General features: G+C 46.4%; 2 protein-coding genes across 3 annotated transcripts; both read right to left on the reverse strand.

The window, feature by feature from the left end:
* Positions 1 to 1,097: 1,097 nt before the first annotated feature.
* LOC110071471 (cytochrome P450 2C19) lies at positions 1,098 to 27,384 on the reverse strand. Of its 2 annotated transcripts, XM_072986960.2 has the most exons (9): positions 21,132 to 21,357; positions 20,115 to 20,277; positions 19,116 to 19,265; positions 17,075 to 17,235; positions 12,624 to 12,800; positions 9,860 to 10,001; positions 8,999 to 9,186; positions 2,327 to 2,468; positions 1,098 to 1,801 (listed from the first exon to the last, which is right to left on the reverse strand). In XM_072986960.2, the coding sequence occupies exons 1-9, from the start codon at positions 21,312 to 21,314 to the stop codon at positions 1,620 to 1,622; spliced, it is 1,488 nt and encodes a 495-aa protein (XP_072843061.2). In that variant the 5' UTR covers positions 21,315 to 21,357; the 3' UTR covers positions 1,098 to 1,619. The 2 variants fall into 2 exon arrangements, with proteins under 2 accessions (XP_072843061.2, XP_078240697.1); XM_078384571.1 differs by lacking the exons at positions 19,116 to 19,265; positions 20,115 to 20,277; positions 21,132 to 21,357 and adding exons at positions 25,055 to 25,204; positions 27,354 to 27,384.
* Positions 27,385 to 51,236: 23,852 nt separating this feature from the next.
* Positions 51,237 to 75,556, reverse strand: LOC110090724 (cytochrome P450 2C18). The gene is made up of 9 exons (XM_020814491.3): positions 75,335 to 75,556; positions 72,330 to 72,492; positions 67,944 to 68,093; positions 66,120 to 66,280; positions 60,068 to 60,244; positions 55,147 to 55,288; positions 54,258 to 54,445; positions 53,049 to 53,190; positions 51,237 to 51,845 (listed from the first exon to the last, which is right to left on the reverse strand). The coding sequence occupies exons 1-9, from the start codon at positions 75,515 to 75,517 to the stop codon at positions 51,664 to 51,666; spliced, it is 1,488 nt and encodes a 495-aa protein (XP_020670150.3). The 5' UTR covers positions 75,518 to 75,556; the 3' UTR covers positions 51,237 to 51,663.
* Between the last annotated feature and the right edge of the window lie 68,169 nt (positions 75,557 to 143,725).

Raw genomic sequence — 143,725 nt, forward strand, 5'->3', positions numbered from 1 at the left:
AGGGTCTTGGATGGACACCCATTCCCATCCGCCCTCGTCCGTGTCTCTCCGACGACTGACCTCCCCCACAGCCCCCTCCTCTGGACCCTTCCATTCCTTTCCCGCCCAAACCTGAGGAGTCTGGGTAGAGATTGTTTACCCCTTCATGCCCCAGTCTGAATCCAAGGTGTCCCCTGCCTGATGAAGCATCCGGGGTGGGAAAGGCAGGGGAGCTGTCTGGGTGCCCACAGTGGCCCTAGGGCGAGACGGCACTCCCAACATCACCTCACGACCCGGGGCACGGGTGTCACAATTGGGTTTAGATTATACCTGACTAGCCTAGTGGTTTTTCCTACTTTCTTTAGTTTAAGCTTGAGTTTTGCTATGAGAAGCTGATGATCAGAGCCACAATCAGCTCCAGATCTTGTTTCTTCTGACTGTATAGAGCTTCTCCATCTTTGGCTGCAGAGAATATAATCTATCTGAATTCAGTATTGCCCATTTGGTGATGTCCATGTATAGAGTCGCCTCTTGTGTTGTTGGAAAAGAGTGTTTGTGATGACCAGCTTATTCTCTTCACAAAACTGTATTAGCCTTTGCCCTGCTTCGTTTTGAACTCCAAGGCCAAACTTCCCTGTTGTTCCCTTTATCTCTTGGCTCCCTACCTTAGCATTCCAGTCCCCTAGAATGAAAAGAACATATTTCTTTGGTGTCAGTTCTAGAAGGTATAGTAAGCCTTCATAGAGTTGGTCAGTTTCAGTCTCCTCAGCAATGGTGTTTGGTGCATAAACGTGGATTGCTGTGATGTTGAAAGGTCTGCCTTGGATTCGTATTGACATCATTCTATCATTTTTGAGATTATATCCCATTACAGCTTTTCCCACTCTTTTGTTGACTATGAGGGCTACTCCATTCCTTCTACGGGATTCTTGTCCACAATAGTAGATATGTTAATCGTCTGAACTGAATTCTCTCTATGTCCAGAAAATGAAAACACTGTTGTTTTCTATTCTGAACCCACTATTCTGGCAAAATGCCAAATATTCAGAATGGCAGAAGAAGCTAATTTACATGCCCTCAACATATCAAGCATAGCTAAAGGACTGCATTAACTAATGTTTGTTATTGATATGTATGTAAACTTTATTTGCCACTTTTTCAGATTTCAGTAAGAATCGAAACAGATTGTAGGTACCCCCTTTTACATGGTTTCATTTTATTTTCAGGCTTCCATTTGCTGAATACAGTTTTTCCCCCACAAATGTCCTGCAACTTTGGTGAAGCAGTGGTTTGGAGACTTCTTAAGGTGGAATGAAGTTCCAAACCTTCTTCCCTCTGGTCTTTTGCTATCAGATCCAAAATGAATAATTAATAGATATTTAAGGAGGAATGAAGTTTGGGGTGAGCAAGAAAGAGGGAACAAATTCAAAATGTCAGGTCTCAGGAGGAAACAATTGCTACATGCTCTGAAGTCCAGCTCCCATTTCTATGAAGCAGATTGACTTTGTCTAAGTATTTTGTCTAAGCAATCCAGTGTTCATAAATTTACAGTTCTGCCACCCGGCTAGAAAATGTCGGCAGGCTGAAATTAAACGGCCAGCAGCCAGACGGTTTTCGGTGGGCTGGAGTCCTCCTTCTCCTCAGCGAGGGAGAACACAGAGCTGATAAGGCCGAGGGAAGTTACCGGCACCACTCATGAGCGGAGAGAGGTCGATGTCCTTGGGATCCTGGAGGGGCTTCAGTCTGAACTGTTGCAGAATGGTGGTCAAGAAGAGGAACAGCTCCATGCGGGCGAGGCCCTCCCCTGCACAGATCCTCTTACCTGCAAGGGAAATTGTAAAAGGTAATGGTTCCCCTTGACAAATGTCCAGTCATGTCCGACTCTAGGGTTCGGTGCTCATCCCTGCTTCCAAGCCCTAGAGCCAATGTTTTGTGCATAGACAGTTTCCATGGTTATGTGGCGAGTGCGACTAGACACAGACCGCTGTTACCTTTGAGGTGGTACCTATTTATCTACTCGCATTTATCTACTCGCATTTTTACATGCTTTCCAACTGCTAGGTTGGCAGGAGCTGGGACAAGTGACGGGAGCTCTCCTGGTCGTATGGATTCAAACTGCTGATCTTTTGACCTTGCAGTCCCGAGGCTTTGCGGTTTAACCCACAGCACCACTCAGGGAGACAAAGGTGGTAAGATAAGCAAGAGGAGGACTCAAGCTTTTCCAGGATAAATCAGAAGGGAGTTGACATTAACTCCCACCCATATCCCCTCCTTGCCCCAAAGGTGGGAGATGAGGATGACCCCAAGGAGGTGGACAATTGGGGGAGGGGGAGATGGGCCCTTTTACCTGCCGAGAAGGGCATGAAGTGGTCACTCTTCCTGAAGGTCCCGTCTTTGTTCAAGAAATGCTGTGGGTCAAATTCTGTGGGGTTTGGAAACTCTTTGCTGTCATACAGCGCAGAGGTCAGGACAGGGAAGATGGTGGTGCCCTGAGGAGAGGGAAAAGAAGCCGGTTATGACGTTTGCTGTCCATGTTTGAGATGAGATGCTTTTGATGTCATTTGTGCTTCTCCTCCCTTCACCCGACCAGGAGCTAGGTTTCCAAGCCCCATTCTTAGCCCTTTTCCTTTTCCTTCTCGTTCCTCTTGGCTTTTCTGACCTAACCCAATGTTTTAAACCACTGGTTCTTAACCTTGGGTTACTCAGGAGTTTTGGACTGCAACTCCCAGAAGCCTTCACCACCAACTGTGCTGGCTGGGGTTTCTGGGAGTTGCAGTTCAAAAAACATCAGAATAACAAAGGTTAAGGACTTAGGTTTTAAACAAAGGTGGACCTCTTAAAATCAGTGAAATTGAAATCAATCATGTTAGGTCGTATTCCAATTCCAAACTCCCAACGTGTTAAGGTATATAATTTTTATATAGCCTGAACATAATATGTGTGTGTGCAGAACAAGATTAAGATGACGTCATTCCTTCATCCCTGGCTGATGCAATCCACAGCAATATGAAGATTGCCACACCTGTGTGCATGAAGTCACCACAGACGGGATTGGACCAGACTGATACCAGAATTGTATTTAAGAAAAGAACACTGTACAGTCTTTCTCTTCTCCTGTATATTGATGTCTGCATGTCATGCTGCTGGTTTGAATACTGAGCCACTGAAGTGCTGTATGTATGTATATCCTGTATATATTTTGTAAATACACTGCTGAAAAGAAGAAGCTGTTGTGTGCGTTTATCTGCTCTTTACTCTGCGAGAGACAAGATAAAGTCACAGACGCACACTCCCTTAACAGAGGTTATGCGCCCAGCAACGTTCCGCTGCGCTGCAAACGTGAGTAAATGAGTAAATGAAAGAGGAGGAGAGCCTAAGCAGCAGTGATAGTGAGTCAGAAACCAGTTCGTCTGTAAACCCGGGGAAGGGAAGGATACAGAGAGCTGCAAGGATGGCATACAGCACGGGAGGAAATATAGGTGGCCTGGCCATAAATAGACTGAATGAAAATAATTATAGAACGTGGGCAGTTAAAGCCGAGATGTTGTTGAGAAAGGAATCTCTGTGGCGCTATGTTAGAGCCCCCCCCAGCGCAGCCCAGTGAGGAGGAAGAGGCAGAGCATGAGAGAGCTCTAGCCACGATCATTTTGGCCATTGAAGATTCGCTTCTGACCCACATTCAAGGACTGACAACAGCAAAAGCAGTTTGGGATAAACTAAAAGGCATTTATCAGAGGGAGACGACAGGCACAAAGATTTCTCTTACCAGGAGGTTGTTCCAATGCAGGATGAAACTGGATGAGTGTGCTTCGGAACACTTAAAAAATATGAAGGACATGTTTAATCAACTGCAATTAATGAATGTTGTCTTCCCTCAGGAACAGCGCGTGTATATTTTGCTAAGTTCTCTGAATGATGATTACTCCATGCTAGTAACAAGTTTGGAATGCATGCCAGAAACAGAGCTTTCAGAAGAATATGTGACAAACAGAATTCTGCAGGAGGAACAGCATTTAAAACAAAGAATGCTGAACAAAAAGGCAAGCCACGTGCGTGCTGACCACGAGAGACAGAGATACTCTGATGGCAGCGTGCCCGGGAGGCGGGCGGACGGAGAACAAAGAGGAAGAGTGATGATGACGAAAGCCTGTTTCCTCTGCGGATCCACCAATCACCTGCAACGGAACTGTGACAAAAGCGGAAGTCCTCCAAGCAACAGAGAAGGCAGAAAGAAGGTCTCCAAACGGTTTCAACAAAGAAACGACATGAGGCCGGTCTCCTTGGTTACCAGAGGAACGAGGGACAAGGTTCCCGGCAGCCACACAGTGGAGTGGCTGATTGACTCGGGGGCTGTAGGGCACTTGACTAATAATAGAGATCTGTTTTGTCTTTTAGATGAAACCAGCCTCAGAAGTGTGATGATGGCGAATGCACAAGAGACGGCCGTCGAAGGACAAGGAACTGTTTACATTCCTTCGTTGAATACTGAGATAAGTGGGGTATTTTACGCTCCTGAATTGTCGTTTAATATAATAAGTGTATCAGCGTTGGCTGAGCAAGGGTTCACTGTCACTTTTGAGAAACAGGAGTGTATAATTAAGAAAAATGGTAAAATAGTTGCAAAAGTGAAGCAAGAAAATAATTTGTACATGTTAAAAAGCCAGACACATGAAAGTGCACATATGATACATACAAACAAACCACAACATGATAACTGTATACATTTACTGCATAGGAGGCTGGGTCATGTAAATTTTAGATCATTACAGAAAATGGAACATTTTGCCAGGGATGTAAACATAAAGGAATGCAAAAATTACTTGGACTGTGATGTCTGTAAAAGAAGCAAGACTAATGTGGCCCCAAAAGGGAGGAAAAGTGACAGAGTCACAACCAGGCCATTTGAATTAGTTCATGCAGATTTAATGGGACCATTTCCTCCATCATTAGGAGGAGCAAAATATGCAATGGTTCTAGTGGATGATTTTACAAGGTTTTCTTATTGTTATACACTAAAATCTAAAACAGAAGTGTTTGAAACATTTAGAAAATGGTTGTTTTCAGTAGAGAGGAGATTTAGCTACAAGGTGGCGCAGTTGCAAACTGATCGAGGTACGGAGTTTACAAACACTAGGTTTCAAAAATGGTTAGAAAGTCTGGGAATTAGACATCGAAAAACGAGCCCATATAGCCCATTTCAGAATGGTGTTGCTGAGAGACGCAACAGAGTGTTACAAGAGATGAAAAATGCATTGTTGGCAGACTCTGGGTTGCGTCACGGTCTGTGGAGTGAAGCGATACTAACCTCTAACTTTTTGGTTAACAGAATTTATTCTTCCTCGATAGATGACACACCATATTTCATGTTATACGGTAAGAAACCATGTTTAAAATATTTGAGGGTGTTTGGATGCACGGCTTGGGTGCATATCCCGAAACAACTCAGAAGAAAAGGTAAAAATAAAACAAGAAAAATGACATTTGTAGGGTATGAACCCAATTCAAAGGCATACCGGTTTTTTGATGGGGATAGAAGTGTGATAATCTCTAGGTCAGCCAGTTTTAATGAAGGGGAAAACTGGGACCAAGTACATGCAAACTCACAGTTATACATCCCTCTACACAAAAGAAAAGGTCAATTAAGACAGACAGGAACACATAAGCAAGGCGTGAAGTCCTGTGCTGATGATGAAGAAGGAGGAGCTACTACAGATGATGATGAAGAAGAAGAAGAAGAAAAAGAAGGTAGTGATGAGGAAGGATACGATGAGGAGGAAGCACACACAAGTAGTCAGATAGAAACACACACAAATACACATGGTCCCAGAAGGTCCCAGAGAGCAAATAAAGGTGTGCCACCCAGTAGATTTGGAGTGAGTGGTATTACAGTGTGTAATGTTTATATTGAGCCCAGAAACTATAAAGATGTTTTGAAGCTTCCTGATTATGAGAAGAATAAGTGGTTAGAGGCCATGGAGGAGGAGATGAATTCCATGAAGGAACATCACGTGTTCACTGAAACCAAACTACCAGCAGAGCATAAGGTAATAGGTAGTAAGTGGGTGTTCAAAAGAAAATTGCAAAATGACGGAAACTACAGATATAAAGCAAGGTTGGTTGCACAAGGTTTTACACAGAAAAGGTTTATACATTATGATGAGGTATTTTCCCCGACAGTCAAGTCTGAGACATTGAGAACAACGCTTGCCTTTGCTGTCAGTAAAAATTATGTAATTTACCACTACGATATAACAACTGCATACTTTTTTAGGCATCCTTCAGTCTCGAAAGACTATGGTAGCGTGCTCTGTGTGGAGGACTTGGAACAGCGTCTAGTGTGGCTGAGGAGGCCAATTCGAGAGTGACAATCCCTTCCACACTGAAGACAAATCCAATCTGTCCCCTGTCCAGCTCCCTGGTTTTGCTGCTTTTGTGATTTCCTCTTTGCCTCGGCCTGCTGGGCAAGGGTCGCTTCAAATTGGGAGAGGCCACGATGCAGTGCCTGCCTCCAGGCTGAACGCTCAGATGTCAGGGTTTCCCATCTGTTGAGGTCTATTCCTAAGGCCTTCAGATCCTAAGGCCTGCATACTTAAACGCAGACTTAAAGGAAGAGTTGTATATGGCAAAAGCACCGGGTTTTGAGGGTACTAAACCAGAACTAGTGTACAGGCTAAACAAGGCAATTTATGGTTTGAAACAATCTGCTAAAAATTGGAATGATTGTTTACACCAAGTTTGGATGAAACTAGGATACAAGAACGGTCTAGCAGACCCTTGTTTATATACCAAGAAAGTTGGAAATGATTTAAATATACTTCTGGCGTATGTTGATGACCTATGTTTTATAGCAAAAGATCAGAGCTAAGTAGAGTTGTTTGAAAAACAATTAAAAAAGGAATTCAAATTTAAAAATCTAGGACCAATACAAAATTATCTGGGTGTACAAATAAAGAAAACAAAACATGGACTTGAATTAAGTCAAGAACACAAAATAAAACAAATGTTAGAAAAATATTGTATGGGAGAGTGCAAGAATGTGAGTACTCCCATGACAGTGGATTTTCAAAAGGAAGATGAAATAAGTAAAGATTTTGAAAATAAAGATTTATATCACTCAGCAATAGGGAGTCTAATGTATCTAGCGAACTGGACGCGCCCTGACATAGCGGCGTCAGTAAACATACTCAGTAGATATATAGAAAAACCTAGTGAAAAACACTGGCAAGGATTAAAAAGGATTTTTAGATACCTAAAGGGAACATATAATTATCATATAACTTTGCAACCATCAAAAAATTTAAAACTGTCAGCTTATGTGGATAGTGACTGGGCCAACGATGAAAAAGACAGAAAATCTATGACTGGATTTGTCATAAAATTTGGAAGTAATATAGTTGGTTGGAAATCACGAAAGCAAAATTCTGTAGCAATCTCAACTTCTGAAGCAGAGTTTGCTGCATTGTCAGATTTATGCTCTGAATTAATTTGGTACAAACAATTAACAAAAGACTTAAAGTGTAAAACAGATAATGCAATAAAAGTAATGGAAGATAATACCACTTGTATACAAATGGCCAAAACAGATAGAGTAAAAAACAGGAGCAAACATGTTGATATAAAATATCATAACGTAAGGGAAGCTGTAAAAGGAAAACTAATTGAATTAGAATATTGCAAGACTGAAGAAAATATTGCAGACATATTGACTAAACCGTTGTGTGCTCAAAAGCATGAAATATGTATAGATGCATTGGGAATGTGTAATGGGTTCAGGCAATTTAAAAATTAGGAGGAGTGTTAAGGTATATAATTTTTATATAGCCTGAACATAATATGTGTGTGTGCAGAACAAGATTAAGATGACGTCATTCCTTCATCCCTGGCTGATGCAATCCACAGCAATATGAAGATTGCCACACCTGTGTGCATGAAGTCACCACAGACGGGATTGGACCAGACTGATACCAGAATTGTATTTAAGAAAAGAACACTGTACAGTCTTTCTCTTCTCCTGTATATTGATGTCTGCATGTCATGCTGCTGGTTTGAATACTGAGCCACTGAAGTGCTGTATGTATGTATATCCTGTATATATTTTGTAAATACACTGCTGAAAAGAAGAAGCTGTTGTGTGCGTTTATCTGCTCTTTACTCTGCGAGAGACAAGATAAAGTCACAGACGCACACTCCCTTAACACAACGGTTGTTATTGTGACCGATTTGTGTGAACTGATTGATGTATTGCTTAATGACGTATTGCAATGAGAAGGAAGGCCACAGCTCCTGGGACGTCAAATGAAACTGGTGGGGTAAGCGCCTGTTGTGTACAGGTGATGTATCGGGATTGAAACAAAGGTGACTAATGACAGATTGGCAGATGGGAGCAGAAGGGGAGGAAGGGAATGAAGGAGAAACAGACGGAGAGTCTCAGGGATACTTCATTGCTCATTGATCTCAACTGCCTTTGAGAGATGGGTTAAATCAAGGGTGAGCAAAATGCAGCCCCCAAAACAACATTATGTTCCCTCCAGCGCTGTTGACCTACCAGCCAACCCATATCACCCTCTCAAATTATTCAAGATTAAAAAAAACATACCCTTCCTCAGGAAAGTACCTTTGAGATCTTCACAGGGTCTATGGGTATGCAGACCCCACCCAAAAAAACCCTATTCTCCCATACTGACCAATTTTTATATATATATTTTATAAAAAACACAATTGCTGAGGTCACTACAAGATTTTTCTAAAAACAATCCCAACACTTTACGTTTAAACCCATTTCTCGGGTAATTAAAATCTATTCTTATGACCTGTACAAATATCAACCACTGGCAACAAAATTCAATATACACCCCAATTTCTTTGGCAATGTCTAAAGCACTTGCCCCTTGGAAGCCCAACCTTTGGGCTACTGGCAAGACAGAAACACAGCCCTGAGCCCTGCCAAGATCCATGCCCCTACATCAGTCCCCTCGGTCACACAGGAGCTCCTGTTTTGCCCTAGAAGCAGAGCCGTTACCTTTGGGATGACGAATTGTCGGAAGGGGGTGTGTTTGGCCACTGAGTGGGGGAGAGCCAGTGGGATGAGAGAGATGAACCTCTGGATTTCGTGGATGACGGCGTCTGTGTAAGGCATCTGCCCGCGGTCAGCTATGCATGGCGCCCTGGCTCGGCCGACCACGCGGTCAATCTCTTCCTGCACTTTCTCTGGAAAGGGATGAGAAAGGTTCAGCACAAGTGCCCCAACATGCCACAGAAGCCCTGGAATCTGGCCAAGAGGGCTGACCTGGGTGCCGATTGCCCTACAGGCTGGATGATGCATTGGGTGGCTTGGTGTCCTCTATGTGATTTTTTCCCCTTCTGATTAGTCTTCGTTCTGCAGCTCTATTCCCTGATCATCCCCTACAAAGAGGCTGCACTCCGAGATCCAAGCCATTATTTCTCCGTGGCCCAACGTATTTCAGATGACAGGTGTTCTTCAGAAGATTTGGGTGCCTACTTTTATTGAAGGGGGAAATATATATATATATGCTCTCTGCTTTTGAATCTTGGAAGCAGAACAATCTTCAAGTATTATGGAAGAGTATCTCTAGACATTTAGCTCCCGTGTAGAAAGTCCTTTGTCCGAAACACAGCAGCTCCCCAGTTCCCACCTCTTTTCTGGTGGTAGCTCTGGTGGATCTTTCCTGGTTTAGTTTGTGTTTTTACTGTCCTTCTTTACCCACTGGCACCAAAGCTAACTTCCATGATCAACCCAAATCCTGCCCTACAGTTCAGCCTGGAATCACCCAGGCAGCAAGGTAGGAATTCCATGAAAGGGGAAACCAGGGGGAGGGAATGGAGTGGAGCTGCTGGCAGGTAGTTGAAGGGTCTGTTTTACCTTCTACCTCTGGGTATTTCTGGAGAGCCAGGAGCCCATATCTTATGGTCGTGCTGGTTGTTTCTGTTCCAGCTACAAACAAGTCAAGCACAGACATCAGCATGTTTTCAGAAGTGAACTCTGATGCACTGTTCTTTTTTTCCTGGAGAAACATACAATACAGTCAATGGCATTAAATTAGACGTGGTGGCTAAAATGTTGTTAAAGGTAAAGGTTCCCCTTGACAATTTTTGTCCAGTCGTGTTCGACTCTAGGGGGTGGTGCTCATCCCAGAGCCAGCGTTTTGTCCGAAGACAATCTTCTGTGGTCACATGGCCAGTGAGACTTAGACACGGAATGCTGTTACCTTCCCACCGAGGTGGTCCCTATTTATCTACTTGCATTTGCATGCTTTTGAACCACTAGGTTGCCGGGAGCTGGGACAAGCGACGGGAGCAAAATGTTGCTAGAATGTAACAAATAAAATTTATTTATTTAATTTATATGCTGGCCACACTACCCAAAGATCTCTGGGCAGCTTGATTCCAACTGGAAGACAAACTGTTTGTAACCTGTCAATGGAAGACTAATTTTGGCCTGTAGTTTGCTCTGCTGTGACAATGGCTTGCTTCTCTCCTTTTCCTCGCAATTATATAACGTAATACCTGGAGCAAACCATAGGCCATCCCAAGATGATTCCTGCTTTTCTGGGTTCTTGATAGGGGCTTCTGGCTTTTTTGTTATAAGTAGGATTGCTCTATTTTGGTTCATTTCCTTTGTTTGTAATCACTGGAAACAAACCAAAGTGAGCTTTCAAGACTCATTCTGCACTCAGTTTCTCCTATTGTGAAGGGGCTGAAGACAAACACTTGGTGATGGATTTGGCCATGGGCAGGTTCTTCATGGGAACTTTAAGACAAGTCAATGAAAAATAAAATCCCTTACTTCCTCCTTCTTGTCTCCTCCCACTTCCAGGAGGAAGTGTTTAGTTTGCCAGTATCCTGAAGTGGCTTTTTTCTTAAGCCACCTCATGATGTGACATACTGACAGTGGAAGGAACTGGATCAAATATGGTCACCTGAGGTCTGTATGCCAGTTGGATAGGAGTATGGCATATTGGACTTTTAACTGATCTTAAATTTAGCCTGATCCATCCCCCTTCAATAGAGCCGATTTAGATAAGCCCTAAAAAGCCCCTAAATGGCAAGAAAAGGTTTTTAAAAGATTTTGCCCTTTCTATACCAAAAATGCCTGGGCAAGCAATGCTCATGGAGGAGAAAGTTTGATTTCTGTGTGTAAAGTGTGTTTCGCCAATAGTGCCAGTGTTTTTTCCCCTTTAATGTCAAGGCTACTAGTCTGAATTTGGAGGTTTTGGTGATGTCCCCTAGGCTGCAGACCAGCCTTCGCCACTGGGCATTCTGGGCTAGATGGGGGTTCACTGAGGATGCCTCAGGAACAGGGACATCCCAGAGATGGGAAAGGTAACAGGAAGGGGAAGACAGTGGCATCGACTCCGAGGGAGCTCAGTATCAATCTCAATATTTGCCCCGTAATGGTTGACCGACTCTTTGTTTCTTGCCAGTCTGTAGTGAGGCCAAGGAATGAGGCTCATGAAAGTAGGGAATGTATTGCTGAGCTAAAGGGGAAAGCAGAAGAGACACGTAGATGTCATACATGACGTCATCCCTTTCTTTCCTGGATGCCTGGATAGGCATGGACGATTGGCCCTGGTGTAGCTAGAAACCAAGGTTCCATCCTGAACTGCAGCAACTTTGTGGGGGCCTGGCAGCTGGCGATTTATAATAACAAGAGAATACCCTGTCCTATCCCCATCACTGAGTACCATGATGTCTACATATGAATGACTGGAATACAGCAATTGAAGGACAGAGAGTCCCCTGGACTGCAAGGAGATCAAACCTAGTTTGGCTAACTCCTGAAAAGAGAAGACTCCCTGGGAATGATCCTGATGCTGGGAAAGTGTGAAGGCAAGAAGAGAAGGGGATGACCAAGGATGAGATGGATGGACAGTGTCATCGAAGCAACCAACATGAATTTGACACAACTCCGGGAGGCGGTGGAAGAGAGGAGGGCCTGGCATGCTCTGGTCCATGGGGTCACAAAGAGTTGGATATGACTTAATGACTAAGCAACAACAACAGTCTTTTTATCAATTTTTTTTTGCCTTTTTGGACTGTAAACCACTCAGAGTAGATCTGTGGGCTGGAAATAAAGCCTTATGAGGAAAGGCTGAAAGAACTGGGCAGGTTTAGCCTTGAAAAAAGGATGTGATAGCACTTTTCAAAGACTTGAAAGGTAGCCTATGCACAGGACATACAGGATCTCTTCTAGACCGTCCGAAATTGCAGAATATGCAAAAATGGGCTCACGTTACAGGAAGACAGATTTAGACTGAACATCAGGGAATACTCCTTAACTGTTAGAGCAGTACAACAGTGGAACCAATGACCAACACTCACATCCCTATGGTGATTCTATGATTTTATGACCTTGAGAGATTGTGAGTGCTTCAACTCTGGAAAAATTCAAGAGAAGATTAAACAACCACCTGGCAGACCTGTTTTGATCTGAACACCTGCCTTGGGGGGGATTAGAATCAAAGGCCTTAGAGGCCCATTCCAATTTCACTACTCTTGTGACTCCTCCCCACCATCCTCTCCCTCATGGGTTTCTACGGTCAGAGAAGGGTTTGAATCCAGATCGCCTAAGTCTGAGCCCAACACTCTATCCAGAGAACTATATTAGTTGTCAGTGTTTAACCCACCTGTTCCATTTTAATGAGAAAACAGTCAATGAAATCCCGTGGACTGTTGGGATCAAGTGTATCCTTATGCTCTTCAGTTGCCTCCAAAATAAAATCTTCCATCTTTTGGACTATTGTCTCTAGTGTCCGGTGAGGCCCAGGAATGATGTTCATTAAAGCTGGGAAGATATTGCAGAGCTAAAGGAAAAAGCAGAAGAGACACATAGATGTCATACATGACGTCAACTGTTCCATTTCCTTCTGGGATGCCTGGATAAGCATGGACAATCTGCACTAGTATAACTAGAAACAGAGGTTACATCCTGAACTGCAGAAACTGGGAAGGGGAGCTGGCGGCTGGCAGTTTCTAATAATGACAGAAGGCTCCTAGTCTCCAAAAAGTTTCTTGCATCTTCATCTCGGGTGTTCCTCCCTTAGTCTACAGGTAGATTTTCAATTCTTTCAGGCCAAGAGTCCAGTCTCCTCCACTGTGGACCATGATTTGTACATATGAATGCCCGAAGTATGGGAAACCAACAAAAAGAACTGGAAATCTTAGCTCAGGAAGGTGAATATGACTCGATAGGGTAATGGAAACAACTCTTCAATCAAGGAGAGGATGTGGATGAAACTTCTGAAAACAAACTGTAAGCATTTCAGAGAGACACGATATATTAGTCAGGGGGGACTTCAATTATTCTGATATCTTTTGGAAGACAATTTCTACCAAATATGCCCCCTTCACCAAATTCCCAGTTTTTGTGCCTGATAATTTTCTCCTACAAAAAGGGGAAGAAGAAACTAACAGCCCTTTATTCTAGCCAGTAGAGATGACTTGGTGGCAGAAGTGGCAGCAAGAGGGACTCTGGGGGAAAGTGACCATGTTGTGCTTGAGTCCTTGATGTCAATGGAAACCAAAGAGGGTGTGGCCATTCATATATGCCGGATTTTAGGAAAGTCAATTTTAATAAGCTCAGAACAATGAAAGGCAAGATCCCATGGCAGGAGATTCTAACAGGACAAGGAATATAAAATGGGTGGGAGTTTCTCAAAAAGGAAGTTCTAGAGGCACAAGCAGAAACATTCCCGCAAGAGAAAAAGATGGGAAGACAGCAAAGAAGACCAATGTGGCTTCACAGAAAGTGGGGAGAGGACCTGAAAACAAAGCAGGACACCAACAGGCAGTGGAAGGAAGGTCAGGCCACAAAGGAGGAGTACAGACTTGAGGTGGGGGAGGTGAGGCCGGACCCTCCACTCACGCATCTGCCACCGGAGCTGGGCCCGCTCTTCCTTCCAGTTGCTCCAGAGCAACCAGTTGGCTAGCCACTCTTCAGCCTTGCAAGGAGACTTATTTTCCCTCCTTCTGCCAGGAGTGGCAAATCGGAACAACCGGGCGCTCCAGAGTGATTGGAAGGACGATCGGGGCCAGTGGTAATGGCAGGTGCGTGAGTGGTCCAGACCCTCATTAACTCCAGTTGTGTGGAGGTATTCATATACAAATCATGTACAAATACAAATACCCATCTTTAGTATAAACAAGTAGCAAAAAAATTCAGGGAGGGCATTAGCAAAGCAAAAGCTGAGAATGAGCTGAGGTTAGCAAGAGATACTAAAAGCAACAGGAAAGCATTATTCAGGGACGTGTATAGCAAAAGGCAGAGGAAAGTAATAGTGGCTCATCTATTCAAACGAGATGGGAAAATGATAATAAACAACAAAGGCACAAGGGTTCAGTTCCAACTTCAGCTCCGTCTTCTCTCAAAAGACAGGCTATACTCCTCCAGGCAAGTCTGAAATACAAAGAGAGGGGATAGGATCGCGTCCTGAGATTGATAAACAAAATAGTCAATAAATGCCTTATTGCTCTGAATGAGTTCAAATCTTGAAGGGCTCGATGAAGTGCATCTACAAATATTGAAAGAAATTGGCTGGGAAACTCTCAAAACTACTGACTTTACCATTTTATGGAAATCATGGAGGATGGGTGATGTGCTGGATGACTGAAGAAGAGCTAATGTTGTCCCTGTCTTCAAAGGGGGGAAAAGGTGGAACATGGGAACTAAAGACCAGACATTAATCCTGGAAAAAACTCTGGAGCAGATTGTAACGTGGTGCAATTGAGTTTAATGTAAAGCAGTAATAACTAGAAGCCAGCATGGATTTGTCAAGGATACATCCTGGTAGATTAATCTTATCTGATTTTTTTTTCTTCAGGTTACCTTCCTGGTAGATGGCGAGAATGTTGCAGTTGTAATATATCTTGAGTTCAGCAAAGGTTTTGAAGACGTTCCCCATTATATTCTATCAGCAAGTTAGCTAGCTATGGGCTACATGTGTTAGGTGGATACAGAGTTTATTGCAGAATCATAAGGGAGTGCTTATCAATGGGAGACGATAGGAAGAGAGTCACCACAAGGCTCAGTCCTGGGCTTCATGCTCTTCAAAGGTTTTAATAAGGACCTGGATGAGGGAGTACAGGAAATGCTTATCATATCTGCAGGTGACCCAAAAGTGGGTGGAATGGCAAATTCCTTGAAAGACATGAACAAAATTCAAAAAGATCTTGATAGGCTCAACACTGGACTGAAAAGGACAGAATAAAATTCAACAGGGATAAGTGCAAAGTACTGCACCTTGGGGGAGGAAAAAAAACAAATACAAAGTTACAGGATGGGGGGTATCTGGCTCAGCAATACTATGATCGAGAAGGACAGTGCTGCCTCGCTTAGCGAGCGCTCCATTTTGCAACGAAATTGCTTTGCGACGCATTTTTTGCGATCGCAAAAGCGATCGCAAAACAATGTTCCCTGTGGGGGAATTTCCCTTTTCGATGATCGGTTCCCTGCTTCGGGAACCGAGCATCGCAAAGCGACAATTTTAAAACAGCTGATCGGCGGTTTCAAAATGGCCACCGGGTAAACAAAATGGCCTCCCGCTGTTTTCTGGAACGGATTCCTCGCTCTACAGACACAGAAAATGGCCGCGCTATGGAGGATCTTTGCTGAACTGTGAGTTTTAAGCCCATAGGAACGCATTAATCAGGTTTTAATCAGGTGTTTTACTAATCGCTATAGCTATAGAGGGTGGTACTGGGGGACAGTTGCTCTGTCCTATGGCATTTATATCATGGGGTTCCTCAGGGCTCTATACTGTCCCCCATGCTGTTTAACATCTACATGGAACCGCTGGGAGAGGTCATCAGGAGGTTTGGGCTGAGGAGTCAGCAATATGCTGACGATACTCAGCTCTGCCTCTTGTTTTCCACCAATCCAGGTGAGGCGGTTTCTGTGCTGAACTCATGTCTGGACGTGATAATGGACTGGATGAGGATTAATAAATTGAAACTCAATCCAGACAAGACGGAAGTGTTGTTAGTGGGTGCTTCACCAGACAGGTTGGAGGGCCATTTCGCTGCTCTGAATGGGGTTACACTCCCCCCTAAGGGACAGGGTCCGCAGCTTGGGGGTGCTCCTGGAGCCCAGTCTAACACTGGAAGCCCAAGCTGCGGAAATTACACCAGCTGTGGCACTACTTGGACGAGCGGAGTCTCATAACAGTTACACATGCACTGAAAACATCTCACATAGATTACTGCAATGCACTTTATGTAGGGATGCCTTTGAAGACTGGAACTGGTCCAGAATTGAACTGCGCGGCTGGTGAGTGGTGGGGCCACTAGGGAACACATCAAGCCAATTTTATTTAAATTACGTTGGCTACCAGTTGCAGTCCGGGCCCAATTCAAAGTGCTTGTTTTGACCTGGATACCTGAAGGACCGCCTCCTTCCATTTGAACCTACCTGGCAGTTAAGATCTAGCCAGGGGGCCCTTTTGAAAGAGCCGTCCCTCAAGGAGGTAAGAGGGACGGCTTGTAGACAAAGGGCCTTCTCGGCAGATGCCCCCAGACTATAGAATGCCCTCCCGACTGAAATGCGTATGGCGCCGACATTGATGACATTTCGGCACCAGGTGAAAACCTTCTTGTTCCAAAAGGCTTTTAATTGAAATAACATCAACTGTGGGTCCTGGTGGGAATTTTTAGACTATATATATTAATTGTATTTTAATTGTTTTATATTTTTATTGTATTTTAATTGTCGTAAGCCACCCAGAGGCCTTTGGGTAGTGTGGGCAGCATATAAGATAGATAGATAGATAGATAGATAGATAGATAGATAGATAGATAGATAGATAGATAGATAGATAGATAGATAGATAGATAGATAGATAGATAGATAGATAGATAGATAGATAGATAGATAGATAGATAGATAGATAGATAGATAGATAGATAGATAGATAGATAGATAGATAAATAAATAAATAAATAAATAAATGAATGAATGAATGAATGAATGAATGAATGAATGAATGAATAAATAAATAAATAAATAAATAAATAAATAAATAAATAAACAAATAAATAAAATGCCACCCAAAAGTGTTTCCTTGACCATATGCAAAGGGCATACCTGTCCCCAAGGAGAGCTAAAAATCTTGAAGTCCTCGTTCATCAAGTCCATGAGGGCTCGAAACCTCTCGTCGTGGTAATCAAAGTGGGTTCCAAAGACGATGGAGCAGATGACGTTGGATGTCGCAGAGCTGAGCAGGAAGGTGGGGTCGAAGGGCTTCCCTGCAAGTGCAAAAGGACTCATCTAACAACATCATCAATAATGCCAATCCCAATAGCAACAGTGACAGAGGTAGCTGGAGTCAGAGCTGCTCACCTTGCACCATCCATGATCTGATGGGAGAGCAGAGGAGAGGCTCCTTGCTTGTGCCCAGGCTCTCCGCATGAACAAGGGCCTCCATAGAAGCACAAACGGCTTCTTTGCAGCCCCATCACAGTGAGGACCGTGAAGGGGAGGGTTTTTTGCTTCCCCTTTTGGGATAACAGCCTGAACAAGGTTTCTGCATCACCATTTCCTGACTGCTCGGAGTGAGAGCACCTCTGTGTAAGGACGATGAGGTGGCCGTCAGGGGAAGACTGTCCCAAGCAGTCTCATTGCAAGCAAGCCAGGCAAGTCCCGAGACCAAAGCCGGAACCGTGTCATTCCCCAGAACCAATTGCTGCTGGTGAGATCACTATTGGGGTGAGGGGGAGATCTCTGGGACACAGTAAGATCTCGATAAATTTTAAGGCCTCAACAGATGCACCTACAATGAGTTGGTGGGCAGGTTTCCTGGCAAGCGATGTGAACCCTGGGATCAAAGCAGGAGCTCCTTAATCATCTTTTCCTACTTCAATATCATGGATCTTGGTGCCTTTCCTTTCCAGTGCATCTGGTGTTAACCTTGATGGTTAATTGCTAAACTGGTCCATGGGGTCACAAATGTTGGACATGACTTAATGACTAAACAACAAAAGATCTCAGCTTAGTTGTGTGGCGTTGTATTATGAGTTTTGAAATCTACGCTACCTCTTGTTGCTCTCATGCCAGAACCATCTTACAGGGATCCTGATTGGGCTTTCAAGGTGAGGGGGACGTTTAAGGAAGCTTTTACTAGTTCTCTTCTTCCACTCAGTTTCCATAGCCGAGTGGGGATTCAAAAGACTGGTGTGCAGAGTCAGCCTTCTTTATTGTCCAGCTCTCACTTCCATACATCACAACAGGAAAAACCATAGCTTTGACTATTCAGACATTTGTTGGCAAGGTGATATCTCTGCTTTTTAAGATGCTGTCAAGATTTGTCATCGTTTTCCTCCCAAGAAGCAGGCGTCTTTTAATTTCGTGGCTGCTGTCTCCATCTGCAGTGATCATGGAGCCCAGGAAAATAAAATCTGTCACTGCCTCCATATCTTCCCCTTCAGTTTCCCGGGAGGTGATGGGACCAGTAGCCATGATCTTAGTTTTTTTTTATGTTGACCTTCAGACCATTTTTTGCGCCCTCCTCTTTCACCCTCATTACAAGGTTCTTTAATTCCTCCTCACTTTCTGCCATCAGAGTGGTATCATCTGCATATCTGAGGTTGTTGATATTTCTTCTGGCAATTTTAATTCCAGCTTGAGATTCCTCCAGTCTGGCTTTTCACATGATGTATTTTGCATAAAAGTTAAATAAGCTGGGGGACAATATACAGCCTTGTCATACACTAGTATTACTCTGGTAGTAAATCTCAATAGCATTTGGCCTCTGAGTCTACAAGCATTTACTTGCTTTCCAGAAACAACAAATTACATGTGATCTTCAACAGACCCTAGAAATTTAGTCAGGGACTTAGCTAGCGGCTGCCTTGTAGAGACAACAAAAGTGAAAGTAGGAAGGGGAACAAACAAGCTTGAGCATATTATTTTATTGACATTATTTTTGCTGTGGCTCTTTAATTTCTGGAAAGGTGTTTCAAAGAAGGATAAAGAAATCATGATGTCCTTTTCAAAGAACTAATTTGTCTTGGCACGGTTGTTTAAACTGCTTATTGTATATAACCTTCTATTGCTACCCAGGGTTGATCTGGCTGATCTGGCTGGCTGGGCAGGTGTCCCCTCCCTCCCTCCGTATTCCATGGCCTACCTTTTGTGTCCCGGAGCTTTTCCAGCAGATACTGGGCTTCCTCCTGGATCCTCTCCTCGATGCTCTTCTTCCCCATCCCAAAGTTACGCAGGGTGGTGAGGGCAAAGCGACGGAGCACCTTCCATCTTTCCCCATTGCTGAAGATAATCCCTGGAGCCAGGGAGAAAGACCACCCTAGGCATGCAGATCTGAATGTCCAAATCCCATTTCCTATATTATTTGTCAACAGGGTCACTCCTTTTATCCTGTAAAATCATATTTTCCCCAAACTGGCTTTACGGAGAACCTGCTCTCTTATTGTGCCAGAATTCTCCAGAATGACAAAACCATGTTAATCATGCAAACATCTCTAGATGGAACAACAACAAAAATAAGACAGAGTGGCACCGACTAGAATTTCTGGATACATCCCTCTTACTTCGTCTCTGGAATTAAATGATCAAGGATTCTGTCTTTCCCAGGATCCTTTCCAAATCTCAATTAAATGTCTGTTTTATTTATTAAATTTATGTTCCACCTTCCTGCCATAAAGGGACGCTCAAGGTCTTAGAGGCAATCTGGGTTCTGCCACCTGATCGTTAGCTTGTTTGTGTAATTTGCCTGTCCTACTCAAATTTTACCAGTCTGAATGATTTTAAGAAAAAAAGAGTGGACATCATTTTAGTCGATGGGAGAAACATGTGAATGTACCTGCAATTTTGGGGACATGTGCAAAAAGTGTGTATGAATTCCAGGGTGAGATCAAGACCAGCACCTCACAGCACAATGGGAAACAAGGGCAGGGAGAAAATGGATGAGGAATTTGGAGAAATGCAACCAAATTGGGATTGGCAGCCTTCGCCCCCCTCCCCCCCGGTTGTGACTGCTAAAAGACCTCCTTGAACAGCCCTCCATGTAACCTGATTTCCCCCCACCCCATTCTTCTTTTTAAATTTCAATGGCTCTTCCCTCCTCCTATGATCCCACCTCCCATGAGGACTAGCATCCAGCAAAACCTACCTCTCCCTTTGTTGACTTTGTCATACAGCGGTAGGGGTCCCCTGGGTGCAAACACATCTGCGTGGTCAATCAGAGCTTCTTTTATGGCGTCGTAGCCATGGAGAACCACGACAGGGTCCCCTCCGAAATGCACGGTGAACACGGGGCCGTATTTCTCACTGAGCTGGAGAAAGACCGGGGAAAGACCCAGTTATGCTTGCAGTGAGTAAAAAAAAAAAAAAAAAATACAGCACCAGTGTTAATAATCTGAAAGTGGTCCGTTCATTTCCATTCAGGAGAGGAAATGAAGGAAAGAGAAGAATCTCTGGAACTGGTTTGGAGGCAGCACAACGTTACCATCAATTGGTGGAATGTCTGACACCATAAGAGCTACAGGGAGTCTGGCAGCCCATCTGTCTGTCTGTCTATCCTTCCCTCTCTCTGTGGAGATACACACCCACTTTCAGCAAAGGGAAGTGATTCAGCTGGGTGGCTGAGCCCTTTGCTATGATGTTCCTGAAGTGAACTGTAATCCAGGAATCCACAGAAGGAATGCAATTTTTCGGGTGGGGGGGCTCATAGATGCACCAAGATTTTTAGTCTATGTTTGTCTCAAATATTTTCTCCTGAGTCACACAATAAGTCTTGAATTTTTCATGCAAGTCTGTCTGGGCAATAACCAGATGCGGAAGATGTGTTAAAGGCACCGTTCTAGCATAATGTTGCATTTTGGGGGTCTTCCTTCAAACCCAGCCTTTCTATGCCCCCCACCCTCCCTGCCTTTTCTCCCTTATCCTTCTTCTGCTCTGGACTGAATGGCCTACTGTAAGCTCCTTGGGGCAGGGATGCTACATCCTCTTGCACTCCTCAGACTGCCTTGCCCCTTGCTGTCATGGTCTGTCTGTAAACTAACTTTGCCCGGGCTTGTTTCAGCTGCTGAACAAACCAAACCTGGAGAGTCAGCGAACGAGCCAGACATGAAACCACAACCCCTTAGAGTGAGCCTGGCGGTGGGAGGCTCTTCCTTCTGCAACGCACCTGTTCAAGAGCCTTACTGAGGAAGTTGGTCTTCAGCTGCAAGATGTTCCCCAGAATGGGCAAAGGCGTTGGGCCCGGCGGAAGTCTTCCCTTGCCCTGTGTCCTGCTCCTCACGACGACCAAGAGGAGAAGGCAAGAGAGACAAACTCCCAGGAAAAGGGTGACCGTCCCCAGAGGCTCCATGGTGGCTGGCAGTGGGCGCAGCAGGATCTCCAGAGGCCAGGAGGGGAACCTTATTTATGCTCCACAGCCTGGACTTTGCACATCTGATGTTCTGGGGCACCATCAAGTTAATCATTAGTGATTCCTGGTTTAATTGCCAAATTACGGTGAGACAGTCGGTACTCTGACTTGTTTGTTATCAGCTGGAAATGAAATTCTCTGAACTTAAAGTACAGTGGTGGCCCGCATAGCGACGTTAATCCGTTCCAGGATTAACGTCGCTATACGGAAACATCGCTGAACGGAATAAAAAACCCCATAGGAACGAATTAAACCCTGTTTAATACGTTCCTAGGGGGCAAAAACTCACCGTTCAGCGAAGATCTTCCATAGGGCTGCCATTTTCGCTGCCTCGGTAAGCGAGGCACCAAACGGGCAGCCATTTTGGAACCGCCGATCAGCTGGGCGGCGGGCTCTTGGGGAGGAGTGTGGGGACCTCCTCCACCCTCCTTCCCAAGAGCCGGCCGGCCTTTCCCCCCAGCTGGGCGGCGGGCTCAAGCGGCAGCGGCTGCAGGGTGTCTGGGGTGTCTGGAAGGCTTCGGGACACCCCCCACCCTGCAGCCGCCGCCGCCGCCGCTTGAAGCCGCCCACCCCAGCCGTTCTCGGACTTCCAGGTGTCCGAGAACGGCTGGGGTAGGTGGCGCGGGGTGGCTGCTGGCGGTGGGGCCAGCACGTCCGAGCGGCAGTGGAGAAGCCTTCCCCCAAGGCCTCTCGGAAGCGCTGGCCGGGAAAATGCCGGCCAGTGCATCCGAGCGCCGGTGGCGGAGCCTTCCCCCTCCTCCCGGCTCTGGACGATCCACCCCTCACCCTCATCTCCACCGCCGCCGCCGGGTTTCAGAAGCCCCTTCCGAGACCCAGCATCGGTGGTGGAGAAGGGAGTGAGGGGTTGAGAGGAGGGCAAGGCTCAGGGAATACCCCAGCCTTGCCCTTCTCGACACACCCCTCACCCTCATCTCCGCCGCTGACGCTGGGCTTGGAAGCAGCTTCCAAAGCCCAGCAGCGGCGTCGGAGAAGGGGGTGAGGGGTTGGGAGGAGGGCAGCCGTGATCCGCGTTGCGGCCGGCTACCCCATCCATGGATGGGGAAGCCGGCCGGGGGCGGATCCAAGCCCTGGATGCCTGAAAGGTATCCGGACCCCTCCCATCCTGCCGCCGCCGCTTGGATCAGTCCCTCCCTGGCGAGGGTAGGGATCCCGGCCGCGGGGGCAGGGTGGGAGGATCTGAGGCATCCGCAGGGGAATCCTGCATTTCCCCCCAGCTGAGCGGCGGGAGTGGTCCTTCGAAGGCTCCCGCCGCTCAGCTGTGGGAAAATGGTGCCTATGGGGAAAAATCGCAAAGCGATTTTTCCCCATAGGCAAAATCGTAACGTGATCCGAAAAGCGATGGTAAAAAAGCCATCGCTATACGGATCCATCGTTAAACGGGGCGCTCGTTAAACGAGGCACCACTGTATTGTTTTATTAGGCAAGGAGGTGGCTGTCTTCTGATGACCTTTGCCAAAGGGGCAGCCGGGTTCCTCTGTGGCAGCAAAAGAAGAGAGATTCTTGGTGTGATGAAACGGGAAAGATCAACCTGCGTAGGGTAGCTTGGCCTTCCCTGGACAAATGTCCACATGATCTGCCACGCAAAGCATTGTTCAGAATTTGGAGGATGTCCTCAGGGTCCCCGGATGGTGGCAAGAAAGCAGGCCCTGGGGAAGAAAAGTAAGGAAAGAGAAGAAAAGCCTTCCAGCAAAGTGACCATGACATTCTTGACACCGGCCAGTCACTAAGTTCCGGTTTCTTCTTTTTTTAATGCCAGAAAGAGTTGCATGGTCCAGAATTTGACCCCGGGTGAAGAGGCGGTGACTGGTGTAACTGATGCTTGTTTGTGTCTCAGTTTTATATCCAGCTGGGCCCACCAGGTGCCCGGGAGCTGCAGCTGGCATGATCTGATGGTCATCTTGCCCCATCATGTATCCTGTCCCCTGCCCAGCAATCTCCAAAGTGCAAGCGTGCCTGCCCCGTGATCAGAGGACGAGACCACCTTGGGGTCCTCTTGCTGCACCACCACCCCCTGCCGCCCAAGGATCTCCTCTGCCTGAGCTTGCAGAATCGCCAGAGGGGGTGCTGAGGTCCCCCAACGGATTGTGCTGGGGGTTTCTGACATTAGTTGTCTGCCCAAAAGCCATATCAGGGGCAGCTCATGAACACCACAGGCACGTCTTGATGGATATCTGGCCTAGACATTGCCACCCCCCAGCGAGCTGGGTACTCATTTCACTGACCTCGGAAGGATAGAAGGCTGAGAAGCAGGCGTCTTTTAATTTCGTGGCTGCTGTCACCATCTGCAGTGATCATGGAGCCCAGGAAAGTAAAATCTGTCACTGTCTCCATATCTTCCCCTTCTATTTGCCAGGTGGTGATGGTACCAGTGGCCATGATCTTAGTTTTTTTGATGTTGACCTTCAGACCATTTTTTGCGCTCTCTTTCACCCTCATTAAGATGTTCTTTAATTCCTCCTCACTTTCTGTCATCACAGTGGTATCATCTGCATATCTGAGGTTGTTGATATTTCTTCCGGCAATCTTAATTCCAGTTTGGGATTCCTCCAGTCCGGCTTTTCACATGTATTTTGCATAAAAATTATGTATTTTGCTTAAAAGTTAAATAAGCTGGGGGGACAATATACAGCCTTGTCATACACTGCTATTACTCTGGTAGTAAATCTCAATAGCATTTGACCTCTGAGTCTACAAGCATTTACTTGCTTTCCAGAAACACCAGATTCCATGTGATCTTCAACAGGCCCTGGAAATTTAGTCAGGGACTTAGCTAGTGTCTGCCTTGTAGAGACAGCAAAAGTGAAAGAAAGAAGGGAGAACAAACAAGCTTGAGCATGGTACAGTGGAACCTCTACTTAAGAACTTAATCTGTTTTGGAATGGTGTTCTTAAGTTGAAACGTTCTTAAGTTGAGGCAAAATTTCCCATAGGAATGGACTGAAAACCAATTAATCCGTTCTGGCTGTTTTTTTGTTATGTAGAGGTGCGTTCGTACATTGAAGCATTAGTTCCCATAGGAACTAATGCAAAGCTGATTAATACGTACTCTACCACTAGGGGAAGATTTTTTTTTTAACCTAAGATGACCTAAGGTTAAAAAAAGAGCAGGAAAGGTTTTTTTTTCCTGTTCTTATCTTGGATATCTGTTCTCAAGTATAAGCAAAATTTAGCAAATGGAGCTGTTCTTAAGTTGGGACGTTCTTAAGTAGAGACCCCACTGTATTACTCTTATTAACATTATTTTTGTTGTGGCTCCTTAATTTCTGGAAAGGTGTTTCGAAGAAGGATGAAGAAATCATGATGCCCTTTTCAAAGAACTAAATTGTCTTGGCATGGTTGTTTAAACTGCTTATTGTATATAATCTTCTAAATCAAATGAGCCTCATCCCTCATCAAAGGTTAATGTGAAATACATCTGTACTTATTAGAAAGCAGAAGTGGACAAAGTTACTTTTTCTACTGCACCTGTGAAGCCCATGCCCTACTACAGTGTAGCCCAGAACCGTCAAACAAAACAACTGCCCGTAGAGAGGGTGTTTAGGAAGCAGTTACGTTGAGGAGGAGGATCTGGTGGTCACCCTATTGATTCCCGGGTTTGATCCGGTTGATCTGGCTGGCTGGGCAGGTGTCCCCTCCCTCCCTCCGTATTCCATGACCTACCTTTCGTGTCCTGGAGCTTTTCCAGAAGATACTGGGCTTCCTCCTGGATCCTCTCCTCGATGCTCTTCTTCCCCATCCCAAAGTTGCGCAGGGTGGTGAGGGCAAAGCGCCGGAGCACCTTCCATCTTTCCCCATTGCTGAAGACAATCCCTTTAACCAGGGAGAAAGACCACACTAAGCATGCAGATCTGGAGGTCCGAATCCCATTTCCTATATTATTTGCCAACATGGTTACTCCTTTTATCCTGTAAGGCCATATTTCCCCAATACTGGCTTTACGGAAAACCTGCTGTCCTACTGTGTCAGAATTCTGCAGAATGATCAAAAACAAAACCATGTTAATCATGCAAACATCTCTAGACCAAACAACAACAAAAAAGACAGCTTACAGACTAGCTTTTCTGGATACATCCCTCTTACTTCGTCTCTGGAATTAATTTACAAGGGTTCTGTCTTTCCCCAGATCCTTTCCAAATCTCAATTAAATGTCTGTTTTTTTAATTAAATTTATGTTCCAAAGTCTTAGGGGCACAAAAGATCTATACATTGGTGCCTCGCTTAGCAATCGCTTTGTTGAGCGACGAAATTGTTTAGCGATGCTGTTTTTGCAATCGCAAAAGCGATCGCTTTGCAATGTTTCCTATGGGGAAAATTCGCTTTGCGATGATCGCGGGGAAGCGATCATTGCAAAGCCCCCATTATCGGACAACTGATCGGCGGTTCCAAAATGGCCGCTGGGAAAAAAATGGCTGGCCGCTGTTTTGCCTCACTTTAGAGGAACTGAAAATGGTCGCCGCAATGGAGGATTTTCACATAAGGTTAGTTTTTAAGCCCATAGGAAGGTATTAAACGTGTTTTAATGCATTTCTATAGGCTTTTTAAAATCGCTTATCAGTGTTATCACTTTGCAGCGATTTTTGCTGCACAGATTAACATCGCTAAGTGAGGCACCACTGTACTTTGATGACATTGGTTTTTCCCATGGCAGCTTATTCATGAAGTAAGAGGTGGAATAAGTTCCAACTTCAGTGGATTTTTATGTTACATTCTGGGTTCTGCCACCTGATCAGTAGCTTGTTTGCATAATTTGCCTGTCTTACTTAAATGTTACCAGTCTGAATGATTTTAAGAAAAAAAGAGTGAACATTATTTTAGTCGATGGGAGAAACATGTGAATGTACCTGCAATTTTGGGGACATGTGCAAAAAGTGTGTATGAATTCCAGTGTGAGATCAAGACCAGCACCTCACAGCACAATGGGAAACAAGGGCAGGGAGAAAATGGATGAGGAATTTGGAGAAATGCAACCAAATTGGGACTGACAGCCTTCTTCCCCCCCTCCGGCTGTGACTGCTAAAAGACCTCCTGGAACAGCCCTCCATTTAAGCTGATATCCCCCCACCCCATTTTTCTTTTTTAATCTCAGTGCCTCTTCCCTCTGATATGCAGATGATACTACTCTGATGGCAGAAAGTGAGGAGGAATTAAAGAACCTTGTAATGAGAGTTAAAGAGGAGAGTGCAAAAAACGGTCTGAACCTCAACATCAAAAAAACTAAGATCATGGCCACTGGTCCCATCACCTCCCGGGAAACTGAAGGGGAAGATATGGAGGCAGTGTCAAATTTTATCTTCCTGGGCTCCATGATCACTGCAGATGGAGACAGCAGCACTGAAATTAAAAGACGCCTTCTTCTTGGGAGGAAAGCGATGACAAATCTTGACAGCATCTTGAAAAGCAGAGACATCACCTTGCCAACAAAAGTCCGAATAGTCAAATCTATGGTTTTTCCTGTCGTGATGTATGGAAGTGAGAGCTGGACCATAAAGAAAGCAGACCGCTGAAGAATTGATGCCTTTGAATTGTGGTGCTGGAGGAGACTCTTGAGAATCCCCTGGACTGCAAGGAGAACAAACCTATCAGTTCTGAAGGAAATCAACCCTGAGTGCTCACTGGAAGGACAGATCCTGAAGCTGAGGCTCCAGTACTTTGGCCATCTCATGAGAAGAAAAGAGTCCTTGGAAAAAACCTTGATGTTAGAAAGGTGTGATGGCAAGAGGAGAAGGGGACAACCGAGGATGAGATGGCTGGACAGTGCCTGCGAAGCAACCAACATGAACCTGACACAACTCCGGGAGGCAGTAGAAGACAGGAGGGCCTGGCGTGCTCTGGTCCATGGGGTCATGAAGAGTCGGACATGACTGAATGACTAAACACACAACACACAAGCCTCTTCCCTCCTCCTGGGTGGAGGATGTGGTCCCACCTCCCATGAGGACTAGCAACCAGCAAAACTTACCTTTCCCTTTGTTCATTTTGTCAATCAACGGTAGGCGTCCCCTGGGTGCAAACTCGTCTGCGCGATCAATCAGTGCTTCTTTTATGGCGTCATAGGCATGGAGAACCACGACAAGGTCCCCTCCGAAATGCACGGTGAACACGGGGCCGTACTTCTTACTGAGCTGGAGGAAGACCAGGAAAAGACTAGTTATGCTTGCAGTGAGTGAAAAAAACACACAGCCCCAGTGCCGAGGATGTGAAGATGGTCCATTGTTTTCTATTCAGGAGAGGAAGTGGAGGAAAGAATCTCTTGGGTGAAGAATCTGGGGAACTGGTTTGGAGGCAGCACAACTTTACCATCAGTTGGTGGAGAGTCTAATGCCAGAAGAGCTACAGGAACTCTGCTTGTCCATCTGTCTGTCTGTCTGTTTATCCTTTGTCAGAGTATAGAAATTTTATAAGCCTGAACCTGTATATGTGTTTCATTAACGAGCTGCTATTGTGCACAGATGTGAGAGTGCTGAATCACTCTGGACATGATGTAATGACTTGAAACCAGGAGAAGACCAGGTGCAAAGCATGAAGTCATCTGTTTTCTGCTTGGACAAAATATGCCATGTACATGTATATAAGTGGACTGTGTGTTTGCTTCTTTCTCTTCCTCCACTATCACTTGCTGCCACACATGCTGGCAGTTTGTATAAAGAGTTCCTGCTGTGCTGTTAAGATACCTGCCTGTATATAACTGTAAATACGTGTAAATACAACTGTCTTGCAACACAAGAAGAACTGGTAAAGTGTCTTCAATAACTCTGCGTATTCTACTGTAGCCAAAACCTAACAGAGGTTATGGGCCCAGTCACTATCTACATAAGCAGACAGTTTTAAATCTTTTGATGGCTTCAATATCAAATGGTAGTTATATGTCCCCTTTAAGTATCTAAAAATCCTTTTTACGCCTTGCCAGTGCTTTTCACTAGGTCTGGCTACATACCTACTTAGAATGTTCACTGAGGCTGCTATATCTGGACGTGTCCAGTTTGCCAAAAACATTAAGCTTCCTATGGCCAGTTAGTGCATATACAAGGACTGACCACAGCCAAGGCAGTCTGGGACAGTTTGAGAGGCATTTACTTAAGAGAAACAGCAGGCACCAAGATTTCCCTAACCAGAAGGCTGTATAAGTGCCAGATGAAGTCTGGGGAGAGTGCCTCAAAGCATCTACAAACCATGAAGGGACTGTTCAATGAACTGCAGTTAATGAATGTTATTTTCCCAGAGGAGCAGAAGGTCTACCTGATTTTGAGCAGTTTATCTCCTGAATTTAGTATGCTTATTACAAGTTTGGAAAGTCTGCCTGACACATAATTGTCTCTTGAGTATGTTACATGTAGAATTTTGCACTCCTTCATGGATTGCTGCCTTGTTGTGGCGAAGGGGCTTGAGTAACTCAGAGAAACTATGGGCTATGCCGTGCAGGGACACCCAAGACGGACAGGACATAGTGGAGAGTTCCGACTAAACGCAATCCACCTGGAGTAGGAAATGGCAAGCCACTCCAGTATCTTTGCCAAGAACGCCCCATGATCAGAAACAAAAGGCTAAAAGATATGACGCTGGAAGATGGGCCCCTCAGGTCGGAAGGCGTCCAACATGCTACTGAGGAAGAGCGGAGGACAAGTACAAGTAGCTCCAGAGCTAATGAAGTGGTTGGGCCAAAGCCGAAAGGACGCTCAGCTGTGGACGTGCCTGGAAGTGAAAGGAAAATCCAATGCTGCAAAGAAAAATACTGCATAGGAACCTGGAATGTAAGATCTATGAACGTTGGGAAGCTGGAGGTGGTCAAACAGGAGATGGCAAGAATAAACATCGACATCCTGGGCATCAGTGAACTAAAATGGACAGGAATGGGCGAATTCAGCTCAGATGATTATCATATCTACTATTGTGGGCAAGAATCCCGTAGAAGGAATGGAGTAGCCCTCATAGTCAACAAAAGAGTGGGAAAAGCTGTAATGGGATACAATCTCAAAAATGATAGAATGATGTCAATACGAATCCAAGGCAGACCATTCAACATCACAATAATCCAAGTTTATGCACCAACCAGCATTGCTGAGGAGACTGAAATTGAACAATTCTATGAAGATTTACAACACCTTCTAGAACTGACACCAAAGAAAGATGTTCTTCTCATTCTAGGGGACTGGAATGCTAAAGTAGGGAGCCAAGAGATAAAAGGAACAACAGGGAAGTTTGGCCTTGGAGTTCAGAATGAAGCAGGACAAAGGCTAATAGAGTTTTGTCAAGAGAATAAGCTGGTCATCACAAACACTCTTTTCCAACAACACAAGAGGCGACTCTATACATGGAAATCACCAGATGGGCAATATCGAAATCAGATTGATTATATTCTCTGCAGCCAAAGATGGAGAAGCTCTATACAGTCAGCAAAAACAAGACCTGGAGCTGACTGCGGTTCTGATCATCAGCTTCTCATAGCAAAATTCAAGCTTAGACTGAAGAGATTAGGAAAAACCACTGGGCCACTCAGGTATAATCTAAACCAAATCCCTTATGAATACACAGTGGAAGTAAAGAACAGATTTAAGGAACTAGATTTGGTGGACAGAGTGCCTGAAGAACTTTGGATAGAGGCTCGTAACATTGTCCAGGAGGCAGCAACGAAAACCATCCCAAAGAAAAGGAAATGCAAGAAAGCAAAGTGGCTGTCCAACGAGGCCTTAGAAATAGCAGAGAGGAGAAGGGAAGCAAAATGCAAGGGAGATAGGGAAAGTTACAGAAACTTGAATTCAGACTTCCAAAGAATAGCAAGGAGAGACAAGAGGGCCTTCTTAAATGAACAATGCAAAGAAATAGAGGAAAATAACAGAAAAGGAAAAACAAGAGATCTGTTCAGGAAAATTGGAGATATTAGAGGAACATTTTGCGCAAAGATGAACATGATAAAAGACAAAAATGGGAGGGACCTAACAGAAGCAGAAGACGTCAAGAAGAGGTGGCAAGAATACACAGAGGAATTATATCAGAAAGATTTGGATATCCTGGACAACCCAGACAATGTAGTTGCTGACCTTGAGCCAGACATCCTGGAGAGCGAAGTCAAGTGGGCCTTAGAAAGCCTGGCTAACAACAAGGCCAGTGGAGGTGATGACATTCCAGTTGAACTATTTAAAATCTTGAAAGATGATGCTGTTAAGGTGCTACATTCAATATGCCAGCAAGTTTGGAAAACTCAACAGTGGCCAGAGGATTGGAAAAGATCAGTCTACATCCCAATCCCAAAGAAAGGCAGTGCCAAAGAATGCTCCAACTACCGGACAATTGCACTCATTTCGCACGCTAGCAAGGTTATGCTCAAAATCCTCCAAGGTAGGCTTCAGCAGTATGTGGACCGAGAACTCCCAGAAGTACAAGCTGGATTCCGAAGGGGCAGAGGAACTCGAGACCAAATTGCTAACTTGCGCTGGATTATGGAGAAAGCCAGAGAGTTCCAGAAAAATATCTACTTCTGCTTCATTGACTATGCGAAAGCCTTTGACTGTGTGGACCACAGCAAACTATGGCAAGTTCTTAAAGAAATGGGAGTGCCTGACCACTTTATCTGTCTCCTGAGAAACCTATATGTGGGACAGGAAGCAACAGTTAGAACTGGTCATGGAACAACTGAGTGGTTCAAAATTGGGAAAGGAGTACGGCAAGGCTGCATATTGTCCCCCAGCTTATTTAACTTATATGCAGAATACATCATGCGGAAGGCTGGACTGGAAGAAACCCAAGCCGGAATTAAGATTACCGGAAGAAATATCAACAACCTCCGATATGCAGATGATACCACTCTGATGGCAGAAAGTGAGGAGGAATTAAAGAACCTTGTAATGAGAGTGAAAGAGGAGAGTGCAAAAAAACGGTCTGAAACTCAACATCAAAAAAACTAAGATCATGGCCACTGGTCCCATCACCTCCTGGGAAATAGAAGGGGAAGATATGGAGGCAGTGTCAAATTTTATCTTCCTGGGCTCCATGATTACTTCAGACGGAGACAGCAGCCCTGAAATTAAAAGGCGCCTTCTTCTTGGGAGGAAAGTGATGACAAATCTTGACAGCATCTTGAAAAGCAGAGACATCACCTTGCCAACAAAAGTCCGAATAGTCAAAGCTATGGTTTTTCCTGTCGTGATGTATGGAAGTGAGAGCTGGACCATAAAGAAAGCAGAGCGCCGAAGAATTGATGCCTTTGAATTGTGGTGCTGGAGGAGGCTCTTGAGAATCCCCTGGACTGCAAGGAGAACAAACCTATCAGTTCTAAAGGAAATCAACCCTGAATGCTCACTTGAAGGACAGATCCTGAAGCTGAGGCTCCAGTACTTTGGCCATCTCATGAGAAGAAAAGAGTCCTTGGAAAAAACCTTGATGTTAGGAAGGTGTGATGGCAAGAGGAGAAGGGGACGACCAAGGATGAGATGGCTGGACAGTGTCTGCGAAGCAACCAACATGAACCTGACACAACTCCGGGAGGCAGTAGAAGACAGGAGGGCCTGGCGTGCTCTGGTCCATGGGGTCACGAAGAGTCGGACACGACTAAACGACTAAACACACACACACCGAATTTTGCAAGAGGAGGAACACTGGAAGGAAAGATTCCAAACTGCTGAAGGAAGCCACGTGGGAGCTGACCAGGAGAGACGGAGACAGATTCCAGAAGGCAGCATGAATAAAAGGACGCCGGCTACAGACAGAGAGCAGCGTGGGCGTGCCATGATGATCAAAGCCTGTTTTCGATGTGGATCCAGGAGTCATCATTTGAAAAACTGTGAAGAGAAACAAGGCTGTTTGAAAGGAGAGACATTTCCAAACAGCAGAGAAGCAGCAGTTTACAGACGCTCCAGAGAAGGCAGCAGAAAAGGCATTTCTCTTGTTAGCAAAACAAGAGATAAGGCGTCCAAGGTCGCAAGCACAGCTGAGTGGTTGATAGACTCGGGAGCCGTAAATCACCTCACTAATGATGTAGAGATGTTTTCTTTTCTAGGAAAGACGAAGCTGAGGAGCGTGACGCTGGCAAATGGACAGAAAGCAGACGTTGAAGCAGAAGGGAAAGTGTATGTTCCCAGTCTGAAGGAAGAGATAAGTAATGTTTTACTGACACCCACAATTGATTATCACATTTTAAGCCTCTCAGCCCTCGACAGACAGGGGTTTACTGTGATGTTTGAAAAAGGGGAATGTATAATTAAGAAAAATAACAGAGTAATTGCAAGAGCAAAGCAAGAAGACAATTTATATGTGTTAAAAGGCAGAGCACATAGAGACACACACATGGTACATAAGAATAAGCCCCAACATGACAGTTGCATCCACTTACTATACAGGAGACTGGGTCATTTAAATTTTAAAACTGTGCAGAGAATGGAGAACATGGCTAGAGGTGTGAACATAAAGGATTATAAAAATTACTTGGATTGCCAAGTTTGTAAACAGAGCAAAACACATGTGGCTCTAAAAGGGAGACAGAGTGTCAGAGAGACAAGCAGGCCATTTGAGTTGGTACATGCTGATCTGATAGGGCCATTTCCACCCTCATTAGGAGGGGCAAAATATGCACTGGTGATTGTGGATGATTATACACGTTTTTCATATTGTTTCACACTGAAGTCAAAAACAGAGGTCTTCCAGACATTTAGGAATTGGCTGAAATCAGTTGAACGGCGCTTTGGCCACCAGGTGGCGCAATTGCAGTCTGACAGAGGTTCAGAGTTCATGAATACACAATTTCAAAGGTGGCTAGAATGCACAGGAATCAGACACAGAAAAACAAGCCCATATAGTCCATTTCAGAATGGTTTGGCCGAAAGGAGAAATGGCGTGCTCCAGGAAATGAAGGATGCACTGCTAGCGGACGCAGGGATGCATCATGGGTTCTGGGCGGAGGCGTTGAAGACATCAAATTTTTTAGTGAACAGAATTTGGTCATCCGCCATAGATCAGACCCCATATTTCATGTTATTTGGGAAGGAACCTTTTTTTAAGCACTTAAGGGTGTTTGGATGTACCGCTTGGGTACATGTGCCAAAGCAGCTAAGGAGAAAAGGTAAAGCGAAAACAAAGAAAATGAGGTTCCTGAGTTATGAGCCTGGATCAAAAGCATATAGATTTGTGGATGGTGACAGAAACATTGTAATTTCCAGGTCTGCCAGTTTCAATGAAGGAGAGAACTGGGACAGGGTACATGCAAATTCACAAATATATATCCCATTGAATGACAGAAGAAGAAGTCAGTTTAGACAGACAGAAACACATGAGCAAGACACGAAGTCCTCTGCTGGTGAAGAAGAAGATGATGAAGGACACGAAGAACACGAAGAAAAACACATTAGTGAGATTAGTGAGTCAGAGATAGAGACAGAAACACAAGGTCCTAAGAGGTCTGAAAGGACAAACAAGGGTGTGCCACCCAAGAGATTTGGAGTGGGTGGAGTGAGAGTCTGTCATGTTTATGTAGAACCCAGAAATAACAAAGAGGTTTTGAAACTTCCTGCTTTTGAAAAGAGAAAATGGCTAGGTGCCTTGGATGAGAAAATGGAGTACATGGAAAAACACAAGGTGTTTACAGAAATAAAGCTACATACAGAACACAGAGGTTACAGGTAACAAATGTGTGTTTAAATGAAAGTTAGAAAATATATCGTTCTTGAATGAAACAAGTGATGCAATAAAAGGTAATGGAAGATAATAACATGTAAATACATGGCTGAAACAGAAAGAGTGAAACACAGAAGCATGAGAAATGTGTAAATGAGCTGGGAATGTGTTATGTTCAGGCATAAAAAATTAGGAGGGGTGTCAGAGTATAGAAATTTTATAAGCCTGAACCTGTATATGTGTTTCATTAACGAGCTGCCATTGTGCACAGATGCGAGAGTGCTGAATCACTCTGGACATGATGTAATGACTTGAAACCAGGAGACTTAGTTAGGCATCCTTCAGTCTCGAAAGACTATGGTGTCCTGCTCTGTATGGAGGACTTGGAACAGCATCTAGTGTGGCTGAAGAGGCCAATTCGAGAGTGGCAATCTCTTCCACACTGAAGACAAATCCAATCTGTCCCCTGTTCAGCTCCCTGGTTTTGCTGCTTTTGTGACTTCCTCTTTGCCTCGGCCTGCTGGACAAGGGTCTCTTCAAATTGGGAGAGGCCGTGATGCAGTACCTGCCTCCAGGCTGAACGGTCAGATGTCAGAGTTTCCCATCAGTTGAGGTCTATTCCTAAGGCCTTCAGATCCCACTTGCAGATATCCTTGTATCGCAGCTGTGGTCTCCCTCTGGGGCGATTTCCCTGCACTAATTCTCCATACAGGAGATCCTTTGGAATCCGACCATCAGCCATTCTCACGACGTGCCTAAGCCAACGTAGACGTCGCTGTTCCAGTAATGTATACATGCTGAATATTCCAGCTTGTTCTAGGACTACTTTGTTTGGAACTTTGTCCTGCCAGGTGATGCCAAAAATCCGTCGGAGGCAACGCATATGGAAAGTGTTCAGCTTCCTCTCCTGACGTACACAAAGGGTCCAGGACTCACTGCAGTACAGGAGTGTGCTCAGGACACAGGCTCTATAGACCTGGATCTTGGTATGTGTCGTCAGTTTCTTATTGAGCCATACTCTCTTTGTGAGTCTAGAGAACATGGTAGCTGCTTTGCCAATGCGTTTATCCAGCTTGACATCCAGGGAGAGGGTGTCAGAGATGGTTGAGCCAAGGTACACAAAGTCATGAACAACCTCCAATTCTTGTGTGGAGATGGTAATAGAAGGAGGTGAGTCCACGCCCTGGCCCATGACTTGTGTTTTCTTCAGGCTGATTGTTAGTCCAAAGTCCTGACAGGACTTACTGAAACGATTCATGAGTTGTTGGAGGTCTTCAGCAGAGTGAGCAACAATGGCTGCATCATCTGCAAAGAGGAAGTCCCGCATGCATTTCAGTTGGACTTTGGTCTTTGCTCTCAATCTGGAGAGATTAAAGAGCTTTCCGTCTGATCTAGTCCGGAGATAGACACCTTCTGTTGCAGTTCCAAAGGCATGCCTCAGCATGACAGCAAAAAAGATCCCAAAAAGGGTTGGTGCGAGGACACAGCCCTGTTTCACCCCGCTTCGGATGTCAAAGGGATCTGATGTTGAGCCGTCAAAAACTACAGTGCCTTTCATTCCCTCATGGAAGGATCTGATGATGTTAAGGAGACGAGGTGGACATCCAATCTTGGGAAGTATTTTAAAAAGGCCATCCCTGCTAACCAAGTCAAATGCTTTTGTAAGGTCTATGAAGGCCACTAAGAGTGGCTGTTGTTGTTCCCTGCATTTCTCCTGCAACTGTCGGAGGGAGAATACCATGTCAGTGGTGGATCTATTAGCTCGAAATCCACACTGTGATTCTGGATAGACTCTGTCTGCAAGCATCTGGAGCCTCTTCAGCACCACACAGGCAAGCAGCTTCCCTACAACACTAAGAAGAGAGATGCCACGGTAGTTATTGCAGTCGCCCCTGTCTCCTTTGTTCTTGTACAATGTGACGATGTTTGCATCCTTCATGTCCTGTGGTACTCCACCTTCCCTCCAGCAGAGGCAAAAGATTTCATACAGTTCGGTGGTGATGATCTCCTTACCACATTTCAGCACTTCAACAGGGATGTTGTCCCTTCCAGGTGCCTTGCCGGAGGCGACGGAATCCAAGGCCGCAGTTATTTCTGCTAGGGTTGGTTCGCTGTCCAGCTCTTCCAAGACAGGCAGGCACTCAATGTTATTTAATGCTTCTTCGGTTACTACATTCTCTCTGGAATATAGCTCAGAGTAGTGCTGCACCCAGCGTTCCATCTGCTGTGCTCGGTCCTGGATGATCACACCTGTAGCAGACTTCAAGGGAGCAGATTTCTTCTGTAGTGGACCTAAGGCCTGCTTGATACCATCATACATTCCTTTGATGTTACCTGTGTCCGCTGCTATCTGTATCTGTGAGCAGAGCTGAAGCCAATAATATGGAGATACACACCCACTTTCAGCAAAGGGAAGTGATTCCGTTGGGTTGCTGAGCCCTTTGCTATGATGTTCCTGAAGTGACCTGTCACCCAGGAATCCTCAGAAGGAACACAATTTTTTGGGTGGGTGGGGGGCTCATAGATGCACCAAGATTTTTGTCTCAGTTTGTCTCAAACATTTTCTCCTAAGTCACACAATAAATCTGCCTTTTTCATGCAGGGCTGTTTGGGCAATCACCAGATGCGGAAGATGTGTTAAAGGCACCATTCTAGCATAATGTTACATTCTTTGGCTTTTCCTTCAAACCCAGCCTTCCTATCCCCACCCTCCCTGCCTTTTCTCCCTTATCCTTCTTCTGCTCTTGGCTCTGGACTGAATGGCTGATTGCAAACTCCTTGGGGAAGGGATGCTACACCCTCTTGCACTCTTCAGACTGCAATGACCCTTGCTGTCTCTGTCTGTCTGCAAACTAAATTTCAGCTGCTGAACAAACCAAACGAACGAGAGCCAGCCATGAAACCACAACCCCTTAGAGAGAGCCTGGCGGTGGGAGGCTCTTCCTTCTGCTGGTCACCTGTTGGAGACCCTTACTGAGGAAGGTAGTCTTCAGCTGCAAGATGTTCCCCACAAGGGGCAAAGGTGTTGGGCCTGGTGGCCGCCTTCCCTTGCCCTGCGTCCTGCTCCTCATGGCAGCCAAGAGGAGAAGGCAAGAGAGACAAACTCCCAGGAAAAGGGTGACCGTCCCCAGAGGCTCCATGGAGGCTGGCAGTGGGAGCAGCAGGATCTCCAGAGGCCAGGAGGGGAACCTTATCTATGCTCCACAGCCTGAACTTTGCACATCTGATGCTCTGGGGCACCATCAAGTTAATCATTAGCGATTCCTGGTTTTATTGCCGAATTAGACAGTCGGTACTCTGACTTTGTTATCATTTGGAAATGAAATTCTCTGAACTTAAAATATTGTTTTATTAGGCACGAAGGTGGCTGTCTTCTTGTGACCCTTGCCAAAGGGGCAGCCGGGTTCCTCTGTGGCAGCAAAACTGGGGGAGATTTTTGCTGTGATGTTTGAAAAGGGAAAAATCAACCTGCGTAGGTTAGCTTGGCCTTCCCTGGACAAATATCCACATGATCTGCCACGCAAAGCACTGTTCAGAATTTGGGGGATGTCCTCAGGGTCTCCGGATGGTGGCAGGAAAGCAGGCCCTGGGCAAGAAAAGAAGGGAAAGAGAAGGAAAGCCTTCCAGCAAAGTGACCACAACATTCTTGACACCGGCCAGTCACTAAATTCCGGCTTCTTCTTTTTTTAATGTCAGAAAGAGCTGCGTGGTCCAGAATTTGACCCCGGGTGAAGAGGCGGTGACTGGTGTAACTGATGCTTGCTTGTGTCTCAGTTTTATATCCAGCTGGGCCCACCAGGTGCCCGGGAGCTGCAGCTGGCATGATCTGATGGTCATCTTGCCCCATCATGTATCCTGTCCCCTGCCCAGCAATCTCCAAAGTGCAAGCGTGCCTGCTCCGTGATCAGAAGATGAGACCACCTTGGGGTCCTCTTGCTGCACCACCACCCCCTGCCGCCCAAGGATCTCCTCTGCCTGAGCTTGCAGAATCGCCAGAGGGGGTGCTGAGGTCCCCCAACGGATTGTGCTGGGGGCTTCTGACATTAGTTGTCTCCCCAAAAGCCATATCAGGGGCAGCTCATGAACACCACGGGCACGTCTTGATGGATACCTGGCCTAGACATGTACAGAGCATCCTCATAATCTGGTTTTTTTAACTGGGTGGGGTAAAGGGGAACAAGGAGGTGTCCCTTCCCCTCCCCTCTGGCTCTGCAGCCAGATCCCTAAACTACTGAGCTATCCAGCCAGTGCTGCACTGCTAATCATCTACACAGACCATCATCTGACATCAAGTGGCCAGACTCTGTCTGGATTCTTTGTTGGAAGTGCTGATTACTCCCCTGGGGCAAGAGAAACGCCCACTGGTGTGAAATCAGCAGGTCTGTCTTCCTGCTCTGCTTCCCAGCCGACCAAAGACCACCTGAGGGTAATGCATCAACTGTATCTACTAAACTAAAGCAGAATGGCTTTATCTATCTAACACTCCTACCTGAAATGTTTGTTGTTGTTGTTTAGTCATTTAGTCATGTCTGACTCTTCGTGACCCCATGGACCAGAGCACACCAGGCCCTCTGGTTTTCCACTGCCTCCCAGAGTTGGGTCAAATTCATGTTGGTCGCTTGGATGACATTGTCCAACCATCTCATCCTCTGTCGTCCCCTTCTCCTCTTGCCTTCACACTTTCCTAACATCAGGGTATTTTCCAGGGAGTCTTTTCTTCTCATCAGATGGCCAAAATATTGGAGCCTCAGTTTCAGGATCTGTCCTTCCAGTGAGCACTCAGGGGTTTTTTTCCCTCCAAAATGGATAGGTTTGTTCTCCTTGCAGTCCAGGGGACTCTCAGGAGCCTCCTCCAGCACCACAATTCAAAAGCATCAATTCTTCGGCGGTCAGCTTTCTTTATGGTCCAGCTCTCACTTCCATACATCGCTACTGGAAAAACCATAGCTTTGACTATTTGGACTTTTGTTGGCAAGGTAATGTCTCTGCTTTTTAAGATGCTGTCGAGGTTTGTCATCACTTTCCTCCCAAGAAGCAGGTGTCTTTTAATTTTGTGGCTGAATATATGCCTTTGCTTAAAAAACAAGAAAAAGGGGGGGATGTGGGAAACTTCTGCTTAAAGGTTGTAGCTGTATTCTGTTCCATTAACGTGCATACACTCCTTGCAGGAAGTGGCAGCTGCCAGCAGGCTGGGTAACCCCTTATTCTGCCCTTTCACTTTGAGGTAGAGCATCAGATCAAAGAGTTATTTCAGCCAATCCTGGTTACAATTAGGTAACTAGTATCCTATCTAAATTCTCACAACATATTAAGTATTCATGCTACTGTATATGCCGGCGTACAAGATGACCGGCCGTACAAGATGATCCCCCAAAAAGAGGAGGGCGAGGAAGAGGCTGGGGGGGGCGGCGGCAGGAGGAGGCAAAGGGAACCAGGCGGGTGGCGGCGAGCGCGTGCAGGACTGCCTGCCCGCCCGCCTCCCTTCCTCCCCAGCAGCAGGGGGAGGCAAAGGGAAACAGGTGGGTGGCCACAAGCACGCGTGCCGCTGGATCTGCGGTGTGGGGCAGCGGGTGAGCATGGCAGGCTGTGCTTCCCTGCATCCATCCCGAGTGACTGCCTGCCTGCCCACCTGCCTTCCTCCCCGGCCAGCACGGCCCTGCATCACTCACGTGGCAGCGGTGGCGGCTCCTTCCTGGCGCACCTGGCATACAAGACGATCCCCCCATTTGGAGACATGTTTTGGGGGCCCCAAAAGTTGTCTTGTACGCTGGCATATACGGTAAATAAATAAAAGAGCTCTGTTGACTCCTTTGTTCTAAGGCAATTAGCCTTCCTTTGTTCCATGATCACCCACATCCTCGCAAATTGACAAATATTCACAATGTGAGAAGAAGCTAAGTTACACGCTGTCACATTTGCCAAGTGTCCCCTGCTTGTTTTCCCTCAAACACTGGTCAACCTTTGGACAAGATGTGCTACTTACTCCCTTTACACACTGCCACCAGTGGATCTTTATCCACACTCCACCAAATATGTTTCTTAGACCCGGGCTGCCAAGTATAATGGGTTTATTTATTGTTTGATTGGTAAATGACAGATGTAAAGTCATAAATGGAGGTAAAGTTGTGTTTAATATCTATATGAGGCCGCTGGGTGGGGCCATCAGGGGGTGTGGGGCTTCGTGACATCAGTATGCTGATGACACCCAGCTCTACATCTCCTTTTCACCTACTTCAGTGGATGCCGTTCTGTCCCTTCAACGCTGTTTGGAGGCCGTACTGCAATGGATGCAGCTGAATGGGTTGAGGCTGAACCCGGACAAGATTGACGTCTTGAGGGTTGGTGGCCCCTCCATTGACGGTTTGGGAAACTCCCTCTCTTTTGGAGGGATGACTCTCACTGCACGGAGTGGGCTCCGCAGCTTGGGGATACATCTGGACTCAGCGCTTACCATGGAAACCCAGGTGGCATCCGTGGCCCGCTCTGCCTATTTCCATCTGTGGCGGATTGCCCAGCTGCGACCCTAACTTGATGGGGGGGGTCCCTTACTACTCTTGTAGACGCACTCGTAATCTCGTGATTAGACCACTGTAATGCACTCTACGTGGGGCTACCTTTGAGATTGATGCGGAAGCTCCAAATGGTGCAGAATGCGGCGGCCAGACTCTTTACTGGGGTGAGAAAATACCAGCATATATCTCCCACTCTGGCTGCCTTGCATTGGCTGCCCATTCGTTTCCACATTGGCTTCAAAGTGTTAATGATGACGTATAAAGCCCTAAACGGTTTGGGACCTTGGTATTTGGCAGATCAACTTCTCCCACCTAGATCTACCCGAATTATTCGGCACAGTCAGGAGGGACGGTTGAGGGGCCTAATACTGAGAGAGGTCTGGAAAGATAGTACAAAAAAATGGGCCTTCTTGGCAGTGGCCCCTTGACTATGGAACAGCCTTCCAACAGAGATCCGCCTGGCACCCTCGCTGGGTGTTTTTAAGAGCCATAAAGACTTGGCTCTTTAGGCAGGCCTTTCCTCCTGTCAATTCTTGAAATCTATCTTTTTGTTTTCTGTTATTCCCATCTTGAATATTCCATCTTATTGATTCAATTGTTTAATGTTATGATGTCTTTATGTTTTTATGATATTTGTAAGCCGCCCCGAGTAGAGGCTGTCTAGGGGGACGGGGTAGAAATCTGATGAATGAATAAATGAATAAATATATAAATAAATATAGGTGTTCTTTTATTGTTAAATCACTAAACTGGGATAGGATTACATGTTTGCTTGTTTGTATTCATTCACATTAACCACTGTACCAATATCTTATGACTGTCTATTTTCCATTACCTTTATCTCTTATCTATTCTCTAACACAGTGGTTCTTAACATAGGCAATAATGCCCCCCAGGGGGCGATTTCATTTTTCAGGGGGGCAGTAGAACGAAAAGGGGCAGTATGGCGGTGAAGGAACAAAAGGGGGTGATAGGGGGGCGTTTGAGCAAGCCAAACCTGTGAAGGCAGCTGCACCCACGGTGCTGGCAGTGGATCCAGCTGCCGCCAGATGATCCAGCTCTTTCTGCCTGCCACATCTCGCCTTTCTCCCTTAGGGGAGCACCAAGTGTGGATCGGGTGGAAGGAAAGCGGCTCTCGGGTCCCTGTCCTTGCCCAGTGAAGCACTGCCTTGCACCCGGGTGGGGAGGGAGAGATGAGCCCCGTTTGTCCATCCTGCCTTCCCGCCCACCTTTCCGCCCATTGCAAGGGAAGCGTGGAGAGAAATGGGTTGGTTTGGGGTGGTGCGGCAGGATTTCTAGGGAGGGGGCTAGCTTGGGTCATCCTGGGTGGGTGGGAATTCAGCAGCTTTTCTGGCTTTTCTTGTTGTCCTGTTGTGGCTGGCTGGCTGTCATGGGGGGAGGGAAGAAAGTTCACCTGGCCAACTTTAAATGGCTTTGAGGGACGTTGAACTTGAGATCTACCCCTGTCTTCCATGTACACGGGTGTGATGTGCCTCTATGTGTAAATCCTCTGGGAGAGAAAGCTCTCAAATTGAACTGAGAGCGCTGAGGGTAAAATCCACGGGGCTGTCATAGAGAGAAGCAAACGCACTGCGGTAAGTCAGCCTCTCCTCTTTCACCCTGAACCCTGAGGATCCATTCAGTGAAGGCAAAAAGGGCAGCATGTCAGTGGCTTAACAGTTTGCTTCAAGAAGTGGGTGGCGGGGGGCGCTCTACAAGGTTTAGAGTACAACTCCCACAATCCCCTGCCCTTGACCCACCTTCACATCCAGTGCAATGGAAGCGCGGAAAGAAACAGGTCGGTTTGGGGTGGCGCACCATCTCTTGTTTAATGTTCTGTTGGGTACTTAGAAAGTTGTTTTTAAGGTAATTCATTATGGATGTTGGTGTAACCCTCCTCCCCCAAAGTAATTTGTGTGAGTAAATGTTGCAAAGAGTCTTAGTTATTACCCTCTGTCTATTGTAAAACCCTTAGGACTGTGAAGTGATTGGCATAAAACTTGAACATTCTCAAAACCTTCTGAACCTATGGGCTATGCCGTGCAGGGACACCCAAGACGGACAGGTCATATTGGAGAGTTCTGACTAAATGCATTCCACCTGGAGCAAGTCACTCCAGTATCTTTGCCAAGAAAACCCCATGAACAGAAACAAAAGGCTAAATGCTATGATGCTGGACGATGGGCCCCTCAGGTCGGAAGGCGTCCAACATGTTACTGAGGAAGAGTGGGGGACAAGTATAAGTAGCTCCAGAACTAATGAAGTGGCTGGGCCAAAGCCGGAAGGCTGCTCAGCTGTGGACATGCCCAGAAGTGAAAGGAAAGTCTGATGCTGCAAAGAAAAATACTGCATAGGTACCTGGAATGTAAGATCTATGAACCTTGGTAAACTGGATGTGGTCAAACAGGAGATGGCAAGAATAAACATCTTGGGCGTCAGTGAACTAAAGTGAATGGGAATGGGTGAATGCAGTTCAGACGACTATCATATCTATTATTATGGGCTAGAATCCCATAGAAGAAATGGAGTAGCCTTCATAGTCAACAAAAGGGTGGGAAAAGCTGTAATGGGATATAATCTCAAAAATGATAGAATGATGTCAATACAAATCCAAGGCAGACCTTTCAACATCACAATAATCCAAGTTTATGCACTAACCACCAATGCTGAGGAGACTGAAATTGACCAGTTCTATGAAGACTTACAACACCTTCTAGAACTGACACCAAAGAAAGATGTTCTTCTCATTCCAGGGGATCGGAATGCTAAAGTAGGGAGTCAAGAATAGATGCTTTGAATTGTGGTGCTGGAGGAGGCTCTTGAGAGTCCCCTGGACCGCAAGGAGAACAAACCTATCCATTTTGAAGGAAATCAACTCAGAGTGCTCATTGGAAGGACAGATCCTGAAGCTGAGGCTCCAATACTTTGGCCATTAAGTGTCAGAGGTTGCTTGTGGAAGATAATTAAAAATTACTGTTTTTTTCGGGCATTTCATTTTCCTGTAATTGCATTTTATTTTCGGGGATCATTGGATTTAAGTGTCTTTCTTCCTTCCTTCCTTCCTTCCTTCCTTCCTTCCTTTCTTTCTTTCTTAAATGAATGAATTCCACCGTGGGGAGGGGGGCAATGATGACTTCCTCAATGGCTCAAGGGGGTGTTTCTTTCAAAAAGGTTAGGAACCACTGCTCTAACACACCCTACTTTTCAATCTCTAACCCTTCAAACCCCTTTTCTAACTCCCCTCAGTCTCCAACTGTTCTCTTGACTCTGCCCCTCCTGTCCTGCCATAGGCTCCTGCCCTAGAGCACCATATGACAGACAGACGTGACTTGGGCATTCCACCACATACATCCCCCCTTGGAAAGTTTCTTTCATGGGGTAAAATGTACAGCAGTTTACCCTCATGAATAACATATGAGTCAACTTACGAATATTTGTAACCTCTTTTCCAATGTAATTCTCAGTCATATATTTGCAATATATACTTACTCTTTTACACAGTTTAAAGCATATTAATCTTATTACTTTACAGTTAAATGATATTAATCAACATTTTTATTACTTGCAAAACAATCCAGTCACTTTTATCCTTATTTACCATTAATTCATCTATAAACTACATGGTTGCTGTGGGTTTTTCAGGCTCTTTGGCCGTGTTCTGAAGGTTGTTCTTCCTTCCAAGCAAACTACACCTGAGCTCAGAGTGCTGTCCTCTGAAGATGCTGGCCACAGAGACTGGTGAAACATTACGAAGAACAACCTTCAGAACACGGCCAAAGAGCCTGAAAAACCCACAACAACCATTAGATCCCAGCCATGAAAGCCTTTGCGAACATAAATTATATTTTTATTTCATTTATATACAGTGGTGCCTCGCTTAACGAGCGCACCGTATAACGACGAATCCGCATAGCGATCCCTTTTTTGGGATCGCTAATGCGGAGGCATAGCGTCGGTCCCTATGGGCAGAAATCGCATAGTTTTCGCGCCCTCCCCTCGCTTACCGAGGGTGTGAAAATGGCTGCCGCTATGGAGGAAACTTCGCTGAACGGTAAGTTTAGGGCCCATTGGAACACATTAAACAATATTTAATGCATTCCAATGGGTTTTTACGTTCTGTTTAGCGAAGTTTTCACATAGCGAAAGTTAATCCGGAACGGATTAACCCTCGCTATGCGCGGCACCACTGTATAAACATTTAGAACATTTCTTATAACATTAACAGTTACAAAATTCGTCGTTTCCATTGGTCATTCTTCCTGTCTTCTTGACAAGGCGTCGGCCACCACATTTTGAGTCCTCTTCAGACTCCGGATCTCAAAATTTATTTATTTATTTATTTATTTATTTATTTATTTATTTATTTATTTATTTATTTATTTATTTATTTATTTATTTATTTATTTATTTATTTATCCATTTATTTATTTATTTATTTAATTACAGTGGTGCCTCGCATAACGAGTGCACCATACAATGACGAATTCGCATAGCGATCCCAAAAAAAGGATTGCTAATGCGAAGGCATACCGGCAGCCCCAATGGTCAAAACTCGCATTGTGAAGACCGGTAAGCGTTTCGCTTACTGATCTTCGCATTGTGACGCCCAAAAATCAGCTGTTCGGCGGCTCCAAAATGGCCGCTGCACAACCCAAAATGGCCGCACGCAGCATTTTTGCGCCCTGCCCTCGCTTACCGAGGGTGCGAAAATGGCTGCCGATGGAGGAAACATCGCATAACAGTGAGTACAGAAGCCATTGGAATGCATTAAACTAAGTTTAATGTGTTCCAATGGCATTTTCCATCCCGTTTAGCGATGTTTTCTTATAGCGATGGTTAATCCGGAACAGATTAACCTCGCTATGCGGGGCACCGCTGAATTTAATTATTTATTTAATTTCATTTATATTCCGCCTATCTGGTCAATTACAACCACTCTAGGCGGCTTACAACATAAAATATGCAGATAAATATAAAGAGGATTATTACATAATAAACAAATTCAACAAGATGGAAGGCGAACAATAGAAAAAGAAAGGAAAACATCAGGAATTAGCTGGAGGGAAGGCCTGCTGAAACATCCAGGTTTTTAATTGATTTTTAAAGATACCCAGCAAGGGGGCCGTGCGAATCTCCGTAGGTAGATTGTTCCAGAGGCAAGTAGCCACCACCAAGAAGGCTCGGTTTCTTATTTTGTACAAAGTCTTGTAAGAGTAAGGCCCACCTCATTAACTTGTTGTTATTTGCCCTGATAGTTGTCAACCACAGCAGTGGGGAATGGTCTGTGCACCGTACAAAATGTCTCCCCCATAGAGGTTTAATTATGCCTCCCCCTACCATATGGCCTAAGTATTTTAATTCTGAGTTACAGTAACCAGTTGGCATTTATTAGCGTTTACTGTTAACCTGGCCTCATTTAGCCTCTGTAGCACTTTCTCAATATGGCACAGGTGATCTGTCCATATCTAACTATAAATTCATATATCATCGATGTATGCTACTGGGAATTCTCTAAGCCCTTGTAATGTTTGGTCCATTAGTCTTTGAAATGTCACCGGAGAATTACACAGGCCAAAGGGGAGGACCTGGAATTCATACAATCCAAAAGGGCTGCAGAACCCTTTAGTCAGGTCTAAATTGGACATTGCCCAGTTGTCTCGATCAGCTCATCTAGGCATAGGGTAAGCATCAGGCTTACCCTATGCCTATTTATGTATGTATGTATGTATGTATGTATGTATGTATGTATGTATGTATGTATGTATGTATGTATGTATGTATGTATGTATGTATGTATGTATTTATTTATTTATTTATTTATTTATTTATTTATTTATTTATTTATTTATATTTTTATTTATTTATTTATTTATTCAATTTCTACCCCGCCCCTCTAGACAAGGTCTACTCGGGGCGGCTTACAAAAATTAAAACACATTAAAACAATATAAAAGAATAACTAACATAATGCAATTATTATAATTAATATTATCCAAGATGGCAACATTAAGAACCAGAAAAAAGGGGGAAGGAACTTAGCTGACTGGGGGGAAGGCCTGTCTGAATAACCATGTTTTTAGTTGGTTTTTGAACACACCCAGAGAGGGTGCCAGCCGAATTTCAGTGCGAAGTGTGTTCCACAGCCGAGGGGCAACTGCCGAGAAGGCCCGGTTTCTTGTTTTCTCCTTCCGGGCCTCCCTCGGCGTCAGTCCCCTCAGCCGTCCCTGCTGGCTATGTCGGGTGACTCGGGTAGATCTGGGTGGGAGGAGGCGATCTGCCAAATATTGAGGTCCCAAACCGTTTAGGGCTTTATATGTAATCATTAATACTTTGAAGTCAATGCGGAAACGAATAGGTAACCAGTGCAGAGCAGCCAGAGTGGGGGAGATGTGCTGATATTTTCTCACCCCACTAATAAGCCTGGCTGCTGCATTCTGGACCATCTGGAGTTTCCGCAAGAGCCTCAAAGGCAGCCCCACGTAGAGTGCATTACAATGGTCTAGTCTCGAGATTACGAGCGCGTGGACTAGAGTAGTGAGGGGCCCCCGATCAAGATATGGCCGCAGCTGGGCAATCCGCCATAGATGAAAATAGGCAGAACGGACCATGGACGCCACCTGGGTTTCCATGGTTAGTGCCGGGTCCAGATGTATCCCCAAGCTGCGGACCTCACTCTTTGTGGCAAGGGTCGTCCCTCCAAAAGAAAGGGAGTCACCTATGCCACTGTCGGGAGGGCCACCCACCCTCAAGACCTCCGTCTTGTCCGGGTTCAGCCTCAATCCATTTGACTGCATCCATTCCAGTACGGTGTCCAGGCAGCGCTGAAGGGACTGGACGGCATCCACTGAAGTTGGAGTAAAAGAGATTTAGAGCTGTGTGTCATCAGCGTACTGGTGACACGATGCCCCACACCCCCTGATGACCCCGCCCAGCGGCCTCATGAAGATGTTAAACAGCATTGGGGAGATGATCGACCCTTGTGGAACCCCACAATTGAGATTCCACGGGGCCGAGACATTCTCCCCAATCTGCACTCTCTGGGGGCGGTCCTCCAGGAAGGAGTGGAGCCAGGCAAGTGCCAGGCTGCCGACTCCCAGCTCGGAGAGCCTCCCCAGGAGGATACCGTGGTCGACGGTATCAAAGGCAGCTGAGATGTCGAGGAGGACCAACAAGGACACATTGCCCCCATCGGCCTCCCTCAACAGGTCATCCAGCAGTGCGACCAGTGCCGTCTCTGTACCATAGCGTGGCCTGAAGCCCGACTGAAATGGGTCTAGAGCATTGGTTTTGTCTAAGAGCGCCTGAAGCTGGTCTGCCACCACCCTCTCAACCACTTTGCTGAGGAAGGACACACTGGCGACGGGCCTATAATTGCCAATTTCATCCGCCGCCAGATTTGGTTTCTTCCTATCTAGTCAATGACCACTCTAGGCAGCTTCCAACTGCTATATAACAACGCTTTCTCCACACAGAATCTTTCCTCCTCTGGCTAACTTAAAGCATTGTTGTAAAATGGAATCCTGTGTTTGTTCCTGGCTAAAAGCCTTTTCATGAGGATTCCTTATAACCACTATGTCAGCTGTTTCATTGGCTTCATTTTCTCCTATTATTTCATCAGTGATCTCACATTTTTCCTCAGATGTTTCCTTTTTTTCTATTTGGGAGTGAGTAGTTACTAAAACACTCTTAACATGCTCGGATAGATCCAGCCCAATCAAGCATGGAGCAGAAATTTGATTTGTGATGGCTACCTTCCACATTCCTTTTCACCCTTGATATTTCATTTGTACTTTAGCCATGGGTAGAGTAATTAATTCAGTTCCAATCCCTTTTATAGTTATGCATTCATTTCTCATGCTATCGCCTTGAGGGATTACATCAGGATGACACAAAGTCACCTGAGAGCATGTGTCTCTCAAAGCTAGATATTTAGTATCATTTATGTAAATGTTTTCACCACAACAACGAATCAGCTCCTGGTTACTCTCAATGAAATAGCATTATACAATATTTGATAAATGCAGTTGCTGTTCCTGGCTCTCAGCTCTCGCAATTACTGTGCCATTTCTAACTCAGCAGTCTTTTCTCTGTTGTTGTACACAATACACTTTCTTGAGCAGATTTCCCCCTCCTTTCTGTTGAAAAACCTCTTTATTCTTTGAGGTCTGACACTGAGAAATGAAATGCCCCTTTTCTCTGCATTCATAACAGGTTTTATGGTTTCTTTGTTCAAAATATGGGGAGTTGTTTCCCTTTTCTTCAAAGCTTTTATACCTCTGTTGATTCTGCTCTGAGGGCTTTCCTCTAAAATGGCCTCCAGCAGCCTGATTGTTTCTGTGGTAATCTTTGGGCTCTTTCTTTCTTTTGTCCCAGTTTTTACCGCCAAGTTTTACCTCAGAAAATTTTGAGCTCTTTATTTCTGATATATAATCAGCAGCTTCACTTGCCTGCTGTACAGTTTTGGGCTTTTTGTCCCTGACCAAATACCTCAGTTCTCCAGGTAGAACTGAATAGAATTGTTCTAGCCCAATAATATTTTGCATATCTTTTAATGATTCTACATTTGCCTGGTCTAACCACTTCTCCAAGTATCTGACCAGTTGAGAATATGATTCCTCAAGCTTTTTAGTCAATGCTCTAAATTTCCATCTGAGGTGCTCAGCATTGATCCCAAACCTCGAGAAAACCAATTTTCTGAATGCCTCATAGTATCTTGCTTGATCCAGTGGCATTTGAGAATAAATCTCAGCTAACTCTCCACTTATCTGGGACCTCAGCATAACCATATGTTCTTCTGCTTTTACATTAAAATCCCAGCACACCCAATCAAAAGCAATAAGGAATGCTTCGGGGCAATCACTCTTTCAAAATTGAGGAAATTTCTTTAAGTCCACTTTTGATAAATTCCCCTCATTATTTGAATTAGTATTGTTATTGTTCTGGGCTGTTAATTCTAATTGTTTCATTTGTAATTGATACTCCATCTCTTTTGCTCTCACTCTCATTTCCATCTGTCTGGCTTCTGCTTCCGCCCTAACTTTAATTTTTAATTCCACCAAGTGAAATTCTTTTTCCAATTTCCACTTTTACAACTCCAGGAAGGTTAACCCAGTTTCTCCTTTTGTGGTATCAGCCTCCTGAGCCTCATCTTGCTCATCTATTTCAAGAGGGCTCTCCTCTTCATGAGGTAAACTTTTAACCTCTGCTACCTCCATTGCTAAGTTATTTTTCTTTGCTTAGAAGGCATGTTTATTTGTGTTTCTTTGGACAGGTTGGCTGATTTTACTGAGGCAGACAATCAAGCCTCAGTTTAAAAAATACTTTCTTCCTTTTCTGTGTTAGAGAGAGTTACTTTGTAGCTCTCTGTTGGCAGCTATGGATTGCTACTATGTTTCTTTAGGCACCCAGCCTCGCTGTTCCTGGGTCTGATACACTGTTTCTTTCTGCCTCCAGACACGAAGCTTTTTCTCATAAATTTTTATTTTATTGAATCTTCAGTTAGTTTTAGTCACCTCAGTTATATCTTTGACCTTGGCTTCCACCTTTGTACCCTCAGCACTCCTTTCCCAGATCTAAAATTAGCCCCTTGGTCTTTCACTCTAAGTGTGAGGTAAACTTTAAACAAAGAATAATTCTCTTCAGAGTCTTTTTCTTGTCACTCTTTCCCCAAGGTCTGCAATCAGGAGTCTCTCCCAAGCTATTCACTAAGAGCTCTAGGGTTTCCTTCTCCTCATCCCTCGACTAAGAGGTCCCTCAGACTCAGAAAATTTCTTTTTTTCTTTGGCTCACTGGAGTTTATTCGCTTCACATCTCACTACTTTGCCACCACTTTGTCGCATTCCCCCAATGTCCCCTGTTTGTTTTCACTCAAACACAGGTCCACCTTTACATGTTGCCACCAGTGGATCTTTATCCACATTCTACCAAATATGTTTCTTAGGCCCGGGCTGCCAAATATAACAGGTTTATTTATTGTTTGATTGATAAATCACAGAAGTAAACTCATAGATTTTTTTTATTGTTCAAACATTAAACTGGGTTAGGATTACACATTTGCTTGTTTGTATTCATTTACATTATTTATTTATTTTATTTATTTATTTAATTTATATGCCGCCCACTCTACCCAAAGGTCTCTGGGCGGCTTACAACAATTAAAATTCAATGCAATAAAATAAAATGATTAAAATACAGTTAAAATACAATTAAAATACAATTAAAAAATACAATTAAAATTGCCATCATTAAGACCCACAGTTAATGTTATTTCAATTAAAAGCCTTCTGGAACAGGAAGGTTTTGACCTGGCGCCGAAATATCATCAGTGTCGGCGCCAGGCGAATTTCAGTTGGGAGGGCGTTCCATAGTCTGGGGGCAGTAACAATATCATACGACTGTCTATTCATTTTCCATTACATTTATCTCTTATCTATTCTCTAACACACACCAACTTTTCAATCTCTGTCTTAACCTTTCAAAATGCTTTTCTAACTCCCCTCAATCTCCAACTGTTCTCTTGACCCCGCCCCGACCTGTCCTGTCATAGGCTCCTGCCCTAGAGCTCCATATGATAAACAGGCATAACTTGGGCATTCCACACACACAGACCCTCAACATATAAAGCATAGCTAAAGGACTGCAGTAATTCATATTTGTAATTGGTATGCCACTTTTCCAGATTTCAGTAAGAATCCAAAAGGATTCTAGATACCCCCCCCCCTTTTACATGGTTTCATTTTATTTTCAGGCTTCCATTTGCTGAATACAGTTTTTTCCCCACAAATGTCCTGCAGCTTTGGTGAAGCAGTGATTTGGAGACTTCTTAAGGAGGAATGAAGTTCCAAACCTTCTTCCCTATGATCTTTCCCTATCCGATCCAAAATGAATAAATAATTAGAAAAATTTAAGGAAGAACAAAGTTTGTGGTGAGCAAGAAAGAGGGAACTAATTCAAAATGTCAGGTTTCAGGAGGAAACAATTGCTAATATTCTGATGTCCAGCTCCCCTTTCTATGAAAGCAGATTATCTTTGTCTAAGTAAAAGGCTCTCCAGTGTTCATAAATTTACAGTTCTGCTACCCGGCTAGAAAATGTCGGCAGCCTGAAATAAAACGCCCACTGCCAGATGGTTTCTGGTGGGCCAGAGTCCTCCTTCTCCTCAGCGAGGAAGAACACAGAGTTGATAAGGCCGAGGGACGTTACCATTGCTGCTCATGAGGGGACTGAGGTCAATGTCCTTGGGATCCTTGAGGGGCTTCAGTTTGAAGTGCTGCAGGATGGTGACCAAAAAGAGGAACAGCTCCATGCGGGCAAGGCCCTCCCCTGCGCAGATCCTTTTACCTGCAACAGAAATTGTAAAAGGTAAAGGTTCCCCTTGACAAATGTCCAGTCCTGTCCAACTCTGGGGTGCAGTGCTCATCCCCGTCTCCAAGCCGTAGAGCCAGCGTTTTGTCTGTAGACAGTTTCCGTGATCATGTGGCCAACGCAACCTTCCCACCATGGTGGTGCCTACTTATGTACTAGCATTTACATGCTTTCGAACAGTGAGGTGGGCAGAAGCTGGGACAAGTGACCGGAGCTCATTCCATCACGTAGATTCAAATTGCTGATCTAGTAGCATTTAATGTTGTTTCAACCTCATATTTTCTCATTTTAAAAAATTAATTATTGCTAAGTGGCATAGTGCTGCATTGTTTCATTGCTTAAGAACCCTACGTGACCCATTGGATGCCCTTAGTTCCAAAATGCCATATTTTTCCATGTATAAGATGCCCCATGTATAAGACACCCCCTTTTCTAACCCAAAATTAAATTCTCTAAGTAGGGCTTAGCAAGTGTAAGGGGAAAGGGATCAAATTATGCAGGCTTAGCAAAAGGATGGGGAAAGGGATCTAAGAAAAAGGAGGGGGGAAGTCTAAGAAAAAACCCTTTGATCCTTTCCCCCTATACCTGCTAAACCCCATGGGAATTCGTAAGCAGAGGGGAAAGCAAACATCAAAGACCTGCAGGATCACTTTGATCCCTGCTTTCCCCTACACCTGCTTTTCTCTCTTCAGCTTACTACCATGTATAAGACAACCCTAAATTTTTAGACAAAGTATAGTCTTATACATGGAAAATACAGTACATTTCTAATTTTTTAAAAATTAAACATTTAATAACTAATGTACTAGAGGGCTATCTAGTCTCCACTGAGAGATGTTGAGCAACATCAACTTTGCACACATGCAGAGAGCAAGCACAGAGGGAATTGGCTGATGTTCAAAATGCTTGACATCCTTCAAAGTCAATGCTGGAAATCAGACACTGTTATCATTTTGTGCAATTAGCTCTTTATGCAGTTTCCATTTATGTATGTATAGCTTTTGTCTTCAGCTCCTGTTGAGACCTCAATGGAGGGCTCAAGCTTTTACAGGATAAATCAGAAGTGATTTGACATTGACATTGACTCCCACTGGCATCACCTCCTTGCCCCAAAGGTGAGAGATGAGGATGACCCCAAGGAGCTGAACAATTGGGGGAGGGGGAGATGGGCCCTTTTACCTGCCGAGAAGGGCATGAAGTAGTCACTCTTCCGGAAGGTCCCATCTTTGTTCAAGAAATGCTGTGGGTCAAATTCTGTGGGGTTTGGAAATTCTTTGCTGTCGTACAGCACAGAGGTCAGGACAGGGAAGATGGTGGTGCCCTGAGGAGAAGGAAAAGAAGCCGATTATGCCGTTTGCTGTCCGTGTTTGAGCTGAGATGCTTTTCATGTAGCTTGTGCTTCTCCTCCCTTCACCCGACCAGGAGCCAGGTTTCTAAGCCCCCTTCTTAACACTTTTCCCTTTCCTTCTCGTTCCTCTTGGCTTTTCCACCGAAATCCAATATTTTAAACAGGAGTGGACTTCTTAAAATCAGTGAAATTGAAATCATTCCTATTAGGTCTGATTCTGATTCCAAACTTCTGCAAAGTATGGATGCCTATGACCAAACTATAATCATGCAGATTTTGCAGCATTGCAAGGAGAAGGGAGGCCACGGCTCCTGGAACATCAAATGAAGCTGGTGGGGTAAGTGCCGGCTGTGTATGGGTGACATATCAGGATTTAGGTGGCTAGCGACAGATGGACAGATGGGTGCGGAGAGGGAGGGAGGGAGGGAAAGAGAAACAGATGGAGAGTCTCAGGGATACTTCATTGCTCATTGAATGCAACTGCCTTTGAGAGATGGGTTAAATCAAGGGTGGGCAAAATGCAGCCCCCAAAACAACATTATGTTCCCTCCAGCACTGTTGCTCTACCAGCCAACCCATATCACCCTCTCAAATTACTGAAGATTAAAAAAAAAACATACCCCTCCTTCATCCTTCCTCAGGAAAGTTCCTTTGACACCTTCACGTGGTCTATGGGTATGAAGTCCCCCCCAAGAAAACCATGTACTCCCATACTGACAAAAATGTTTTACTGTATATTTTATAAAAAAAAAATAAAAATCTGAAGTCACTACAAGATTCTTCCAACATTTTACATTTAAACCCATTTCTTGGGTAACTAAAATCTATTCTCAAGACCTGTACAAATATCAACCATTTTGAACAAATTTTAATATGCACACTGATTTCTTTGGCAACTTCTAAAGCAGTTTGGAAGCACAGCTTTTGGGCTCCTGGCAAGACAGAAACACAGCCCCGAGCCCTGCCAAGATCCATGCCCCTACATCAGTCCCCTCGGTCACACAGGAGCTCCTGTTTTGCTTTAGAAGCAGAGCCGGTACCTTTGGGATGACGAATTGTCGGAAGGGGATGTCTTTGGCCACTGAGTGAGGGAGAGCCAGTGGGATGAGAGAGATGAACCTCTGGATTTCGTGGATGACGGCGTCTGTGTAAGGCATCTGCCCGCGGTCAGCTATGCACGGTGCCCTGGCTCGGCCGACCACGCGGTCAATCTCTTCCTGCACTTTCTCTGGAAAGGGATGGGAAAGGCTCAGCACCAGTGCCCCGACATGCTATGGAAGCCCTGAAATCTTGCCAGGATGGTTGACCCGGCGGCCGATTGACCTACAGGCTGGATGATGGATTGGGTGGCTTGGCCTCCTCTATGTGACTTTATTCTTCTTCTGGTTAGTCTTTGTTCTCCAGCTCTATTCCATGATCACCCCCTACAAGGAGGCTGCACCCCGAGATGCAGGCCATTATTTCTTCATGGCCCAACATATTTCAGATGACAGGTGTTCTTCAGAGGAGTTGGGTGCCTACTTTTATTGAAGGGGAAAACAGATACATGCTCTCTGCTTTTGAATCCTGGAAGCAGAACTCTCTACGAGTATTCTGGAAGATTATTTCTGGACAGTTAGCTCCCATGAAGAAAGCCTTTTACCTGAAACACAACAGCTTCCCAGTTCCCACCTCTTTTTCTGGTGGTGGTTCTGGTGGATCCTTCCTGGTTTCGCTTCCGTTTTTACCATCCTTCTTTATCCACTGGCACCCAAGCTAACTTCCATGATTGCTCAAAATCCTGCCCTACAGTTCAGCCTGGAATCACCCAGGGAGCAAGACAGGAATTCTATGGGGCTGTTATGAGACACGGAGAACCTGAAAGAGGAGACCACTAAGGGGAGGGAATGGAGTGGAGCTGCTGGCAGGTAGTTGAAGGGTCTGTTTTACCTTCTACCTCCGGGTATTTCTGGAGAGCCAAGAGCCCATATCTTAGGGTTGTGCTGGTTGTTTCTGTTCCAGCTTCAAACAAATCAATCACAGAGATCAGCATGTTTTCAGGGGTGAACTCTGATGCACCATTCTTTTTTTCCTGGAGAAACATACAAGACCATCAATGGCATTAAATTAGATGTGCTGGCTAAAATGTAGTTAGAACGTAAAAAATAGAATTGATTCCAACTGGAAGAAAAAGTGGACATAACCTGTCAATGGAAGGTTTGGCCTGTAGTTTGCTCTGCTGTGACAATGGGTTGGTTCACTCCTTTTCCTGGTAATCATATAACGTAAGAGCTGGAGCGAACCACAGGCCATCCCAAGATGATTCCTACCTTCCTGGGTTCCTGATAGAGCTTCTGGCTTTTTTTGTTGTAAGTAGGATTGCTCTATTTTGGTTCATTTCCTTTGTTTGTAATCACTGGAAACAAACCAAAGTGAGCTTTCAAGACTCATTCTGCACTCAGTTTCTCCTATTGTGAAGGGGCTGAAGACAAACACTTGGTGATGGATTTGGCCATGGGCAGGTTCTTCATGGGAACTTTAAGACAAGTCAATGAAAAATAAAATCCCTTACTTCCTCCTTCTTGCCTCCTCCCACTTCCAGGAGGAAGTGTTTAGTTTGCCCGTATCCTGAAGTGGCTCTCTTCTTAAGCCACCTCATGATGTGGCATATTGACAGCGGAAGGAACTGGATCAAATAGGGTCACCTGAGGTCTGTATGACAGTTGGATGGGAGTATGGCATATTAGACCTCTAATTGGGCCTATTTAGATAAGTCCTAAAAACCCCAGAAACAATGGCAATAAAATAGTTTATAAAGGATTTTGCTTTTTCTATACTAAAATTGCCAGCACAAACAATGCTGATAGAGGAAAAAGTTTGATTTCTGCGTGTAAAGTGTGTTTCACCAATAGTGCTGGTGTTTTTTCCCCTAATGTCAAGAGTGCTAGTCTGAATTTGGAGGTTTTGGTGATGTCCCCTAGTTTGCAGACCAACCTTCGCCACTGGGCATTCTGGGCTAGATGGGGGATCATTGAGGATGTCTCAGGAAGAAGACATCCCAGGGATGGGAAAGGTAACAGGTAGGTAGAAACAGTTGCGACTCCAAGGGAGCTCAGTATCAGTTTCAATAATCGCCTCGTAATGGTTGACCGGCTATTTGTTTCTTGCCATTCCGTGGTGAGGTCCAGGAATGAGACTCATGAAATTTGGGAAGAAATTGCTGAGCTAAAGGTAAAAGCAGAAGAGAGATATACATGTCATACATGACGTCCACAGTTACCTTTCTTTCCTGGATGCCTGGATAGGCATGGAGGATTGGCCCTGGTGTAGCTAGAAACTGAGGTTCCATCCTGAACTGCAGAAACTTTGTGGGTCCCTGGCGGCTGGTGATTTCTAATAACGAGACGAGGCCCTTGGTCTCCAAGATGTTCTCTGGTCTTCCTTCCTTAGTCTACCGATAGACTGTCAACTCATTCAGGTCCGGAAACCTGTCCTATCCCCATCACTGAGTACCATGATGTCCACATATGTATGACTAGAATACAGCAATTTCAAAATGAAATGAGAAGGAGGTGGATGTGGAGGTGAAGGATATGTGAAAAATCCATATTCTTGCATAGAAATACAGGAGGATGAGCTTGCTTGTCCCATCATTTAATATAACTGGATCCAAAAAACAAAAGGATCATGGTAGTTGGAGTCTACTACTGACCACCCAATCAAGAAGAACATGTGGTTTAAACCTTTGAAAAACAAATTGCAAGAATTTCAAAGCGACACAGTGTAGTAGTAACTGGAAATTCCAATTATTCTGATATTTGCTGGGGGACAACTTCTGCCAAGAAATCCCAAGCTTTTGTGGCTTATTGCTTTCTCCAACAAAAAAATGGAAGAAAGAGACTTGAGCACTGGGCTGAAAACATAAAGAAATTTAACAAGGATAAACGCAAAGTTCTACACCTAGAGGGAAGAACAAACCAAATGCACAGTTACAAGACGAGGGATACAGTGGGGTCTCGACTTACAAACTTAATCCGTATTGGAAGGCAGTTTGTAAGTCGAAAAGTTCGTAGGTCGAATCTGCATTTCCCATAGGAATGCATTGAAAACCATTTAATCCGTATCTGCTCATTTCCGTCCATAGAAACTAATGGGAAGCTGCTATTCTGCTTTCTGCCACTAGAGGGGGATATATTTTTTGTTTTTTTCTTAGGTCAAGAAAAGTTCAGGAAAGGAGGGGGGAGGCAGGGAACAGTTTTAAAAGCACTTTTGAAATCTTTTTTTTCCAACGAAGCCAATTTTAAAGCATGTTTTAAAGCATGTTGTGTTAATTGACCCAGGCTTTGCAAGCCAGAATGCCTCTCTCACTTTTTCCCCCCCTTTTTGGTTCGTCCCGTGTATTTTTTTCAGTTTGTAACTCGAATTTAAGTGTGCAAGTCGAGTCAATATTTTTCTTTCAGAGTGGTTTGTAAGTCGAAATGTTTGTAACTAGAGCCGTTTGTAAGTCGAGGGTTGACTGTACTTGGGTCATTAAGACTTCAAGGGAGAAGGATCTTGGAATTGTTGTAGATCAAAACTTGAATATAAGCTAACAGTGCTATGTGGCTGCAAAAAAAAAAAAAAAAATCCAGACAAATGAGATTTTAGAATGCATTAATAGAAGTTTAGTCTCCAAATCCTGAGACGTACTAGTCGCCCTCAATTCGGCAGTGGTTAGGCCTCATCTTGAGTACTGTGTCCAGTTCTGGATACTGCACTTCAAGAAGGAACACTTTCAGAGGAGGGCAACCTCCTGCCACTAAATTCATTTTTCCTCTAGTTTTTGGCTTGTTTTAGTCTTTTCACAGTTGAAATATTTAAAATCTTAAAAGATGTTAAAGCGCTACACTCAATATGTCAGCAGGTTTGGAAAACTCAGCAGTGGCTGGAGGGATTGGAAAAGATCAGTCTGCATCCCAATCCCAAACTAGAGCAGTGCCAAAGAATGCTCCAACTACCATACAATTGCACTCATTTCACACGCTAGCAAGGTTATGCTCAAAATCCTCCAAGGTAGGCTTCAGCAGTATGCGGACCGAGAACTCCCAGAAGTACAAGCTGGATTCCGAAGAGGCAGAGGCACTCGAGACCAAATTGCTAACATGTGCTAGATTATGGAGAAAGCCAGAGAGTTCCAGAAAAATATTTACTTATGCTTCACTGACTACGCAAAAGCCTTTGACTGTGTGGACCAACTATGGCAAGTCCTTAAAGAAATGGGAGTGCCTGACCACTTTATCTGTCTCCTGAGAAACCTATATGTGGGACAGGAAGCAACAGTTAGAACTGTATAGGGAACAACTGATTGGTTCAAAATTGGGAAAGGAGGATGACAAGGCTGTATATTGTTCCCCTGCTTATTCAACTTATATGCAGAATACATCATGCAGAAGGCTGGACTGGAGGAATCCCAAGCTGGAATTAAGATTGCAGGAAGAAATATCAACAACCTCCGATATGCAGATAATACCACTCTGATGGCAGAAAGTGAGGAGGAATTAAGGAACCTTGTAATGAGGGTGAAAGAGGAGAGTGCAAAAAACAGTCTGAAGCTCAACATAAAAAAACCTAAGATCATGGCCACTGGTCCCATCACCTCCTGGGAAATTGAAGGGGAAGATATGGAGGCAGTGACAGACTTTACTTTCTTGGGCTCCATGATCACTGCAGATGGTGGCAGCAGCCACGGAATTAAAAGACGCCTGCTTCTTGGGAGGAAAGCAATGACAAATCTTGACAGCATGTTAAAAAGCAGAGACATCCCCTTGCCAACAAAAGTCCGAATAGTCAAAGCTATGGTTTTTCCAGTAGCGATGTACAGAAGTGAGAACTGGACCATAAAGAAGGCTGACCACCAAAGAATTGATGCTTTTGAATTGTGGTGTTGGAGGACGCTTTTGAGAGTCCCCTGGACTGCAAAGAGAACAAACCTATCCATTTTCTGAAGGAAATCAACCCTGAGTGCTCACTGGAAGGACACATCCTGAAGCTGAGGCTCCAGTACTTTGGCCATCTCATGAGAAGAGAAGACTCCCTGGACAAGACCTTGATGTTGGGAAAGAGTGAAGGCAAGAGGAGAAGGGGATGACAGAGGACGAAATGGTTGGACGGTGTCATCAAAGCTACCAACATGAATTTGACCCAACTATGGGAGGCAGTGGAAGACAGGATGGTCCATGGGGTCACGAAGAATAAGATATGACTTAATGCCTAAGCAACAACAGTCCTTTTATTGATAATTTTATTTTTTTTTAATTTTTGATTTTTCTTTATTTTTTGGACTGTAAACCACCCAGAGTATATTCGTGTAGATGGAAGATATAAAAGCCAAACAAACAAACAAACAAACAAATACAGATCTGCGGGCTGGAAATCAAGCCTTATGAGGAAAGGCTGAAAGAAGTGGGCAGGTTTACCCTTGAAAAAAGGAGACTTAGGGGAGAGATATGATAGCACTTTTCAAAGGCTTGTGAGGTAGTTTATACACAGGAGGTACAGGATCTTTTCTAGACCATCCCAGATCGCAGAATAGGTAAAAATGAGCTCAAGGTAAAGGAAGTCAAATTTAGAATGACCATCAGGAAATATTTCTTAACTGTTAGAGCAGTACAACAATGGAATCAATGAGCAACCCTCCCAACCGTACGACAATTCTATGACCTTGAGAGATTGCGAGTGCTTCAATGCTGGATACATTGAAGAGAAGTTTAGATAACCACCTGGCAGACCTGTTTTGATCTGAACACCTGCCTTGAGCAGGGGGTTAGAATCAATGGCCTTAGGAACCCCTTCCAGTTTTGGAGTACTATATTAGTTGTCAGTTTTTACCCACCTGTTCCATTTTAATGAGAAAGCAATCAATGAAATCCCGTGGAGCATTGGGATCAAGTGTATCCTTATGCTGTTTCGTCTCCTCCGAAATAAAATCTCCTGTCTTTTGCTTGTTTTTCTCTATTGTGCGGTGAGGTCCAGGAATGAGGTTCATTAAAGTTGGGAAGAGATTGTTGAGCTAAAGGAAAAAGTAGAAGACACACATACATGTCATACATGACGTCAACTGTTCCATTTCCTTCTGGGATGTCTGGATAAGCATGGATGATCTGCACTGGTATAGCTAGAAACTGAAGTTACATCCAGAACTGCAGAAACTTTGGGGAGGGGGGCTGGCTGCTGGCGATTTCTAATAATAGCAGAAGGCTCTTGGTCTCCAGAAAGCTTCTTGCATCTTCATCTTGGGTGTTCCTCCCTTAGTCTACAGGTAGATTTTCAACTCTTTTGAGCCAGGAGTACAGTCTCCTCCACTGGGGACCATGATTTGTACATATGAATGCCCAGAGTGTGGTAAACAAACAAAAAGAACTGGAAATCTTAGCTCAGGAAGGTAAATGTGACTTGATAGGGTAATGAAAACAACCGTTCAATCAAGGAGAGGATGTGGATGAAATTTTTGAAAACAAACTGCAGTAATTTCAGAGAGACACAATACCGTATTTTTCGCTCCATAAGACGCACCTCTCCACAAGACGCACCAAATTTTTAGGAGAAGAAAACAGGAAAAAAATAATTTGTTTTCTTCTCCTAAAAATTGGTGAGCCTTATGGAGAGGTCCATCTTATGGAACACACCCTAGGACCCTTTGGAGGCTCACCCTGCCCCTCGGGGGTCAGAGGGGGTGAAATCGCCAGCTTCTGGGACTCTTCTGAAGCTTCCCAAGCCTCAAAAGAGTCCCAGAAGGTGGCAATTTTGCCCCCTCTGACCCCAGGGGGCAGGGTGAGTCTCTAAAGGGTCCTGGAATACACCCTAGGACCCTTTAGAGACTAACACTGCCCCCGCCCCGGGCGTCAGAGGGGGGTGAAATTGCCACCTTCTGGGACTTGAGGCTTGGGAAGCTTCAGAAGGGTCCAAGAAGCTGGCGATTTTCCCCTTCTGGCCCAGCAGGGGGGGCAGAGTGAGCCTAGAGTGTGTTCCAGGACCCTTTAGAGACTCACCCTGTCCCCCCGGGGGTCAGAGGGGGCAAAATCACCACCTTCTGGGACTCTTCAGACGCTTCCCAAGCCTCAAAAACTCCCAGAAGCTGGCGATTTTACCCCCCCCGGCCCCATGGGGGGTGTGGGGGAAGTGTGGCAAGGGTCCTGGGAGGCTCCCTCAGACCCTTGCCACGCTCCCCCCACCCCCCCACGGGGCCAGGGGGTAAAATCGCCAGCTTCTGGGAGTGTTTGGAGGCTTCCCAAGCTTCCGAACACTCCCAGAACGTGGCGATTTCGCCGGTGCTGGCCCCCTGCAGGGGTGGGAGGAGCATCGCAAGGGTATGAGTGAGCTTTCCAGGACCCTTGTGATGCTCCCCCAATCTTTTCGTTGGCGCTGTCCCTGTGGGGGGTGGGGGAGCCTTGCAAGGGTCTGGCAGCGACAAAATTGCTGTCTTCACTCCATAAGACGTATGGACTTCCCCCCCACATTTTGGGGGGGAAAGTGCATCTTATGGAGCAAAAAATATGGTATATTATTCAGGGGGGACTTCAATTATTCTGATATCAATTTCTGAAGACAATTTCTACCAAATATGCCCCCTTCAAGAAATTCCCAGTTTTTGTGGCTGATAATTTTCTCCTACAAAAGTAGTAGAAGAAACTAGCAATCCTTGACTTAATTCTAGCCGGTAGGGATTACTTGGTGGGAAAAGTGTCAGCAAGAGAAACTCTGGGGAAAAGTGACCATGTTGCACATGAGTTCTTGATGTCAATGGAAACCAGCTAGAGTGTGGCCACACATATATTCTGGATTTCAGGAAAGCCAATTTTAATAAACTCAGAACAGTAATAGGTAAGGCAGGAGATTCTAACAGGACAAGGAGTCTAAGATGGGTGGGAGTTTCACAAAAAAAGGAAATTTTAGAGACACAAGCAGAAACAATTCCCACAAGAGAAAAAGATGGAATCTGCTGGTCATAGTTAAAATAGCAGTTGAAAGTTCAGGAAATTACTGAATTTTTACTGAAATTTATGAGGAAAGCAAGGTCTGAACCACAAGAGAGTAAAGTTCTAAGGAAAAGAGATTATTCAGCACAATCAAGAATTAGATTCTTATCTGGTGAGATTGTCAAAAGCAGAAGCAGAAACAGAAGTAGCAGAAATGGCTCAAAAAGCTTATTAGAAAAAACCAAATCAGAAATGAAGTTAATGTTGGAAGCGATGGCAAAGGTAAATGAAAATCTCTCACAAATAAATCAAACAAACTTGAATTGGGATCAAAAATCTTAAATATGGATTAAAAAAACACAAAATGTGGTAAACGATGTTAAGACCAACCAAGAGGATTATAAAAAACTGAATAAAATAATTGATTCTTACTTTAAACCATTTAAAGACTTGGCTCTTTAGGCAGGCCTTCCCTCCTGACAATTCTTGAAATCTATCTTTTTGTTTTCTTTTATTCCCATCTTGAATATTCCATTTTATTGATTCAATTGTTTAATGTTATGATGTCTTTATGATATTTTATGATATTTGTAAGCCGCCCCGAGTAGATGCTGTCTAGGGGGCGCGGTAAAACTCTAATGAATAAATAAATAAATAATAAATAAACTGACCAACATACTGAGGAGCAAGAAAAATGAAATTCTGCTAGACTAATGAACAGTGAAATGGCTACCATAGATCTACAGGAGCAGATGATCCTAACACAGGATTACAATCAACCTAATAACATTAGATTAAAGGGAATTCCAGATTTGGGCTCCAAAGAGAAGGACTTAACAGAACTAGCATTGGCCTAGCTGAAAAAGACGGCACCAAAATTGAATTGGATTGTTTATGATTTGGATAAAATACACAAAGTCGGTACAAGATGTCAACCTCTCTATATTCGGATTAGACTTTGAAGCCTCAGGAAAAAAGAGGATCTGATGAAAATTTTAAAAGAGAATCCAGGGAATTTGGTATTTGAAAATCATCCTATGCAAGTGTTTATTGTCTATTGTCATGGGACTATGGAATTTAGAAGAAAAATGCAGGTTATTACTTCTATTCTTCAAAAAGAAGTGCTAAATATATCTGGGGTTACCCAGTGTTTCTAAAGGTGCATCATAATAGAAAATTTCATAAAGTTACATCAGTTCCAATGGCTTTGGATTTCTTAAAAGACTCTGGAATAATAACAAAAGAAGAATGGGAGAAGAGACAAGGGCTAAGTCAGGAGTTGGAGGAAGAGGAAACAATGGAGCGGGACTTGATTGATGATGACAAGGAAGAATAAGAAAAAGAACAAGAACAAGAACAAGAAAAACAAGGAGCGAAACCAAAACAACCAAAGAAAGCTAAAGGATGAGGAAAATCAAGAGAATAAGAGTTAATAGGCTTAATGTAAAATCTTTATTTGATGCAAAAGGAAATTGTCTGGTACTTGTATTATAAAAAGTGATAAAATAATAAGGGGTAAACCCAGAAAAAATGAGAATGGTATAGTATTATCTGAAAAAGACAAAGAGATTTCCAAGGAGCTTCCCAGTGATGGTTAAGTATTTTAAAAAGGGAGGAATAATCGGGAAGAAATTGAGATAAAAGAAATATAAAAAGGGGGAGACCAGGAATAGAAGAATAAATAAGAAAAAAATTAAAATAAAAGGGAGAATTCTTAAAATATATATATTTTTTAAAGTGTATAAATATTGTAGATAATTATATACCGAATATGTTGAAATTTATATTTGAATGTTTATGCATAGATATATGGGGAAAGGGGTAGTTATGAATATATCAGGGTAAAATAGGATTCACATAATATAACAGAGTGAGGCAGGGAGAGAGTCACGGCGGATAGGGACAGACACATCCCCCCCCAGGTCTGTAGAAGAGACCGGAAATGTCTGTAACTTTTACTTTACTTTATTTGGACTTATACCCCACCACTCTAGACAAAGTCTACTCAGGGCGGCTTACAGGTGTGATAAAATACAATAAAATATAATATAATACAATCACAAACATAATAATAAAACCTACTAACAGATGCATATATAGATTATCAAAATGAGATAATTGAGAAACAAAGATCAATTAATTGACTGGAGGGAAGGCCTGCCTAAAGAGCCATGTTTTTAAATGGCTTTTAAAAACACCCAGCGAGGGAGCCAGGCGGATTTCCATTGGGAGAGTGTTCCACAACCGAGGGGCCACTGCCGAGAAGGCCCGGTTTCTTGTTCTTTCCTTCCGGACCTCTCGGCGTAAGGCCCCTCAGCCGTCCCTGCTGGCTTTGTCGGGTGAATCGTGTAGACCTGGGTGGGAGAAGACAATCTGCCAGGTATTGAGGTCCCAAACCGTTTAGGGCTTTATACGTCATCATAAAAACTTTGAAATCAATGCGGAAATGAATAGGCAACTGGTGCAAAGCAGCCGGGGTGGGGGAGGTATGCTGATATTTTCTCACCCCACTAAGAAGCCTGGCTGCCGCATTTTGCACCATTTGAAGTTTCTGCATCAATCCCAAAGGCAGCCCCACGTAGAGTGTGTTACAATGGTCTAATCTCGAGATTACGAGCACATGGACAAGAGTAGTGAGGGCCCTCCATAAAGATAGGGTCACAGCTGAGCAATCTGCCATAGGTGAAAATAGGCAGAACGGACCACGGATGCCACCTGGGTTTCCATAGTAAGCACCAGGTCCAGATATATCCCCAAGCTGCAAACCTCGCTCTTTGCAGTGAGGGTTGACCCCCACCAAAAGAATGGGAGTCACCCAAACCGCTGATGGAAAGGCCACCCACCCTCAAGACCTCTGTCTTGTCCGGGTTCAGCCTCAACCCATTCGACTGCATCCATTCCAGAACAGTCTCTAGGCAGCGCTGTAAGAAAATCGGGGGAGAAAAGTAGTAGTGGGGAATTGGGTGGTAGAAGAATTCAATAGGAATTCAAGGGGTTTTTGTTTTTTAATTGGGGATCACAGTAGTACTCAAACCAGGACTAGTACTAATTTAAAAAATAAGAGTGGCCACGATGACCAGATAGGCAGGGTATAAATTAAATAAATAAAATAATAATAAAATAAATAAATATGGTTAAATATTTAAGGTTTTTAACATAGGATGTGAAAGGTCTGGGGTCCAATATGAAGAGGGCTAGGATACAAAATGTGTTGAATAAAAGCAATATGAATATTGTATTTCTGCAAGAAACTCATCAAAAAGGAGGGTTTTAATGAATTGAAGGGCAAATCGATTGAAATTTATGAAAAATCATTTGGGACTTCAAAGTCTCAGGGAGTAGCAATAATATCAAAAAAGAGTGAATTTAAAATAGAGAAAATGGAAAAGGAGACTCAAGGCAGGTATCTGATAATGCAAGGCAAAATAAAAGATGACGATATTAGTCTTGTAAATGTTTATGCACCTATTTATTTATTTATTTAATTTATATCCCGCCTATCTAGCCACCTCAGGACCACTCTAATGAGAGACAGGAGGAATTTTTTGAAAGTATTTTGAGAAGGTTGGATAAATTGAGGAAAGGTTCTGTTATATTAGCAGGTGATTTTAATATGGTAATGGATTTGAAGAAAGACAAATCAAAGTTGCGAAATAGGGAAGGGAAAATTAAAAGTACAATATTCAATAGATTAATGAATAAAATAGATTTGAAAGATGTATGGAGAGAATTAAAGGGTGAAGGTAGAAGATTCTCATTTCACTCAGAGGTGCATAATACATATTCAAGAATAGATTATATAGAATGAATATGGAATTGATGTTTAAATGTGATTGAACTCAATGGCCCTTAGATGCCCCTTTGAATTTCATGATCCTGTGTTTTGTGCACACAGGAGAGCTCTCTATGCATAATGTAAACAAAATGCCACCCTAAAAGTGTTTCCTTGACCATGTGCAAAGGGCGTACCTGTCCCCAAGGGGAGCTAAAAGTCCTGAAGTTCTCATTCATCAAGTCCATGAGGGCTAGAAACCTCTCGTCATGGTAATCAAAGTGGGTTCCAAAGACGATGGAGCAGATGACGTTGGACGTAGCACAGCCAAGCAGGAAGGTGGGGTCGAAGGGCTTTCCTGGAAGTACAAAAGGACTCATCTATCAATGTCATCAATCATGCCAGCTGGAGACAGAGCTGCTGACCTTGCACCATCCATGATCTGATGGGAGAGCAGAGGAGAGGCTCCTTGCTTGTGCCCAGGCTCTCCGCATGAGCAATAGCCTCCATAGAAACACAAATCGCTTCTTTGCAGCCCCATCACAGTGAGGACCGTGAAGGGGAGGGTTTTGTGTTTCCCCTTTCAGCAGAACAGCCTGAACAAGGTGTCTGCATCGCCATTTTCTGACTGCTCAGAGTGAGAGCACCTCTGTGTAAGGGCGATGAGGTGGCCGGTAGGGGAAGACAGCCCCAAGCAGTCTCATTGCAAGTGAGTCAGGCAAGTCCTGACATCAAAGTCGGAACCCTGTCATTGCCTGGAACTAGTTGCTGCTGGTGAGATCACTATCGGGGTGAGGGGGGGGAGATCGCTGGGACACAGCAAGATCCCGCTAGATTCTCAGGGATCACCCAACTCAACCACAATGAGTTGGTGGCCAGGTTTCCTGAAAAGTGGTGTGAACCCTGGGATCAAAGCAGGAGCTCCTTGATCATCTTTTCCCACTTCCAATATTATGGATCTTGCTACCTTTCCTACTTCGACAGGGACTTTGCCTTGTTGACTCTTGAAGTCCGTTCCAGCTTTCCAGCCGCATGAGTCCCTTCCAAAATCGTAGTAGTTGTTCCTGCCAGCATAGCTGGTGTTAATCTTGATGGTGAATTGCTACTTATTAAGACCTCAGCTTAGGTGTATGGTGTTGTGTTACGAGTTTTGGAATCTACGCTAACCTCTTGTTGTTGATACGTGCTCTCATGCCAGAACCATCCTACAGGGATCCTAATTGGGCTTTCAAGGTAAGGGAGATATTTAAGGAAGCTTTTACTAGTTCTCTTCCTCCACTCAATTTCGGCGGCTGAGTAGAGATTCAAAACTCTGATGTGCAACTCTGTCCACCAAACCAAGTCTGTCACTCCATCCACTACACCATTCTTAAGGTGTGGCAATTCGCTGCTGAGATTTACGCCAGTTGTGTTACACTGGTAGTAAATCTCAATAGCCTTTGGCCTCTGAGTATACAGGCATTTACTTGCTTTCCAGAAACACCAAATTCCATGTGATCTTCAACAGGCCCTGGAAATTTAGTCAGGGAGTTAGCTAGTGGCTGCCTTGTAGAGACAACAAAAGTGAAACAAGGAAGGGAGAACAAACAAGCTTGAGCATATTGTCACTCTTATTGAGATTATTTTTGCTGTGGCGCCTTAATTTTTGGAAAGGTGTTTCAAACAAGGATAAAGAAATCATGATGTCCTTTTCAAAGAACTAATTAGTCTTGGCATGGTTGTTTAAACTGCTTATTGTATATAATCTATTAAATCAAATGAGCCTCATCCCTCATTAAAGGTTAATATGAAATATATCTGTACTTCTTAGAAAGCAGAAGTGGACAAAGTTACTTTTTTAACTGCAGCTGTGAAGCCCAATCCCTACTACAGCGTAGCCCAGAGCCGGGAAACAAAACAAGTTCTCGTAGAGTGGGTGTTTAGGAAACAGTTACGTTGAGGAGGGTGATCTATGGATTCCCGGGGTTGATCCAGCTGATCTGGCTGGCTGGCCCTCCCTTCCTCCCTATTCCATGACCTACCTTTGGTGTCCTGGAGCTTTTCCAGCAGATACTGGGCTTCCTCCTGGATCCTCTCCTCGATGCTCTTCTTCCCCATCCCAAAGTTGCGGAGGGTGGTGAGGGCGAAGCGCCGGAGCACCTTCCATCTTTCCCCATTGCTGAAGATAATCCCTGGAACCAGGGAGAAAGACCACACTAAGCATGCAGATCTGGATGTCCGAAACCCATTTCCTATATTATTTGCCAACAGGGTCACTCCTTTTATCTTGGAAGGCAATATTTCCCCAAAACTGGCTTTACGGAGAACCTGCCTTCCTACTGTGCCAGAATTCTCTAGAATGATCAAAGACAAGACCACGTTAATTATGCAAGCATCTCGAAGGAGGGAGGAGGAGCCACAAGCAGCGAGAACAGGGAAATTCTAGGGTTCTGGATACCCCTGGGTCTACTCTGAGTCAGACGACCCCCCCGGAGAAGGAGGGGGCAAGTTCCACAGGAGAGTGTACTTGTCAGCAAGTGGGAGCTTTGGAACCGCCGAATTTCAGATGGCAGTCTGGTTTTTGGGAGAGGTCCCTTCCTACACGCAGTCTGTCTCGTGAAGTCGCCATGATTGGTAAGTTAGCTGCTCGGCAAAGGGGAGGCTTTGAAATTTATTATCTGACTACAGAACAGAAATCAATCTAATCTGCTGATAAGCTACAGCAAGTAAAGATCAAATCTGCTATGTGAAAGCTGTTGAGAAGGAGACCTCAAGCGGCATAACCTCTTGGATGCCTTAACATTGGAGTTTTTTTACTATGCCATAGCACAAAAACGAAACCAAATTACTTTCTTCCCTTTTTAACCCTCCCTCCCAGAGAACTGGCCTCACATAAATTTGTAAAGTCAGGACTTAAGAACTTTAAATAACTCTGCAATGACTCTGTATCTAGCTACAACATCTATGAAGTCCCCCCTCACAAGACTTTAAGAGCGGACTTGCTAATAAATCATATGGAGATTTTGAGTAATTAATCTGCTGACTGGGGGCGAGTTATCGTCACAACTGACAATGCATTATATCAAGGAACTTCTTCAAGATTGTCAAAGCCACATAATCGGACATTTGGGAATGCAACTTGAGGAGTTCAGAATGGATCTGAAAGAAATCTTTTCTCCTCTGCACGAAAAAATCGAAAGCAAGGGGGAATTCCAGATAATTAATGGACAGTCTTCAATCTTGGAGAAACAGCAATTGGTATGATGTGAAGATAACCCAGAGGCAGAGAGAAAGAAGAAAAAGACTCCTTTTCTTCAAAGGATGACTAAAAAAGACAAAAGGGGGGGGGCGGGAAAGGTATCTTAAGCTTGTGTCGAAAAGAAAGAAGGTAAGGGAGGGATGGGCAAAGCTCAGGGCAAGAATTTACTATCAGAGGCCACATGCTATCTCGCTCCAAAATCTAAACACTGACTATATTGGGATCAAATTAATTAAGCATATAGAAATTGCTCTAAAGAAATATTACAGATGGCATTTCAAAACTGGAAAATACTTTGCTGGTGAGGCATGTATATTGAGATATTAAATATATGTGATCATGAGGCCAATTCTGGTTGGACGACACTGGAGCTGATAAATAGAAACCAGAAAGGGGGAAGTTACTTGCTGAATAAATAATGGAAGTCAATTGTTTGAAGATAGATATAATTAATATATAAAGCAATATGATCAATATACTATAAGTAAATTTGGCCAAACATGAAACCTAAGGTTAGATAAGTGTATGTGATTTATAAATTTTAGAAATGATGATGAATAATAATATTGGATGTGACAGGTCTCAAAGTCAACCTAGGGAATTGTTCATTGCAATTCAGTGGATAAGTTGTTACAGAATCAGGATTTAGTCAAGCAACATGTAACAAAGTAACACAGCTGGGTTAATTGAGACAGCTGTGGGACAACCAAGATGATTGGTTCAACCAAGAATAAAACTAGCCAAGCTTGCAGACACAAACTGTTTTGGGTAGTTGGGTAGTTGGATTGTTGTGTTCCTGGTGATCGTGTTGTTGAGAACTGTATATACTGCATCGCTGGATGAAGACTTGCCATATTGCAAGAAGAAGGTCCTGGAGGAAGACTATCTCCGTGGTGAGAGGAGAAGACTTCGTGGATGCTGGACTATTTACATTGGTAACAATCTTTGGTTACTGAAACTGTAAATTTACTATTGCAAACTGAAGAACTACTGTGAATGACCAGGACTGTGTAAAGACCAAGAGAAGTTGTATTTACCCCTGTATATATGGACTTTAATGTAAATAATACTATCAACACTACAACAGTGTCTGTTTGGTTTCATCTCTGAGCAGTTCATTTCACCATTACGCCCCCTGGCGTAGTCTGGTAACACAGCACCTCTGTCAGGATGTATTGTTTTAAGGTGTGTATATGGATATATCAAACATGCAAGAACTACAAGAATGATTATGCTGAAAATATTAGATACATAGTTTACTGTATATAAGAATGGAGATTAGCAAGGAATGAATAGGCCTGTGTGGATTTTATGCTGGATAAGAAATTTGAAAGAGGAAATGAGGAATGTATATGATAAGAGACAGATGGATGGAAATGCAGATGAGAGAATTCAAAACATTTATTACAAATTTAGGATGTTAGATAATTATATATATGTAATAGCAATGTGGAATATAACATGTGCACACGGATATATTATTTCTGTAGTCAGAATTTATATAATAGATAAGCTGATCTGAGATACACCTCCCCACCCATATGTTTGTCTTGTCACTCGTGTATGTTTGTTAGTTTCATGTGTTATTGTTTTGTAGGTATTTCTGTTGTTGTGTGTTGTAGGTATGTATGTTATAAAAAATAATAAAATGTTATTATAAAAAAAATCATGTAAGCATCTCTAGACCGAACAACAACAAAAACAAGACAGAGAGGCACCTTACAGACTTACTTATAGTTCAGTGTGAGTTTTTCTGTATACATCCAGAAAGTCATTAAAAAGGGGATTGGAAATAAAACAGCCAACGTTATAATGCCCTTGTACAAAATGCTGACAACGCCGCACCTGGAGTATTGCATACATTTCTGGTTGCCACACCTCAAAAAAGACATGGTGGAACTGGAAAAGGTGCAGAAGGGAGCCACTAAAATGATAGCGGGGCTGGGGCACCTCCCTGATGAGGACAGGTAGAGTGTGCAGGTAAAGGTGACAGCGTTTGGGGCTTGGGTCTAGAGAAAAGGCCCCTTGGGGGGGGCTATGATGGAGATATATAAAATTATGCAGGGGAGTGGATTAAGTAGATAGAGGGAAGCTCATTTCCCTCTCATGCCATACCAGAACCTGGTGACATCTTTCTTGACCCAACTTTCTTGTTGTTAGTCTGTGGAACTCCTTCCCACACGATGTGGTGATGACATCTGGCATAGATGCCTTTTCAAAGGGGACTGGACAGATTCCTGGAGGAAAAGTCCTTTGCAGGCGACAAGCCATGATGGATAACCTCCAGATTTAGAAGGAAGGTGCTTTGGAATGCCAGAGGCGAGGGAAGGGGGATCAGGAGACAGGGAATCTCGTGGTCTCTTGTGGGCTCTCAGAGGCATCAGGTGGGGCCACTGGGGAGATACAGGTAGCTGGACGAGAGGGGCCCTTGGCCTGATCCAGCAGGGCTGTTCTGACGTTCTTATGTTCTTATCCTTCTTACTTCGTCTCTCAGAATTAAATGATCAAGGGTTCTGTCATTCCCCAGATCCATTCCAAATCTCAATTAGACGTCTGTTTTATTTATTAAATTTATGTTCCACCTTGAGGGACGCTCAAGGTCTCAGAGGCACAAAAGATTGATACTTTGATGAGATAAAAGACATTGGTTTTGCCCGATGCAGCTTTTTCGTGAGCTAAGCAGTGGAATAAGTTCCAACTTCAGTAGATCTTTATGTTACAATGTGGGTTCTGCCACCTGATCATTAGTTTGCTTGCACAATTTGACTCTCTTACTCAAATGTTACCAGTCTGAATGATTTTAAGAAAAAAAGAGTGGACATTATTTTAGTTGATGGGAGAAACATGTGAATGTACCTGCAATTTTGGGGACATGTGCAAAAAGTGTGTATGAATTCCAGTGTGAGATCAAGACCAGCACCTCACAGCACAATGGGAAACAAGGGCAGGGAGAAAATGCATGAGGAATTTGGAGAAATGCAACCAAATTGGGACTGACAGCCTTCGCCCCCCCGGCTGTGACTGCTAAAAGACCTCCTTGACCAGCCCTCCATGTGAGCTGATTTCCCCCACCCTCATTTTTTCTTTTTTAACCTCAGTGCCTCTTCCATCTCCCGGGTGGAGGATATGCTCCCACTTCCCATGAGGACTAGCATCCAGCAAAACTTACCTTTCCCTTTGTGAACTTTGTCAAGCAACGGTAGGGGTCCCCTGGGTGCAAACTCGTCTGCGCGATCAATCAGTGCTTCTTTTATGACGTCGTAGCCATGGAGAACCACGACAGGGTCCCCTCCGAAATGCACGGTGAACACGGGGCCATATTTCTCACTGAGCTGGAGAAAGACCAGGGAAAGACCAGTTATGCTTGCAGTGAGTCAAAAAACAGCCCCAGTGTCGAGGATGTGAAGGTGGTCCATTCTTTTCCATTCAGGAGAGGAAGTGGAGGAAAGAGAAGAATCTCTTGGATAAAGAATTTGGGGAATGGGTTTGGAGGCAGCACAACTTTACCATCAATTGGTGGAGTGTCTGAAGCCAGAACAGCGACAGGGACTCTGCCGGTCCATCTGTCTGTCTGTCTATCCTTCCCTCTCTCTATGAAATGCCTTGGTCACACACCCACTTTCAGCAAAGGGCAGTGAATCAGTTGGATTGGTGAGCCCTTTGCTATGATGTTCCTGAAGTGACCTGTCATCCAGGAATCCTCAGAAGGAACACAATTTAGGGGGGCTCAAAGATGCACCAAGGCTTTGTCTCTCTTTCTCTTTTGTTTTTGCTGAACGAGGCTAACACAGCGACCTCTCGGCGAACATTTTCTCCTGAGTCACACAACATGGAAAGAGATTAGGAAAAACCACTGGGCCACTCAGGTATAATCTAAACCAAATCCCTTATGAATACACAGTGGAAGTAAAGAACAGATTTAAGGAACTAGATTTGGTGGACAGAGTTCCTGAAGAACTTTGGATAGAGGCTCGTAACATTGTCCAGGAGGCAGCAATGAAAACCATCCCAAAGAAAAGGAAATGCAAGAAAGCAAAGTGGCTGTCCAACGAGGCCTTAGAAATAGCAGAGAGGAGAAGGGAAGCAAAATGCAAGGGAGATAGGGAAAGTTACAGAAACTTGAATTCAGACTTCCAAAGAATAGCAAGGAGAGACAAGAGGGCCTTCTTAAATGAACAATGCAAAGAAATAGAGGAAGATAACAGAAAAGGAAAGACCAGAGATCTGTTCAGGAAAATTGGACATATTAGAGGAACATTTTGCGCAAAGATGAACATGATAAAAGACAAAAATGGGAGGGACCTAACAGAAGCAGAAGACGTCAAGAAGAGGTGGCAAGAATACACAGAGGAATTATATCAGAAAGATGTGGATATCCCGGACAACCCAGACAATGTAGTTGCTGACCTTGAGCCAGACATCCTGGAGAGCGAAGTCAAGTGGGCCTTAGAAAGCCTGGCTAACAACAAGGCCAGTGGAGGTGATGGCATTCCAGTTGAACTATTTAAAATCTTGAAAGATGATGCTGTTAAGGTGCTACATTCAATATGCCAGCAAGTTTGGAAAACTCAACAGTGGCCAGAGGATTGGAAAAGATCAGTCTACATCCCAATCCCAAAGAAAGGCAGTGCCAAATAATGCTCCAACTACCGTACAATTGCACTCATTTCGCACGCTAGCAAGGTTATGCTCAAAATCCTACAAGGTAGGCTTCAGCAGTATGTGGACCGAGAACTCCCAGAAGTACAAGCTGGATTCCGAAGAGGCAGAGGAACTCGAGACCAAATTGCTAACTTGCGCTGGATTATGGAGAAAGCCAGAGAGTTCCAGAAAACTATCTACTTCTGCTTCATTGACTATGCGAAAGCCTTTGACTGTGTGGACCACAGCAAACTATGGCAAGTTCTTAAAGAAATGGGAGTGCCTGACCACTTTATCTGTCTCCTGAGAAACCTATATGTGGGACAGGAAGCAACAGTTAGAACTGGTCATGGAACAACTGAGTGGTTCAAAATTGGGAAAGGAGTACGGCAAGGCTGTATATTGTCCCCCAGCTTATTTAACTTATATGCAGAATACATCATGCGGAAGGCTGGACTGGAAGAAACCCAAGCCGGAATTAAGATTGCCGGCAGAAATATCAACAACCTCCGATATGCAGATGATACCACTCTGATGGCAGAAAGTGAGGAGGAATTAAAGAACCTTGTAATGAGAGTGAAAGAGGAGAGTGCAAAAAATGGTCTGAAACTCAACATCAAAAAAACTAAGATCATGGCCACTGGTCCCATCACCTCCTGGGAAATAGAAGGGGAAGATATGGAGGCAGTGTCAAATTTTATCTTACTGGGCTCCATGATCACTGCAGATGGAGACAGCAGCCCTGAAATTAAAAGGCGCCTTCTTCTTGGGAGGAAAGCGATGACAAATCTGGACAGCATCTTGAAAAGCAGAGACATCACCTTGCCAACAAAAGTCCGAATAGTCAAAGCTATGGTTTTTCCTGTCGTGATGTATGGAAGTGAGAGCTGGACCATAAAGAAAGCAGACCGCCGAAGAATTGATGCCTTTGAATTGTGGTGCTGGAGGAGGCTCTTGAGAATCCCCTGGACTGCAAGGAGAACAAACCTATCAGTTCTAAAGGAAATCAACCCTGAGTGCTCACTGGAAGGACAGATCCTGAAGCTGAGGCTCCAGTACTTTGGCCATCTAATGAGAAGAAAAGACTCCCTGGAAAAGACCCTGATGTTGGGAAAGTGTGATGGCAAGAGGAGAAGGGGACGACCGAGGATGAGATGGCTGGACAGTGTCTGCGAAGCAACCAACATGAACCTGACACAACTCCGGGAGGCAGTAGAAGACAGGAGGGCCTGGCGTGCTCTGGCCCATGGGGTCACGAAGAGTCGGACACGACTAAACGACTAAACACACACACACACACACAATATGTCTGCATTTTTCATGCAGGGCTGTCTGGGCAATAACCAGATGTGGAAGATGTGTTAAAGGCACTGTTCTAGAATCATTTTGCATTCTTTGGCTCTTCCTTCAAACCCAACATTTCTGTGCCCCCCACCCTCCCTGCCTTTTCTCCCTTATCCTTCCCTGCTCCTTGGGGCAGGGACGCTACACTCTCTTGCTGTCCTGGTCAATGCTGTTCCTTCTGCTGCTCACCTGTTGGAGAGCCTTACTGAGGAAGGTGGTCTTCAGCTGCAAGATGTTCCCCACAAGGGGCAAAGGCGTTGGGCCCGGCGGCCACCTTCCCTTGCCCTGCGTCCTGCTCCTCACGGCGGCCAAGAGGAGAAGGCAAGAGAGGCAAACTCCCAGGAAAAGGGTGACCGTCCCCAGAGGCTCCATGGTGGCTGGCAGTGGGCGCAGCAGGATCTCCAGAGGCCGGGAGGGGAACCTTATTTATGCTCCACAGCATGGACTTTGCACAACTGATGGTCTGGGGCACCATCAAGTTAATCATTAGTGATTCCTGGTTTAATTGCCAAATCATGGTGAGCAAGTCGGTACTCTGACTTGTTTGTTATCAGTTGGAAACATGAACATGAGTCAAAGTCTTTTATTTAATATTGATTTATTTTGCAAGAAGGCTGAGTTCCCCCAACGGATTGTTCTGGGGTTTTCTGACATTACTTGTCAGCCCAACAACTGTATCAGGGGCAGCTCATGGATACCAAGAACACGTCTTGATGGATACCTGGCCTACACATGTGGCAGAGAATCCTCATAATATGTTGTTGTTTTTACTGTGTGGGGTCAAGGGGGAAAAGGGGGTGTCTCCTCCCCTCCCCTCCAACTCCCAACCTCTGGCTCTGCAGTCAGATCCCTAAACCTCTGAGCTCTCCAGCCAGTGCTGCACTGCTAATCATCTCCACAGACCATCATCTGATATCAAGTGGCTGGACAAGTGCTTAAACTGTCTCTCTGGATTCTTTGTTGGAAGTGCTGATGACTCACCTGGTGCAAGATAAACACCCGTTGGTGTGAAATGAGCAGGTCCGTCTTCCTGTCCTGCTTCCCAGCCCACCAAAGACCACCTCAGGGCAGTGCATCAACTGTATATACTAAACCCACAAAACCTCTGATAGCAGGATCTCCAGAGGCCAGGAGGGGAACCTTATTTGTGCTCCACAGCTTAAACTTTGCACATCTGATGCTCTGGGGCATGATCAAGTTAATCAGCAGGAATTCCAGGTTTAATTGCCAAATCATGGTGAGCCAGTCGATTCTCCAACTTGTTTGTTATCAGCTGGAAATGAACTTCCCTGAACTTAAAATATTGATGTATTAGGCAAGAAGGCGGCTGTCTTCTGGTGACTTTTGCCAAAGGGGCAGCCGGGTTCCTCTGTGGCAGCAAAGCCAAGAGAGATTCTTTCTGAGATGTTTGAAAAGGGAAAGATCAACCTGCGTAGGCTAGCTTGGCCTTCCTTGGACAAATGTCCATGTCATCCGCCACGCAAAGCCTTGTTCAGAATTTGGGGGATGTCCTCAGGGTCTCCGGATGGTGGCAGGAAAGCAGGCCCTGGGCAAGAAAAGAAGGGAAAGAGAAGGAAAGCCTTCCAGCAGAGGGACCAGGGCTTTCTTGACCCTGCCCAGTCACAAAACCCCAGCTTCTTCTTTTTTTAATGCCAGAAAGAGCTGCGTGGTCCAGGATTTGACCCCAGGTGAAGAGGCTGTGACTGGTGTAACTGAAGCCTGCTTGGGTGTCAGTTTTATATCCACCTGGGCCCACCAGGTGCCCGGGAGACACAGCTGGCATGATCTGGTGATCATCTTGACCCATCATGTATCCCGTCCCCTGCCCAGCAATCTCCAAAGTGCAAGCGTGCCTGCCCCGTGACCGGGGGACGAGACGGCCCCGTGGCGCTCTTGGTGCACCACCACCCCCTGCCGCCCAAGGATCTCCTCAACCTGAGCTTGCACAGTGGCCAGAGTTGGTGCTGAGTTCCCCCGATGGATTGTGCTGGGGGTTTCGGATGTTGGTTGTCTGCCCAAAAGCCGTATCAGGGGCAGCTCATGGATACTGTGAACATGTCTTGATGGACACCCGGCCTAGAGATGTGGCAGGGCATCCTCATAATCTGTTGTTGTTTTTAATGGGGTGGGGTCAAGGGGAACAAGGGGTGTCCCCTCCCCTCCCCTCAAATTCCCAACCTCTGGCTCTGCAGCCAGATCCCTAAACCACTGAGCTCTCCAGCCAGCTAATCATCTCCACAGACCATCATCTGACATCAATTGGAAGTGCTGATGACTCACCTGGTGCAAGATAAATGCCCCTTGGTGTGGAATTAGCAGGTTCCCCTTCCTGTCCTGCTTCCCAGCCGAGCAAAGATGAGCTGAGGGTAATGCAGCAACTATATATACTAAACCCACAAAGCCTACGTTATATAATGAACTATAAAACAAAGCCTAGCAAGGCAACTTCAAATCCTCTGTGCAGTTCACCAAAGGTCAGTGACTCTGGGCCTCCTGCCGATTCTTCCAGGTACCTAAGCCAACTCTATTTACCAGTTTTGAGAAAGGGAGGATCCTGGCTGATTAATGGACAAGTAAAGATAAATCAAGTTCAGGGTCAGACCCTTGTGAGTACCTTTGTTCCTGTTTAAGTGCACAGCGTAAAGGGTCAGGGGTCTGAACAGAAATGGGCAGTTAGAAATGAGGAGCTGCGTGCAGGGTGGAAATAAAAGGTGCAAGGCCACCTTGGGGACTACACGGGCCAACCGAGTGGATGGGTGGGGATCCTTAGGAAGAGGATCTCCTTGTGAAGGTCCCCTTGAGAGAGGGGGGGACTGGAGAGGGAAGGAGGCTCTCCCGGTAGTAGGAAGGAAGTGCGCATCGTCCCCTGGTTTCAGCAATGGCACTTCAGGGTACGCATGCAGGAGGGGCAGGGAAAGGGAGCAATGGCTCTCTGCCTGGTTTGGGACAAGGGCTATTCCAAAATTAAAGAGCTCCATATTACAGGCTGTTAGCTTCTTTCATGCAGCCAAAACCATTATTTCTTTTTATTTTACATGTGAGGCAGAGTTCTTTATATATATATACATGGATGAATGCTTGCTTTTACACAAGTTCCAACTAGAAAATAAGTGAATGGCAACACTGTCCACGTTTCTAGCGGAAATAACCGTTTTTGCAGAATAAATTGCAGTCCAGGCAGTCCAGAAATAACTCACACGCAGTCCAGCAGCATTTCCTTCAGCAACATGTATTTACATCAGTATTTACAGCAGTTTGGCAGCATAACATGTAGCAGTGATCTTCAAGCAGGAAGATACAACTACAGTAACTGTACAATTCACACTTATATATACATATAGAACCAATCAGGTTATACATTACCTCACCCCTGGGTTGCATCAGCCATGGGTTACATCAGCACTGCTGAGTCATCCTGACTCAGTTTTATCACATCTGTTCAATATGGATTCTCATTAATCCACTCTACTTCTGCTCAGGCCTTTAATTTTCCTTGACAAACACCACATTTAATGAGGAGGTTGGAGGGTATCCAGCTAGATGTTGAGCTGGATAAACACATTGGCAAAGCAGCTCCCATATTCTCTAGACTCACAAAGAGAGTATGGCTCAATAAGAAGCTGACGGCCTAGATCAAGATCCAGGTCTATAGAGCCCATGTCCTGAGCACACTCCTGTCCTGCAGCAAGTCCTGGACCCTTTGTGCATGGCAGAAGAGGAAGCTGAACACCTTCCATACGCGTTGCCTCAGACGCATTTTTGGAATCACCTGGCAGGACAAAGTTCCCAAGAGAATAGTCCTAGAACGAGCTGGAATTTTTAGCTCATGACCTATCCAGAATTGGTCTAGGTGATTGGCCTCCCCCTATTATCTCACCAGACCAATTTGCAGCATTTTAAAAATCGAAAGTGGAGGCCAACCGCCGGGAACTCTCTCCTTTTTTGGATACAGTGGGTCGAGCACTGATGTCCAGCACTCCGCCTTTCCCGGTGAGATTTGATCATTTTCAGCCAGTGACACCAGAGATTGTCCACGAGGTACTTGACCGCTGTCGTGCCACCACCTTATCCCTTGACCCTTGCCCAGCCTGGCTAATCAAAGCAGCCAAGCCTATAACAACAGAATGGGCCACAGCAATAATCAATGGGTCTTTCCTTGAGGGCAGGGTTCCCCTTGCCCTCAAGGAGACACTCATTAGGCCCATTAGGAAGAAACTAAATTTGGCGGCGGATGATATTGGCAATTACAGGCCCGTCGCCAATGTTTCTTTCATTAGCAAAGTGGTGGGAGAGGGTGGTTAATTGGGATGGTTAAACTCTCTCTAATAGAGAAGGTTAATATTGATGACTGATGAATCTTGAAGAATGTGCTTATGAATTATTCCAGAAACGACCTGTAATTAATAAACCTGTTTTGTTGAAAAGTCAGTACTGGGTGGACCTTCGTGTTTTCTAAGTAAACTAAGTTGATAAAAGAGATCAACTGGTGGCAGCGTATCAGAGGGCGTGCTGAGGTAACATGTGAGCTCTATGTTTGGGTAAACAACCAAGGGTCACCAGGGCAAAGTGATGATGATTTGAGAGACATTAGAATGTGATTTTCTAAGTGCTGTGAGAGTGATTTTCTGAAGACCAGTACAGCATGGTTTGAGATAAAGCTGAAGGTCGGACAAAGAGACTTGTGAAAGACTTAGCATTCCGAGCTAATTGGAGAAGAGATAAGACACCTGGATTTTCATGGGAATTGAGGGCGGAGGAAGCTGTTACTGCCCCTTGCTAATTGGTTAACAGACATGAAGTGTCAAGAAGAAGGGAGGAGGTAGAGGAGGTAGAAAATGGACGATGGGTTATGTGGGAGAAGTTTGATGATGGGAGAGACAAAGAATGTGATGGTTTGAGCATGTGGCTTGAAGGAGAGAGAATGTAAGTAAAGAGAAAGAAGGAAGTGGGGCTAGCTCACCTTAGCCCAGCTTAGTAGTGTTTTTTATTTTAATGGTAATTAGATATTTTATTTTACTGTAATAATCTTTAAATATGTTCTATATGCTAAAGTTTGAGCAATATAAACTGATCCTATGAAACTCTATTTTTCTAATAAGAAATAATTATAAAAATTCTTACCAAAGGACTGGTCTCTTGCACAGCAGAGTCTGGCTAAATCCAGGGAGTGGAGAGGGCCACAAACTTGCTATTTTTAAGAGTCCTACCTAACTGAGCTGTTGTATGTTCTAAGGAATCACAAAGCCCATGTGTTTGTACTTGCAAAGGACTGGGTAAAAGTAAAGTGTTCTTTTAAGCTCAGACTTGTTGAAGGGGCTTACATTATGCACTGTTAGGTCTTGGGACTTGCCTCAGCACAAAAGGGGGTAGGTAAGTGGCCTGTCAAACTCTCTGACCGAGTGCTAAGCGCTCCTTAGGGAGGCTTGGCCACCACACTGTTCATCCCCTCTGCACGCAGAAACTCAGACTAAGCAAGCTGTGGAGCCAAGAATGAAGGCTGAGCCCACAGTGAAGGAACATACGTTCTCAAGCACCCTTTTGTTCCAAGGGAAATGAGAAGAATGCCGTGCATAATGGGGTCAGGGAAGGGGAGCGATACCCTTAAAAGGCAACCTGCGTCGAGAAGAGCAGCAAAAGCAAGGAGCGTTCCTGAAGCTGGATCAGAATTCTCCCTCTTCAGGGAATTCTCCTGAAGTGTCAAGTGAGTTTTATTTCTCCAAAAATCGTTCAACAGAAAGAGGATGGAGTTGCGGCACCATCCCTCTTCCCGAAAAGATGCCCTTTCCAAGAACAGCGTCTCCCCTGCTCGTGCACTGGTCTGAATCCAAAATAAGCCACGTCAAAATGACCTCTGGAGAAGAAAATTGTTCTTCCAGGCACCTCTCTTTCGTTGACACTTCTCTGTTGCATCCTGCGTACTAAAAAGTGGCCCACCGCTGGTCTATGATGGGGACTAGGATCCTCTCTCTCTCTCTCTTGTTTAGCGTTAAAAAAAGTAGGTTAAGAGGGGACGTGATCGCCATGTTTAAAAATTTGAAGAGATGTCATGTTGAGAAAGGGACAGGTTTGTTTTCCAGGGCTCCAGAGACGAGGACACGGAGCAATGGTTCCAAACAGCAGGAGAAGAGATTCCACTTGAACGCCAGGAAGAACGTCCTGACGGTCAGAGCTGTCCGGCAGTGGAAGAGCCTGCCTCGGTGTGTGGTGGAGTCTCCTTCTTTGCAGGTTTTTAAGCAGAGGCTGGATGGCCACCGGTCGGGAGTGCTTTGATGGAGTTCCTGAATGGCAGGGGGCTGGACTGGATGACCACTGTGGTCTCTTCCGACTCTGTGATTCTCTCTCTCTCTCTCTCTCTCTCTCTCTCTGGGATTCTGACTAAGCCCTTCCTGGGCCCTCCCTGGGGAGAAATGAACTCACACCTTTCTTTCAGAAAACATGCTCTCTGCAGAGGAAAGGCCAGACTCTTCCACTTCTCCATCACCCGATGCAAAGAAATCCTGATCGGTTCGGTCAAGAAGAGTTCATTTTTAATACCTTCCCTTTTTATTTCCTTTTCTTCCTAACCTTGCCTCCACAAACCAAGGTTGATGCCTCCCATGTCAAATTAAATCACAAATGTATGTAATCATGAAAAGAGCAGCGTTCCCTGGAAATCACCACTTCTCGCTGAAAGGAGCTACGGTTTGTTAAATATGCAGAGATTACAAAGTCAATGTAACTTTTCAGATGAGGCCAATTTCTCTTCCCCGTCTTCTTCCCTGCAGTTTTTGGACCTTGAGCTGGTAAGAAACCCAAATGCAGCTCAAAGGGGTTTTGTTCAGCCTTGGTTAGCGCCACATTATCTTGAATCAATTTAAGCTTACAAACGGTGAAACTGGACTAAAACAAATTGAGACAGTACAGGACATTCTGTACTTTTCTGAATTTGTTTGAATAAACTCAGTTTAGCTCCCTAATTATTATCATTATTATTTGTAATACTAAGGTCATAAAAAACATTTTCTAGTTTTCCGAAGGAATACAGGCTTAACTGGCTGGAGAAGCTGAGGGCAGAGAACCTCCCTCCTTCCCCTCAGCTTATTTCTCAGCCATTTGATTTCACTGAAGGGCAAGATCCAGGGTGCAGGTGTCCTGCACTTGAAATAGAAGATTCCTCTTAGAGTAAACGGTAACCCCGCAAGGTAACCTCCAAACATAGGCATCATTTGTGTGGAGCAGAAGAAGATTTTTGAAGCTGGAGTAGCAGGAAGGGTGGCCGAGCACAGAACCTTGTTTTTCGAACCTGATTCGCCCTGGAAGCCCAGAAGGAAAGACCCTTCTTCATTCATTCTCCCCAAACTGTCCCTGGCTCCCGGCCTTCAGTCACCTCCCTCCTTCTGACCTGGGAGCAGAGGTATAACATTGACATCGTGAGTAATCATAGCCAACCAGAAACATATGGACTCTTTGCTTTAGGCAAAGCCAGATGTTCTTGTGATGACCATCGAACTCAGAATCCATGGATTTTTCCACCTAGGGTGTCAACGGGGATGCTCTCAGAGCACACACAGGCTCTCGTACAGGTTCAGAGACACTCACCTGTAAGGGGTCTTTGAGCTATGGCAGGACGGGATGAATTATGCACACATGGAGTAAGTGGGGGTATACAGAAAAAACACCAATGTGTGGGGAAAATACTGCTAGAAGGCAGTTAAGATTTCCTCTCCTTTGCCTCCTTAGACTGCCTTGGAGTTACAGAGTATTGGATCTCCAGCTGGCAGGAGCCACTAGATGGTTCAGGCAGAAATGGGGCCAAATTTAACTGGAGCGGAAGCTGAACCACTCATGTGGCTACTGGATGCCTTTCTTAAAAGCATTTTGGCCGGGCTGATTTGTGATCCGGCCCCTTGTTGGTCACATGTTCTGCCTTGATCTTAATCTTTGCCCAACGAGCTAACCTAGAGACCCTAACGTGGGCCATTTACCAAACAGGAAGGGCAGCCGTGTGTCCCTGTGTTGTGAGGTAGCTGTGTTGTAAAAGTCACATGATCAAAGCAGGCAGGTGCAGAGGTGGAGTGAATGAGAGCCACTTTTCCAAAAGTGGGCCATGCCAGAAAGAATGCTGGAAACTGCAGCGTCTGCTGCTCTCCTCGATCCTTCGTGTCTGCCGGAGGCCTCCCAGATCTTCCCTGCCGACAAATTTTCTTCATTTCAAAACATGACACATCACAAAAATTGCAACCAATCCTGATTGTTTTTATTAAATGTCATTTTTGTGCTGTGTTTTTAAGTTTCTAATTTATCATGTTTGTTCTTGCTGTTTAGTCGTTAAGTCGTGCCCAACTCTTTGTGACCCCATGGACCAGAGCACGCCAGGCCCTCCTGTCTTTCACTGCCTCCCGGAGTTGGGTCAAAGTCATGTTGGTCGCTTCGATGACCCTGTCCAGCCATCTCGTCCTCTGTCATCCCCTTCTCCTCTTGTCCCCACATTTTCCCAACATCAGGGCCCTTTCCAGGGAGTCTTCTCTTCTCATGAGATGGCCAAAGTATTGGAGCCTCAGCTTCAGGATCTGTCCTTCCAGTGAGCACTCGGGGTTGATTTCCTTCAGAATGGATAGGTCTGTTCTCCTTGCAGTCCAGGGGATTCTCAAGAGCCTCCTTGAGAATAGTGTATGCTTATTCTTTTATGTCACTTGGATGTTACTTTATTTTAATTTATTGTTGCAGATTATTGTTCTGTTTTCTTGACTGAACTGCCCAGAGTGGCCTTGGTAACCAGATGGACGGTATACAAATTAAATAAATAAGCAAGCGAACAAACAAACAGACTCGTGCCTTTTAACTATCAGCACAAGAATAGCGGAGAACAGTACAGATCTATGAATACCACCACCTGCCCCCTGACACCCCCCCCCAGTTGAAAGCAACCTGCTTCCTGTGATAACAGCCTCCTCCTCCAGCCTGTCCCGGGGGACACCCTCTCATCTCCGGGAAAGGCTTTGTCTGCTTTAACCCATGCCCACCCCCCAGTGTCAGCGAGTCTTCCCAGGGAAGGCCCCCGCTATTGTGAAGGAACATGGAAAGCATACACTCCCCTCTTGCTGGCTAGTGCGAAAGGGTGAACGTCCCAGTCTCTTTTGTGTCGGGCCATGATCATCTGCTGTCAAGTCAATTCTCCCTTAGGGCAACCCTTTCCTGAATTTTCCAAGTACTGAACACTCAGAAGTGGTTTGCCGTTTCCCTTCTTCTGGGGCTGCCCTGCAACGGTGTCCAGCAACACAGACTGGCTCTTCTCCCAGGAGGCCCCGTGTGTGTGGAGGGGGGGAATCAAACTCCCAACCTCTGGCTCTGTAGCCCAAAGCCTACAACACTGAGCGATCCAGTCGACTCTCCCTGTCTTAAAATGGGCATTTCCAAGCTGTGCTCAGAGGCTGCTGGAAGTCATCACAATACTTTAGCAACGACAACAACTGTGACAAGACGTGCCACTGAAATCCAATTAGACCAGGCCCACGAATCGATGGGGACTTCTTAAGTTCACATTTATGCAAGCGGCATTGATTTCAGAGGTCAGCGTGAGTTCGAAAGGAAACTCAGACTCTGGGCAAGCTTCCCGTCGGCGTGCCTGGTGCGGAAGGAGCTAAAAAACAAACAAAGCAAAGCAAAGCAAATTGTGCTGCTTATAGACAGCCCCACAGCACTTGAAGCACCCTCTGGGTGCTTTAAAAGTTAATAATTCAGGCTACACATTACACCAGAGGTCCCCAACCTTTTCGCCTCCACAGACCAGTTTAGCATGCGGGGGGGGGGAAGGGGCATCTGTGCGTGAGTGGGAGGGGCTGTGGGTGGGGTCATGCATGCGTGGGAGGGGCTGCAGGCAGGGCTGTGTGGGCGTGGGAGGGGCTGTGCGTGAGTGGGGGCCATGGGAGGGATTGTGTGATTGGCAGGGGCCGTGCATGCGTGAGAGGGGCCTTGTGTGCATCTGCACATGCGGAGGGGAGAAGATTTGTCTCTGTGGCCCAGTCCTGGCAAGGCCCCGGACCGGGACCGCTCCACAGACCGGGGGTTGGGGACCCCCGTATCGCACACACACCCCCGTGAGATTGGTACTCTGTACTCATTTTACTAACTTTGGAAGGAGGAAAGGCTGAATGAACCTCGAGCCATCTACCTGGGAGTGAACCCGGGCGGTGAGCAGAGTTTTGGCTGCAGTCCTGCAGTTGAACCACTGCGCCAAGAGGCTCCTCCTTAACACAGCAAAGGCAAGAAAAGAGAAGTTGGGCAGGACGTGACAGATTCATTTCTTCTGTGCAATGCAGAGAGAAAGAAAGGGGAGCCTCTGTTTCCTGTCTGGGCTCCGCCTGGCACTGCCCAACAGGTCCCCTGGGCGTGCCCATTCTGTACAGGCGTCATGTGCTCTGATGATTCATCTTCCCTGCCCCTCCCTCTTCATCATCTCCAGCTCCCGAGGCTTTAAGCCCCTACTTTAGGCTGTAAACTACCTGGAACATAGTTGCAGGAAAATGATATATAAGGGGAGGTGAAAAGGCAGATCATGCATGGGAGTTGTGGAGTTGTGACGTGTTCAGTGCCGGTGGGGCAGGGAGGGAGGGAGGGACCCAGATCCTGCCAAAGGGCTAGCTTGGGGCAACCCTGGGGGCTTATCATTGAGCAAGTGCTGAATCTGGCAGGGACTCAGAAGCCTCCCTCCAAAGGAAGGGAGGCAGCCTTGGAGAGCAACCCACCCAGTGCCAAACCAACTGCTCATGGGGGTGGCAGGGGGCAAGGGCACCATCAAGGTACCTGGGAAGACCCCAGAGGCCTCCCCCCCCCTGACCCGACCACCATTGTCACTCATTTCAAAAAGAGGAGCGCCTCCATTCAAGTCCGGCTTTTCTGCTCACCCATCGAGGCAACCTCTCTCCTTTCGGTTTGATGTTGTTCTGTGCTGCCAAGTCACCCCTGACGTAAGGTGAGCCCATGAATGAGCAATCTCCAGAGGGCCCTGTTCTGACTTTGGTGGTCAAGAGACTCAAGACCGGTCACCCCAGAGAGGTTTAGTTAGCTCAGTGGAAATGAGGGGCTGCAGAGAGAGAGAGAGAGAGAGAGAGAGAGAGAGAGAATGCCAGGGTAAGGAACAGCAGAAAAACCAGGAGGTCCCCCCTCTAAAGTCTCCTATCTTGCAAGTGATTTCTGGCCTGGCGTCAGAAGAGTCCTTGTGAAAAGGATCGGGGCCATCCCAGTTGGTCTCCCTTGGTTGCAGCTTCACTGGGATTCCTGGTCACACCTTCTGAGGTGGGGGGAATGAGAGAGAGAGAGAGAAAATGACACTTCTCCCAGAAATGCTTGGGGGGGGGAAGCATTTTTCGAAACCCACCTGCCTGCTGCAGCTTCCATTCCAGAGCTTCTTTCTCGGTGTGTTTAATATGTGTGTGGTGGTCGTAACTAAAAACTTCCGCTTGGCTGCCGCTAACACAGAAAAGAACATCCAACAGAAAGCAGCGCAGTGCTAAAATCCGCACTCGGTACAAGCTGGAACAAATCCCCAGAACGAATTAAATCATGTCCTGAAGAAACAACAAAGAAACATTGGAAGGCTGGATAAAAGGTACATAAAATTGCCACAGATACTTCTCTCTCTCTCTCTCTCTCTCTCTCTCTCTCTCTCTTTTTGAAAAGAGGTTTCCTATCCTTGAGGCTTCATGGACATTGTGGTCTTCTCCTGTTGAATCTGGCCCCTGCTAATGGGAATCGGCTCTTTTTCTGTTTGTTTTTGAAGACGTTGTCCAAACTTGTAATTCACATGTTTGGGCCATAAGGAACTTGACTTTTAAAAGATCAGAGTGTAGGAGAAAATGGAACTGTAAGTCTCTCACATGCATGCAGATCTGTTTGGTTGGAGGGCAGGAACACACAAATAAATCTACTCTTTCTCTCTGAGGGTCCATCCAGATGTGACTTGGGATGGAGAAGAGATTTTCCCCACCCTGGTTTTTTTTTGGGGGGGAGAGGGAGCGGCTAACGGTAGATATGGTATATTTGTGTCCTCGGTTTGGATCAGGATGGTGGAACTGGAATTGAGGAACGGGAATAGAGAGCACCAGAGGAAAAGGTCAGAATTTTTGTTTTGTTTGAAGTATGATGTCTATCCTCCAGTTATAAATCCTTTCACATTTTAGTGTCCCCTCCCCCGCCATTTGTGTTCCAGCTTTCTGAAAGTTGGCAGACGTTCACGTTAATCATTATGAGAAGTTCATGGGAATGTACCTCTTGATGTTATCTAACTGGGCAATGCCGTGCTTCATAAGTCGTTAGTAAAAAGCAGCGGGCGAGGGAGGAGAAGAGGGCTGCAGAAACGGACAACATTGGTCCGCTTCGAACCAGGGATCAGATCAGCACCAGATTTGCTGCAGGGGGAACAGTCAGTCTGGTCTCACTCTGTGCCCACGATGGGAAAGTTTGGGCAAACGGTGGTCCCGCCGGTCATTGTTAAAGCATGTGTTGGTTAAGAGGGCACTTCTGAACAGGAAGAACCAGTCCATCATCACAAGCCCTGCATAACTCTGGGCATGCTCAGTAAAAGATGCCGAATCCCTTGTCCCTACACGGAAGGACAAGAGAATCTTCAGGTTCCTTTGCCCTCGCTTTTGCCAGGGTGTCAAGGACTGAGTCGAGGAGAGCGGTGGAGGGCTTAGCTTTCAGCCAGGCAGACTTTGGGAAAAAAAGACCGTGGGAAGTCTGGAGGCCCAGTTGGACAGTGGGGGGGGGAGGGCACCCAGCTAGCCCTTTGGCAGAGGGTAAGAGGTGGGATCCCCTGGACTGCAAGGAGAACAAACCTCTCCATTCTAAAGGAAATCAACCCTGAGTGCTCACTGGAAGGACAGATCCTGAAGCTGAGGCTCCAGTCCTTTGGCCATCTCATGAGAAGAGAAGACTCCCTGGAAAAGGCCCTGATGCTGGGAAAGAGTGAAGGCAGGAGGAGAAGGGGACGATGGAGGACGAGATGGTTGGACAGTGTCTGCGAAGCAACCAAGATGAATCTGACCCAACTCCGGGAGGCAGTAGAAGACAGGAGGGCCTGGCGTGCTCTGGTCCATGGGGTCACGAAGAGTCGGACATGACTAAACGACTAAACAACAACAACAAGAGCAGGGGTGGGTGGGGATGGAAGCAGAGGAGAGAAGGAAATGGCTAGTGTGAAAAACCCAGCAAAAGGAAGACCAGCCTATCTGGGATTATTTTGCAAGAGGGAGAACTCGGGAGGAGGAAGGTGGGAGGATGAAAAGCAAAGCAAAGACAGGGCAAGAGAAGAGAGAGAAAAGAAAAAAGAGGGAAGGTGTGTATGGGAGGGCCAAGAGGGAAGGATACAAAAGAAGAAGAGGGGGGAAAGACCTTCATTTACTAGGTTGGGGTGATGGTCGGTGATACCAAATCCAACTTTCCTCACAAGGCAGACACAACACCGGCCTCTTGACTGCTTGATCTGATGCACGAGAGGAGAAACAGTCCCACATCACGGCAGAGCTGAAGCTCAAAGCAAGGCACCTCCCTAGACTCTGCAGGCTATCCAGCAGGCTATCCCAGGCACTGTGCTGGTTCTTGTCCTGGGGCTCTTGCCAGCTGTGAGAGGTTCAGGGATGGGTTGACTATGGCCGTCCCCAGTAGGCGCCTGTGGCAAAGCAAGGACTTGAACGGGGGTCTCCAACAGGACGGGGCCCTTGGTCAAAGGGGCACAAAGAACAAACCTGCCCTTCCATCTTGACTAAAAAGCTACGGTGGCTCCATTTTTAAAGACATGTGGAAAATGTGGAAAACCCTGTTGACAAACATGTGCAGATTCTTTCAGAAATACCCCCATCCGACAGGGGGAAGACGCCCCCCCCGAACCCTATCCTCTTGTGCTGACTGACAGCAAGGAGGATTATTTTTTAAAGTGGTTTTTTTTAATGCCAGGACAAGTCAAGTCAAAGTCTATCTCCCTAGTGAGAAAAGCACTAAAGAGGCATGCATGCCCAATGTTGTAAAGCAGAGGTCCCCAACCTTTTTGGGACTGCAGACCGGCTGAGCCTCCGAGGAAGGCGGGGCCCCCTCCCCACAGGTATGTGCAAGTGCATGCGTTCTCTCGGGAGCATGCACGAAGCAGTGGGGGAGAGCCTGCTTGCCAGTGCTGGTGTGAGCACTCCCCCACCCCTTTGCATGGGCACTTGGGTGCATGCGTGAAGGGGTGGGAGAGCCCTAACGCCAGCGATGGCATGTGCACAAAGCAGCTGTGGGGAGTGTATGCAGGGGGGGCGGAGGTCTGTCTTCACAGCCTGGTCTGGCTCAGGCCACGGACCAGCACCGGGCTGCGGACCGGGGGTTGACAACCTCTGTTGTAAAGTACAAACCAAAGATTTCGGTGCAAGCATGATGTGTCTCCTTCCTCCTGAAATCAATGTGCTGCTTGCATCAGAAGCTCTGATGGAAAATGCAATCTCTGGCATGGCTAGAATCAGCCTAAGAAGCTATGAACACTCCCGCAGGGTCCTTAACACGGACAAGCACCGTTCAGCATCTGAAGGGTTTTCATCCCCTCCTCGGCTCTCTGACTGAATCCTTTCTCACTCCTCCTCAAGCACCCCTTTCACAAATGTGATCTTTATCTAATACATGGAGAAAAGGGCCTATTTTAATTTCAAGGGGTAAAAAAAAAAAAAACCCACTTCCTTCCCTCTTCCCCGGCCAACATCGGCCCAGCTGAAGATAACGAAACAATGAGTCCATCGCTCCTCGTTCATTTCATGCATTTCTGAGCCTTGTCAGGGAATTCAATCGTCTCGCTTTCATGCCGGTGCTATTCCCAGGCTGCTCCGGAAGTGGTCACGTGGCTGGCAGAGCAGAACCTCTGGAAGTTTCTCACAAAGGGCAATCATGCCAGAGATTTCCGGAGAGGTTGCAACGATAAAGGACAGTGTGGCTCGGAGGTGGCTGTGATGGGGAAAGGCCAACCAAGGGGGCAATTCCGGTTCTGAAAGAAAAAAAGAGAGAGAGCAAAATGAGGGAGGGAAGTGGATTATTATAATAAATGATAACCATGTGCCGTTAAGACATTTTTGACGCATGGCGAGTTTGGTGACCCTTTGTAGGGTTTTCTGGGTGGAGAACACTGAGAAGTGGCTTCCCCTTTGCATCTTCTGGGAGGGGGCCCTGGGACAGCGCAGCTTCTGCCCAAGCCCGCCCAGGTTGGCTCTACTCACAAGAGACCCGGTGAGGAATTGAACTCCCCACCTCTGAGTCTGGATCCCTAGACCACCAAGCCCAGGATGCTCATGGAAAAGGAATAACAGATTTCAATTGAATGTTGCAAGAAATCAATTTGGGATAGGATAGGACAGACCAGAACCAACTTAGGCTTAGTTCAGGAGGCCCAAGAGACAGCTGGCATGTGCGGAGGGTTAGGCTGACGGACCACCTGGAGGCAGAGCCTCATGGCTGGCCATCCCTCACAGACAAAGAAGAAAGAGCTCATTTCTTCGCAGGAAATGACCCCCAAGGGCACCCTCTCTAAGTGGGCAGATGGAAAAATGCAAGAGGGCCCCCCCCGGATGCCCTGTGCCACTGCTCTCCAGCCATTCCAGCCCCTCGCAAACAGAGCATCCGAGTTCCTGCCCTGAAGGGGGGGGGCTCGTTTGAAGCACGAGACCAGGACAGGAGGAAGGCAACCGGGAGGCGCCTGCCCTGAATCGGCTGGACAACGAGGGAGGCAGCAGCTGCAAGCGGCCGTTTCCCCCCCCCCCTGCTCTGCAGAATGACTCTGATAAGGCTGGACTTGTCTGAATGGAGAAATTCATTAACAGGACACCGATTGTGCTAAGGGCTCACAGGGGGGCAATGCCAGGCAGCCGAGGACTGGCCACCAAAAAGCCCTTGGGGAACAGGAGGAAGAGAGCCGAACGCCCTCGCCCTCTCTCTCTCTCTCTCTCTCTCTCTCTCTCTCTCTCTCTCTCCCAGCCCTGCCGGGAGGAGCGCCAACAGTAGCCAGAGTTATGGCCCTGGCTATCCACCGTGACGACAGGACCGGAGGAGCTCCCTCCTGAGTATGCGAGCGCTGTTTTTCTCCGTAATATATGTGCCGCATATTTGGTGTTTGCTGTTGGTGCTAAATAAGCGCGATATGTATTGATCTCCCTGTATAATTTATTTGTCTTTCTCTATAGAGGAGTAGGAGCTTTGGAACAGTTCTATACAGTATATTACTCTATGATAAAAGACTATTATTCTGGTACATGTGCTATTCTGGGATGACTCTCTCTCTCTCTTTCTCGCTCAGGTATCAGGCTGTTTTTCAATGTTATTGTTATCCAAGGCTGCCAGTGAAGACATTTTATGCGCGTTGGAACACAAGCTGCTTCACTCGATGGGGAACTGCAGGTGGGCTGGACGGCTTGCCCAGGATCCTAGTGGCCCTATGAAGAAAATGAACACACACACACACACACAGAGAGAGAGAGAGAGACACACACACATGTATACACATCCAGTGAACATGTTGAGGGGACTGCCATTGATCCCAACCTGCCCCCCTCCGCCCCTCTGGTCATGGGCTCAGCAGGAGTGGGGAAGTGGTCTCTGTGCACAGCGCGCGGGGGGGAAGAAACGTGCTGGGCTCCCCCAGGCAAGCAGAAACCTTAAGCAATCCAGTTCCCACCATTGTGCATGGGTTCCTTCTATGGGGGTGGGGGTGGTCTCAGCATTCCCCCCTGCATTCAGGGAAGTATAGGGCCCAAACCATAGACAAAGGAGTGGGGGGCCATGATGCAGTCACCAAGACAGGTTAGGCAAGAATAGATGTGTGCGTGCTTTTCGAATTGCTTCCAGGTGAGCCGAGCATGTGAACAGGTTCAAGGACAACTTTGATGGGTAGGCCCCAAACCTGGGTAAAAACTAGCAAGTCAGCTAATAGGTCAACCCAGAGCAGGGGCAAATGCCCACTTTTTCTGGGTGGCTGGACAAGCTGGCAGCTCCAGTGCTTCCTACTGTTCCTTCTGGGTCTCGCGCCCTTCACACACCCAGCGAGTACAGACATGACATGGGAGGGAAGGTGCCTCTGTCCTGGGAACAAGAAGGTTCATGAGTTGTGCTGCTGGTGCTCCATCCCTTTGAGACGCAGGATGGTTAGCTGAGCCCACTCCCCCCTTTGTAAATCCACCACACCCATGCTCTTTTCTAAGAAAACAAAAAGCTTGTGTCTGTTAGAGAAATACTCTTGGGACAGGAATGGTGGTAAATGTCCTAGCTGAGTCGGAGATGTTAGGAACCACAGCAGCACGCTTTCACCTCTATGGAAACCAAGGCAAGATGGCTCCTCGCTGGAGGAAAGATGAGGGAAGGAAGCCCAAGAACAAGAATCGAAGGTGGGAGGAAGGTCAGCACAGGGCGGAGCAGGTAAAGGACAATCAAAGGCAACCCCAAAGAGGTCTTCTCCCCATACTCTTCCCCATGCAAGGACATGCATTTTCTTGAGTGTCAGCTGAGAAAATCAACCCTGAGTGCTCCCTGGAAGGAGAGATCCTGAAGCTGAGGCTCCAAGACTTTGGCCATCTCATGAGAAGAGAAGACTCCTTGGAAAAGACCCTGTTGTTGGGAAAGTGTGAGGGCAAGAGGGGAGAAGGGGATGATAGAGGACGAGATGGTTGGACAGCGTCATCGAAGTGACCAACATGAATTTGACCCAACTCCGGGAGGCAGTGGAAAACAGGAGGGCCTGGCGTGCTCTGGTCCATGGGGTCACGAAGAGTCGGACATAGCAACAAGTCCCACCCTTCTGTCTGAGGAAGTGGACTTATTAAAATATAGCCGCTAGTTTTTAAGGTACCATCATGTTTTGGGCCTTCTTTATTTTTTATTTTAATTTTGGCTATGGCTGAAGGATCCAAGAGTGCCTTTTTTGACATGGCTGGCCCGTGAGTAAAGGAAGGGAGTTACTATTTAAATCTTGCAGTAAGCAGCAGAAACGGATTTTCAAAAGCAATTCTCCGAACCCTGGATCTTGGAGCTCTAAAGCCAAGCCGACCGCTGGTTCCAGGAGGCTGGGCTGATCCTCGTATCCCCTGCACGGTGAGGAAATCCCAGATGAAGGAAGAATCCTTGACGATTCTTCCCCAGCCTTTTCAGCTCCAGAGGAACCCTTGCTTCCTGGTTCATTCAAGGTGACTTGGAGAGAAAAAAAGAGCCTCTTTTCCCCTGCCGTGTGCCTGATGCAATCAGCAAGGTTCTTTGGAGAAAATCAAGGCACATTGTTTATGGGTTTAATTAAAATCCCACATATGAGAACTTGCTAATCTGATTTGTGCTGGGACGTGGCTAAAGTGCTAACATCCATATATCTGGTTTTGAATATTTCATAAAAGCAAGCCTTAAAATATTAAGGAGGCAACCTTGAACCAGAATCCAGGCAAAGGAGCCTTTGGGAGAAATCTTTGCAAGGGACTCGAGGAGAGGCAGAGAGGCAAAGAAGCCTCCCAGCAGCGATCAAATCCATCTCTCTCTCCCTTGCCAGCTCGTGGGATGCCATCTTCACCAACAAACGACATCTGCGTCTTCCCAGAAACAAAATGGAGCCTTTCACAGAGACGTTTGCTTTATTGCTATTCCCGCCTGCGCAGCATATTCAAGGCGAGTCCCATTGGTTGAGAAGTCGGGTGGCCGCACGAAAAAGCCGGCTGCTACTCGCACCTGAAGTCAAGCACAGGTCCTAAGGATGGGAGTTATCTGGATCTGTCCTGAGGTCAGGATGGGAAGTGTTGAGTTTTGCACCTTTCTCAAGTTAAAAGGAAATAAAAGAAAAGCATTAACTAAACATAAGGTTAAACAACTCCTGCCACCCACTCCTCCTTTTTTTTTTCATTTCCAAGTACTGGATTTCTATTCATTCATTTGGGGTGTGTGTGTGTGTTTTTTTTTAATGCAATTGAATAACAAGGATAAAATCTAGGTTGTTTTTTTTTTAAAAAGAAATCTACTGGTTTACTAAAATGTAGGATGTGTTCATGGAAGAAATGCCTTGCTTTAGAGGAAAATTGTTCCCCCCCCCCTCAGAGGCACAATATCCCAATTTGTTTGGGGAAAAAGGAGATGTTTAAAAATGAACATCATCTTCTGTTTTCCTCCCGGGAGGGATGGGTTCAGGAGCTGAAAATGCAGCCTTTTGGAGCCCCATGAAATTATGAAGCTATGATGGTGGGAAGCAAAGTCCTCTCCAGACCCATCATCCCATCCCCTGCGGGGCTGTTTGTGCTGCAGCTGCTGCTTGAGATCTCTCTTAGTAAGAGCAACCCTCCTGCCTGCTGGGGGATCAGTCCAGGCCAGTCACGGAAAAGTAAAAGCCCCAGGTTGGGATCAAGCTGGAGCACCAGCTTTCTCCGTACTTATTGTGTGATTGCTGGGAAAGAGGTCACCCCGGACCAAGCCACAAAATGCAACCTCTTTTTCCATGGGATCACACCCTTGGCTTTCCTTGTGATAATTCGGAGTGCCAGGGGACACCTTTGTTCCCGTGCCCAGCTCCACCCTGGCCTTCCAGATTACTGATATCAAATCAATATTGCAAGACTGGCTCTGGCAAGCAGCTCCGATGGTGGCTTCTTCCCCTCGTTCCTCTGTCTCCGTTCAAGGAGCAGGAAGTGTTGGAAAAATCAAAGCCGGGTTCTTGTGGTGGCCCATGTGAGTCCTTTATCTTTCACCGGCAGAGTGTTCACATTTCACAGCAATCACGAAATCAAAGCACAAAAGGAATAACCATAAAAATGATCCCGCTTCCTTTCAAAGAGAGAGCAGGTGTCAACGGTGCATCTTCATTTGCACCACATTTTGTTGCTGAAAAACCCGTTGGTGGTGTAAAGGGAGCAGATGGGTACCCAGGGCCAGGTTTTATAATGCTTCCTGCAGGATGGCTCTCCTCGAGTGGAGAAAGGTTTCCCAGGTCTTAAAGGAAAGAGAGCTTCCAAGCAGAGATCCTGAGAAGAACGACTGCAGAAAGTTTCCCCTCGTCTACAAGAGGGCGAAATATTATCGGCAGGAGCCGCTTCCTTTGCACCTTTTTATGCTGCTCCAGTGGATCAGGGCAGTTTGCCAAGGGAAAGTGTGCCAAAAGCCTTTCACCACAGTCAGCGGACAGAGTCTCCCTGTTCAGACATACTATATCTGGGTGAGAATTCAATTCATTTTGTGTTACAAAATAAAGAGATTTGAGAAGACTGGAATTTTTTTAACAAAGCTTTTCTTGTGGAAAATCTGATGTGGCCCAGCCTCACCCAGACTCTGCCTCCAGCAGCCCCCAGGTAAATTGAGTTTGAGACCCCTGATTTAGATAAAGGTAAGCTTTCAAGAAAGCTGACTGCCAAAGAATTAATTCTTTTGAATTGTGGTGCTGGAGGAGGTTCTTGAGAGTCCCCTGGACAAACCGATCCATTCTGAAGGAAATCAACCCTGAGTACTCCCCGGAAGGACAGATCCTGAAGCTGAGGCTCCAATCCTTTGGCCATCTCATGAGAAGAGAAGACTCCCTGGAAAAGACCCTGATGTTGGGAAAGTGTGAAGGCAAGAGGAGAGAAGGGGACGACAGAGGACGAGATGGTTGGACAGGGTCATCCAAATCGACCAACATGAATTTGGTACCAAACTCCGGGAGGCAGTGGAAGACAGGAAGGCCTGGCGTGCTCTGGTCCATGGGGTCACAAAGAGTCGGACTCGACTTAATGACTAAACAACAACAACAAAACTGGAGACAAAAGTTTTCCCAGCAACCAACACCCCCCCGTGCACCTGGTTGTCCCAAAAAAGGGTCACATAGTAGAGTGCCATCTGCCTTAAAGGAAGCCTTCTGTTTACTGAGAAGTCTCTCTAGCCCAGCCACCAAAAGGAGCAGTCCTTCAGTTAGACCAGTGGTTCTTAACCTTTTTGAAAGAAACACCCCCCTGAGCCATTGAAGAAGTTATCATCGCCCCCCTCCCCACGGTGATGATATCTTATTTATTTATTTATTTATTTATTTATTTATTTATTTATTTATTTATTTATTTATTTATTTATTTATTTAATTAAGACACTTAAATCCAATGACCGCTGAAAACAAAAATCAATTCCAAGAAAATGAAATGCTCCCAAAAAGTAACATTTAATTATTTAGTTGTAAGCGAATTTTAAGACGCAAAAAGAAATATAAAAAGGGCATAAAAACAAACCGCAATGCAGGAACTAAAAATTTCAAGACAAAAACTCTGAAACTAAATTAAAATTGGAGGAAAATATATATTCATGCACACTGTAAAAAGGCTGCAGCCATCTTAACAGGTTTGGCTTGCTCCAGGGCCCCCCTACTGCCCCCCTTCTGCTCCAGCGCCCCCACACCGCCCCTTTTCGTTCTACTGCCCCCCTGAAAAATGAAATCGCCCCCTGGGGGGCATTATCGCCCAGGTTAAGAACCACTGAGTTAGACCAAAAAGGGGTCAGGTTCAGGCATGATCAAGGCTGGGCTGGAGCGTGTTTCCCTGGACATTTTGTGATTGCTGGATCGCTCAGTGGCTTAGGGAGTTCGATCCCCCCATTGGGCCTCCTTAACAGGGGCTGGACTACCTGATGATTCACAGGGTCCCTTCCAGCTCTGCAGTTCTAAGAGGATGATGATGGCATTATTGTTTCTGTTCTCAATCACACTGGACCATTCCACAAGCAACAGCATGGTCACATCCCGCAGGATTTCCTTTGCTTTTGAAAATTAATTCCAAGTACATTTTACTGCCTGCCTGATGCAAAGGCTGATTTGAATCAGTCCAGCCCTTTTTGCTCCCAGAGATTTCTGCCCCCCAGTCTCCCTCTCTCTCTCTCTCTCTCTGCTGCTGCTGCTGCTGCTGGATGGCCTCTTTTTCAAGCCCCAACAATTCAAATTGGCTTTTCCCAGTATGTTTAGTTGTGATATGTGTGTGTTTGTGTGTGTAAGTGGGAGGGAGAGAGGCCGGGCTCAGAGGTGAACCCTGACCGCCCCCCCCCGCCACTGCTATTACCACTTTATATGCTATAAAGTGGTAATAGCAGAGAGCCTCGTGGTGCAGGGGTTAAACTGCTGTCCTGCAGCCAAAACTGTGCTCACAACCCGGGTTTCAATCCCAGGTAGCCGGCTCAAGGTTGACTCAGCCTTCTATCCTTCCGAGGTCGGTAAAATGAGGACCCAGCTCACTACGGGGGGGGGGGGGGATGTGTAGGCTGCATAACTAACTTGTAAACCGCCCAGAGAGTGCTTGAAGCAATATGGGGGGTGGGTATGTAAGCAGCACGCCTTGCTTTGCTTTGCTATTAGGCTTAACACCGAGAAGAACTCATTTTGAGTCCAACGCTGCATTTCCTTCACAAGGAATGAAGGGGGAAATAAAGGCATCAATATTGTGGCTTTTCCTATATCTGATGGCCTTTCTGTTCTCCCTGCTCTCCCGGCAATTGGGAAATAAATGCACCGACTGAGCCTGTAGTGGTGATGTCACGATTCTGCCCCAAAGAGCTTTGGGTTTTCCCCTGTTCCCTCCACTCCCCCCCCCCAAAAAAAGAATGTGGACTTGGGCAGAATAAACAGGTACAGCAACATCACCACCAAAGTCATTGCGGGCCCTTCCTTCCATGTATTCTCTTTTATGGTCCTCCAGAATTGTCATTAGCTCAAACACCAGCTCTTGTTTATGTTGGTGCATTGTAGCCACTCTGGAGAGAGAGAGAGAGAGAGAGAGAGAGAGAGAGAGAGAGAGAGAGAGAGAGAGAGAGAGAGAGAGAGAGAGAGAGAGAGAGAGAGGCTGTCTATTTCTGCATGAAGACGGACATGGCTGGTTACCGAAACCCAAGCCATGGGCAGACTCTCCCGGATTGTTGTTGTTGTTTAGTTGTGTCCAGCTCTTCATGAGCCCATGGACCAGAGCATGTCAGGACCTCCTGTCTTCCATGGTCTCCTGGAGTTGGGTGAATCTCCTGAGAAGCTCGACCTTATTCTGACGGAGCTCTTCCTGCCGGATGCGACTTGGGACCAGCAACACAGGAGATGCTCTCTGCCTCTCTCCAAGCAAAGGCTGATCACCATCGAAGTCTTTTTCCCTGAGGGCAAAATCTCATTCACCGATTCATTCCAAGACCATTCTTCACCTGCGATGGAACTGGCTTAGTGCTCTTCCCTTGCAGAAGAGGGGGAAAGAGGTAAATTGCCTGGGTGATGCAAATTTAATGGCAGTTCTTCCCACTTTAGAATTTGTTAGTGCATCCTTGGCTGCTCTTGTTTCTGTGGGTGGGGTGGCGGCAAGTGTATTTTTTTGCTATCATACCTGCTGCTACTGTAGAATTCCGTGTCTGGAACACCTGTAAGGAAGCCCCCCCCCCCGCCTGCTCAGCGATGAACGGCTTCGAGAAAAAGCTTCTCCTGTTACACCTTGCTGCACAAGCTTTAAACTCAATTGCCCCCTTGCAAGTTCAACTCTTTTCACCTTTATGAACTTTCTCCTCCAAGAAGGGGCATCACTTAATCAACGCAGAGCTGGAACCGGGGCAGAAAAGTGGATGGACTGACGCAACACACCAGGGAGAACATTGTGGCGACAGGATAAACTGAGGAGAGGGAGCAAGTAAGTGACAGGACCAACATATAAAAAGATGACAGGCCAGTTGGGGGAGGTATGAAACTATTCACTGTGTAAACAAAGAAGATGGGAAGAAAAGTTCGTATCTCCCCTCCTACTCCTGGATCCCAGTAGGATGATTGATTGAAGCTGGGAGATTCAGGACACACATAAAAGGAAGGACGCCATCACAAAATGGGTAGTTCATCTGTAGAGCCCCCTGCCTCCCACCTCATTTCACAGGCCTAACACGCCATCTTACCCTCTGGTGCAATATGTTGCCCCTGTTAAGTTGCTACTGGATGCATTTAGCATTGAAGAGAGAAATAAATCCAAGAATTTAGGCTTGCCGGAGAAATGGACAAGATCAATTACCCAAGCATGTCACTTTGATTCAAAAGGGAAAAGTGCCCGTGAGGTCTGCAGTTGCTAGACCGGAGCGAACCCATTGAAGCCGATGAAGATGATAGCATGGATGTGATTGACAGTAAAAATAGGACAATAGGGATGGACAGAGTTGGGGGCCTTGGAGGTAGAGGCAATGTCTTCTCCACATAAAGAGGATCAGAAGGAATCTTGGGTGCTGAGTAGAGACGGGCATGAACCGCTAGTTCGTTTATCAGCTGAACGGGTGTTTGGTGCTTCAAAGCCCCGCCTCCTCTGGCGGGCGCCCACCCAGAGGCATTGGCCTGGCTTTCCTCCTCCACCTCCTCCAGGCACTGCCTCTGAGTGGCTGCCTGTCAGAGGAGGAGGGGCTATGAAGTGCCAAAAACTGGCAGTTGATGCTCATCTCTGGTGATGAGCTGTCTTGTCATTGGTGTAAGACCAGTTCTGCCCGCAGAACCATTTATTCGTGCCAGCACCATGGACAGGGATATAGACAGTGTGTAGGCATCCTTCAGTCTCAAGAAACTATGGTGACGTGCTCTGTATGGAGGACTTGGAACACCATCTAGAGTGGCTGAGAAGGCCAATTCGAGAGTGACCGTCCCTTCCACATGGAAGACAAATACAATCTGTCCCCTGTCCAGCTCCCTGGTTTTGCTGCTTTTGTGACTTCCTCCTTGCCTCGGCCTGCTGGACAAGGGTCTCTTCAAATTGGGAGAGGCCGTGATGCAACACCTGCCTCCGGGCTGAACGCTCAGATGTCAAGGTTTCCCATCGGTTGAGGTCCATTCCAAAGGCCTTCAGATCCCACTTGCAGATGTCCTTGCACGGTGGTCTCCGTGCTCCCCTCGAGTCTTCTTGCTCCTCTCCAGAGCACAAAGCCTGTGTATAATAATATGGAGGATAGGCAGTTACCCAAGCAGCAAATCCCCCCTCTCCACGTTACTGAAATAGTCCAATGGAAAGGCAAGAGCCAATACAACTGGTTCCAGAAATGTCGCAGGAGTTGCCAGAATGGCACAAACTGCCTCTGTGACTCTGGCTCCGAATTTTGCCTCAAGGTTATCTCCTGAAGCCTTTTCCATCAGTGGATATACCCACAAGGCAGTGGAGGTTTGAAATCGACGTTTTCCTTCTACTAGATCCTTCCTTCCAAGGCTGATGAGCCCCACCTACCCATGGGTGGGCGGCTGGACCACTGGGAAAGGAGTGAGGCAAAGCTCCAAGGCAAAAGAGCGGGTCCTTTGGGGGCAGTCCTCAATACGGTCCTCTCCCACGTCCCAGCTAAAAAGAGAGCCCCCAGAGAAGACCCAGACTGTAGGGGGAGAGGGCTTGGTTGGCTTTACAAGACCAGTAAAGCTAATCTAGCAGGTAGCCATGTTTTGTCTTTTGCAACAAAAGGGAAACCAGAAGCCATGTCATAGTTGTGAGACTAACCCGTTTTTATGTTTCGTAAGCGTCTGGGTGTCAAAGCACACTTCTTCGGATGAACAGTGTGGCTTTGTCTCGGGGGGAGGAGAAAACATCCAACAGTTTTGGAGTTCCCCCGACCCCCAGAGATACAGTTAGTCTTTTGATTCGAAGAAGTATGCCCCACCTACATGGGTGCATAGATTAAAGTGCTTTGGGGACACAGAAAGGAGTTTAGAAAGGGTGGAAAAGGAAATATGTAACCTCAACATGGCCCTCCCCCCTCGCAGGGAGCAGGGACCTATTGTTATGGTCCGCCCTCGAAGGCTACTGGATCCGATTGGATTCCAGGATGCCATGAGAGGTGCTATGGCTGACCTGGCTGGCGCTCCTGTCGAGGTTCTGGCTGACAGCTGGTTCGCCGCTGCGGTCAGGGCTGTAGACATGATCGCACCTAAACGCCCTCTCCGACGCAGAGCCCGCCCGGCACCCTGGTTTAACCAGGACCTCCGGGCGCTGAAGCGGGTCAGGAGACGGCTAGAGCGCAAATGGAGAAAGGACCCGACGGATTACAATTGGATAGCTGTCAAGGTCGCCACTAACCTTTACCTGGCTAAGGTAAAGGCTGCCAGTCGAGCATACTTTGCTAACCGGATAAGCGAAGCGTCCAACCAGCAGGCGGAATTATTCCGTATAGTGCGCGACCTATCCGGAATTGGCCCGGGTGATGGGCCTCCCCCTAGTTTTACACCGGACCAATTTGCAGCATTTTTTAAATCTAAAGTGGAGGCCATCCGCTGGGACCTGTCTCCTTTTTTGAATACAGTGAGTCGAGCTGAGATGTCCAGTGCTCCGTCTTGCCCGGCAATTTTTGACTCCTTTCAGCCTGTCACGCCTGACACTGTCACCAGGGCGCTTGATCGCTGTCGCGCCACCTCCTCCTCCCTTGACCCCTGTCCGGCCTGGCTAATCAAAGCAGCCAGGCCTACAACAACGGAATGGGCCACCGTAATAATTAATGGGTCTTTCCTTGAGGGCAGATTTCCATCTGCCCTCAAGGAGACACTCATTAGGCCCATCAGGAAGAAACCAAGTTTGGCGGCAGACGAGATTGGCAATTACAGGCCCGTCGCCAATGTTTCTTTCCTAAGTAAGGTGGTGGAGAGGGTGGTGGCCGATCAGCTTCAAGCGCACCTGGATGAAACAGATGCCCTGGATCTATTTCAGTCGGGCTTCAGGCCGCGCCATGGCACAGAAATGGCATTGGTCGCCCTGTGTGATGACCTATTGAGGGAGGCCGACAGGGGCAAAGTGTCCCTGCTGGTCCTCCTCGACATCTCAGTGGCCTTTGATACCATTGACCACGGTTTCCTCCTGGGGAGGCTCTCCGAGTTGGGAATTGGTGGCCTCGCATTGGCTTGGCTCCGTTCCTTCTTGGAGGACCGCCCCCAGAGAGTGCAGCTTGGGGAGAGCGTCTCGGCCCCGTGGAATCTCAATTGTGGGGTCCCACAGGGGTCGATCATCTCCCCAATGCTGTTTAACATCTATATGAGGCCGCTGGGTGGGGTCATCAGGGGGTGTGGAGCCCGGTGTCATCAGTATGCCGATGATACTCAGCTCTACATCTCCTTTCCACCTACCGCAGGAGAAGCCGTTCTGTCCCTTCAGCGCTGCCTGGGGACCGTACTGCAATGGATGCAGGAGAACGGGCTGAGGCTGAACCCGGACAAGACGGAGGTACTAAGGGTGGGTGCCCCCACAGTCAGGAACTTGGGAAACTCCCTCTCTTTTGGGGGGGTGACCCTTCCCGCTAAGGATGGGGTCCGCAGCTTGGGAATCCATCTTGACCCGGCGCTCACTATGGAATTCCAGGTGACGTTGGTGGTCCGAACCGCCTTTTACCATCTCAGGCGGGTGGCCCAGCTGCGGCCCTATCTTGATGTTGGGGCGCTCACCACTTTGGTGCACACGCTCGTAATCTCAAGATTAGACTACTGTAATGCGCTCTACGTGGGGCTACCTTTGAGGCTGCTGCGGAAACTTCAGGTGGTGCAGAACGCGGCGGCCAGGCTCCTTAGTGGGGTGAAAAAATTCCAACATATCTCACCCACTCTGGCTGCATTGCACTGGCTGCCCATCCGATTCCGCATCGACTTCAAGGTGTTGATGCTCACGTACAAAGCCCTAAACGGTTTAGGGCCTCGATATTTGGCGGAACGCCTTCTACCACCAAGTTCTACCCGTGTCACTCGCGCGAGCCAGGAGGTGAGGTTGAGGAGCCTAACGCCGAGGGAGGCCCGGAAGGAGAAGACAAGAAATCGGGCCTTCTCAGCGGTGGCTCCTCGCCTCTGGAACAACCTTCCCCCAGACATTCGCGCGGCCCCCTCGCTGGGTATTTTTAAAAAGCAATTAAAGACAATGATGTTTCGGCAGGCCTTCCCCCCCACCCCCCCTTAGCTAATCCTGATTTTCCTTTTTTCTTTTTCTTAGTTTATAATTTTATGGTTGAAAGTTTTCTTCTTTGTAAATTCGTTTTTAGTTATTGTTGTACCCCTGTTGTGAGCCGCCTAGAGTGGTCTATTGACTAGATAGGCGGGATATAAATAAAATAAATAAATAAATAAATAATAAATAGGGGTGGAGAGGACCCTGGTAGGGGTGGAAAGGGAAGGGGGGTGCACCCGGTGTAGACGTGTGCTCTTTTGAAGGTTTTGAGCCAGCCAGAGTCGCACTGAGCCTCCATTCCTACACTCCAAATGAAGACAGAATACCATAATTGCCTTTCTGCTGCAGAGAGGGTAGGCACCGATGTGCAATATCACAGAAGAAGCACGGTGATGCCCTCACATGCGGTTGAGCTGTTTGCCTTGCCCTTCTCTCTCACACCGGGAGGCTCCCATGATCTGAGCATCTTTTCTACACTGGACCTGGCAGGAAGGAATGGCAAACCCTACCAGGTAGGGTTTGTGGGGGGAGGAAGGAGGAAGGTCTTATGTGAAGAGAAGACCCAACCCCCTTCTCCGATGGGATCAACATCGGATAAGGCACTGATAAGATAATGGGCGTGTGAACACCAGAGGCTGGGTGCCGTTTGTTTCTGTGTCTGCGACTCCTGTCATGTTGGTGGCATTATGTCTGTGAAAGAGCAGAGAGACGCATTTTATGCTGCAAATTTCCAGGTCAGTGCAAGGTGCTTTGAAACTGATCAGGTCCCTGGAGGCTGGAAGAGAGCAAAACGGTCGGGTCGCTCAGTGGCCTCAGCATCTGGTGGCAGAACCAGAAGCTGGGAGTTCGATACCTTGCTGTGCCTCCTTGAGAGGGACCAGACGAACCAAAGGGTCCCTTCCAGCTCTGCGGTTCTAAGAGGAGGGTGATTAGAAATGTAGAAAAGGGGGAAAAAAGAAAATAAAAGTCAGGCAGCTACATACGGGGGCAGCAGGTCATCAAAATCAGGAAAGGTTCTAGAGCGGATCATTAACCAATTGGTCTCTGAGCACAGAGAAAAGGACATTTTGATCTTTAAGTCCGGGTGTGGGTTTTCCCAGAAACATGTCATGCTAGACTAAGGCAGGTTCTTGCTCTCTCTGGATAGAGCCACAAGCTTTATCAGTGAAAGCCATGCAGTGGATGGGGTGTATCTTGAGATCAGCGAAGCTTCTGACAAGGTCCCTCAGGATATGCTTGCAGCCAGACGGGTGAAATCTGGGTTCTTGTGAAGTGGATATATTGTTTTCTTGAGGGCCGTACCCAAGTGATCCGTTCTAAGTTCAGTGTTGTTCAACATCTTAATAAACACGGGCACCGAGGGACACTCATCAACTTTGCAGTGTGCGTCAAACCAGGAGAGGAAGATACATGCTTCAGAAGGAAGACTCAGGATTCAGGAATGGCTTTAACATGTTGAAGAATGTGACCAAAGGAAACAAAATGTCTTTCAACAGGGAAGAACGTAAATGTCTATATTTAGGTAGGAAAAATCAGGTGCAGATATACAGGATGGTTCACAGGAAGAGGATCTAGGTGGTCTTAGTAAGCCACAAACTACACACAAGAGTCAATATGTGATGTAGCAAGAAAAAAAGTGCAGTCTGTGTGCTTGCTTGCTTAATTGAACTGTATTGTATTGCATTTTGTCATTCCTGGAGAGAGAGAGAGAGAGAGAGAGAGAAAAGAGACTCCCCCATAACGAAACAGGCAAAAATGCTGAATCGGGCTTGTCTTCTACAGCCTGAAGTCTGTCTGTTCCATCTGGAATTCAGGTCTGCACAAAGAAAAGGGAAGGGCAACTCTTGCAAAAACAGAAGCCAGCAGCAGGCCGAAGAAAGCGATGTGCAAAATGGCAGGATATGTGTGAAAGATAGCTTAGATTTTATTCCTGGTGCTACTGTAACCGACGCTGCTCAAATCCTGCACAATAGTCTCAAGATATCAATGGCACATTCATACACATAATACTTGGTCAATTAGATTCTGAAATTTAAAGCAACATGAGATCTGCAGCTGCCTAAAAGAAAAAAAAACTATTGCACAACCACCTACCAAAACTGAAAGCAATGTAAATAGCAGTCTAAAACCCCGTTCTTACCTTTCCAAAGTGCAAAAAGGCTGTTGATCCCAGGGAGATGGGCATTTATTTGGTTAAGCTAAGCCCTCCCAGTACCCCTCGGCAGGTTGCGTTTCCAGAAAACCTTTGTTGTTCCCAAGCACAGCAAATGAAACTTCATAATCCCAGTGGGGAAATAAGTTTGAACGGTGACACTCAGAGGTTCATATTTGTTAAGGATTTCTCTCTGCCAGTCTTGGGTTGTTTCCAACATTCCCTCTAAGCTGTGTGGGTGTGAGGCTACACAGCGCTGTATTGGCGCCGTGCAACTGCAGTCAGTGTTTTCACTCATTTGATTCCAGTTGTGGCTGGAGCCTTTTGGACGCAGGGCGAGTTAAAGGGAATGTTGGTTGTCTCTAATGTCTGTTCCTCCTGCTCATCTTGAGTGTCTCTGCAGAAAAGTCAAGTCAAGGCTGTGGGATTCTGGAGGCATCACCTTAACGAGTAGGTGTCACTTAAAAGAGTAACTTTCCTGAGCATTCCTCCGGGTGGCTCACAACAGTTAAAAGACAGCAAAACTCAAGCAGCAATATAGCAGAAGCACTTGGAAAGACGAACGGTAGACAGGCTCAGCAGATGGGGGGGGGGGGAAAGAGAGAGTGCACCATTCCAAAACAGCAGGTTCATCCCCTGAAGGGGCAATATCTTCTTTCTATAGCACATGCGTCTCTCTCGAGGTAGGCTTGCTCCTGTCATGACCCGAGCAGAGCCTCATTTCCTTGCTTCTAAGTGTGACATGTGAATGCTGTCCTTTAAACAAAAAAAAAGAGAGAGAGCTCGTTTCAGCTTTTGTTACAACAGGAGCCAGATGGGCGACAAACCTTGTTGACTTTCGCAAGGGCACTTCTCCGCTTCCCCGTTGCAGCAATGGTGCATAAGGAGGAGACGCGATACAGTGAAGTCCCAGCAAGTCGCAGACTAAGGATAATTTTCACACACTGGGGCACACCTCCGTGTTAGCCTCTGAGTAGACTCCTGGAAGGGAAGGTCCATGCCCCAGGTAGCCACGGGTGGAGGGGTGTCAAAGGGACCCCAGGGCCCAGACGGAGGCAATTCAAGACTTTCACAAGAGCTGACAGAGTTCTCTCGCCTAGACCAACAGCAAACTTTCACTTAGAAAGATACCTTCTTCCATGATGGAGCAGAGCCACACCCCACCCCACTCCACCCCATTACCTGCCTATGTCCTGCCTCATCAGGGAGTGGTTCCCTTCGCAATCCCCAGCTGGTGTCCCGAGTCCAGGGGGAAGGGGGTTGTGGGCCACTGTTCTCATTGGCCAACTCACTGGCCAACTAGCCAGTCCAGGGGTCTTTTGGGCTACCAATGCCACTGCAGGGTTGTCATAGGGCAGCTTGGTGGGGCTGCTGGTTGTTGAGTTTGGTATCTTTGGAGCAACACCCCATGGAGCCAGCCAGTCAATGAGGGTGCAAGAGCTTCTTCCACTGGCTTCAGTTGGGGCCCCTCCTAAGCCTCCACCCGGCCCTTGACCTCTTTCCTTGCTATGGTATTCTTTGGCGGCTCACGGGCTAAGTGAAGTCCCTTCCATGTTCTGGTCCCTCACTCCTTTATCCCTTCCTCCCGCACTTTCTCCCCCTCAGTCCGGAGTCCCTCATGGTCAGTGGGCCCTCCACCCCCCCCCCGTTGACCCCCTGTCTTCATTCCTCAAGCCTTCCTTCAGTGGCTTCCATTATCATCAGCGGCCTGTCTTCCAGAACACCTGCCGGTTGAACTGTGGGAGGAAGGAGTTGGGCCCAATCCTGCTGTCTTTTAATGCTTGCTTTACTTGCAGTTACGTAAATCACCACCAGGCCTGATCAACACTGTTTAATAATAACCTTTTGTATTACGCATCCGTTGTGTGACTTTGATGCGTGATGAGGAAAACACGTGGTGGCTCATTAAGTAGCAGCAGTTTGGCACTCCGATTTACACCATTGCACTTACAGGGTGTAATCAACTGATATGAGTCAACGTGGGTGAAAATCCAATTCTCCTGGCCAGAGGTCATGGCCGTCGTGGGCCATGTCCTCTCCCACTGGCTGTTTTTCCATGGTTTTTTGTTCTCCTGAGCCCCCCGCCCTGCCCCCAAATACCACCTAGAAAAAGGACAGGAATTGGAAATATGAATTGCCCCTTCTGGAAGCTTCCAGGAGCAATGATTCACCTTTCAGAAAATGTCACAACCCACCTCCCCCGAATGATGTTAACACCAAAAGATTACTCATTTTTCAAACCTAGAAGGAGAATTCTCGACACTTCATTTTTTTTCCTCCCATGTTTTGGACAGGTAACAATTATCCAGAGTTATCCGTCTCCCGCTTCTCTCCCTCGAGGAGGTAAGATCCTGGCTTCACACTTTGGAGGTCTGCCTGTCGCCATACACCGACTCCCCATTTAGCAGAGGGAAAGCTGAGCCACGCAGGAGATTGAAGGGGTGTGTTACACGTTGACACAAACTTTGCTCCTTCCCCACCCCTGTTCTGCCTCTGCCCAACATCAACAACATGGAACGGGGAGAAATCCATCACCTTCATGGGTCTCCATTTGTCTTCCTCTCTCCTGTCATCTGTCCTCCAGTTCCCCTCAGAGTCTCACCCTCTGTCAAGTGTCACACATACCAACCACTTACATTCCCGCCTTCTCCTAGTGACTGCTGCTTAATGCGTCTTCACTTCTTGTAGTTGTTGTTTAGTCATGTCCAACTCTTCGTGACCCCATGGACCAGAGCACGCCAGGCCCTCCCGTCTTCCACTGCCTCCTGTCAAATTCATGTTGGTAGCTTCAATTACACTGTCCAACCATCTCCTCCTCTGTCGTCCCCTTCTACTCTTGCCTTCACACTTTCCCAACATCAGGGTCTTTTCCAGGGAGTCTTCTCTTCTCATGAGATGGCCAAAGTATTGGAGTCTCAGCTTCAGGATCTGTCCTTCCAATGAGCATTCAGGGTTGATTTCCTTCAGAACGGATAGGTTAGTTCTCCTTGCAGTCCAGGGGACTCTCAAGAGTCTCCTCCAGCACCACAATTCAAAGGCATCAATTCTTCACCGGTCAGCTTTCTTTATGGTCCAGCTCTCATTTCCATACATCGCTACAGGAAAAACCATAGCTTTGACTATGCGTCTTCTCTGCTGCCCCTCAAACCCGCCATGCACGGCCTTCTGAACCCTCAAAGCCCATGCACCAAGGGTTATAATGGTTTGACCTGCAGGTTGCTTTCCTTAGCATCCCTTCAGTGGGAGGCTTTTGTGTAATAGGTAAAGGTAAGGGTTCCCCTTGACAATTGTTGTCCAGTCGTGTCCGACTCTAGGGGGCAGTGCTCATCTCCGTTTCCAACCCATAGTGCTGGCGTTTGTCCAAAGACAATCTGCCGTGGTCATGTGGCCAGTGTGACTAGACACGGAACGCCGTTACCTTCCCACCGTGGATAATACGTGATTCATTTACAAACCCATACAAGCTGAGCTGAGCCGAGCCAGGTGGATGTCATTGCTAAACATCTCAAGACATCTTCCAAAATTTGCTGCTCCAAGATCTGATTTCTAGGGAGTAGAAAGCCAGTACCCCCCCCCAAATGCTGTTATTGAGCTTAGGGTCAGTCTTCGAAGTTCCTTTGAGCCCAGGAGCCATTAAACGTCCAGCTGTTAGTCTTCTTGACCATGCCCTACCTGTGCAACAGTGGCATATTCTGGTGGAGTGTTTACAACCTTGCAATCTGCCTGTAGTTCGTATGACTGGGAGGGACTTTCATGGGCTGGGGTGAGTGTCAATCTATCTGGCATTAACCAATTGTTCCCTTCTGCCTTGGAATTCAAAGAGAGCCCCGCCTCTCTGCTAAGCGTTCCCTCCCTGCATCATCTGTTGAAGTCAGTTAGAGAGTTGGTGGTGGTTGTTAGTTTAATGTTATCTGCTTCCAAATCTAAGCAATAAAAGATTTTTGTTCTTTCTACCACTAATGTCTCAGAGTGAGTTATGGGCACTTTAAGTGCCAGTTGATAAGAAAAGGGGTGGACTCTCTGAGAAACTTGAAGGTATTCTCTGTGGATCCGATGTGTGTGAAAAGAAGACTGTCAACTGAAAATTGAAAAACTCTGCAACATTTTCTGGGATGTGGAGTTCAGCTTCCGAACCAAAAGGTTTGGTCCTTCAGGAAGGCCCCACCCATTGGGAGACGCCTCCCTCACAAGAGCAGGTGACATGACCTTTCTGCCAGAGCCACCAGGAGAAACTCCAGACACCCTTCTGGTTCCATTAACTCTCTCCGGATGGAGCCCCAGTGATGCCAATGGACAGGATATCTATGCCCTCTGCCCCCCAGCGGACCGCACAGGCATCCTTCAGTTTCGAGAGACTATGGCAACATGCTCTGTATCGAGAAATGTCCAGAGCATGAAGCCTGGGTAAAGTAATATGGAGGATAGGCTGTTACCCAAGCAGCAAATCCCCCCTCTCTACATCGCTGAAATGGTACAATGGAAAGTCAAGAGCCAATACAACCGGTTCCAGCAACGTTGCAGGAGTTGGCAGAATGACACGAACTGCCTTCAGGATTCCAGCGCCGGATTTTACCTTAAGGTTAGCTCCTGAAGCCTTTTCCATCAGTGGATATAGCCGCAAGGCCGTGGAGGTTTGGAATTGGAGTTTTCCTTCTCCTAGATGGGCTGCCTTCCAAGGCTGAGGAGCCCCACCTACCCGGTCTGCTCTCTAAAACTGCAGAAGTATGATCCAACCCCTAAAACTTTCCTCCCCCCCCCCCCGGGTGTCTGCAATGCTATTTGGCTTTCCTATTTACCAGCGGATCATGGGAAGGATTTCTAGGACAGGATGCCAGAGCCCAAGAACCTTCAAGATCTGGCCCAACAGGCCAGGTTTTCCTGACCTTCTTCTGGAGCCCACAAGGCACATGCCTTCGATTTGCACCAACCCATCATATAGGCCCTCCTGCTGTGCTACTGGTTTTCCCTGCCTGGTAGCTACTGGTATTGCTCAGAATGTGATGGAAATCTGTGGGAATAAAAGTGTGTCCAAAGGAGTGAAGGGCCGGTTCTCTGGGATTGGAGGTTGCGAGGAAGGCATGCCAGGCTGACAGCAGAGCGAGCCCCCGGACGGACGTGGGCTGAGCCGCCCGGTGGATTTTCCCCAGCCTCTCCGGCTGCGCGGATGGATGTCTCCCTCCTCTGCCCATTGGTATGCCTCTCAGGGCTGCTTTATGCTTGGCTTGCTCTTGAACGAATAAACCCGACTCCGTCTCCGCTAAGAAATTAGCTTCAGCTGACGAGGGAAATATATCAATCGCTCAGAGACAATTCCAGGCCGAGCCAGTCCGAAAATGTCATTCGGCTTCCCTGACGGGACTGCAAAGAGGGAAATGTAGGCTGTGGGAGTTTTCTTTTCTCCTCCTCCTCCTCTTCTCTTCTTTCTTTCTTTCTTTCTTTCTTTCTTTCTTTCTTTCTTTCTTTCTTTCTTTCTTTCTTTCTTTCTTTCTTTCTTTCTTTCTGTTTTTTTATCTTCTCTTTTTTTCTCTTCTCTTCTCCTTTCCTCTCCTCCTCTCTTTTCAGGTTGTGGGGTTGAGAGAGGCTTTGCGGAAGCTCAGTGGAGCTAACGTGGCGGGCCGTGTGCGCTTGGCAGGCGTCCGTAATGCAGTGTTTTTTGTTTTTTGAGAGGGCAAACAGCCTCTTCCTGCCTCCTGAGGCTCCCTCCTGGCCCACTCCAGGTCTCTGGGCATCCCTTCCCTTGTTGGTCTGCTTGTTTCTTGCAAAAGTACTTCAAACGCCTTACAGAGAAAAGGCCATGTTCCCTCGACAGCAAGTGCTAGCTGCCTGTGCGTGTGACACTTCCAGGAGATGGTGCCCATTGGAACATGGAAGGACTACTATTTTTATGGATGTCAGAGCCTATGGACCTCAGCCGCCTAGAGTGGTCTTATAGGCCAGATGAGTTGGGGTATAAATCATATAAATCAAATAAATCAAAATAGAAACAGCCCCTTTCCCAAGTGCTGCTGGCTGTATGTGTAATGGCTATGGGTAGGGTGGCAAGATGGCTGCCTCTCTCGCCTCCCTCCCCTTCCGACCACAAGGACAAGTGTCAGTGCCAGTTTTGGGGTGGGGGTGAGGCCCCCTGTCTCCCAGGCCCCCCTTTGCTTCCAGCTGTTGCACCTCCAAGTGCTAGTTGCCGTTCTCCACCTGTCCTCTGCCTTTCCACAATGGAGATGGTGCTCAGATATCCACTCAGTGATTTTTGCAGGAAGGTAGCCGCCTAGAGTGGTCATGACCAGATAGGTGGGATATAAATAGAATAAATCAATAGAGTTTGGAGGGGAAGCCAGAGGCAAAGGGTGGAAGAAGAGGAAGCTGGCTGTGGGGGTGGAAGGGGAGAGAAGGGCCAGGGAAAGGGGAGAGCTCCCTAGTAACATTAGGGAAACTTGACAGGTCTCAAAGTCAACCTAGGGAATTGTTCATTGCAATTCAGTGGATAAGTTGTTACAGGATCAGATTTAGAGAGCAACATGTAACAAAGGAGCACAGCTGAGTTAATTGAGGCAGCTGTGGGACAACCAATTTGATTGGAGAAACCAAGAATAAAACTAGCCAAGCTTACAGAGACAAACTGTTGGGTAGTTTGGGTAGTTGGGCTGTTGGATAGGTTGTGTTGCTGGTGATTGTGTTGCTGAGAGCTGTATATTCTGCATCGTTGGATGAAGACTTGCCATATTGCAAGGAGAAGATCCTGGGAGAAGACTATCTCCGTGGTGAGAGGAGAAGACTTCGTGGATGCTGGACTATTTACATTGGTAACAATCTTTGGTTACTGAAAACTGTAATTTACCATTGCATACTGAAGAACTACTGTGAATGACCAGGACTGTATAAAGACCAAGAGAAGCTGTATTTACCCCTGTATATATGGACTTTAATGTAAATAATATTTTCAACACCACAACAGTGTCTGTTTGGTTTAATCTCTGGGCAGTTCACTTCACCATTACGCCCCTGGCGTAGTCTGGTAACGCAGCACCTCTGTCAATTGGTTATGGGCCCAGACAGCGCACCAGACTGCATCCAGGTATAAATTTAAGAAGTTATTGAAGAAACTGCTGAACAGAGAGAGCCAAGTAGTGTGGGCTACAGTCTGTGGTGAAAATGGCCAACGAAATGTCTATGGCTGGACTGTGCATAAAAAAGTTGAATGGGGAAAATTATGCAACTTGGCAGCAGAAGGTTCAGTTGCTATTGCAAAAAGAAGCATTATGGGACATTGTAGAAAATCCCCCAGCAGTCCTAAATGAGAGGAAAAAGAAACTAAATGCAAAAGCACTGGCTATTATTGGGTTAACTCTAGAAGACCGTCTTCTTATCCACCTGAGAGGCCAAAACTCAGCAAAGAAGGCATGGGAGGATTTAAGGAGACTCTTCGTAAGAGATAACGTTGGAAGCCAGATTCAAATTGCCAGGAAACTTTTTCGAACTAGACTGAAAGCTGGAGGGTGTATGCTTCAACATTTAGAGGCAATGAAGTCAATGTTGATGGACTTACGGGAAAAGAACATCACATTTACAGAAATACAAGAAGCATTTATTATCCTGTCTTCATTAGATGAGTCATATGATCAGCTGGTGACCAATTTAGAAATTCTTCCTCAAGCAGAGCTAACAGTAATTAATATAACGAGCAAACTGTTGGAAGAGGAACAAAAGAGAAAAGATAACAAACAGCTCCGAGACTCCAAACTCACTAATCAACGTGATAAGCTGAAAGAAAGTGAGGAGGAGGGGGACACAGCTGCAAGCATTCATTCTGGAAAACGCTGTTTTTCCTGTGGCTCAAGAAAACATCTGATGAAAGACTGTAAATTTAAGAAAGGAAAAGAAAAACAAACCAGACGCAAGAGAGAAACACTAAGCCTGACTGAGGAAATTTATAACTCTGAACAGGGTGAAGAGTGGATTGTCGACTCAGGAGCAACTGCCAGCATGTGTAAGAGCAAACAGCTAATATTTAACTACCAACCTGTATCCAACCAACAAGTATGCTTAGCAAATGGTGTTAGTGCTAAGGTACTGGGAAAAGGTAAAGTGAAATTACCTTATATTGCTAGACCAATAGATGTTTTACATGTTCCAAATTTGAAGCATAATTTACTTTCAGTGACTTCATTAGCAAAGAATGGGTTTGTTAGCACTTTCTATGAGAGTAAATGTATAATAACTAGCAAGAACAATGAAAAATTGAATTGCTATGCTAGAAATAATTTATATAGACTAAACTGTACTAAGGCTAACAATGTCTATGAGAACAAATGTATACACAAAGATTGTATTCATTTATGGCATCAAAGACTTGGACATGCAAACTACAAAACACTTAGAAAAACAATTGAAAACTCAGTAGGAGTTAATCTAAAACAATGTAATGAATATGTGAATTGTCAAGCATGCCAATTAGCCAAGAGTAAGAAAGCTCCTATAATGAAACATGTGTGTGTGTGTTTAGTCGTTTAGTCGTGTCCGACTCTTCGTGACCCCATGGACCAGAGCACGCCAGGCCCTCCTGTCTTCTACTGCCTCCCGGAGTTGTGTCAGGTTCATGTTGGTTGCTTCGCAGACACTGTCCAGCCATCTCATCCTCGGTCGTCCCCTTCTCCTCTTGCCATCACACCTTCCTAACATCAAGGTTTTTTCCAAGGACTCTTTTCTTCTCATGAGATGGCCAAAGTACTGGAGCCTCAGCTTCAGGATCTGTCCTTCCAGTGAGCACTCAGGGTTGATTTCCTTTAGAATTGATAGGTTTGTTCTCTTTGCAGTCCAGGGGATTCTCAAGAGCCTCCTCCAGCACCACAATTCAAAGGCATCAATTCTTCGGCGGTCTGCTTTCTTTATGGTCCAGCTCTCACTTCCATACATCACGACAGGAAAAACCATAGCTTTGACTATTCGGACTTTTGTTGGCAAGGTGATGTCTCTGCTTTTCAAGATGCTGTCAAGATTTGTCATCGCTTTCCTCCCAAGAAGAAGGCGTCTTTTAATTTCAGGGCTGCTGTCTCCATCTGCAGTGATCATGGAGCCCAGGAAGATAAAATTTGACACTGCCTCCATATCTTCCCCTTCTATTTCCCAGGAGGTGATGGGACCAGTGGCCATGATCTTAGTTTTTTTGATGTTGAGTTTCAGACCATTTTTTGCACTCTCCTCTTTCACTCTCATTACAAGGTTCTTTAATTCCTCCTCACTTTCTGCCATCAGAGTGGTATCATCTGCATATCGGAGGTTGTTGATATTTCTTCCGGCAATCTTAATTCCGGCTTGGGTTTCTTCCAGTCCAGCCTTCCGCATGATGTATTCTGCATATAAGTTAAATAAGCTGGGGGACAATATACAGCCTTGCCGTACTCCTTTCCCAATTTTGAACCACTCAGTTGTTCCATGACCAGTCCTAACTGTTGCTTCCTGTCCCACATATAGGTTTCTCAGGAGACAGATAAAGTGGTCAGGCACTCCCATTTCTTTAAGAACTTGCCATAGTTTGTTGTGGTCCACACAGTCAAAGGCTTTCGCATAGTCAATGAAGCAGAAGTAGATATTTTTCTGGAACTCTCTGGCTTTCTCCATAATCCAGCGCAAGTTAGCAATTTGGTCTCGAGTTCCTCTGCCTCTTCGGAATCCAGCTTGTACTTCTGGGAGTTCTCGGTCCACATACTGCTGAAGCCTACCTTGCAGGATTTTGAGCATAACCTTGCTAGCGTGCGACATGAGTGCAATTGTTCGGTAGTTGGAGCATTCTTTGGCACTGCCTTTCTTTGGGATTGGGATGTAGACTGATCTTTTCCAATCCTCTGGCCACTGTTGGGTTTTCCAAACTTGCTGGCATATTGAATGTAGCACCTTAACAGCATCATCTTTCAAGATTTTAAATAGTTCAACTGGGATGCCATCACCTCCACTGGCCTTGTTGTTAGCCAGGCTTTCTAAGGCCCACTTGACTTCGCTCTCCAGGATGTCTGGCTCAAGGTCAGCAACTACATTGTCTGGGTTGTCCGGGATATCCAAATCTTTCTGATATAATTCCTCTGTGTATTCCTGCCACCTCTTCTTGACGTCTTCTGCTTCTGTTAGGTCCCTCCCATTTTTGTCTTTTATCATGTTCATCTTTGCGCAAAATGTTCCTCTAATATCTCCAATTTTCCTGAACAGCTCTCTGGTCTTTCCTTTTCTGTTATCTTCCTCTATTTCTTTGCATTGTTCATTTAAGAAGGCCCTCTTGTCTCTCCTTGCTATTCTTTGGAAGTCTGCATTCAATTTTCTGTAACTTTCCCTATCTCCCTTGCATTTTGTTTCCCTTCTCCTCTCTGCTATTTCTAAGGCCTCGTTGGACAGCCACTTTGCTTTCTTGCATTTCCTTTTCTTTGGGATGGTTTTCGTTGCTGCCTCCTGGACAATGTTACGAGCCTCTATCCAAAGTTCTTCAGGCACTCTGTCCACCAAATCTAGTTCCTTAAATCTGTTCTTTACTTCCACTGTGTATTCATAAGGGATTTGGTTTAGATTATACCTGAGTGGCCCAGTGGTTTTTCCTACTCTCTTCAGTCTAAGCTTGAATTTTGCTATGAGAAGCTGATGATCAGAACCGCAGTCAGCTCCAGGTCTTGTTTTTGCTGACTGTATAGAGCTTCTCCATCTTTGGCTGCAGAGAATATAATCAATCTGATTTCGATATTGCCCATCTGGTGATTTCCATGTATAGAGTCGCCTCTTGTGTTGTTGGAAAAGAGTGTTTGTGATGACCAGCTTATTCTCTTGACAAAACTCTATTAGCCTTTGTCCTGCTTCGTTCTGAACTCCAAGGCCAAACTTCCCTGTTGTTCCTTTTATCTCTTGGCTCCCTACTTTAGCATTCCAGTCCCCTAGAATGAGAAGAACATCTTTCTTTGGTGTCAGTTCTAGAAGGTGTTGTAAATCTTCATAGAATTGTTCAATTTCAGTCTCCTCAGCAATGCTGGTTGGTGCATAAACTTGGATTATTGTGATGTTGAATGGTCTGCCTTGGATTCGTATTGACATCATTCTATCATTTTTGAGATTGTATCCCATTACAGCTTTTCCCACTCTTTTGTTGACAATGAGGGCTACTCCATTCCTTCTACGGGATTCTTGCCCACAGTAGTAGATATGATAATCATCTGAGCTGAATTCGCCCATTCCTGTCCATTTTAGTTCACTGATGCCCAGGATGTCGATGTTTATTCTTGCCATCTCCTGTTTGACCACCTCCAGCTTCCCAACGTTCATAGATCTTACATTCCAGGTTCCTATGCAGTATTTTTCTTTACAGCATTGGACTTTCCTTTCACTTCCAGGCACGTCCACAGCTGAGCGTCCTTTCGGCTTTGGCCCAACCACTTCATGAGCTCTGGAGCTACTTGTACTTGTCCTCCACTCTTCCTCAGTAGCATGTTGGACGCCTTCCGACCTGAGGGGCCCATCTTCCAGCGTCATATCTTTTAGCCTTTTGTTTCTGATCATGGGGTGTTCTTGGCAAAGATACTGGAGTGGCTTGCCATTTCCTACTCCAGGTGGATTGCGTTTAGTCGGAACTCTCCACTATGTCCTGTCCGTCTTGGGTGTCCCTGCACGGCATAGCCCATAGCTTCTCTGAGTTACTCAAGCCCCTTCGCCACGACAAGGCAGCAATCCATGAAGGGATAATGAAACATAGTGATGTACAAGTGAAAAATATATTAGATTTGGTGTCAATTGATGTAATTGGACCCAAAAGTGCATCATTAGGAGGAGCCAGATACATTCTCTCTATCCAAGACCAAAAGTCCAGGTTTGGATACTGTTATCTTATGAAAGATAAAAGTGCAGTACATGTAGAGTTTGAAAAATGGCTCAGATTTGTAGAGCGTAAAACAGGGAAAAAGGTTAAGGTGGTACAAACTGACAATGGAACAGAGTTTACAAATGCCAAATTTCAAGCAATATTAAAGAAAAATGGCATTACTCACAGGAGAGCCGCTCCCTATACACCTACTCAGAATGCCTTTATTGAAAGAAGGGGCCAAACTCTGCAGAACATGGCTGAGGCAATGATTAGGGGGAGTAATCTATCAGAGAAATATTGGGGTGAAGCTACACTTTGTGCGAATTTTTATATTAATATTCTTTGGCACAGTGGAATAAACAACATACCCTACACAGTTTGGACTGGGAGAAAACCAAATTTAAAATTTTTACACGTATTTGGATCTCCTGCATGGGTTCACATCCCAAAAGAAATAAGGAGAAAGGGAGAGAAGAAAGCCAGGTTGATGTATTTCCTTGGATATCAGCAAAATAGGAGAGCATTTAGGTTTTGGGTTGCCAAATACCAACAAACTTGTAATAAGTAGCAGTGCTTCTTTTAATGAGCACAGTAACTGGGACAAAATATGCAAACCTCCAGAAACAATAATTAAATTGCATGAAAGGAATGAAAGTAGTGAAGATAGTGCAGATGAAAGTGACTCACAAACAGAGCAAGAAATTAAAGGAGAGGTAGAACCTGAGGAAATGCAATCAGATAAAGAAATTCCATCCAACTCAGAAAGGAGGGAAACTCTAGAGGAGGACAGAGAATTACCTAGGAGGTCTAGCAGAGAGAGAAAAACTCCAGACAGGTACAAGCCTGAGACCTATTACTGTCTCAATGTGGCTGAACCAGAGACATATGATGACATATGTAATATGCCTGAGAAAGAACAAATAAAATGGAAAGAGGCAATGGAGAAGGAGTTAAATTCATTAAAACAACTGAAAGTTTATGAGGAGGTGAAACTGCCTGAAAAATCAAAAGTAATTGGTTCCAGATGGGTATTTAAAAAGAAGGTGGATGCTGATGGTAATGTGAGGTATAGAGCAAGGTTAGTGGCAAAAGGATATGCACAAACTTCAAACGACTATGATCAAGTTTTTGCACCGGCTCTAAGACCAGAGACATTGAGATTTGCTTTAACCTATGCAGCCAAGCATAATCTCATGACCAGGCATGTTGATATAGAAACAGCCTATTTATATGCTGACCTGAAACACATGATTTATATGGAAATTCCACCAGGAATTGAAAGTGAAGGTAAATGCTGGATATTGAAGAAAAGTCTATATGGTCTCAGACAAAGTGGCCATGAATGGAACCAACATTTAACTAAAACTTTAAAAGATAATGGTTTTGTGCAAGGAAAGGCTGACCCTTGTTTATTCATAAATGAGAGAACACAAGCTATAATATTAGTATTTGTGGATGATCTAGCCATATTTACCAAAGGTAAGAAAGAGGCTGAAGAAATAATCCAAATGTTAAAGAAACATTACAAATTGAGAGATTTAGGAGAAATAAGTAACTACTTAGGAGTAGAAATAGAGAGAAGTAAGAAAGGATTTAAAATAGCCCAAAAGAGCAAAATATTAAAACTCCTAAAACAGTATAAGATGGAGGATTGTAAAGGTGCAGCAACTCCAATGAACATAGAGTTCGAGAAAGAAGATATTAGTGGCCCAGATTGTGATATTGATGTATATAGATCACTGGTAGGCAGCTTACTATATTTGAGCAGATGGTCAAGGCCAGACATCTCTATAGCTGTAAACCTGCTATCTAGGAATGTGAGCAAGCCAAATGAAAGGCACATGCAATCAGCAAAAAGAGTACTTAGGTATTTAAAGGAAGCACAAAATAAAAGGCTAAATTTAGAACCAGTGGGAGAACTGTCTATCACTGCTTATGCCGATGCAAATTATGGTAGTGATTTAACAACCAGACGATCAACATCAGGCATGACTGTGCATTTGGGAGGAAGTTTGATAAGCTGGAAGACAGCTAGACAGAAATTTATATCGTTGTCTTCTGCCGAATCTGAGTATGCAGCATTATCTGAATTGTGTACAGATCTAGTATTCTATAAACAATTGGCACAAGATCTGGGTGTGAATATAAAATCACAAATAAAGGTTTTTGAAGATAATCAAGCTGTCATACAGATGGCGAACTCACCAAATGTAAAAAGCAGATCTAAACACACAGATATCAGGTACCAAAATGTAAAGCAAAGTATAGAAAATGGTTTAATTGAACTGGTATACTGTGGAACAGAAAATAACAAAGCTGATTGTTTAACAAAAGTATTGGGGCCAACTAAACATAACAAAGCATGTGAAATGTTGGGAATGATATAAAGTATGTATGTGAATGTAAAAAAGAACTCTGTATATGTTCAAGGCAATGTACAATGTATGTAACAGAATTGCTATAAACAATTGGAGGAGATTGACAGGTCTCAAAGTCAACCTAGGGAATTGTTCATTGCAATTCAGTGGATAAGTTGTTACAGGATCAGATTTAGAGAGCAACATGTAACAAAGGAGCACAGCTGAGTTAATTGAGGCAGCTGTGGGACAACCAATTTGATTGGAGAAACTAAGAATAAAACTAGCCAAGCTTACAGAGACAAACTGTTGGGTAGTTTGGGTAGTTGGGCTGTTGGATAGGTTGTGTTGCTGGTGATTGTGTTGCTGAGAGCTGTATATTCTGCATCGTTGGATGAAGACTTGCCATATTGCAAGGAGAAGATCCTGGGAGAAGACTATCTCCGTGGTGAGAGGAGAAGACTTCGTGGATGCTGGACTATTTACATTGGTAACAATCTTTGGTTACTGAAAACTGTAATTTACCATTGCATACTGAAGAACTACTGTGAATGACCAGGACTGTATAAAGACCAAGAGAAGCTGTATTTACCCCTGTATATATGGACTTTAATGTAAATAATATTTTCAACACCACAACAGTCTCTGTTTGGTTTAATCTCTGGGCAGTTCACTTCACCATTACGCCCCTGGCGTAGTCTGGTAACGCAGCACCTCTGTCAAAACTGACTCAGGTTTTGCTGGAGGTGGTCCCTTTGCCTGCCTGGGCATCTCACGAAGCAGATGGGTCCTGTTTTGCTTCCTTTGCATTCCCCTAAGCTTACTTTTCCTACGTAGGCTCAGTCTTCTCCCTCTCTCTTTCTCCCTCCCAGCCTCCTGAATCCAGGCAGCCCGGTCCGTGGCTTTTTCCAAGGAACATCCCTCCCTTCCAGCTGATCTTGGACGTGGCCACGTGACGTGATCGATGGTGGGTCATGTCTCTTCAATGCCCCCCCATCAGGACATCCAAGGTTACTGAGGGGCAGTGAGACAGAAAGCGACCCCCAACTCATCGGGGGTGGGTGGGGGGAGAAAACAGGACAGGAACGGAGAGACAGCTTCATCCCCGAGACAAGCCGGAAAGGTCTCAAAGTCACCACCCAGGGAGCTCCGGCGCCGAATCCTGCCGGCTCAGCAGCTTCAGGCGACTGGTTCCTGGAACCGATGGGCACGTCTGACAGACAAGGAGATGCTTGTTTGGCAGGTGCCCCTTGCCACGGGCCGCCTGCGGTGATAAATGATCCTCTAATTTATTCACACGCCTGTCTTTTGCCTCTTGAGCTCTTTCTGCTGACAAGAAGGACGCCAAGATTGTCGCCGGGGCTCAGGTGACGCCTTTGGCGCCTTGGAAATCCTCCTGACTATATTTTCCCCAAGCTTATACACACACACACACACACACACACACACACACACACACACACACACACACACACACACACACACACACACACACACACACACACACACACACACACACACACACACACACACACAGAGAGAGAGAGAGAGAGAGAGCTCCCCATATATGCCTTCGCTCCCTTCCAATGGGTTTTCTTAAATTCAGCTGCCTCCTTTCTAGTCCTGCATCAACTGCTCCTTTCTGCTTTGTGTGTGTGTGTGTGCGCGCGCGCGCACGCATGTGTGCATGCGTGTCTATAAATGTTTCTGCTGTCCTCATTTTCTGCCTCACGCTGACAGGGCATGCAAAACAGGAAGGAGGGCTGATGGATTCACAAAGAAGTCTGTTTCTTGACTTATGGGGAGCCGAGGACTGGCTCCGATTCGTCAGGTGGCTTTTCTCCCCAAACTGAAGCTCCAAGGGGTTCAGGACTAGACTTGCCAGGGGGTCCCAGGGAGTCGGCTGAAGGGTCAGGGAACTATCCTCCAACTCTCCAGGCCAACCTCAGGGTAAGCAACCCAAGAGCATGTGTTTTGGGCTTGCACCGTCTTGGGATGCCCAAAAGCCAGGAGGAAGGGAGAAGGCCGAGAAGAGAGTTGGGGAGACTCATGCACTCCATGACATTTGGAGCATGACACAGAGAGAGGAGAGAACGGCATCACGGTTCATGGGCAGCAGGATCGACACCACATGGCCGGGGAAAAAGATTCCCCCTGTGTCTCCGGTGCTGTAGGTAAAACTGCGTAGAAAGTGCTGCAGCTGCAGGGTGCGTTGCTGCTGCCTACCCCACCCCGACAACAGAGGGGGGGCATTGCCCCGTTGCCCCTTTGGTTAGGGTTCCTCAGGTTCTGGGTTCAATTCCCTCTCTTGCCCGCTTCCATTCTTAGCTGGCCCAGAAGCAGCCTTGCTCCTCCCCGCCATGGACCTCTCCCCTCGGTGGGACATCACGAAGATCTGGCCCCTGGCCTGGTGGCCATGGGAGCCCTCCCATGTCAAAGAACAAGCGGGCTGCTCAGCTGGCAAACCACTTAACAAAAGGAATTTTTTTTTTGGGGGGGGAGTAGAGATGGAACCACAGGATGTTCCGACATTAAAACACAAGATAAACTAGAACATTAAAAGACTACTGACAAAAAAGTTGAAAGCATATCAGGAACAAAATTCATCTCTGGACTTTCGATAGCTGTCTCCACCGCACCCAAGGCATTTTTTTTCTTTTGAAAAGGGACGGGATGGGAAAGCTTGCTTGTGACCCCCTGCAGACATGGCCAATTGCTCTATCCCTCCCTCCCTCCCAGAGGGCCCAAGGAGACTTCTCCCAACCATTAAAAAGTAAAAGAATGGAGAGACTGTGTGTAGAGGGAGTGGGGGAGCACCAGGTGTTCTGCAGGACGCAGGAGGGCCATAGGGTGCATGTTGCCGACCCCCATCGTAAACTCACAGGCCAGGATGCCGTGGGGTTTTTCATCGCCTGGGTAAGGGACCATCTGCAAGTGGCTTTTGCTGCCTGTCTGAACTTTCACGTCATCAGAGGCACGATTGATTGTGGAATCTGTTGTGTGATAAACTAGTGCGAAGGTTCACAAACTTTTTCGACAGCTCCCTTGACTTACGGGCTGCTGGACCAAGACTTTCATAATATAATACTTTGGGGCAGGAGAAGAGGAGGAAGAGGGGGGCAGCCCAGCCTGAATAGGATTTATGTGGATTCCACAACACCTCTGGCTGGCTTTTGCACCGCGGCACACAGTTTGGCAACCACTGAACTAGCCCACGGGATGACGCGCCCAGTGCTTGCCCGGTTTTGCCTTTCTGTGCTTCGCTGGTCCAGCACAGCCGAACAACTCAAGCCTGATGGAAAGATTTCGAATCCCCAGAAAGAGGGAAACATCAGGGACCTGAGAGGCACCCGTCGTTGGTGGTGTGCTCAGTGCCTGGGCAGAAGCCTCCGTCATGGCCATGCAGGGAACTGAGACACTGACCCCCTCACACAGGTGAGAGATGCCTAGGAAGCCCTCTTAAAAAGAATGAGGATGACATCTCGTTTTGCATCCGTACCTATAATGATGAGCTCATGGAGTTTTCGACCCAATGAGCTCCCTCTGTTATGAGACTGTTCTGCACAAAACCCTTTCCTGTGTTGTCGTTTTGGCTGCAACCGACTGTTGTGCGGCAGAGGAGTCTTCTCTGAGGAGAGCCTCCGAGCAGTGGGCTCGGCAAGCCACCTTGCCCGACCGTCTCCTGTTTTCACCTGCAGCTCCTCAAAGGCTGGGGTTCCCTCCTTCATCCCTTCTTCCACAGCACACCCCGATTTTTAGCATTCACCGCAGGCCCCAGTGAGCCCCACACCGCTGATCCCACCCCACAGAGACGGAGGGGCTTCGTTTCCTGCGAGACAAGCGCTGACTTTTGTTTGTCACCTGACGCGGAGTATTAATATGAAAACCACCTTAATTCTCAGCAGCTACTCCTGCGACTGCAGGCGCCCGATCAAAGCACAGTTTAGTGCGGGGATTAAAAATAATAATAATAAAACAAAAACAAGATAATGAACTACTTTTCCTCTCCAAAGCCGGCTTCTTCAGCAGTTAAAAAAAAAAACCCTAAAAAAACAGAAACAAAACCAGCTCCTGCAGGAGGAACTACCTGGGAGTTTGTAACCACTTCTTTTTCCTGCAGTTTTTTTGCAAAGTTCTTCTGGGCCCCCGCAGAGAGACATCATGCGCCTCCATGACAAATCCAGTGGCATATCTTTGTTGCATGTAATGAACCTAATTTGCTGATTAGGTTCACAAGGCGGGCAGGTGCCAGACAAGAGGAGGAGGAGCTGGGGATGATGGAAGGGTGACATGAGTCCAAAGCACTGCTTTCTCAAGGTGGGTGCCTCCCAGGAGCCTTTCACAGATCAGAACCAGATAATGGCTGGTTCGGGGATCTGACCATCCACTTTCTCCCCTCATCACCCTGATTTTGCCCATAAGAGCCTGAGAAGGGCTTCAAAGCTGCATCGGACCAGAGGCCCATTGAGTTTAGCAACTTGATTTCTCTGGAGGCCAACCAGACCGTTCCAGCTCAGGGAAGTTACTCTCTTGGCAGAGCTCAGGGGCCAACCTGGCTTCTTGGGAAGGTGCCTTCCACAGCCTGGGAGCCACCACCGAGAAGGCCCTCTCTCACTCCCCCCAATGGAGGAGCCGGTGAGGGTGATGGGAGTCAGAGAAGGACCTTCTCTCAGGATGATCTCCAAAGCCAAGGAGGCTCGGACGGGCGACACAGCCCCTTCAGATAAACTGGCCCCAACCTCTGTAGGGCTTTACGGCTCATTCTGAATTGAAAAAACAGGAGCTGTCAGGTAATGTAAGACCTAAAGGTCTAGTGAGGAGGGGTTTGTCAGAAGCTCCTTTGTTCCCCCAGCTGCGTACAGACAACCCAGTGAGGGCCCTTGGGGTGCCAGCTTGGCCAAGGGGAGGGAAGGGGAATTTCCCAGAGAAAACCTGCCCTTTAGGCTCTCCACAGAAGCCTGGAAATCTCCTCTGCTTCCAAAATGCTTCCTCTGTGCCACTCTTGAAGACAGGAGCCCCAAGAGAGCGGCCACTCCGAGGGGGTGTTTCGGCAGGCTGTCTCTTCTTCCCTGGATTTCCTGCTGAACGCTCTTGTCTCCTCAATGGAACGCCAATTATATAAAGCGAACCACCTTGCACGGAAGTTCAATTGCTCATAATTGCCGCATAGTCTTTAATTTTTTAAAAAAGCCTGCCACGCTGCAAACAAAGCAAAAGATGATTATCCCTCCAGCTGGTTCCACAATGTTACGGAGCAACAGAACGGCAGGGAAATCTCGAGCCTTTCTTGAGGCTGCATGTTGTGCGCCTTTGGTTCTGGACACCCTTTGGCTGTCTTCGTGATGTACATTCCCTTTTTTTAAAAAAAAAAACCAGAATTAAACAAGATTAAAGGAAGCCTGTGTTCACCTCCTGATAGCCCACGACAAAAGAGAAGCAGCCTGCAGAGTGAAGCAAAGCAAACCCATGTTGGGATAAACAGATGCCACCCTCCATTCAAGAGAGAGGAACTTCTAATGAGCGAACGGGACGTCTAGATGGAACTTTGAAGGGTTGGGTCTGATCACTGTCTGTGTGTGTCTGTGTGTGTCTGTGTGTGTGTGTGTGTAAGTACATTCTCCCTCCTTCCGCATGCAGGTGCTCCAAGGATCCTCCGTTGGTTCCTTGATGTTGAGTGGGTGGATGGGAAATGTTGCCGATCTGATGGTCTCTTTTCAGTGGAGCATCTTTTCCCAACAGAGCCTGGCGTGGCCCGTTGCAGAGTCCCTGATACAAACTGGCTTATCTGGAGGCCCTTGGGGAGTGGGGAGAGGGGGGGGGAAGCAGGGAGGCTCCGCCTGTGCCAGGGCAGTGCCCTCCTTCATGGTGCTTGCCCGTGGTTCAAGGAGGCGTGTTTGCCTGTGTGAGGGACCCTCCCAGCTCAAATTCTCTCGGCCCTTCCCGAGATGCGTCATTGCATCGTCCTCCGTGTATAAACAGCCCCTGTGCCAGCTCCCAGCCCCTGTTGTACCCACAGATCCACAGGAGTGTCACCCCGGAGGCAAAGCCCCGGGGCAAGGAGGCTTGTGGGGAGGCTGCAGAGAGAGGCCCAAGACTGGAGGCGGCCTGGCAAAGAGACACACATACAGGAGCACAGCCAGGCCAGGCGTGCTGAGAATCCTTGGCCGGTGCCAAGAGGGGGTGCGATGGGTTAGGAGCCCCAGGAGGCGCTCTTTCCTCTTTTTCGGCTTTATTTATTGAAGGCCGTCCCAGATGGGGCACTCAGAAAGAACCAAAGAGCAAAATCCATAGCATTTCTTCATGCCACTCAACAAACCAAAGCAGCACAAAGACAAAACACACAACCAAGACATCCTCAGGGAGGAAACGGCAAAGTGGCCCTTTGTGTGGAACCACAGCTGTGAAATCCCTGGCTTTGCTTTTTTTTCATCTATTCCACCATGCGGCCATCTCCATAAAAGCATCCTCAATGCATGCAAGGACTGCAGAGAGGTCTGGATCAGGTCTGGCGGGTGGCCCCCACCTGCGATATATGTGTGTGTGTGTGAATCAGGGTGCTCCCCTGGAGCTGCCTTTGGTCGGATCCAGCAGGGCAGGTCACGTTCTTAAAGGAAGTCCTGTCCTTGGGATGGGGTTGGTCAGGGTGACCTTCAGGCGTCAAGCTATTCTGCTTTCCTCTGTTTCGCTCCTGCATCCCATAACCCCCGGCATGTCCCATTAGCTCTTTTACTCCTTCGTCCTTCTGCAAAGCCTCTTGGACGGCCGGACGGCCTCGGCTGCATTCTAGCCATGCTTCACTCTTAAATCACTGCCTGCCCATTAACTAATTAAGGCTCAGCACCTAACCAGCAGTTTCCTGATCTCTCTCATCACTTACGCTCAGGCGCTTTTATTGGAAAACCGATTTCAAAGAAGTCCCTTTGCCCTGCTTTTCTGGAGCAAACTTTAAATTGACTGTTTTCTGGTTGTTCAAAGCACCTTTCAGACAAGATAAATGAACCGGAATGCAAGATTAATTGCACCCTCCTTCACGGATCCTGAACACAGGCAGCACCGTGAGGGTCTATCGAGGCCACCTTCCTGTTCTGACAGTGGCCAGCCAGATGCCTGTGGGGAGATTTCTGCAGGCTCAAGGGCAACGGTACCTTCCCAACCGTGTCCCCCATCTGTAGACTGCTCCTGATACTGGAGGTTTGGGGCACAGTTCTGTTTGCGTTTGCCCCAGTTTTGCGTGGCGTGCCATAGCCAGTTGGGGCTAGTTGACACAATGCTGAGACACACGTTGGCTGCATGACCGGGGATATGACCAAGAAGCATCCTAGGACTCCATCCATCAGCTGTGTTACACAAACCTGACACACACACACACCAACAGGGTAGCTGCAGCTCGCCGCATTTTGATTGAGATGTCTTGGGTGCCAGCCTCTGACATGAATGGCTCCTGGAGGAGATCAGTGGAAGACATCGCGTGGCGCAGAATTCTAGACTTTAGCCGTCCTGGGCACAGCGTGGTGGCAACCTTTTTGCCTTTCCCTTTCCTGCCTCTGTGTCACCTGCCTAAGTTTACCTGCCTCTGCCACACCCACCCCACCTTATATATATTTTTCCCAAGCTAAAAAGTTCCGAGGAGAGTCACATCGCCTCATGGAGTTTCTCCTTGATTATTTGGCTTCCCATTTTCTGCAGCTCTTAAACCCGGAACAGCCATCTGTGTAGGGCCGTTGCTTCCAGGGTGGAATTTGGAAGTGGGGTTCATCCAAAATACAAAGAGATTTTTTAAAAAATGAGCTTCAAATGAACTTCTGCCCCCAGGAGGGCCTTTCAAAACATCCTCCATGTTCAGTTCCAGAGCTGTCTCCTCTCCTATTCCTGTTTTGTTGCTGAATGTTGTTTGTACCTTATGTGGAAGGGATCAAATGAATGCTCTCTTCTCCTCTGTGACATTAAAGTAGGAAACCACCACTACCCCATATCTGTGGGAGATCACTTTGAAGCCTCCCCCCATGGATGCTGAAAAACGTAGATTATGGTGAATCCTGTGAACGCTCTACATAGCATGGTCTCTGTCTCCTTCTGGTGAGACAGTTCTGGTAACTTCATTTTTATTTAAAAATATATTTCTAGGATTTTTCTTTTCATATTTTCAATCGTTTCAGACTGTGGAGAAGTGAATCAATGAATATCGATTCCACAGATACGGGGGTCCTACTGTACATAAAATGACTCTGGTGGCTGAACCTGAGGCAGGTAGCACCATCCTTTCCTCCAGTCCGTGACGCTATATCCCAAGATTTTGAGAGGCAGCCTTCAGTATCATACCCTGGAAGCCCTTTCTCCATCCCCTCAACTCTCTCTCTCTCTCTCTCTCTCTCTCTCAGAGCTCTGTACACAATGAAAGGGACTACACCAACCAATGTTTAATTTAGCAAATATTTCTTAGGTCTAACTCATTTATGCCTTGTCCCTTCATGTCACTCCTGGAAGGATCCGCTATTGCACGGCACGGACCATCGGCGTCCCAAGGAGCTTTCCCTCCCCCTAGGAGTTACTCAAGGCCTTGTTGGGCATGCCAAAGGCAAGACACATCTCTGGAGGCCTGGATGCGACCACTTCCTTTTTCCCAGCATGTGAGGGCAAGAAAAATGCAAAGAAAGGGGGGACCCCAAGGCGAAGGGAGATGGGAAGCTTCTGTTGCATCCAACTGCACCCCTTTCAGGCAGAAAACAGAGAAAAAGACAAGAGCGAAATTGTGAAACCCACAAAGAACCTCCTTATTAATGCAGGGCCTTTATTAAGACATGCTGAGGCCCTAAGCCTATATCAAGTTCAAGAAGTCCCCAGGTGTTAACCAAACTCGATGGGTACTTGGTTCTTGGGTTGCAAACACCCTGGACTGCCAGAAAGACAAACGATGGTGATTTTTTCCCCAAAACTCAGTCTGAGACACTGGGATAATCATCCACCTCTTCTCCCTTCTTCTCCCACAGCCCTTCCCACCTCTTCCAAATATTTCCCCTTCAGATAAAATGAGGTCCAAGTGGGGGAGCAGGGAGAGGAGAATGATCCCCTTCCCTCGTTCTCACATGCAAGCGATTTGCATGGCAGGGCTCCAGGAGACCATGAGCAATTTTTTAAAATGTTGCAACGTTAATCTTGAACCAGAAGAGAAACCAGAAGCCATGTACGTGGCAGCTATAAGGCTAACCAGTTTTTATTTTTTCATAAGCTTTCATGGGCCAAAGCATCCTTCTTCGGATGAAAAGACTAACTGTGTCTCAGGGCAGGGGGACTTCAGAATTGTTGGACGTTCTCTCCTCTCCCCAAGGCAAAGCCACACTGTTCATCCGAAGAAGTGTGCTTTGACTCCCCCGAAAGATTATGAACCATAAAAATGGGTTAGTCTCTCAACTACGACGTGGCTTCTGGTTTCCCTTTTGTTGCAAAAGACAAAACATGGCTGTCTGCTAGATTAGCTTTCCTGGTCTTGGAAAGCCAACCAAGCCCTCTCCCCCTACAGTCTGGGTCTTCTCTGGGGAATCTCTTTTTAGCTGGGACGTGGGAGAGGACCATACTGAGGACTGCCCCCAAAGGACCTGCTCTTCCGCCTTGGCGTTTTGCCTCGCTCCTTTCCCAGCAGTCCAGCCACCCATCTTTCACTCCGGAGACCTTCCTCTGCTGGTGGACACTGGGCTCGCCGTCTGAAAGCCAAATTCACTGGCGCGCTGCTGGTGCCTTGTGAATCCTTCGACTCAAGCAGCTTTATCTGCTGCCTCGTCCTTCCTTTTAAGCCATAATTACTTATTACCGATAACGGTGCTTTAAAATCCCACTTTAATGTTGTGTTCTGTGAGCCACCTTGAGCATGTTATTGGAAAGATTGGGTGTAAATTGAATCTCGTAAGCTGCCGTGTAAGGAGTTATTCCCCCCACTTAAAAAGGGATGGGGGGATGGGAATTGATACTACAAAACATATTTTAAATAAATAAGTGCATCAAATAGCGTTGTGGAAAGATATCCCCGGCATTCCACTCCTCTCTTCTCCTCAGAGAAACGTCTCTCTGTCTCTCTGGTGGTGACGTCTTAGGAGGAGGTTGAACTGAGGGAATAAGCAACCTGCGAGTAGTCACACATGGAGAAACGGCAGCAGAGAGCTGGCGATTTTCACCGGCCCCCTCCTCATTCTGTTGTCAACCCCTAGTTGACCACCCTGGGGTGGTAGAGTAGTCAATTCCCAGCTCCCTTTCTTCTGAGAATGCTCTGGAACCACCGCACAGCTTGCCCAAGGCAACAACGGGCGGACTCTTCTAGAAGGCATGGTGAGGAACTGAACTCTCTCAAACATGTGCATATCACTAAGGTTGCCTGTCACCAAGCCCGACTCATGCAACTCGTTTTGAGGTATAAAGCCTGGCCTGGCTTTAGGGCTTGGCTTTAGGCCGAATGAATCCGTAAGGTGGAAAAGCAACCAAGCAAACAGATGCTACCATCTTGGAAAACCGGCTTGTGGGAAATACAGGCATCAGAAGAATATTCCTTTATTATCTACAATTTTCTTGAACAGATCTCTGGTTTTTCCTTTTCTGTTATTTTCCTCTATTTCTTTGCATTGTTCATTTAAGAAGGCCCTCTTGTCTCTCCTTGCTATTCTTTGGAAGTCTGCATTCAAGTTTCTGTAACTTTCCCTATCTCCCTTGCATTTTTTCCCCTTCTCTTCTCTGCTATTTCTAAGGCCTTGTTGGACAGCCACTTTGCTTTCTTGCATTTCCTTTTCTTTGGGATGGTTTTCGTTGCTGCCTCCTGGACAATGTTACGAGCCTCTATCCAAAGTTCTTCAGGCACTCCCTGTCCACCAAATCCGTTCCTTAAATCTGTTCTTCACTTCCACTGTGTATTCATAAGGGATTTGGTTTAGATTATACCTGAGTGGCCCAGTGGTTTTTCCTAATCTCTTCAGTCTAAGCTTGAATTTTGCTATGAGAAGCTGATGATCAGAACCGCAGTCAGCTCCAGGTCTTGTTTTTGCTGACTGTATAGAGCTTCTCCATCTTTGGCTGCGGAGAAGATAATCAATCTGATTACGGTATTGCCCATCTGGTGATTTCCATGTGTAGAGTCACCTCTTGTGTTGTTGGAAAAGAGTGTTTGTGATGACCAGCTTGTTCTCTTGACAAAACTCTATTAGCCTTTGTCCTGCTTCGTTCTGAACTCCAAGGCAAAACTTTCCAGTTGTTCCATTTATCTCTTGACTCCCTTTAGCATTCCAGTTCCCTATAGTGAGAAGAACATCTTTCTTTGGTGTCAGTTCTCTGTAAGTCTTCTTAGAATTGGTCAATTTCAGCCTCTTCGGCATCGGCGGTTGGTGCATAAACGTGGATTACTGTGATGTTGAAATGTTTACATTTAGACCTGCTCATAAACCACTTTTACAGAGAATTCGGTGCTGAGGTTTATGATGGCTGTAGTAAGAGGTACCGTCAACGCAACTTCCTGTTGCTGTTCCAGAAGAAACTAGTTTTGCGCCCGGTCCATTGCCAAGTGGCCAATTGCTTCTCCCTCCTGCCCGCCCACCTGCCCACCCTCTATGAAAGCTTTTGGGGACCGCAGGAAAAACAGCTGAAGGAGAAACCACTTTCACACAAAGAGCAACAGAAGAGGACCTGCCGGGCTTTATTAGAGGGTAAGTGAAGGCTGTTAAGTGTGTCAAGATCTTTGCCAGGTGATGGACAGGATGTCCGAAATGGAGGCCAGTCAAGGAAATAATGAAAATGGATGGCCAAGGGGCTCTCTCTAATTGGTAAAGATTGCCTTCTGACAGCTGAGGTTAGTTGCTAAATTTCAAGCTGAAATTCAGGCGGGGGGGCAGGATTCCAAATTACCAGCATAGCAGGCAGACAACCCAGATGCTGGCTGTCTAGACAGGAGGCTGGCTTTATTTTATTTTATTGAGAACTCAAGCTGGATATGGCGTGTTAAAGGCGAAAAAAATATCTGGTCGGGGAAACCAGAAGTAAGTCAGAAGCAACTGGAGGGTGGGGGGAAGGCTGTGGTGTAGGCAGAGCGAAGAAATGGAGCAGCAGCCTCACTCCCCCCCCCCCCAACCCATCTCTCTCTGCAGCCTGTATGGTCTTTCTCTCTCCTCCTCCTCCTACCCTGGCAGGGCATTTTAGCCAGACCAGGGTGTAGTGCAAACCAAAGATCTCTTCTCACTCCTGTGCGGACGGAGACGGGGGGGGGGACACCCCCCAGCACCCACTCAAAGGCTCCTCACTCCATTCTGAAGAGTCAGCCAGCCCACACGTGTTTTTGTTTTTGCATGAAATGCCTTAACCAGATAGGAAGCAGGCCATTGAGGATGCCCCCCCTCTAAATTACTGCTGCTTAGTGATGCAAATGTTGGCTTTGATCTCATTAATGCCGATTACAAACAAACCAGGGCTTTTGCTAGGCTTTTAATTTTTCCATTCCCAGTGAGATCAAACTCTGCCCTGCAACCAGCAATTAGACTTTTTTTTTCCTTTCCCTTTGCGAACACCAGAAACTTTAACTCCGGATTTGAAAGGGAAGCACCAGATCCATCTTAATGAGAGGGCGGCTGACGAGCCAGCCTCCCTGTGGATGAAGTCACTCCTCGGATGCAAACTCCCTGCAGGAGCCGCTGGAGAACCCCATCCAAGGACTTCAGTCTCCTCTGCACCGAGGCTGGCCCGGTCATTTACTAGGAACCCGTCAATCATTGGGTGGCATGGATCTGGGGGAGAGGAAGGAAGCCAAGCCCCCCCCCACGGTGGCCCCACCCATCGCTTTCTGCACCAGCTGCTTCTAGCCCATTCTAATGATACAGAAGCTGCTTTCCTAAGGAAGGAACCTGTCAGCAGTTTTGTAAGAAGAGCATCCTTTATGATGAAGGCATGCGAATGAGTGCCACACAGCAGGCAGCCAAGAACGGGGTCGGTCTCCTCTCCTGCTCTCTTCCTGCAGGGCCTCTTCCCTAGCATTGTGTCCAGCACTAAGAGATAAAGCGAGAACCGGAGGGGGGGGGACCGCACGACCCTCCATGGCCCCTGCTGTGCCCTGCCAAGGTTTCTCAGGGCTCCTCCTTTTCCCAGCACGCCCCCCCCCCCAGGGAAGATGGCAGATTCCCAGAAGCTTCCAAGACTCACATTTCAGAAGAGGTCCCAAGCCTCTTCCTCCCCCTGCCGTCCCGCATTGTTCAATGCCCTAAAGCACCCATTTTTTGAAAACTGGGAATGGACCCCTTCTCCAGTTTAGTAAATAAATAAATAAATAAAGTGGGAAATGTCCGTGGACGGCGGAGGGCGTCCTCTTCAGAGATGCCACCTTAAAGGCCATCTTCATGCTATGTTTTCTTACTGGTTTTTAACACCCTTCTTTTTTTTGTCCTCTCAGTCAGTCAGCCAGCCAGTCCATGAAGCTGTCCTGCCTTCTGTCCGTTGAGCGGACTCTGTGGAGGAGAACAAAACAAGGCCCCCACCCACCCGTCCACCCACCCCCTTCCCGCTTGTCCTTGCCAAGAGATCCAAGGGAGAGCTTTCCCCCTTCCTTGGATACCGGCTTGGCACGGCTGGCTTTGAGGGTCCTGCTGTTTCCCTGGTTTGGACAGCGCCGTCTAGCGATGACAGCGCCCGACTGGACCCGAGGAGACCCTGGTCGGCCTTCCTGCTCCTGGGTGGCCGGTGAGCTTGGGTCACACGTGATGAGCCTTCAGGCTGCCCTACCTCAGAGGGCTGTTGCAAGGATACAAGAGAGAAAGAAAGAGTGGCCTGGCCGCCATTTCGTGCCGTGGCCTCACACTGGCAGGCCTTGGAGGTTTCTCCGGCTCACTTGGGCTGGAGGCGTTTCGGTACCACCTCCCGGGACCACGCAGCACAACGGCCCCTCTGCATTTTAGGCTAAAGGATGAGCCGGGGTTGCCTCTCAAGCAGCCGAAGCCGGCAATAATTCTCTATTAAAAATGAATAAAATAAAACCATTCTGACAGCCCTCGGAGGCTAATGTTTTAGGCAGCACCAGTGATGAGCTAAATCACCTCCTTGGTTGCCACGGCAACAGTCTGCTGGCTGATGTGACCCCCCCCACTTGCCGTTGCTCCTCTCCCCCTCCCACTGGGTTCTTTGCTCGAACAACGGAGGGGGGGGGGTCCTGTCTGTGCTCAGCGCCAATCCCTCTTGCTTGCGCACCCGGTCCTTAGATGGAAGCAGGGCCACCGAGCACTTCTCCCCACGGAGGTGTTTATTGAGGGTGGCACTGGCTGGGGTCTGCTATGAGCCACTAAAGTTGGCAGCACGGGACACGGCTGGGAAAAGTGGCAGGCGGTTGTTTGAAAAAACTAACATTTTCCGACCAGTCCGGGGATCCCAGAAGCCCTTCGGCCGCCACTTTGCCCTCTTCTGAGTTACAAATTTATTCCTCTTCCCCCTTTCCCTGTTTCAAGGACTGCGGGCGGAGGGCCCTTCTCTCATTTTCACAGGAATGCAAAACCCCCAGGAAGGACCCCTCCACCTTTGTGTATAGACAGAGCCTTGCACCTGGGCCTTGTGTGTCTCTTGGCCCCGACAGCATGCGTTAAGGGAGCAAACGGACAGGATGGTGCAAAGGCACCCTCAGCCACGGAAGGCTGGAACTCGGGGTTTCAAAACCTCTCCTACTGCTGCCTGGGAGGCTAGGTCTCGGGTGTAGGGTTTGTTTTCCATGCTCCGGGTCTGAGGGGCTGCAGCCTCCTCGGGGTTCATGCTTGGAGCTTCAGCCCTTCCTGGAGAGGCGGCCGCTCTGGTATCAGCTGCAGTCCTGGGGTTTGGACCTCAAACATCAGGGAATCGGCTCCGACTGACCACGTGACCCTCCTGGGATCTCTGCGCTCACAGAGCCCTCTCTCACACACACAGAGCTAGGCCACTGCTCTTATGTGAGCTGGGGTGGAAAGTGTGAGTGCACACACACATAGACGCACAAACCACCACCACCATGAATTAGTGCACTGGAGTAATTTGGGCAGGTAGCTTAATGAAGGCAAATGTGAATTTCGTTGTATGGTATACTGTGTATACTTACAATGACAATAAATAAATTATATTATTATTCATAGGTCTTAAGCTAACAAAGAGCTGTACATATGTTTGGAGACTGGAGAAAAAGAATTGGAGGTGAGGATGTGCCACCCTCTCTGGTGCCCCAAGAGATCAGAGCCAGCGTCCCCAGAAGCAGCCTCCGCCTCCTGCTGAACAGGGGCTGACCCAAGCGATGTGAAGAGGAGAGGGTGGATGGGCAGCCTTGCTCCCCAACTGGAACCAAGGCGGGGCTCCTCACGTGCCAGCTGCCCTTCGTGCAACACCAGTGGCACACGAGGGAGCCCCAGGAATAAGAAGACCTGGGAATCCCACCCCTTGGGCCTCTCTCTCTCTTCCCAAGCTGGCTCTTTTCCCTTCCTTTAGAACTTTGGTGGAATTGCATCTGTAAGCGATCATTAAAAATGACAAAGCTCTCGAGGTTTCTCGGCACTTAATCAAGAGGCAGAGAGGTCCAAAGACGGAAGGTGGCTGGAGTGCGTTTGGAAAGGGCCACGGCCTCCTGAGCTGGGGTGCCACACTCTGGGATCTACAAAACTAACTTCATTACATAAATATTGTGAACCTGAAGGACTTTGCAGACACATGAACACTTGTTTGAATAAGAAAACAACAGTGACGGGGAGAGAAGCAGAGCAGTGGTCCTCAATCTTTTCCAGACCACAGACCTGTTGGGAGGGTGCCCGTGCATGGGGGTGCAGGGCACACCATGTGGGCAGGTGGGCGTGTGTGCGGGGATATCTGTCTCCGCAGCCTGGTCCTGCCAAGGCCACGGTCGTGGACTGGGGGTTGGGGACCCTGGAAGCAGAGCCTGAACTTGGATGCTGCAAGATACAGATATGCACCCTAGTTTTCCATGCATCAAGACTGTGCTAGAGCAGGAGTTGCTTGTAGAAAAAAAAAAAGGAATTATGTACATATCTCTTTGAAGCAGAGTCGGTCAGGAACTAAGTTCCAGCTATCGTCATTGCCCAAGGCAGAAAATCCACAGCAAAAAGACAACAGCTCTGTGTGTACAATTTTTCAGGCCCTACAATAAAATACAAATTAAGGCACAAACACAGAACATCACCACATCGATTCACGCCTCTAGAGTCCATCCTGAGAAACCCAAACCAAGATGAGACGAGCCTCTGTCGTCATCCAGGGGAACAGCCGCTCTTGCCTCCCTCCGGTTACCCCTCTCTTGTGGGTCCTGGTCACCACCTAAGATTGCATCTGAGGCTGAACCCAATCAGTCCATAGGGGCCATAGAGGCACAATAGTCGTCGTGCAGGAAGAATCCACTTCTGTTGGGTTCCTTTGAAGATCCGCCCGCACAATTGCTGTCATGGCTAGCTTTGTTGTTCTTTAGTCATTAAGTCACGTCCAACTCTTCATGACCCTTCATGGACCAGAGCACGCCAGGCCCTCCTGTCTTCTACTGCCTCCCGGAGTTGGGTCAAATTCATGTTGGTAGCTTCAGTGACACTGTCCAGCCATCTCATCCTCGGTCGTCCCCTTCTCTCCTCTTGCCTTCACCCTTTCCCATCATCAGGGTCTTTTCCAGGGAGTCTTATCCTCTCATGAGCTGGCCAAAGTATTGGTGCCTCAGTTTCAGGATCTGTCCTTCCAGTGAGCACTCAGGCTTGATTTCCTTCAAAATGGATAGGTTTGTTCTCTTTGCAGTCCAGGGGACTCTCAAGAGTCTCCTCCAGCACTACATGGATTGCTGCCTTGTCGTGGCGAAGGGGCTTGAGTAATTCAGAGAAGCTATGGGCTATGCCGTGCAGGGACACCCAAGATGGGCAGGTCATAGTGGAGAGTTCAGACTAAATGTGATCCACCTGGAGCAGGAACTGGCAAGCCACTCCAGTATCTTTGCCAAGAAAACTCATGGACAGAAACAAAATGGCTAGGTTTAGCCAGCAGAAAATCTGGGGAGGGCAAAAAAAGTGTGTGGAGAAGTGTTGGGGTGGAGGAGAACCTGAGTCAGGCCAGATCCAAACCTCTTCCAGGCCAGGAGAACAACCACCATGATGCCAACACAAGGTTAGCATGAGGTGAAGATCGTTCCATTTGATTTCAGACACCCCTGGTCTAGGAGAGGTCTGGATTCAGCCTAGCTTAAGCTATGAGTCCTTTTAAGGAGAAAAGTGAGGTAAAAATATTTTCAACAAAATAACCTGTGTTTAGTATGAGCTCAGCGGGGGTCTCAGATTTCCTGGCTACTTAGGACTATGTCCTCAAGAGGTAAAGACATAATTGTAAACGAGTCAAGCTGGCCATGGGAGGTGGAGAAGCAATTTTCGACGAGGCTTCACTCAGCTTCTCCTCTGCTTTGCTCCTTTCGTGGTTCTTCTGCCATCAGAAGAGGGCCAGCCAGAAGAGCCGACGTCCCCAAAGGTGCCCGGCTGGCAGATCTGAAGACCAACCAGAGAAGGATAACCTTTAAGTGGGCACGGCATGATATCCAAGGGCCATGCCACAATATTTGATTCCTCATTGATCCATGAAACAAAGGAAAAACCACTTTTTAAAAACCTGAAACCCCAAATAGTCCAGTTACCAAACTGAGAAAACAATACATTCAAACTTTTTCTCTCAGTGAGCATTCATCTGTCAATCATCCACGATCTCTGTCTGATGAAAGCACATTTTAATTACAGCCCATTGTGACAACGCATATGAGGAAGACAGCTGGAAATATTTAAGCATTAGTAACATCAATACTGAGAGCTGTGATTAAAATAATAATAGAAAAAAGATCTGTCCCCTCTCAACTCAGGATCTGAAGAGCCAAGAACTGCAAGGAACACTAAATCAAATTCCCGGTGGAAAATGATGGAAGTAATACTTTCTGGACGCATCTTTGTTTGATGGGTTTTGAAGGAAGGTGTGCGCTTTGCTGATATGACAATATCAATCAATCTAATTAGATTCTGTTTGCATAGCTGCATGAAATTTGCATGAGCAATATAGTTCTAGCTACGGGAAGTCAGGTTGGAAATGAAAGCTAGGAATGTTTAGATATTTTTATTTTCCTGAAAGAACAATTGGGTAATTATCAAATGCAGCTACCGTGGTACCAGCTGCCCCTTCTTAAGAGATCGTGGGACAACATGAAACCACTTGGTGGAGTCAGACTCCTGGCCCACCTGGCCCGGTCTTGCCATGGCTACTCTCTGGCTTTGCACGTTGGATTCCCTCGGATTCCTATGTGGAGGTCTTTGACATTTCCTGGCTGTCACGTCCAAAAATCGATTTCGATTTCGATTTCGATACCTTTATTGGCATATGAACAGACAGGAGCAGAACGTAGATACAAACCAAATAATAATCAAGAGAAAAGTAAAGTGAGAAATACACTCAAAACAGCAAGTAATATCATAGGTTGTGGGTTAAAATAGAAATTTCCAATAGATATCCTGCAACGGCAGATGTAATCAAAGGACAAGAATCACTCAGGAAAAAGGCTAAGGAGTTGGGGAAAAAAGAAAGCCACGGTTCTAGGAAAAGCTTTCTCAGAGAGGAATGAGCCGGGCAGTGAAATAAAATATGGTCCAGGGAGTCTGGCAGAGTATGACAGAAAAAACAGAGCCTGTTTACACGGGGAATCTTGGAGAAACGGCCTACATGGACCGCCGAAGGGAAAATATTCAGGCGAGCTAGCATAAAAGCTCTTCTCTGACCAGGATTAGTCAGTGAAGAGAAGTAGTTGGAAGGACGTCCTAGGGAAGGAGGAAGACTGAAAAAAAGAGGAGAACAGGTGGGGTTCAAATCGGCTGAAAGTGTCTCATACTCAAGCTGCCAGAGTTTGTGCTTGATCAAGGAGTGGGCCTGTTGTAATCCAACATCGAAGAGGGATTCTAGGTTCAGTCCTAAGGAAAGAAGTTTAGAATCGATCAGTTGGAACCAGTTCGATGTGTAAGAATCGCTAAGAAGGTCAAAAAGGAGAGAATTGGGGTTAGAATGAAGATGAATGCGGAGCCAGTATTTGAAGGTGGTGACCCAGGCAAGAGTAGACGGAAGGTGGGTTCCCAATTCGAGTACCATGGTGGAGAGGCGGATCATATTGGGAACACCTAAGATCTTTCTGAGGAAAACAGCAGCAATGGAATCAATGTCATGATTTACAGCCTCTATCCAGATGGGCACCCCATAAAAAAGGTGGGATAGAAGTTTACACTGAAAAATATGCAGGGCTGCTGGAACAAATTGGTTGCCCGAAAGATAATGGAATTTTGAAATTGCATTGAGTTGGGTAGTTGATGTAGAGATAACCAATTTTTTATGTGGGATCCAGTTTAGTTTGTGATGGAAAGTGAGCCCAAGGTATTTAAATGTTGGCACTTGCTGGTAGGAATGTGTACCAACTGTCCAAGTGGACAGAAGGCTGGATTTAGAAAAAACAACTATTTTTGTTTTGGAGGAATTTATACAAAGATCGTTGACGGAACAGTAGTCTTGGAATTTGGCTAAAAGGAGACGCAAGCCGGCTTTGGAAAGAGAAAGCAGGACTGCATCGTCTGCGTAAAGGAGAACTGAAAGAGGGGCACCATTAAGAGAGGGGGAAGGGTTGGCAGCTTTAGATAAGAAAGGGGGAAGATCTGCTAAGAACAGGTTAAACAGTAAGGGGGCTAATATGCACCCTTGACGGACACCCCTATTAACTTGAAACCTATCAGATAGTATATTGGAGTTTGGAAAGCGGATCTGGCATGAGTTTGAAGAATGGAGACGCCTAAGCAGAAAAAGTAGACGAGGGTCAATGCCCCATTGGAATAGTTTGTCCCATAAAAGAGATCTATTAACGGAGTCAAAGGCGCCTCGAAGGTCTACAAAGGCGGCGAAAGTCTAGATTTATGGTGGATGGAATATTTTTCTGCTAGATGGGACAGAAGTAGAGCATGATCAAGGGTGGAGGCTCCAGAGCGAAAGCCTATTTGCTCTTTCCCCGGAAGGTTGATAGAAGAGGCCCAAGCAGAAAGTTTAGAAAGGAGAAGTTTTGAATAAAGTTTGCCAATGTAAGATAAAAGACTAATTGGACGGTAGTTACTGGGAAGGGAGGGATCACCTTTTTTGAAAATTGGGATCAGGGTGGAAATTAACCAGGAGTTGGGAAAGATACCAGAATGGTTAACTAAAGTGAAGAGGTTGGCCAAAGAGTGAGACCACCAATGAGGGTTACTAGTCAGAATCTCAGTAAGAACTTGATCTGGGCCTGGGGCCTTACCAGACTTCAATGAACTAATTAAATCCAAAAATCAATAAGGCCTGACCCTGCTTTTTCTATTGGTGTCAGACAAAGCCAAGTGTGTTCAGGGTGGCATGGTGAACCTTGGGAAAGCGACAACCACATCCAAGTGTCTTTTAGAGAGAACTATCAAGGAGAATCACTCTTGCAGGTGCCCCAGAATCTACCCTGAGTGCTCGCTGGAAGGACAGATCCTGAAGTGGAGGCTCCAAGACTTTGGCCATCTCATGAGAAGAGAAGACTCCCTGGAAAAGACCCTGATGTTGGGAAAGTGTGAAGGCAAGAGAAGGAGAAGGGGATGGCAGAGGACAAGATGGCTGGACAGCGTCACCGAAGCAACCAACATGAATCTGACCCAACCCTGGGAGGCAGTGGAAGACAGGAGGGCCTGCTGTGCTCTGGTCAATGGGGTCACAAAGAGTTGGACATGACTTAATGACTAAAGAACAACAAACAGCTTTTCCCACTCTTTTGTTGACTATGAGAGCTACTCCATTTCTTCTATGGGATTCTTGCCCACAATAATAGATATGATAATTTTCTGAACTGAATTCGCCCATTCCTGTCCATTTACTGACACCCAGGATGTCAATGTTTATTCTTGCCATCTCCTGTTTGACCACATCCAGCTTCCCAAGGTTCATAGATCTTACATTCCAGGTTCCTATGCAGTATTTTTCTTTGCAGCATCAGACTTTCCTTTCCCTTCCAGGCGCGTCCACAGCTGAGCGTCCTTTCGGCTTTGGCCCAGCCACTTCATTAGCTCTGGAGCAACTTGTACTTGTCCTCTGCTCTTCCTCAGTAGCACGTGGGATGCCTTCCGACCTGAGGGGCCCATCTTCCAGCATCATATCTTTTAGCCTTTTGTTTCTGTTCATGGGGTTTTCTTGGCAAAGATACTGGAGTGGCTTGCCAGTTCCTGCTCCAGGTGGATCGCATTTAGTTCGAACTCTCCACTGTGACCTGTCTGTCTTGGGTGTCCCTGCATGGAATAGCCCATAGCTTCTCTGTATTACTCAAGCCCTTCGCCACAACAAGGCAGCAATCCGTGAAGGGGGGAACATGGGTAAGGAGGGAAAAATTTAAAGTATACGTTAGCAGAGTACAAGCACTCAAAGCATCATCTGGATCAGGGGTGGGGTGATCTCTCTCTCTCAGCTGCTTCTTGTGACTGACTGACAGACCTGGATGATGTTCTGAACCAAGATGTCCACTTGGTCTTCAAAGCAACCTGTCTTTTCTTTGGCCAAGGGCTGGCACTCCCTGCCTGCAATTCTGTAGCTGGCAAGTCCATCCTGGATAGCCCCATTCTGCTCTGCTCCTCCTTTTAACCATTTCCAAGGGCTGTCGCCTTAGAAGGCAGGCACAGATGGCAGGTCCCGGGCCAAGGGAGGTCTCCAGTGCTCTCCCTCGGCACCGGGCCTTCAGACGCATCCTTCCACCGGTCCTAGACCAGGAGCCATGGGGAGAAATAGCCATTCCTGGGTGGGAATTTCAGTCATCTTAAACCACCAAGGAGAAGGCAGCTGGAACAATGTTTTATGTGTGCATCCAAATGTAGAGGGAAAGAGTTCACTAGATGGGTTAGTCAGGAATGTCAAATATGAATGTGAAAGAACATGTGTTGGAATGTTGGGTCGACAGAGCAGTGGGAGGCGTGATAGGAATCACCTGTAACTAACTGTGAAAGCAAGAGGGGGTTCCCTTCACAGACTCCACAGGTAGTCAGAATAATCAAAGTCCATCCTCTGAGAAATCAGGCATCACCACACCAGCAAGAAATGCTATCAAAACAATCCAGAAAAGAAACAGAACAAGAAAACACGTTCATGAGTTTCACACACAACCATAGGACATGCCTGCTGCAAAAGAAGAAAGAAAAGCAGGGGGAGTCTGGGCTATCCACCTGACGGCCTGCAACACACATGCACGTGCGTGTGTGCGCACACACACACACACACACACACACATACACAACCCCCCCACAAAAGTAGCCAAAGAGCAGCTGGCTATTGGAGGGCTTGTAGAGAAAGGGCCTTTTCGGCAGCTGCCCCCAGACTAAGGAATGCCCTCCCGATTGAGATTTGTCTGGCGCCCACCCTGATAACATTTCGGCGTCAGGTCAAAACCTTCCTGTTCCAGAAGGCTTTTAATTGAAATAATATCAGCTGTGGGTCCTGATGGGAATTTTAGAGTATATATTTTAAATGTTGTAAGCCACCCAGAGATCTTTGGGTAGTGTGGGTGGCATATAAGTTAAATAAAATAAAATAAAATAAAATAAAATAAAATAAAATAAAATAAAATAAAATAAAATAAATAAATAAATAAATAAATAAATAAATAAATAAATAAATAAATAAATAAGTCAAGACCAAATCTGTAAAAGACGGAGGGTGTTCTGTTTGCTTAGGGGGTTCGTAAAACCTCCCCTTGCCCTCCTACCAACATTTCCGTCTTCCCACAAGTCAGCAGAGCTGCGGCTGCTCCAGACCCATAAAAGTGGAGATGTGATTTTCATCATGCAGATCCAAATCATTGTTGTACATCACTTGAATATCGTTATTATCATTATTATTATTATTATTATCTACAACTGGCTTCAAATTGTGCATCATGTTGTCCAATAAAGAAAACCATATAATGCAGATCGGAAGAGAGCAGTCGTGATAAAACAGATAATGATGCTGCCTGTGCGCTACCCGTAAACTTTTTAGCCAAGTTAATTAATCACAATACCACCAAGAAGCCGATGGAATTGCAAACGGCACAGCCTAATGCATCTTGGAATCAATCCATTCAAATCAGAGGAGGACAGAAAACAAGACAATGAAGTCTTCAGGGCTGCAGGATCAGTCCTTCATCAGGAGGTTCAGCTATATGGGGGTCATTTCAGGTGGGTGATTCCCGGACTCCTTAACACTTCAAACTCCCTTTCATCTGGGAAGGCCCAGAAAGAGGGGCTTGGCTACCCAGAGGGGCTTGGCTACCCAGAGCAGAGTCACAGCACACGTGGTCTCTCCTTCCTTCGCATGAGAGATGGGAGGGATTTCCATGCACGATCAGCAAGCACGGTCATGTCTCGTGAAAAGCACTGATGTGTCGCCCTTGCTTCTAGACTCCCAAAGCAACCAGGTTTGCAAACCAAGCCGCATGTCCTCCAAAGGCCTTCCAGACATTGCAAGGTCTTGGTTCTTCCCTTTAATCCTCGCTTCTAGCTCTGAAGGATTGAAAGCCCATGCACACGTGACACTGAAAGGCATCGCAAGGCAAGAGTGACATTTTCGAAGAACTCCAGAAGGGTGAATTGGGTTAAAATTTGAAATATCAAAGTTTGAAAAATCAGGATATAAGGAATGGTTCCTGTGCATATGTGAGCCTCCAAGCATCCAGGCTGCTTTGCTCTCTCAGCACACTGCTTGGCCAACTGGGACGGGTCCACGCTTAAGGTGGAACCCCTCCCTTCCCCATGCCTCTTGTGCTGCCCGTGCGCATGGTCTTTTGCAAATGAACAAATGTCATGCCATATAAAGAAGTGGAGGAAAAGAACAGGCTCCAGTCTGAAGAGGGCTCGGAGGAGAAATCAAATGTTTCAGAGAAAAGATGAGTTAAAGGAGGGCTGGAAGAAGCAAAAGGGGCCACTTGTGTTCTGGAACGAAGCACCAGGCCCAAGGAGCCCCTTACTAGCCAACCAACCGGCCGACTGACTGGCCAAAGATAAGCTGGTCAGGAACAAAACCGCCAAAGACTTTGACGTTTGGGATTCAAAGCTTCTGCCGGATGAGGCTCTGTGTCTCTCTAGATCCGGGAGTGGACCAGAAGCTGGAGGAGGGACTGAAGAAAGGGTGTAAGGCTTGCTCCCTTACTCTATGGCCGTTCAGGGGTTGGGTTTTGCCTCCTCTTAAGAGACGGGCTGCAGGCGACGGCCACCAGACCCGAGTCTGTGTCTTCCTCCCTATAATCAACCACAAAGCGAAGGAGGATGAAATTCAAGATGCAGCGGTGAGGGGAAAATGCATGTTTCACAACCACGTTTCACAACGACGGTCTTCCCAAGGTGACTTTCTTCTTCACCTTCT

The sequence above is a fragment of the Pogona vitticeps genome, chromosome 1 (genome assembly GCF_051106095.1).
Source record: "Pogona vitticeps strain Pit_001003342236 chromosome 1, PviZW2.1, whole genome shotgun sequence".
Lineage (NCBI taxonomy): Eukaryota > Metazoa > Chordata > Lepidosauria > Squamata > Agamidae > Pogona > Pogona vitticeps.

Bases quoted from the DNA above. Each gene is read 5' to 3' on its own strand.
- LOC110090724 (XM_020814491.3), bottom strand. From the start codon at position 75,517: ATGGAGCCTCTGGGGACGGTCACCCTTTTCCTGGGAGTTTGCCTCTCT. The intron at 66,281-67,943 runs GTAGGTCATGGA...TTGTACTTCCAG, and splicing joins AAAGCTCCAGGACACCAAAG to GAAAGCCCTTCGACCCCACC. The intron at 55,289-60,067 runs GTGGGTAAAAAC...ATGTTTCTCCAG, and splicing joins TTCTCATTAAAATGGAACAG to GAAAAAAAGAATGGTGCATC.
- LOC110071471 (XM_072986960.2), bottom strand. From the start codon at position 21,314: ATGGAGCCTCTGGGGACGGTCACCCTTTTCCTGGGAGTTTGTCTCTCT. The intron at 12,801-17,074 runs GTATGCCCTTTG...TTTTTCCTTTAG, and splicing joins TTAGCTCTCCTTGGGGACAG to CTCTGCAATATCTTCCCAGC. The intron at 1,802-2,326 runs GTAAAAGGGCCC...TTTCCCTTGCAG, and splicing joins CTTCATGCCCTTCTCGGCAG to GTAAGAGGATCTGTGCAGGG.